At 40.0% G+C, this 144179-nt stretch overlaps 1 long non-coding RNA gene across 1 annotated transcript; it reads right to left on the bottom strand.

The window, feature by feature from the left end:
- Positions 1–79009: 79009 nt before the first annotated feature.
- On the bottom strand, positions 79010–138308 carry LOC103891567 (uncharacterized). Its single transcript, XR_008510864.1, has 10 exons — positions 137871–138308; positions 131623–131800; positions 111171–111593; positions 108001–108135; positions 83856–83957; positions 82912–82965; positions 80889–80975; positions 80444–80579; positions 79888–79987; positions 79010–79392 (listed from the first exon to the last, which is right to left on the bottom strand). It is a non-coding gene; the product is annotated as an uncharacterized LOC103891567 (long non-coding RNA).
- Positions 138309–144179: the final 5871 nt, after the last annotated feature.

The following is a 144179-nucleotide window of genomic DNA, read 5'->3' as shown; positions in this document are numbered from 1 at the left end:
TCATGGAAACTTGCAGTCTGAGTTTATGCAACTTGGGAACTCCACCAAACATGAGGCTAGTCATCTGGTCAAACTTGCCCAGGGCTGGGAGTGAACCCAGGCACTTGGCAGAAATATGAGTCCTCCATACCCTGAACTGGAGACTCAAAGGACAGCTACGGATAAAGTTGCAAAGGTCTCTTATCACACAAGGAAACAAGTTCTAGATCCACAAACAAGTGCCAGCAAGGAAAACAACAACAAGGGCAATAACAACAACTGCAGAAACTAACCAGCAAAAATATTTTGACATGGAAATACTACACACTGAATAAAAATAGGCATTTCACTATGTTTAATTAAATAGGGACACATAAAAAGTGACCTAAAAATAATCAGGAGATTTTTAAAAATTAAACTTTCCTATGCTAATTGAAATGAGAAATTCAATGAACAGACTTATCATTGTATTGGGAAAAAGCTGAAGAGTGAACTAGACAGCAGATATGGAGAAATTACTGAGAATACCATAAAAGCAGAAAAAAGTAAAGTGGCAGAATATCATGTGCTTTAGGGTCAGGAAAGGATTGTTTTATAAATAAAAACAAAGCAAACAAAATATCTTGGAAAAGCACAATTCTGAGGTATTGTACTCCTCAAAATGAAGAACACTGTAAAGAAATCTAGTAGATACAAAATAAGAGAATACATTTTCATTGGCCAAATAAATAAAAGTAATATTTACATTCTAGTGTTTAGAAGAACTTTCTGTAAATAAAGAAGGAAAAGACAGCAACCTCTAGTAGGAAAAATACAGGCTTTATATATATAAGCATATATAACATGTACATTATATATATGGCTTGGTTGTACATATATAACATGTACATTATATATATATATGGCTTGGTTCTGTGTCCCCACCTAAATCTCATGTCAAATTGTAATTCCCATGTGTTGGAAGAGAGGCCTGGTGGGAGGTGATTGAATCATGGCGGTGGACTTCCCCTTTGCTGTTCTCATGATATTGAATGAGTTCCCATGAGATTTAGTTGTTTAAAAGTGTATAATACTTCGCCCTTTTCTCTCTCTCTCTCCTGCTCTGCCATGGTAAGATGTGCTTGCTTCCCTTTCGCCTTCCACCATGATTATTAAGTTTCCTGGGACCCTCCAGCCATGTAGAACTGTGAGCAAATTAAATCTCTTTTCTTTATAAATTACTCAGTCCCAGGTAGCTCTTTGTAGTAATCTAAGAGCAAACTAATACTATATGCAAAGGATATGAAGTGACAATTTGTAGAAAAGGAAACTGAAAGACAATGAATCAATGCTCAAAAGCTTTATTTAGTAAACAGAATGATGCTTATTTAAATAATATAATATCACATTCTGCATATGGACTGGCTAAGCTTAAAAAGCTAGGCAATGCCAAGTATCACGGATGTAGGGGAGATGAAGGCCCCATTCACTGTGGGTGGGCTTGCAGACTGGAACAGCCATGCTAAAGAACAACCTAGCACTCCCTAGTCAGGCTAAGCATGTGCAAACCTCACCCAAGTATATGCAGTTACCCTTGTACACATTTATGCTATGGAAATTCTGATGCAGGTCAGTAAGGGAACATGTTCATGGGTGCTTGCTCCAGCATTGCCTGTGGGTCAGGCAGACGGGTGAGACATGGGCCAGTGCCCTGTAGAGTATTATTTATGTTGGGACCAGCAGATCCTCTCTGCACATTATTAAATAGATGAGTCTTAAAAATACCATGCTTAGTGAAGAAAGAAAGGATAAGAAACAGAACAAGGTATAAAACATGATACCATTCACTTAAATTAAAAATGGATTTGCATAAAGCAAAATACATATTATACAAAAGCACAAACTAGCAATATTATGTGAATTAACTACTTTAGAATATTTTTCCCAAGGGTGGAGTAGAATGGGGTGAAGAAGGTGTTAAAAAGGAAGTTTTTCAAAAAAAGAGAAATGAAAAACCTCAGAAAGAAAAAAAAAATAAAAAAGGAAAATGCCATAGTGTATATGACAGAGGAATAAATAAATTGATAAATGGAGCACAATACAGAGCTGAGAAATGTATATATTTATATCTAAATAGGTAAATAGAGAGCGGAATAAAACACATATGAAATTACAGTAGAGCTCACTTTGTAGGTCAGTAAAGGAAGAATGGGCTTTTCAATAAATGAAATTAGATTACTGCATCAAACCCCTAAAGACGTAAATGTTAAAGACAAATTTAGATATTTCAGAAAATAATATAAAAATAGCTCTATTCTCACCGGGTAGGAAAGGATGTTTTAATAGGATATGGAAAATTGCAAATTATAAAGAAGATAAATTAAACCACAACCTATTATGCTAAAATAATTTAGGTTACAGTGCATTTAAAAATGAGGCTAATCAAGATATCATAAAAACAATGAAAACACAAGCACAAAGCAAGACATGATTATTTTCAATACATAGATCAACAGGAGAAATTCAAGTACCCAATAGAAAAATAGCAATAAAGAGTAATTTCACACAAGAGGAAATGCAAATAACCAATGAACACATGAAAAAAAAAATCCCACCACCAGTAGTAACCTGGGAAAGGCAAATTAAAAACTAAATGAGATGCATGTTCTAATCCAGTGGATTGGAAACCTTTTTTTTAAGTCTGAAAATATCTAGTACTGATGAGGATATGTAGTGATTGGAACATTTTTCTAAAACTGGTAAGAGTATAAATTTCTACGACTATTTTGGAAAATCAGCATTATCCAGTAAAGCTGAAACTGTGCATTCTCTGTCACCCAGAAATTTCATTTTTATGTATAAACTCCAGAAAAAAACTCTACCTTCCACCTCATCTCCCAGAATATGCATATATATGTACATATGCATATTCATACCAATGTTCATAATAAGGACGTAGCTGGAAATAACTCAAATGCCTATCAACACAAAAATGGATTGAGACAGTTTAGTAGAATCTTCTTTTTTTTTCTTTTGAGCCCAGGTTGGAGTACAGTGGCACAACCTCTGCTCACCGCAACCTCCGCCTCCTGGGTTCAAGCGATTCTCATGTCTCAGCCTCTGAGTAGCTGGGACTACAGGCATGTGCCACCACGCCCAGCTAATTTTTGTAGTTTTAGTAGAGATGGGTTTTCGCCATGTTGGCCAGGCTGGTCTCAAACTCCTGACCTCAGGTGATCTGCCCATCTCGGCCTCCCAAAGTGCCGGGATTACAGGCGTGAGCCACTGTGCCCAGCCTTTAGTACAATTATTTCATAGAATATTAGTCATCGGTGAAAAGAAGAGAATTGGAGAGACACACAACAATGTAGATGCATCTCACCCAGTAGGATTCCATTTATATAAATTTCAAAATATGCAGAACTCAATAAAAAAAACACAGAAATATGCACAGAAACCTGAAGAAAAGGGAGGGAATTACAGACAAGCATTCAGGAGAATGGTCGCGTGGGTGGGGTGAGGCAAGTTAGAGGAGGTGCATGCAGGGCCTTCAACAGTGACATGTGTCTGGGCATATGCACGCACACTGGCATGTTCTTAAACTGACTCAGGTACACAGGTATTTCTTGTACCATTATTCTTATTGCTTAACATACATTTTATAAGTATCCTTTGAAAGTTACTCATTATTTTTAAAAGCAGCATTTTTGTTCGTTTGCTTTGTTTTGTTTTTTGAGATGGAGTCTCGCTCTGTCCCCCAGGCTGGAGTGCAGTGGCACAATCTTGGTTCACTGCAACCTCCACCTCCCAGGTTCAAGCGATTCTCCTGCCTCAGCCTCCCGAATAGCTGGGATTACAGGTGCATGCCACCATGCCTGGCTAATTTTTGTATTTTTCAGTAGAGACGGGTTTCACCATGTTGTCCAGGTGGTCTTGTACTGCTGACCTCAAATGATCCGCCCATCTCGTCCTCCTAAAGTGCTGGGATTATAGGTGTGAGCCACCGCACCCAGCCCAACATTTTGTTTTTTAAGTTTGTGAGCAAGGAAATGCCCAGGGCAGAATATTATCAAAGAAACAACATGGAATTTGCAATTGGTCAGAAAAGGGTCAGCCAGACATGAAAGTCATGTATGAATCTATTTATATGAAATATCAGGGCAGGTAAATCCTCACAGATAGACAGCAGATTTGTGGTTGCCAGGGGCTGAAGGAAGATGAGAATGGGGAGTGACTGCTTCATGGATATGTGTTACCTTATGGAGTAATTAAATGTTTTGGAACTTCATTGAAAGTGGTTATTGCACAAAGTTGTGGACATACTAAATGCACGGAATTGTACACTTTACAATGATTAATTTTACGATATGTAAATCTCACTTCAACTTTGAAAACATTGTATAGAAAACACTCAAAACAGTCCAAGGTCTTAGTTCCAGCTTTGTTATTTACTAACTTGGGGACTTTTCTCTGAGTATGCTTTCTTCTTTATTTAACAAGCATACAGATGCCTGTCGCAAGGTGAACATTGTGGGACTAAGAATGTCATGTATGTATCATCCCTACATATGGTAGAAATTTAATAAATGGTAGCAGTCCTTATTTTCATTGTTAATGGAAAAATCTGTAGACTGTACATTGGAAAGACCTGAGTTTTTAAATCTTTGACCCATAAATATGTAATTTTTCCTAAGCTCCCCCAAAACAGCAGTAGCCGAAAGCATGACTGTTTCTTGCAAGTATGAATAACACTATATCACATAGAAGATTTTAGCCAAACAATTTTCTAGGTCAAATAATGTGTTTTATACACACACACACACATAGACACACACACGCGATGAAAAAAACTAGCTTATTTAATTCTTAAAACATATAGACATACACACACACATAGATGCACACACATATATATGTATGCACATATATAGTATACATATACACACATACAGACACACACACAGACACACACATATACACACAGAGATGCATATATATGTGTGTGTATATATATGTGTGTCTGTATGTGTTAAGAATTAAGTAAAATAAATTAGTTTTTCCATCATGGGAGAAAAGCTCTGAAGAAAAGAAAAAAAAATTAGCAAATGCTGAGAGTGCAATGTAACAGAATTTCTGTACAGCAGCAATTTAAAATTTACAATTGTGTGGGACAAGGAAGAAGCTCTTTGCATGTTATCGATCTACACTGTATAGAAGCCGAGTAGGAGACCATTGATGTCATAATAAGAATTCAGATGCATTTTCATTATTCATAGGCTAAAGCTCTTCAACTTCACGAAATTTGTGAAATAAAAGGCAAAACAAAAAGCATCACTCCTTTATAGCTCTTTGCTCAGCAATTATTCAAAAACCTCAAAACAAAGACATTTTTTCTGGAAAGCTCAAGAAAACAAAACTTGGTGATTATACCTAACAAGCTTTTTGTTTTATTTTGGTCTTTTGTCATACATACTGACATGGGTCTTCAGTTCTCACTTTAGTGAGCCAAAAACCTCAAGGACTTTGCTTATACGGTTTTATTACAGGTGACTTTAGCAGCAAATAGAATTAAAAATGATGTCACTATACTGAATATTAAGTCTGTATATAATTCATATTTGACATACTTAAAAATATTTGGGTGGGCGTGGTGGCTCATGCCTTTAATCCCAGCACTTTGGGAGGCCGAGGTGGCTGGATTTCCTGAGCTCAGGAGTTCAAGACCAGCCTGGGCAACACAGTGAAACCCTGTCTCTACTAAAACACAAAAAATTAGCTGGGCGTGGCGGCGTGCGCCTGTAGTCCCAGCTACTTGAGAAGCTGAGGCAGGAGAATTGCTTGAACCCGGTAGGCAGAGGTTGTAGTGAGCTGAGATCGTGCCACTGCACTCCAGCCTGGGCAACAGAGCAAGATCCTGTCTCAAAAAAATAATTCTCAACTTTGGATTTATTTTTTGAAAAATAACAACATGGTCTGACATGTAAAGACTTTAAAAGATCTCACTTCCATCTTCAGACCAAGAAAAAACTGATCAAACTGAAAATCAACAACTCTTATATCCATCAGAGAACTGCAGTCACAGGGCAGACTGCTGCCCCCAAAACTGGAAAGAGGGGTAGATACTCAGAGAGAATAACAGTTTACTTGTGACAGAAACCCAGGAGCAGAAGCTGACACATTGGAGCCAGGACTGTTTGGGTTTGTGGTTTAGAGTCAATCATTTTTTGTTTGCTTGTTTGTTTTTAAAGACAGGGTTTCGCTCTGTTGTGCAGGCTGGAGCACAGTCGTGCCAACATAGCTCACCCTAACCTCAATTTTAAGGTATGTTCCCCCACCTCAGCTTCCGTAGTAATTACAATTAAAGGCCAGGAGTGCACTGTGGCACCTGGCTAATTTTTTGTTTTATTTCTTTTATTTAACTAATTTATTTATTTTGAGATGGAGTCTCACTCTGTCACCCAGGCTGGAGTGCAGTGGCATGATATCAGCTCACTTCTACCTCTGCCTACCGGGTTCAAGTGATTCTCCTGCCTCAGCCTCCTGAGTAGCTGGGTCTACAGGCACGCACCATCATGCCCAGCTAATTTTTGTATTTTTAGTAGAGACGGGGTTTCACTATGTTGGCCAGGATGGTCTCTATCTCATGACCTCGTGATCTGCCCACCTCGACCTCCCAAAGTGCTGGGATTACAGGCGTGAGCTGCCGCGCCTGGCCTTTTGGTTTTATTTCTTATTGAGATGAGGTCTTGCTATGTTGCCCAGGCTGGTCTTAAACTCTTGGCCTGAAACATCCCACCTCGACCTCCCAAAGCGCTGGGACTATAGGCATGAACCACTGTGCCCTGCCAGTGTCAGTCATTAATTTTGAAAAATTCTCAGTCATTATCATTTCAAATAAACAAGTAAGATTTGTCTCAGGTATGAAAGGTTGGCTCAACATTCAAAAGGCAATTAACATAATCTACCACTTCCACAGTCTAAAGAAGAAAAATCATATAATCATATGTGAAAGAATTTGATAAAATCCAATACCCATTCATGATAAAACACCTCAGCAAACTAGCTATAAAGAAGAACTTTCTCAACCTGACATAGAACATCTATTAAAACCTACAGCTCTCCTCTTAATAAATAATGAAAAATTGAATGCTTTCGTACTAAGATCAGAAACAAGGCAAGGATATCTACTCTCAAAATTTCTATTTAACATCAAAATGAAAGTTCTAGCTAATAAAATTAACAAAAAATAAAAATTATACAGATTGGAAAGGAATAAATAAAACTCTCTTTGTTCATAGATGACATGATTATCTCCGTTAAAAAAAAAAATCAATGACAGAAAGCTGGAATGAATGAGTGATTGTACCGAGGTTGTAAGGTACACAGGAAGTATACAAAAGTCAATTGCTTGCCATATACCAGTAATGAACAATTAAAATTTAAAATGAGAAACACAACATCACTTATATTAGCACCCAAAAATGATACTTAAGTGTAAATCTAATGAAAATATGTACAAGAGCTATAAGTAGAAAACTCAGATAAAAGACATCAAAGAAGATGTAAATAAGTGGAGAAATATTCCACATGTGTGGATAAGAAGACTCAATGTTGTTAAGATGTCAGCTGTTCTCAACTTGATCTATAGATTCAATATGTTCCCAGTCAAAATGCCAGCAAGTTAATTTTTAGATATCAACAAATTGATTCTATTATATGGAGAGACAAAACACCCAGCTTGCCAAAAGAGTGTTGAAGAAGAACAAAGTCAAAAGACTTGCTCTGTTTGACTTCAAGACTTATTATAAAACTGCAGTAATGAAGACTGTGGTATTGGCAAAGTAATAGATGAATAGATCAATGGAACAGAATAGAGAGCCCGAACATAGAATCACACAGTGCAATATACATATATTTATGGTATACAATAAAAAAGCTGTTATTCAAGGATTTGCTTCCATTTTATGTATGGGCACAATATATAGAAAGTTGTCTGGGGAGATGTACTAATAAGTGGTCAAGGTAAATGTTTTTGGATGGAAAGATGACGAATGGATTTTTTAAATTATTATTACGTTTATCAGTATTTCTACATCTATGTCTTGCAATTAAAATATTAGGTTTAAAAATGTTATTAAATTAATACAAAAATAAATTATGCTGATGTTTTGTAAAAGCATTGTATGTAAAATAAAATAAAGTGAAACATGCAAGAACTTAGTAGAATATGCTTCCTTTTTCTTACTTTGTATTTGGGTGCTGAACATGCAGGTTTAGTCCATCAGAGGCCTCGATGGTGCCTTTATTCATCTTCCAACCTGCTGGTAATAGCGTGGCTTCTCATCTTTAGAACATGATCCTGTTCCTGCCAAGGGTGAACTCACGTAAGGTTTATCTGTACTATTTCATTTCAGTCCCTCCCACATCAAAGTATGCTATGACCTACATAAGGACTTTAAAAATGAGTTATTTTTTACCCTCAATCCTTCCTGGCTTCTCATGAGCTCATGGTCCTCCCAGCAGATAATTTTAAGCCATGTTTGAGTTTCTCCATAGAACTTGTCTTGTGCCATATTTCATTTAAAGATGGATATCCTTTTTCTCAGATAAGAACCAAATCATCCAGCCCTCTTTGTTATCTCTTTTTTTGGGAAAAGTCCTAGCAGCAGTGGGCTGGCACCCAAGAAGCCCTAAAATCATCCCAAACTGGCTATTCTCGGTTAATCCATCTGTAGACTGTTGTCCAGGAGGATGGAAATGCAAATTATTTGCAAGCCAGTGAAGTCCGAGCTGACCAGTGTATTCAGAAAATAGGCTCCTGCCATTAAATGACATTTCCAAATAATAAAAACATTCAGATGGCAAAACCAAATCAAACCTCAACCAAAAATAAGCTTCCTTACGTTCCCCTTCTGCTGCACAGAAATTCTCCTAAAACGCTCTTGTGCCCCTGGCTGCCAGGGGGGCTGCCTCCTTACAAGCCTGAGGTATCACCTGAGGTTTCCCACGTGACAGGTGTTTCTCAGAAGAAAAAGAAAGCAGTGCTCCTTTCAGACTCAAAAGACCTTTCTTCACATGGTAAGGCCTTTAAAATGAGCAGGGTGGACTGTGGAGGTTTTGAGGAAGTGAAGTTGCCAGGTAGCCAGGAGATTCTCTGGGGTGGGTGGAAAGGCCCAGCAGATGCATCTCTAGCCTCACAGGGGAGCCCGCTCTGGGCCCCTTGCCCTCACGAAGAAATGGGGATGAGTTCAATGGGGCTTCCACTTGCTCTTTCTATTTTTTTTTTTTTTTGAGACAGAGTCTCACTCTGTCACCCAGGCTGGAGTGCAATGGAGCGATCTCGGCTCACTGCAATCTCTGTCTCCTGAGTTCAAGCAATTCTCCCGCCTCAGAATGTGGGTAGCTGGAACTGCAGGCGTGCGCCACCACACCCGGCTAATTTTTGTGTTTTTACTAGAGACGGGGTTTCACCATGTTGGCCAGGCTGGTTTTAAACTCCTGGCCTCGTGATCCACCTGCCTCAGCCTCCCAAAGTGCTGGGATTATAGGCATGAGCCACCGTGCCTAGCCTCCACTTGCTCTTGACCTGAGGGACCCCAAATGCGTGCACTCTTACTGAGTTTTCCGACCTTTCCGACTAAATTTTTAGTTCATTGAACCCTTTTTCAACCATTTGGCAACTATAATCCTGTATTTTCAGCAGCAGTCCTTTTTAGCCGAGCATGAGGGCACGTGCCTGTAATCCCAGCATTTTGTGAGGCCGAGGCGGAGGGATCACTTGAGGTGAGGGGTTCAAGACCAGCCTGGCCAACATGATGAAACCCTGTCTCTGCTAAAAATACAAAAAGTAGCTGGGTGTGGTGACTCACGCCTGTAATCCCAGCTACCTGGGAGGCTGAGGCAGGAGAATCTCTTGAACCCTGGAAGCAGAGGATGCAGTGAGCTGAGATCACACCACTGCACTCCAGCCTGGGCGTCAGAGTGAGACCCTGTATCAAAAAAAATAAAAACTAAAAATTAAATTATTAAGATATTTTAAAAATATTTATAAAAATATGTTTAGACCATTTCACAGAGAAAATAGGGAAGGGGCTCTTCCCTGTTCATAATTACACAACATGGGTTCTCCTCTGGCTATTCCAGGGGCAACACTCTGGTCAGCAGGAAGCCACATGGATTTTCTAAGACAGAGTGAATTTATAAAACTGTAACTATTAAAGCATTTAGTTAATGCTGCTCAGATTTAATCACTTTAAAGGAAATGTCTCAGCATACTATTTTTTTTTTTAGTTTTGTTTAGGGAATCTTAAAACTGGGAAGCAGGAGATAAGGCACAAACCAAAGAACGGTCAAGAAAAGCAAAGGAAGGCAAAGCGAAGAAGGAGTCACAAGTTGAATTATCTGAGTTTTCAAATTGTTTCTCCTTCCTTGCTTTGCCTAGTTAGTTTTTACCTTTGGTGAGCCACAGCCTTGATCTGTTCTCAGTTTAGATGACTGTGATACGAAGGCCTAGGTAAGAAGTATGACATATGAAAATAAAAACACAGTCAAGGGTGATTTGAGGGACGTGGTTGTCACTTCACGGAGCCCTGCTAAAGCTGAAAAAAAACAGATCAACAAATCAGGGCTATGAGAGGCCTTCACATGTGACTCCCGTGCGCCATGCTGTTCCTATAGGGAAGTCAAAAAGCCTGCTACATTTCTGGGAATAAGTTATTCATTTATAACCCTGGAATCCAAAATATACAAATCCAACATGGAAACATAGGCAGGTCAATGCATTAGGTTTAAGTATGATACTCATGGAAAAGTAAAAGCTAACAGGAACACAATCGCGTAGCACACTTGAAAAATAATGGAATCAGAAGATGAAGATGTTTTATCCCACAATTGGAAGATGGATTTGGTTTTTGGCTTTAAGTTTTCAACAATGAGCAAAAACATATCATCAAAAAGAACCAAGCTGATGAAAAAAACAAATAAATAACAAGGACCACAGCCTGAGGCAGCTGGCGCAGCACAGTGAAGACCCGGCTGGAAGTGAAGCAGGGGAAATTTCAGGTCTATGCTTAGCTGGTGGGAAAGGGATCTTCCTGTTGGATTCCACAGCTCAGAAACCAGAGTACAAGCTGGGACTGACTCACCTCACCCCCGCGTTCCCAGCATTGATAAAGAAAACTGGCTCTGATCAATTAACCAGCGATGCCCTGCACAGCCCTTCTGAGCCGCTGCCGCATCTGGTACTGCAGAGGGCGCCTTTCACCTCACGGGAGCTCGCTGCCCCAGGACCATGGTGAAACAATCTCAGAAAATAAGTGGGTCCCCGGCCAGAGTGTCTGTTGTAACCTCGTGGCCATGAAGAGTTGTTTGAGTTGGGGAGGCTGCGTGCTGACATGCAGGTAAACGTTTGCATTGAGTAGTTTATGTCAACAGGAGCATCTTCATGTAGTAAAACCCAGTCCTTAGATGACAAGAATCCCTAATGCAGCAATGACTAGAGCTGGTGGAAAATTTGTTCAGAGGACAAATTTAGTCTAGAACACATTTTTTGTTCCATCTAAATAGTTTCATCTAAGATATATAATGTTATATATATTATATACATATGTTATTTTTGTGGAGAGTGCTAATATAAAACATAAAGAAGTTTGAAAATTAGTGTAAATATTCAAGTATTTTCAACATCTTAGAAGTATATGAAAACAATGAAAAACCGTTTCTGCTGAAGACAAAAAAGACCCATAGTTTTAAACAGCACCCACAAAGCTTTATTCATGCGAGACAATCAGGCTTGTCTCCTGTGTCAAATGGCAGCAGTGGCCTGGCCTCTGAATGAGATTTGGTGAGGTTTTAGTTTCTGTGAAAAGACTTGCAGAGAAATGGGCATGAACTCTCCTCTCCATAGGCTGGACAATAATCTAGATATCACCAACACTGGAGACCCTGGCAGCCAAGACTATGTACATCAGAGGATCTGGGGAAGTGCTAAGATGCAGAGGTGTGAAGTCCCCTGGGAAGCTGTCAACATCAGCTCTGCAGGAGCAGGCTTGGTCTCCCTGGCCTCCTAAAGGTGAAGCAATGGCTCCATAGGGGCAGAGCCCTACCTGTTCCTGAATGGGAGAGACATAAGGACAGGTGCATGGGAAAGAGGCGTCATTCAGGAGTCTCGGGGGGGTGATGTATAGATACTCTGCACTTCTATGCTGGTGGCCCGTGGAAGGATAAATCATTCTTCCTTTGTCCATGCTTAGAACTGCCAACATTTTGGGTGCAGGAAGAGAAAATTAAGAGATCAAAATATCCTAATTCTAGAAGTTTGAAGGGATTTCTTTACAAGACACTGGAACAACATCCAAGACAGTATATGAGAAATGTTGACTGCCTTTTGAAGAAAAAGAAAGTCTGAATATACAATTATTTGGAAAAATATATCTGCCTTATACCCCATCTGAAAAAGTTCTTGGGAAAATACTTGAAACCAAATAGCAAATACATCCTAATAGAGAGCTCAATGTGGGCAATAAATAAATATTCTACAAATGCAAACAAAGACGAAAACTAGGATGTCAAGCTGAGAGATTGTTAACTTTAAAATTAAAAGCACAAAGCAATAAAGAAGAGAGTCTGTTGTTTATATGTACTAAACTTTATAGGCCTAAATAATAAAGCAGGAACTAAACTATTAATATTACATCTTTAGTGAGATAGTTTAACCTGCCTCTTTGAGAATTGGACCAATTTAAAAGATAAACAAGTATTTCATAAAAATTCAATTATAAAATAAATGTGATTAAAAATGAAATAATAAAATAAGTAAATGAGAATGTGAAGTAATTGATATTCATAGAATCTTATATTCCTTGAGCAGACAATATTTTTATTCACGTTTATGGTCATAGAATATTTATAAAATTAATCATTTTCTTGGTGAAAAGATGAATACATCTAGACACTTAACGCAAAGTATGATGACTATTATTGACATTGTTATATTGTATGAGAAAACTTGCTAAAAGAATAGATTCTAGGAGCTCTTGAAGGGAAGAGCACGGTCCCTTTAAATGACGGGGAAGGGGAGTGCGGAGTAGAGGAGGGCGTGGTCCCTGGCTAGGGCTCCACCCCCACGGACCTAGGTGAGGTCAGGCACTCCTGCCTTCACGCACAAATGTTGCATTTCCCAACACCACCCTGGCCTGCCGCGCCTCCATCCTGTGCCTATGAAGCCCCGGGACACCTTAAGTAAGTAGACACACAGGCGGCTGGACGTCGTGAAGAACACATGGGCGGAAGAAGACACAGAGGCCCCTGGACATCGAAAGGAACACACTGGCAGGTATTGGCACACCGGCAGGCCGCCTACCGGCAAGCCACCAAACCAAAGACGCGGAGTTTGGCCAGGGCAGTCAGAGGAGAGCCCAGGTCGCTGAGCAGCCCGACTCCAAGGAAAAACCATTTCCCTTCTGGCTCCCCCATCCGCTGAGAGCTACTTCCTCTCAATGAAACCTTGCACTCATTCTCCAAGCCCAGGTGTGATCCGATCCTTCTGGTACACCAAGGTAAGAACCCGGGATACAGAAAGCCCTCTGTCTTTGCAACAAGGTGGAGGGTCTAATTGAGCTGGTTAACACAAGCCTGTAGATGGCAAAACTAAAAGAACAAAACTAAAAGAGCACCCTGTAACACACGCCCGCTGGGGCTTCAGGAGCTGTAAACATCCACACCTAGACACTGCCGTGGGCTCGGAGCCCCACAACCTGCCCCATCTGTATGCTCCCCTAGAGGTCTGAGCAGCGGGGGCCTGAAGAAGCGAGCCACTGCCCCGCGTCACACACCCTGCAAGGGGCACAAAGGAACGTTTCCCGTTTCACTCTCAGTACGTAGACACACACGCAAGGTAACTACCAAAGATAATACATAGAATATACTTCACTGTAGTAATCACTTGTTTTCATATATATACATATATACACACATATATATGTGTGTGTATATATATATGAAAACATTATGTTGTGCACCTTAAATATATACAATGAAAATACATAAATACATTTTTTTAAATAAAAATTTTGTTGAGCTTATTCTGTGAACATAAACTGATATAATAATATAAAGGAGCTGAAAAGTAAAATCTCTTGGGAACTAAGAAGTACATTCCCAAATAAATGACTCAATTCAAAGATATAATCAAAAGAAAAATTACAACTTTGTAAAAAGTCATGAAGAAGAATCCTCTTCCTATCTAAAACTGTAGAACAAAGTGAAAGCAGTCCCCCGAGAGGGGGAAAAAAAATCACATAAAATATCATCTTTATTTTCAACGAAACTAAAAAATCAAAAGGAGTTTGTCCTCATCCTAAGAATATAAAAAATTCCAACAAAAAGCGAATAAGAAATGTAAATTGATATTAAAAACTAAAATTAAAAACAAAAAGATAGCAAAAATTTAAAAATTCAACTATAATTCTTATATCAAAGTGATGATTTTTTCAATATTTTATTGTGGACAATACAAATGACATAAAACATCCTAACCATTTTCAAGTGCACTGTCAACCTGTTAGTGGCGTTAAGTACATTCCCACTATTCTGAAGCCATCACCACCATTTCTCTCAGAGATTCATCTTGTAAAACCAAAGCTCTAAACCTCATCACACAACTCCCCATCCCCTCCACTCTCAGGCCCTGGCAAACACCATTCTTCTTTCTGTCTCTGTGAATCTGAGTACTCTAGGAAACTCAAGTAAGTGAAGTCTTACAGTGTTTATACTTATACATTACGCTTATTTCACTCAGCATAACATCCTCAAGGCTCATCCATATTGTAGCCTGTGTCAGAATTTCCTTCCTTTTTCAGATTGAATAATATTCCATTGTATATATTGACTGCATTTTCCCTATCCGTTCATTGGTTGACAGACATTCCACATTTTAGCTATTGCGAATATTGCTGCCATCAACACCAGGTACAAATTTCCCTTGAAGACCCCACTTCTTTCGGATATGTACCCAAAACATCCCAGTTATGCTTATTTTTTCATAGTGGCCATCCTAATAAAAGTTAATTTAATTATATTAATGCCTCATGAACTTCTTTAAAGGAAAAAGAGAGAAGGCAAAAATAAACCAAATTATGAGAGAGAAACAAGGAATAACCATACATATAGAAGTGATTAAAGCAGTCATAAAAATATATATGAAACTTTCTGACAAGACATTTGAAAGTTTAGAGGAAATGGATGATTTCCCAGCAAACTATGTGTTGCCAAAATTCACCCAAGAAGAAAGGGGAAACTTAAATACATCAGTTACCATAAGAGAGTTTAGAAAAAGACACTTAAAAATCTACCATTGAAAAAGGCACTGAGAACAGATGGGTTCCCAGCTGAGGTTTATGTAACATGAATTTTATATAACCTTTAAGAAAGAGAGATTTTCAAAGTTAAATTATTCCAGGCCTTAGAAAAAAAGATGAAAGGCCTCCCCGATTCATTTGACAAAGGCAATATAGCTCTTTAAAAAATCTGATATAGAACAATAAAGGAAAATTGTACCCAGATCTGGTTTATGAATACAGATGAAAAATTTATTAAGTAATAGGAATTTTATTTCAGCAGTATTTTCCTTTATTTATCTGATTTTATTCGTTTGTGTTGGTGTTGTTGAGCACCTAATATGTTCCATATACTTTTATCTGTGTCAGAAATGAAGAAATAGAGCAAAAAAAAGAAGTCTCTACCACCCTTCATGGAGCTTCTACTCTAGTGTGAAGACAGAGACAAGAAATAAACTAAGAAGAAAACACATACCTGATATGTTAAGTGGTGATAAGTTAAATGGATGAAAGCTGAAATAAAGAATGTAGGCAGAGGCCAGGCACGGTGGCTCATGCCTGTAATCCCAGCACTTTGGGAGGCCGAGGCGGGCAGATCACCTGAGTTCAGGAGTTTGAGATCAGCCTGGCCAACATGCTGAAACCCCATCTCTATTAAAAATACAAAAAATTAGCCAGGAGTGGTGGCAGGCGCCTGTAATCTCAGTTTCTCAGGAGGCTGAGGTAGGAGAATTGCTTGAACTTAGGAGGCAGAGGTTGCAGTGAGCCGAGATCTCACCATTGCACTCCAGCCTGGGTGACAGCGAGAAACTGTCTCAAGAAAAAACAAAACAAAAATGTAGGTAGATAGTGTGTTAGGGAATTGAGATCACTCAGGTGATGACTGAAAACTTGAAACAGATGATAAAGCATTGGCTATGTGGAAATGTGGCGCTGGGGGCATGGTAGGGAGACCATTCCGGGCAGAGGGAGAAAACACAGCTGACTCCACGGGAGAAAGACCATGTGCTGGATCAAAAAAAACCCAGGAGAAAGCACAAAAGAGCTCACCAGAGAGGCCGGGGAACCAGATCATGCAGGACACCTGGGCAGTAGTGAGCCTGCCTTTTAGGAAGCCAGAGTGGCCATTCCTTGGCCTCCCATTCAAGAGATTACTCTTGCTGCTGTATTGGAGGGGGAAAAAATCAGGATAATTTTGCAATTATCCAGACAAGGTTCCTGGCACCTTGGGTTAGGGTGGTGATGGTAAAGATGGTGAGAAATGATGTGATATATTTTTAAGACAAAATCAAGAGGATATTTTAATGGATGAATTTGTGATGTGAGGAGAAAAAATGGCAAGAATGACTTCAAGAACTGGAGCTTGAGAAGAAGTCTACATAAAGAAGAATCATAAAGAGAGACTGGAAGACTGATGGATGAACAAGTATGGGTAAGGGGGAGCGATCAGAAACTGATTTGAAGACATCAAGATTGTCATGCCTACTAGACATCCAAATGGAATCAAATAGAGCATTAGATGTATGGGACTTGAGTTGATGGGGAGAGGTCTTGTCTGGAAATAAACATTTGGGAGTCTCTAGTATAGAGTTATTACTTAAAACTGTAAAATTACATGAGATTTCTAAGGAAGTTTGACTAGAAAAGGAAGACGCCCAAGGAGAAATTCCAAAATTAAGGATTGTTTTAGTGCAACTCTAGAGGCCAGAAACCTATTCAGAGGGAGCTCAATAGAGAATGGGGCCGGGCACAGTGGAGCACACCTGTAATCCCAGCACTTTAGGAGGCTGAGCCGGGTGGATCACTTGAGGTCAGGAGTTCCAGACCAGCCTGGTCAACATGGTGAAACCCTGTCTTTGCTAAAAATACAAAGGATTAGCTGGGCATGGTGGCGCATGCCTGTAATCCCAGCTACTCAGGAGGTTGAGGCAGGATAATTGCTTGAACCCAGGAGGTGGAGGTTGCAGTAAGCCGAGGCTGGGTCACTGCACTCCAGCCTGGGCAACAGAGCGAGACTCTGTCTCAAAAAAAAAAAAAAAAGAGAGACAGAGAGAATGGGAAGGCAGGAAATGGAGAAAGTAAATGCTGACAGCTTGGAGGGTTTCTTCTGTAAGGAAGGGAGGAAAATGGGGCATAAAAGTAAGATAAAGAGGGAGGTTTATTTTTCAGCCCTTGGAGAAACAGCAGCACGTTTGTATATTCATGGGGAAGATTGATTACTCAGGGCAAGAGAAAGGCATGCTGGGAGCACTGTATATTCATGGGGAAGATTGATTACTCAGGGCAAGAGAAAGGCATGCTGGGAGCACTGTCCCTGAGCAAGTGGGAGGAGGGGGACGCACAGGTCACAGGCGAGGCAGCCTTGCTGACAGTGGCCGGAGAGGGTGGAGAGGAGCACAGGTGATCAGCCTGCAGTTTCTTCAGATGCGGAACAGAAGGTGACATCATCGACCAAGGATAGGGTTGGGGAAAAGCGTAGGAAGTTTCTGGAAAGAGGAGTGGGAGAGGAAAAGGCTATGGAAGTACAGTTTGATTGGTGGACAGCTTTCAGAGCTACCTAAGGTCTATTTATTTTCCCCCAGCCGCATTCAGCTGGATGGGTGTGGGCATGGAGTAGGCAGAAAGATGAGTCACTCCTTGGTCACGTTGGATCCATTATCCAAGCCTAAAAAAGAAAATTAACACAAAGTGTTAAAAAGATATTTAATAAAATCCTGGTTAGCCATTCTTATGTAAAATTTTAAGTTTACATAAAAGAAGTAGATTTGAATTGCTTGGGCAAAATAATGACTATTTCTATAAAACAAGTGGAATTATTGTTCTAAATGATAAAGTGCAAACTCTAGTTTGATTAAAATCATAAATTAGACATGGATTACTACTATTACCATTATAACATTATTTTCTTCAAAGATCTATTTATTGTAATTAGACACAGAGTTTAATAAGTGGGACAATGTTTGCAAAAGATAAAATTGTCTCTTTTTATGACATTATTTTATAACTAGAAAAACCCAGAAAACACAATATAAGCAATTAGAATTAACAGAAGAGCTAGGTAAGGCAGATGGATATAAGATAAATATGTAAAAGGCATTAGGTTTTTTCTAGTTTAATAATAAAAACAAATAAAAATAAGAAAAAATTCCCATAATAATGAGAAAAACATAAGTTATTAAGGAATGAAATTCACCAGAAAGAAACAACCTTTATTAAAAATGATAGAATATCTTATTGAGGAATATAACATATTATATGAATAAATGGAAAGACAGAGAATATTCTAGTGTGAGAAGTCTTTGATATAAAAGCGTGAAACTTATCAAATATAATATACAATGATAATTATTGTATTAAGTTTCACTTGAATTATATGACCATAAAATTTATATGAGAAAATAAATGTCAAAGAATACCCAGGAACATTTTAAATAGAAGCCTAGGAAGGAAGTGATTTGACTTACCAGATATAGGAAAAACTATAGAGCCATTACAATAAAATTAATGTGGCATTGGCTGGGAGATATTTAAATAGGTGATATGAGACATGAATATATAATAAAGATAGCATTTCTATTTAGTGAGAAATGGTTAGACCTTTTGATAAACAGAATTGGCAAAAATAGCTGCACATCTGGAAAAAGATACAATTTGAACGCTATTTCACTTCATATAAAAATAAATTCCAAGTGATTAAACACTTGAATTAAAAAAATAAAATAAAATAGGCCAGGCGCAGTGGTTCACGCCTGTAATCCCAGCACTTTGGGAGGCCGAGGCGGGTGGATCGCCGAGACCAGCCTGGCCAATGTGGTGAAACTCCATCTCTACTAAAACTACAAAAATTAGCTGGGCGTGGTGGCGGGTGCCTGTAATCTCCTGCTGAGGCGGGAGAATCTCTTGAGCCCAGGAGGCAGAGGTTGCAGTGAGCCAAGATCACACCACTGCACTCCAGCCTGGGAGACAGAGCGAGACTCCATCTCAAAAAAGTAAAATAAAATAACACAGTTTTGGAATAAAGCCTAAGTGAGGAGAGACAAATTCAGAGGGCCCTGAAAGCTCACCTCCCTACTTTTGGCAGTTGATTAAGAAACTGCCTCATTAGATCTACGTTGGAGCTCCTTGGATTCTGACAATACGTGTTTGCTGCACCCATTCCCTGTACATATGTACGTGATGAGGGAATCCATGTACACTCAGCCCAACCTCAACTCTGCAGGATGGCCAGGGTCCCGTACTCCATCTGTGAGTTACCTTCATTCCGTTGACTTTTATGCATCTTTAAAGCTGCCTGTATTTTTGTGCACTTTGTACAACTCTAGGTAACAACAAGTTTAAGCTAAAGACTTGAGAATCTCATTTAACAAAGGTTGGAATCTCAGAAGCTATATAAAAAAAAAAGATGCACATTGTCCAGCTCACAAAAATAAAGTAGTTGTGTGATAAAATGTATCACAAAAAAAGTAAATAGAACAACAATTATTTGAGGGGAAATTGCTAATATATAATCATAAGAAGATCTGAGAGATTCACTTGAAGGGGACAAATAGTCCAATAGAAAAATGGGCAAACAGTATGAAAAGGCAATTCACAGAAGTGCACAGCTAAATGGCAGCAAATTTATGACATTATGTTCAAGCTTACGATAAAGATAAGCAGATTATAGTAACAATGGGATATCATTTTATACACAGGAAAAAAAGTAACTGCTATTGCTAGCAGAGATACAGTAAGTGGATATTCTCATACATTGGCCATTGAAATGTAAATTATTATAGCTTTTTGAAAAAAATCATTACATATTATGATCACATGCATAGATTTATGTAAAACTGCACGTGTGTGCTAAAAATTTTTAAAAAGAAATTAAGCCTGCAGGATGATGAGTGATCAGGAATTCAAGGGTCACACTAACACAAATTTCTAGTCCTAGGGTAGAAAGACCAGCTCCAGACTGCACAGGATGGGTAAGGTGGAAACTTTTCTAACAGATGACTGTGTTCAGTTAGAACACCTTTGGGAACTAGGCAGAGAAGAGAGAAAATAGCAGATTCTTTTGGGTGAGAAGTCGAAGTTAAAAAGCTGTTTATCATAAATTCCACTTCTGTCTAGGATATACAAAGGTGCAAAAACATTTCTCCCACCTTAAAATAAGAAAAAACAATAACAAGTAACCTATAAAATCATAATTTTTCTTGAGCTCATCTGAGAGCTGAGATGGCAAGAAAACCAAGAAACCTGAAATCTAAGGAAGGACGGGCAACTCATGGAGAACTGGGATGCAGCATGGTGCCTGGGTACAGGAGGGGAAGGCTGGGTCATGGAAGCAGCTAAACAGAACAGTAAAATCCTCAACATAGTGTTAATGCTTAAATGTGGGTCTGTGTGAGAGCACAGAACTCCTCAGAGCCACAGACACAAGAGGAGTTCCAAACCCTGTGCAGGTGCTTCTCCATGGCCCCCCTTTGGGGGTGCTGGCAAGACAGAGGGACAGAGTTGTGCCTGTGGGGAAGGCACAAGGTGCAGTGCCTAAAGCTTCTGGGGGTGGGAGGCAAGACCTGGCACCTCATGGCACAGGTGTAGACCCAGAGAGGGTGGAGGAAGGATACAGAAACAAGACACTAGCACCAGGGGAGAGGGAGGAAGCCATCCCAGGCAAATCCCCTTTACCAAGACATTGCACTGAGAGGCACAGGAACTTCCCTCTTGGACGAGAGGCACCAAAGATGCAGAGTGGTGTTTGGCTGCCATGAAGAGGTCAGAGGGCTTGGGTGGAATCATTGAGACCCAGGCACACTTAGGGCCTGCCTAAGACTGAGGCTGAAGCAGAACCATGGAGAGCTCCCTTCTCTGCTCACCCCCATGTCTTGACCAGCAAACTTGGAGCAAGAAGTAAGCTGTGGGCCAGGAGGGGAGGACCAGAGTGGCAAGGAAGGTTCACCCAGGGAAGGCTGGAAGCTGAGGGTGCAGCGGGACCTGGAGACAAACACCCCATCACTCTAGTCTCACCGTAAACCCAGGATGATTCCGGTGGAAATCAAAGCCAGTGCTAAAAGGAGGGTAACCATAGAAACAACAAAAGACCCAAACACAGCTCAACTGCAGACTAGATTGATGCAACTCCCACACTAACAGCCTAGCTGAAAGGCTGTGCCCATGAAGGAAACCAGAGTATGTCATTCCAAAATATGCCTTTTGACATAAAAAGTATTTTTGAGCTAAAGGCAATTAAGAAGCAGCAGACAAAGGAAGAGACGAAGAGAGAGTCTCTGTCCTTTGCTTTCTACCTAAAGACAGGATATAAATTCCTCTTTACTGGAGACAACTATTATTAACCAGAGATGGCACCAGAGAATCCACAAATAAACCTTACCCCAAGGGTTTCTTCCCATCTATTTACCTTCCCACAATTTTCTGCCTTTGGAAGCCTAAGGCTGTTTTTCTTTGTCCGTTCACTTCTCTAGAAATTTATTATTCTTGGTCGAAGATGTTATATGAGCCAGAGTTCTAAGCCGTTGCCTTAAGTTACCTTTCACTGGGATTTCTCCAGTGTTATGTGTGCTGTATACATTAATAAACCTGCTTATCTTTATTTTGTTAAACTTTGTTTTGTTACAAGGGTCCCAGCTATGAATTTATGAGGGTTGAGCAGACAGTATATTTCCTCCCTGACACCCATGTCAAAGAATAAATAATAATAAGCTCCATCTTACTCTTCTACACATAATATCTGACATTAATTAAAAGTGTTGAGCAAAAAAAGCAAGTGAGGGAAAACAAAGCATGTTCAAGAGACAAAATGATCAATAGAACCAGACTCAGAGGTGGCCCAAATGTAACTGTGAGACAGAGATTTGTTAAAGGCTGTAGTGGAAAATGTGGACAACATGTGAAAAGATGGAGAATTTCAGTAGAGAGATGAAAATTCTAAGAAAGAGTCAAATAGAACAATAAATACACAGACAAAAATCCCACGGTATCATAGATGAAGAATGCATTTAACAAACGCATCATAAATTCAATACAGCCAAGGGAAAAAAGCCAGTGAAATTATGTGATAAGTCAATACAAATTAACCAAACAGAAACGCAAAGAAAATAAAGAGGGAAAATGCAATTTATCTCATTTATTAATTATTCCCCTACTTGCCTGTGGGCTCTCTGAACCTCAGTTTTATCTGCCTCTCTGGACCTCAGTTTTAATAAATGTCTCACTGTATGTGTTAGTCAAGGTTCTCTAGAGGGACAGAACTAATAGGATATATATATAAATAAAATATATTTTATTTTATATAAAGGGGAATTTATTAAGTATTAACTTACATGATCACAAGGTCTCACAATAGGCTGTCTGCAAGCTGGAGAGCAAGGAGAGCCAGTCTGAGTTCCAAAACTGAAGAACTTGGAATCCAATGTTAGAGGGCAAGAAGCATCCAGCATGAGAGAAAGATATAGGCTGGGAGGCTAGGCCAGTCTCACCTTTTCACGTTTTTCTGCCTGCTTTATATTCACTGGAAGCTGATTAGATGGTGCCCACCATATTAAGAGTGGGCCTGCCTTCCCCAGCCCACTGACTCAAATGTTAATCTTCTTTGGCAACACCCTCACAGACACACCCAGGATTAATACTTTGCATCCTTCAATCCAATCAAGTTGATACTCACTATTAACCATCACACTATATATTCCATTTCATTCCCCTTAACCTTCCATTTATATCTGAGTATCACTGCAGGGATAAATACTAGCAAATATGAATGGGAACCAGTTGAAGCATTACTTTTAACAAAAATAGCTAAAAGACATTTACTGTATATCCTGGTCAATAGGCCTCTCAAGGTAAGCAACAAACATATGATAGTTTGACCTCCAGAAAGAAAAGTGAGGGGACATTTACATGAATAGATTGTGTCTTATACACATCACTTAGCTCTTCCCTGTGTAGATTTGATTTTCCAAAAGTCCTTCACCAGGAGTCAGACCTGTGTCAATAACGGCCTTAGACAAACAAGCTTCTGTATTGTCAACTGTAATAAAGAAAATGTTTTCTAAAATCTCAACAAGACAATAAATGTAAAGAGCCAAAACAAGGTCTAGAACCAAATAGGTACCTAATAAATGGAAGTTCTTGGTACTGCAGCTACTATTTAAAGGTTATTTTTATTATACACTCATACTCTCAAACAACAAAGAGTGGCTAACCATCGCATATTGTACACAAGCTATAAAATCTCTGTCTCTAGAGAGTAAGATAAATATCTATCTGTCTGAAGTGATTCAAGTAAACCCTCCCAGCAGGGCAACAGAGGCAACACCTCATTTCTAATGTGGCTCTCAGCTCTCTCAGTCTAGAATCTTCCTACTCTGCTTCTATGGCATCTAAAAGCCTCCTCTTCATTCACTTCTTGGGTAAGTGTACTCATGAGACAGGTTGAGAACATCCGAATATATTGTTCAAAAGAAAATCATGCCAATAGTTACAGATAAAATTTGGAAACATTTATACCAGTCCACTTAACTATAAGAATAATACAATCCTATTTAGCCTCTGTGCAGACAGAACAAATAAAATATTTTAATAACCTCGGCTGTTTAATAAAAATTAGCCAGCTAAACCTGAAACTAAAACAGCTAAAATTACAATTTTGAGCCAATTCTTTCTTGCTCTTTGTACTTGCTGTACGTTAAGTATGTAAGATTACATTTAAAAATAACTTTGTGCAAATGCAGTGCATTAATGGTTGGGCATATTTTGAACCAGTCATGTAAATATGAGCATAATAATTAATAATAATTAATTTTAACTGCAGAATAGCAGATTAATCACTTGTGCAAACTTAAACTTGCACATAATTTGTCACTGTTGGTGTCATGAAAGCTCTAGAGTAACTTTAATCCATGCACCTGCATTTAAATTATTTAATGATATTTTACATCGTATTAATCAAACATGATTAATCATCATATAGAAGAGAATAGAATTTTGGCTCATATAGTACTTTTATGAGCCAATTAATCATCATATAGGAGAGAATAGAATTTTGGCTCATATAGTACTTTTCATAGTTGGGATTGCACAAAGTGTTTAGCAAATTAATGACTTAGGTGTGCAGTGACTGGTAAATCCTATAAGGTCATGGCCCCATTATCACTCACAGGCAGCCATTCGTTGTAGAGCTCATTTTACTATTGCAGTAAGGTCTTTTAATGTCAACATTCATAACAACCATGGAAGGAATAGCAGGAATTCTTACAATACCTCATTAAGTAACAAAGCTATGACAATGAAGAAAAAAAGTTTGACTGGAATTTAGTCAGCACTGAAACTCCCACTCTATGGTTCCAGAGGCATAGAGAATGTTGGAAACTCTTGTTCAAGGGTGAAGCTTCTCCTCTTTCTTGTTCATGATAACATCCAACTCAACTGATTGCTCACAGTATTGTCATTTCTTTATTTAAAAAAATAATTGCAGAATTTTAATTACCACTGAACACATAATTTGAGGGAATTTTATTGGTGTAGCTTACACACTGAAAAGTGCATACATCATAAGAATATGCACAATTGAAATGCAAAAAGTGATAATTTTCACAAAGCAATCACCTTTGTGTCACCACTGCCGTGACCAGGAAATAAAACATTGCTAGCGGCTCAGATACTCCCATGCCCTAGAAGTCACTACCCTCACCAAAAGCATCCACTATTCCGTCTTTCACACTTGAGATGAGTTTTGCATTTGAAAATCGCAATGAAACAATCTTGTTTTTTGAATGCACCACAGTGTCCTCGTTCTGCTCCTCATATGCATTGGTTGTTTTGCCTTTGGAGTTGTTATGAAGAGTGTCACCATAAACATTCTTGTACACATCTTTTTATGAACATTTGTCCTCATTTTGGTTGGATAGATTCCTAGGAGTGGAAATGTGGGTGATACCGAATGTGTATGTCCCATTTTAGGAGAAACCACCACACATGGGCTATACATGCCAAGGTTTCCACCAACAAGGGTTGAGCATTCAGGCGGCCCCTGTCGTTGCCACGGCCTGCCATTGCTCACCAATGTTGACTCAGCAGTTCTGGTTGGGGAGCAATGAGGCCTCATTTGATTTTAAGGTGCATTTCCCCATGACTAGTGATGTGGGTCATTTTTTATATGCTTATTGGTGACTCATGTAGCCTTTTTTGTAAAGCACCTGTTCAATTCTCTAGGTTTTATTTCTATTGGATTGACTGTCATATTTAATAATTTTTAGAACTTTGGCTGGGCACAGTGGCTTACACCTGTCATTATAGTGCTTTGGGAGGCTGAGGTGGGTGGATCGCTTGAGGCCAGAAGTTGGAGACCAGCCTGGGCAACATAGGGAGACCGACCGCATCAAAACAACAACAATAAAAGCTTAAATTAACCAGATGTGGTGGCATCTACCTGCAGTCCCAGCTACTCAGGAGTCTGAGGCAAGAGGATCACCTAAGCCTGAAAGTTCAAGGCCTCAGTGGGCCATGATCACATACCACTGCACTCCAGCATGGGCGGGAGAGTGAGACTTTGTTTCAAAAATAAATAAATACATAATTTTAAGAACTGCTTTACATATTCTGCATGCAATTCTTTTGTGCCATGTGGATTACAAATATCTCTACCCAGTTTGTAGCTTGCTTTTTCAGTCTATTAATGGTATAGTTTGATGAAAGTTCTTAATTGCAATGAAGTCCAATTTGTGAATTTTTCCCTCATACTCAGTGCTTTTGGAGTCCTTTTAAAGAATTCTTTACTCATCCCAAGGGCACGGAGATACCCTTGTATTTTCCTTTAGAAGTGTTTTGTATTCCTTTCACATTTAGATCTGTAACTCACCTGGTGTTAATTTTTATGAACGATGTTTGATAGGGTCCAAATAATTTCATATTAGGCAAACAATAGTGAACAAACCACAGTACCTGACTTCAAAGAGCTTGATTTCTAATGAGAGAAGCAGACAATCAACCAATTAATTACAATAGAGTAGATAATTCTAAGTGATACTATAATAAGAAAAGGAAATGGTTATTTTAAAAACTACTCTTTGAGTTTGCATTTATAGGCCTAAGGAAAATGCCTTAATTGGTTGGTCTCATAATGGCAGGCAAGGTTTCCTGACATAGGTGATTTAGACTTGTTTAGAGAAACGAGCCAAACTGCTCTGCATAATAATTAACACGGGTGTTCAGTCTTCCCCTGAGAGAAGTAAAACGAGAGGATGGTTTGTTCTGAAATAGTAGCATAAGGGTGTTTCATCAGCAATGGTTTCTGCAGCCACAGGCCTAAGGATGGCCCCTGACTAATCACCTGCAGCAGGAAAAGCAGTGATGTTTAATATTCTATTTCCAGTGTTCCCTTTTACAGACTGCCATATAATCTCCTTCATTCATGCTTACAGACTGAGTAGGTGTGTGTATATTTGAGAGTCTAGAAGAAGGTGGGTTTGTTTAAGTTTTCTTCTACCTTTTCTGTGTCCTCCACATTGTCTTTTTTCTGTTTGTTTCAACAACTACCTTCCGTAGTAAAAGAATTTACATAATGCCCAGTGATCTCTGGCTGGCTAAACCCTCCATTCCTTTGTCCCTGTCTAGTTTTGGGATACCTGGTCAAGCCACAATCTTTATGTAGAGCAACGGCAGCTGTGCCTTTGACACTGACAGGAAATCACACAACCAACCTGAGTGGTGTCATTTCAAACATTGACAATCACAACACAACTGCATCCTGATGGTGGCCTGGCAATCATTGTGATAATGTTATAATTCTATATTCTACTTCCCTTATCTCTTCTCTAGACTCTCACTTAATAGCTCTCCTCTACAGAAATCTTCACTACCTCCCACGGCCTCATCACCTTCAGATGATGACTGTGCCTTCTGTTCACTGGGGAAATTGAAGAAATCAGAAGGGAACTTCTGTGTCTTCATAGCTTCCCACATAGCACCACCAGTAGCCACCCATTCTAAGTTCCCATCTATACGTACAGATACATTCTCTCTCCTCCTGTGCAAAACCAATCACTTGTTCATAGAGGTCATCCTCTCTTGCCTTTTCAAAGACACAGCTCCTGGAACCCTTCTTTTTTATTCCCACATTATTTCATTTTCTCTCTCTCCCCTATCATTCCCTCCAGCATGCAAACATGCTATCATACCATCTTTGCAAACATAGCTCCTCTGATTTACTTTTTCTACCAGCTACTACCCAAAGATTATGCTCCCTTTTGCAATATAATTCACTCAAATAATCACCCATACCTTTTGTGTGAAGTTCCTCTCACTCTATTCTTGTTGAACCTTCTCCAATGAGGCTTTCATCTCACCCTACCTCCATACTTCACCCAAACTGCTCTTGTCCAGTGCACCAACGATGACCTGCCTGTGAAGTTTCATGGCTAATTCTCACTCCTCATATAAAGGAGTTGCTATGCCTTCTTACCTAAAGCGCTGCTCTCATTTAGCTTCTAGGACACTGCCCAGGTCTGCCCCTTTTCCCCTGAACTCATTGATCCCATCTCCTTGGGCTTCTCTTCTTGTTCCTGCTCTTGTTCCTATCCTCTTGCTTGCTGGTGCATCAAGGTGTGAGCCTTCTTCAGCCCTTTGCCATCTATGCTCTGGCCCCTCAAGATCACATCTAGCCTCATGCATTCTTTAAGAACATCTACATGCAAATGGTGGTCAGATTTCATCCCCAGCTCAGATTTCTTTCCTAGAGCTGGACTTGCTCATTAACTCTAGTCCGCTTGCCTGCCTGGTTTTCTGATAAATACCCAGCTTATTACTTCTAAAACGGAGGTGTTGTCCTCTCCCTTCTATCTGATCCTACTGTAGTACTCATCACATACTCTCCATTGATCAAAATTCTGTTAAATTCGTCCTGTAGGAAGGTTAAAACCTTGTTTTCATCCTTATCTTATTTTTCTCAACTTTTGTAATCTAAACTATTGAAGGACACTTGTCTTTTCCTTCAAGATGCAGAATGAGAGCACTTACAACCTGAAGGTCTTTGCTCTGTCTGCGGCCATACCACCCTGAACGCACTGGATCTCATCTGAAGGTCTTTGCTGTCACTCAAGACATCACCATCTCCCCCTGCGTCATGTTATCTGGGCTCCAGTGTCTTAGTCCATTTCCTGTTGTTTATGACAGAATATCTAAAACTGAGAAAGTTATTAAAAAAAGGAATTTTTTTTTATACATATGGAAGCTGAGAAGTCCAAGGTCTAGGGCCTTCTTAATGATGGAGATTTTACCAAAAGTTATCTCCTCAACTAGAGGTCTACACTAAGCAGTTTTTTTTCTTCTCAAAATTCCAACCCAACCCCTCAAAACCCAACATTTAAGATACCTCTTACCCTATTTTTTTCTTAGCACTTATCATTTTCTGGCATACCATATAATTTACTTACATGTTACATTTATAATTAATTATGTAAAAAGTATGCTCCATGCAGGCTGGAATTTTTTAAAATTGATTTAACACAAGTTGGTGGACCAGTAGCTGCTCACTAACTTTTAGTGAATGAATGTATATTCCAAGACAGAAGATAGGCTCACAGAGGAGGATTTTAACTGTACCATAATAGAGACTGCTCTGTTGTCTACCTAATTTAAGAAGGATCAGCAGCTTTCATTTAAGATGAAAATTAATGTCAAAATCCAATAAGTATTTTATTATATTAAATTATATGTGCACACAGCAGAAACACACTCAGATAAAGGTCGATGAATTTTATTCAACTTTAAAATTTTGCAAGTTTAATGAAGTATTTAAGGATTGGATACAGAGATAAATAACTTAGGTTGATTCTACCTCGTGAGTAAAATGATGACTTGAGTTTTTTTAGTATGCCGGATGCTTAAATAATTTAATTTTGGTTCTATTTTAATTGGAGTAGGTTCTGCTTGTAAATGCTACATGTTTCACTAGACAAAATAGGGGTCATTTATTCCTTCACAAGGTCATTGAATCCATTCAGACTCAGATTCAACAACATACGATATTTCTAAACCTGTCTAAATGGTGTCCACAGGTCACATTTAAAACATTGAATTTATTGACTAGCTTTGTGAGAAAAAGTTGAGTCATTTATTTAGTTTTTTATTTCTTCTGTAATGCATTCTTTTTTGTGACCTTCTGGTCCTTTAGTCCTTGTTACTCACTTGAACAATGTCCTTCAATAGTTTGGATTACAAGAGGTGAGAAAAATAAGATAAGGATGAAAACAAGGTTTTAACCTTCCTACAGGACTACTCGCTACACAATGATGTTTTCATTGTGTAGGTATTAAAATATATGTATTTATACACATATATAGGAATTTTATGTTCAATTAATTATTAAACTCCTTGAAGGAGTAATACAGACTACCCATCTTTGTATTTTTCCATTCCTAGAGCTTGCGATAAGTACCCAATAAAGGTATGTGTCTTTAATGATCACTTGAAAACATTTAACTCACTTCTGTCCACCTGACCTCAAACTTTAGCACACCACTCTAACTGATATGCCGTGAAGACTGGTCACAGACAAAAGTGTGACCGTGTTTTGTTGATTTCCAAAGCCATTCGCCAGGAGCGCGGCCGCAGGAGCATTTTTCTCATCGCGTGAATACCACCGTTGTCAATCCACTCCATCCACAGGCAGACAGCAGCACAGCCAAGGTCAGGTGCAATGTGAGGGGGTCCTCTCAGGGGTGATATCTACACATGACCGGACCCTTCATTAGAGGAATGAAGGAATTAGAAGACACTCCAAACTTAGAAGGACTTAGAAGAATGGTAGAACAAGTAATTTTATTGAGGCTGAAACAAAAATATCCTACAATTTTAAAAACAGTAAACTGGATGACATATTTTTCTTTTGCTTTTGAACATAAAATGGGCTACTGTGTTAAAGAAAGTACGAGATTATTAGTGTCACCAAAACACAGAAGTGCAGAAGCATTTATCATTATTGGGTGTGTGCGTGTTGGTGAGTGTGTGTGTGTGTGTGTGTGTCACACAATCTGCATGTGTCTATGTTGGTGTGTGTGTGTGTGTCTGTGTCTCTGTACATCTGCTTGTGTCTGTGTTGGTGTGTGTCTTGTGTGTGTGTGTTTGTGTCTCTGTATCTGCATGTGTCTGTGTTGGTGTATGTCTTGTGTGTGTGTGTGTGTGTCTCTGTGTATGTGCATGTGTCTGCATTGTGTGTGTGTGTGTCTGTGTCTCTGTGTATCTGCTTGTGTCTGTGTTGGTGTGTTTCTTGTGTGTGTGTGTGTGTCTGTGTCTCTGTGTATCTGCTTGTATCTGTGTTGGTGTCTGTGCGTGTGTGTGTCTGTGTCTCTGTATCTGCTTGTGTCTGTGTTGGTGTGTGTCTGTGTGTGTGTGCCTGTGTCTCTGTGTATCTGCTTGTGTCTGTGTGTGTGTGTGTTTGTGTCTCTGAGTATCTGCTTGTGTCTGTGTTGGTGTATGTGTGTGTGTGTCTGTGTCTCTGTTTATCTGCTTGTGTCTGTGTTGGTGTGTGTGTGTGTCTGTGTCTCTGTGTATCTGCTTGTGTCTGTGTTGGTGTGTGTCTTGTGTGTGTGTGTGTCTGTGTCTCTGTATCTGCATGTGTCTCTGTTGGTGTATGTCTTGTGTGTGTGTGTGTGTCTCTGTGTAGCTGCATGTGTCTGTGTTGTGTGTGTGTGTGTCTGTGTCTCTGTGTATCTGCTTGTGTCTGTGTTGGTGTCTGTGCTTGTGTGTGTCTGTGTCTCTGTATCTGCTTGTGTCTGTGTTGGTGTGTGTGTGTGTGTCTGTGTCTCTGAGTATCTGTTTGTGTCTGTGTTGGTGTCTGTGTGTGTGTGTGTGTATATCTGTGTCTCTGTATCTGCTTGTGTCTGTGTTGGTGTGTGTATATGTGCCTGTGTCTCTGTGTGTCTGTGTTGGTGTATGTCTGTATGTGTGTGTCTGTGTCTCTGTTTATCTGCTCGTGTCTGTGTTGGTGTGTGTCTGTGTGTGTGTGTCTGTGTCTCTGTGTATCTGCTTGTGTCTGTGTTGGGATGTGTGTGTGTGTGTCTGTGTCTCTGTGTATCTGCTTGTGTCTGTGTTTGTGTGTGTGTGTTTGTGTCTGTGTCTCTGTGTTTCTGCTTGTGTCTGTGTTGGTGTATGTCTGTGTCTGTGCCTCTGTCTCTATCTCCATGTGTGTCTGTGAGTGTGTCTGTGTGTGTGTCCTCTGTATCTCTGTGTTGTCTCGCTGTGTGTGTCTGTGAGTGTCTGTGTTAGTGGGTGTGCTCAATTTGATACAAGTTATTTTATTTTGTGAAGATGCAAGTCCTTCACTTTTCCTTTCACAGTATCTGCAAATTTCAGCTGAGATCTAATGTTATTGCTCAAAAGTGAAACTGTTCTGACTAATATCTGATGCTTGATGTTAGCTATTCTCATTCTTGGAATTATTTAAAATTCCACTGAAAGTACAAACTTAAACTGAGATTTTTTTTTTTTTTGAGGAACTCAAACATTCAGAATTGAGATCTGAAATCTGCTGGCTGGTGCAGATTATAGCCTAAGATAGGAAGTTGGGGTTTTGGTTGCTTTAATGGAGAGGAAATGACTCATGTCAATGCTAGTATGTAATAAAGCTCCTAAATTTAGCTTTCCTTTTAGTGTAAAACCTAATATTGATATAGTAATGTGAAACTTTATTTTACTAAACTACAATTTTCTTGCTGCCTCTTCCATCTGCCAGTCAATTATTACATCTTTCATTAAGATCATGTTAAGACATATTTAGTGTACATAAAAAAGTCTTGAAAATCCGAGTTGACTTCACAGAACATGCTAACTTTGGAAGCGTTGTGCAACCAACTAAGTCCAAACAAAGGGCCCTGTGTCTATTTGAATTTTGAGACAAAACACAAAGTTCTCGGGGATTAATATCATGATTAAATATATCCCTTGACACTTACAGAAAGTGTATATATATTTACAGACAAAAGGTGTTTCAAAAGTAGAATTACTGTTATCGTTCCCATTTCTTATTATTTGCCAGGATGTCATAGGGCACAATAATAGGGGATGAAAACAAATCTTCATGTAAAAAATCATAACTTTGTACTCTTACTGGAAACGGGGGGGAAAAAAATGAAAGAGTCCAGGTATGGATTTATAGAGAGAGTATTTACAAATTCTTTATGGATTTTCACTAAATGTTTACTAACTGTTCTGGACACCTATTCTGAAGTCTCTTCACAACAGTGCACCTGAGAAACACAAAGATTAAGAAAATAAGAGACCATTTTTATGTCAGAGAGTTTTTTTGCTCTTTGAAGTAATTTAGATGACCCAACCACAACCACAGGAGACTCCAGCAGGAACTACGTAGAATGAGGCAAAGGTGCTCTTTCTTTGAGGAAGGAAGGAAGGAAGGGGTTGGTTTTATGCCTCATGGGATCTTATTACACAATAGACTCATACATGGTCAGCAAGTTTGGGGGAAAAGCTATACATATTTAAGAGGAGAGTGGAACGCATGTGCAATGGGTGAACGTGTATGTAACATACATGCCGTTTTCACTTTGGGGCAGGGTTTCAGCATTAAAATGAGGTGGGATTAGCCCTTTATGTCAAAAGATGAACTGCAGGAAACAAAAACAGTTTGTGCACAGCCTCTACAAGCTGCTGAAACTGCCTTCAAGTCTGCCATTGTTTATCAGAAAAGAGTGTTTGTAAAGCCATCAGAATGGTAGTGGTCTGGGTTGTAAATCAGAGTTTGAGGGGTCTGATAGCACCCATTGTGAGGGAGCTTAGCAAGTGTGGTTTGTTTTGTACCTGTGTAAATTTGGAAATTTGCCACACCAGCCAGGCTCTGAACCTTTGAGGCATAGGTAAGTCCGTTCCCTTTACCTTAGGGCCCATGTTCGTCAATATAGGGGTGTCTATTTCAATCTCTCATATCACAGACATGATGATATTGTGGCAGCTGTACCACATCCCTGCCACAGAAGCAGCTGTTCTATCAAGACAGGGACCTGCCATCCTTGCCGCTGTATTGGTTAGAATAAGTCAGTCACAGGTCTCACCACTCTAGAGGAGGCCACTACTCTAGGATGGGATTCCTGCGGTCGCTTCTCAGCGTCTCTCACCATCTAGAGAGCACAAGTCACAGGGGCATGGAGCCCCCAATCGCAGGTCTGCAACTGAATTTTGCCTGTAGATCATTTAGTGTGAGAGTCGAAGTGCCAAAATAAACATTGTGTTACACGCAGATTCCACAATATTTATTTTCTGACTCGTAATCCAATTCTTTCCTTATTGAATGATCTTTATCTCATTGTAATTAACAGTTGCCAATGCTCCCACTTGTACTTTTTTTTTTTCCTTGTGAAGAAAACCATCCCATAAATAGCAAGTGCAAAGTGGTACTGCCACAGTGGAGTTACTGTTTTTTCCCCCTTCTTGTACGTGAAGAAAATTTTACATCTGTAGTTGATGCCTTTACTGGCTTCTCAATTAGTGGAAACAAATTTGTCTTTGCAGACAGTAGCTCCAGTGACATGTGGCTAATGGATTCACCCTTTGAGCAGAACTTTATGATCCAAAACAGCCTGTCCCACACTTGTGTTTTTCAAGCTATTGGTAGGTGCACCTTGAGTGAAGGGGATGGAGGTGGGAGAGGGAGAGACATCAGAATCAAAAAACATTATGAAATCTTGAGATTTTGTGTGTTTTTTTAAGTTAAAAAGATTTCTCAACACTTTATGCTGATATGTTTCATGAAATCTTCAGAGGTGGATATTGCTTTCTGTATAGATTGTTCAACAAAATTTATGAGGCCATTATTCTGGACTAAACTCCTGCAGTCGCAACAGACCAGACAAATCATAGTGGGGTCACTCAGGCTTACCAAACCCAAACTGAGCAGTTATCTGCCCTCCGAGGAACCAGGAGAGAGATAGCCTAACTTCCTGAACAGGACAGGTTTAGTCTTCAATGGGCAGGATAATGAAGTTTCCTGTGTTTAAATCCTTAATCTGAAGTCACATCATGTGAACTCATCAGTTTTTGTATTGTTTCTTCTTTCTGGCCCCAGTTGTTACAGGAAAGGGGTTCCGATCCAGACCCCAAGAGAGGGTTCTTGGATTTCGCGTAAGGAAGAATTCAGGGTGAGTCTGCAGTGCAAAGTAAAAGCAAGTTTATTAAGAAAGTAAAGTGGTGAAAATACAGCTACTCCACAGACAAAGTAGGACAGTCCCAAAAGTAAGAGGAGGAACGTGTCCACGCTAGGTACAATACTCGTATATGTAGGATAAAAAAGATCATGAAGAGATATGCTCTGCTACAAGGGTTTGTGATAAGGGATTAATTTTCTCAATTACTATATTTTGCAAGAATCGATATTATTATCTTTAAAGCAAAATTAGGAATGCCTTTGTTCTCCAGATATCAGGATATCTGGACACTCCCGAGTCTGGGTCTGCTTAATAAACATCTAGAAGGTAAGGGTGCCTGACTTCCTGGAAATGCAGCCCAGCAAGTCCCAGCCTCATTTTCCTAGTCCTCACTCAAGATGGAGTCGCTGTGGTTCAAACGCCTCTGATACAGTGGCTTATAAGGAAAGTAACTTGGAAGCACCCAATACACTTTTTATTCTTTGTGTCTCTTTCTTCAGCCCTTTTTCTATCTATAAAGCCAATCTCCTGAGTTCAGTTCATTGGAACAAGTATTCCATTTTAGAGAATAAAGTGCTGCCTGATTCTAGGATCTCAATAAAGCCAACTGGCATCTTGGAATGGAATTTGTTGTCATTTTGTCTTTCGCAAGATGAAGGTTTCTTGAGCAAAACCATCATGGTGAAGGGGCTTCCGCACAGTGCCTGTTGATGAAATCAAGAGCATGAGGGACTCCTTCAGGAAAATCCTTCAGAGATCTAATTAGAAAGAAACCTGTCCCAAAGCTTGACACATTAGTGATGCAGGCTACATATTTCTTTCCTAAAAATTCTGAATTGTAAACTTGGTAGCAAACAGTAACTGGACATCAGAGTCTGGTGACCTTTAGAGGCTGTTGACTGCAAGTATTCATGGATTAACTGGCTGAGGCTGGAGGTTACAGTGACCCAAGGTTAACTGCATGATCCAGGGCTTTCGCAGCTTCCTCATTGTGTTGACTCTGTACCAGGAAGCCAAAGCTCCTTCCTCTAAAATGAATGGTTCTTATTTGCATAATGGCGTCCTTTTGTTCACTTTGCAGAGGCAGTTAATTACATTAGAATACTTCAAACACAGCATTGATCTATCAGGCTAATAATTTTCTGATAAGGCCCATGAATTTTCCCTCTGACCTTTTTTGCTAATGACCACGGTCTGTGAAATGTGGAATGAAGTGTATGGGTTGTTTGTGTCTGCAGGTTCTAGAAGACAAAACATTACAACCTATATAATAAACCACAATTTTAAAACCTGGTTCTTTGTTTGAATTGGAGCAGGTTAGTCTGCATTCGGTAAAATCTGGCTTGCCCACAAATTCCGAAAAGCAGTTGGCTAAGTGAAATGTAGAGGTTTATCCCTCTCACGCATGAGTCAAATCCAGAAGAGAGTGGTCCCAGCACTGTGTTTGAATCTCTGCACCCTGCAATCCCAGTTCCTTTTAGTGGTCACTTTGAAATGGCCTTTGCAAAATTATGACTGAGACAGTGAAAGAGATCTAACCCAACTGACTCCATCTTGCTTTTAACCTCTAAGCTGTCCTTGTTCATTCCTGGGCGTAGGCTGAAGTAACTTTGGGAGGAACTTGGTTTATAGTGGTTTTTTGGTTGTTGTTTGTTGGTTGGTTGGTTGGTTTTCCTAGACAGAGTCTTGCTCTGTCGCCCAGGCTGGAGTGCAGTGGCTCGATCTTGGCTCATTGCAACCACCTCCACTTCCCAGGTTCAAGCGATTCTCCTGCCTCAGCCTCCTGAGTAGCCAGGACCCACCACCTGGCCCCAGTTAATTTTTGTATTTTTAGTAGAGATGGGGTTTCACCATGTTGACCAGGCTAGTCTTGAACTCCTGACCTCAAGTGATCTGCCCACCTCAGCCTCCCAAAGTGCTGGGATTACAGGTGTGAGCCACCATGCCTGGCCGGTTTATAGTTTATAGTTCAAAACAAAAACTATAGCAGCCCTTTCCCAAAACAAACCACCTTCTTTCCTGGGGACTAGACTGCCTTTGTAGAACTAAGAAATTACACACGAGATTGGAAATCATGATTTAGGAGTCAGGCAGCTGGAGGCTACAACATTCTGATCCTCTCTAAACTGCTTCTAAGATCAGGGCTTGAGATATTTTGCAGACCCTGCACTTGATGGATCAGCTGCCACCGCCAGCTCGATAAACTGGCTCATCTGATCTTGCGGCCCCCACCTGGGAACTGACTCAGCCCAAGAAGACAGCTCTGACTCCTTGTGATTCCATCTCTGACCAATCAGTACTCCAGGCTCACTGGCTTCCCCCTACCCACTAAGTTGTCCTTAAAAACTCTGATCCCTGAATTCTCAGGAAGACTGATTTGAGTGATAATAAAAATCCTGCCTCCAGCACGGCTGGCTCTGCATAAATTACTCTTTCTCTATTGCAATTCCCCTGTCCTGAGAAATTGGCTCTGTCTAGGCAGCAGGCGAGGTAAACCCACTGGGTGGTTACAACTTGTTTAGGTCAGATCCACCCAGGTTAATCTCCCTTTTTTAAAATAAAATGTTTCCTCTAATCAAAACTAATCACAGAAGTGATAGCCCATCCTCTTCAACCCCTGGATGATACAGGACTTGTACAGCAGGGAGAGGAATTTTGGGAGGCACCTTAGAATTCTGCTTGTCACAGCAGGCCAACAAATATGGTCTTTATTCCAGGTAGTATGTGCCATGCAAAATGTATGAAGAACCAACAACTCTGAGAGAGATGTAATCATAGTAGGTTTATTCCCCAATATATGCACCAAGTCCACACAGCAAGATAGGGGCTTGCACCAGAGTAAGAGATTTAATTGTACAGTCACTGAATGAGGAGACAGGAGGAAACCTCTAATCCATCTCCACAAAGAATTTAGGGTTAGGATTTTTAAGGGCTTTGGAATGGGTCAAAGTGAAAAGATCATTGACTGATCAATGAGTGCAGGAAGAAGCTGTATTCTCATGCTGAGTCCATTCCTCTGTGGCTCTTCAAATTGGTTGCCCAAATTCAGGTCTGAAGAACACCTTAAGCAATCCTTAAACTAGAGCCTTATGATTCTAATGTCAGAGATCCAGTTTATAGGGACAGTGGAATGCAAATGGCTGGTATCTAGTGCTATGTGACGTTTAGAAACATGGAAGTGGGCCAGCATGCAGACTGATGAATGCTTAATTATAACCATATTTCTGTCTAGAACCTGGCATTCAATTCCTGTCAACCTGCTGGGGAAGGTTTCAGATTATTGCTGTGGCTGTGGTTTCATTCACATTAGTGCTTAAAAGAATGATAGCATCCTTTGCTGCATTCACTGAAAATTTTGATTAAAGAAAAGAAGTGGCCAAGTAACATGGTCTTCCACTAACCACTGAGTGTTCTTCTCCAGAACTAGTGAGGTTTTAGGTGACGACTGACCTCTGCAACAATTTTTAGGAGTCCTACATTTGAAATTTTTCATTCTTTGGAGACTTCTGAAATGTATTATTTTTTATTTTATTTTATTATTTTATTTTATTTTATTTTGGAGATGGAGTCTCTCTCTGTCATCCAGGCTGCAGTGCAATGGCATGATCTCGGCTCACTGCAACCTCCGCCTTTCGGGTTCAAGCCATTCTCCTGCCTCAGCCTCCCAAGTAGCTGGGATTACAGGCATGCGCCACCAAGCCTGGCTAATTTTTGTATTTTTAGTAGAGATGTGGTGGTTTCACCATGTTGGCCAGGCTGGTCTCGAATCCCTGACCTCAAGTGATCTGCCCACCTTGGCCTCCCAAAGTGCTGTGATTACAGGCATGAGCCACCGCTCCCAGCCTGAAATGTATTACTTTCTTTATCCCCTTATGTTGTATTTTAACTTTAAATACCATTCTTCCATACCATACCAATTGCACCTTACTAAGGAAACATGAAAATTTAATACACATCAGATAAATAAGTAGTTTGATTGTTTGCTGAGAAATTCATAATTTCCTATAGAAGATTCTTTCTGAGAGAGTAGATTCATTAATTCCAAAGAAGCCTGCAACCATATATCCTACTGTATGTTCTTGTGTGTGTGGCTTTGAAATTCCTTCTGTTGAGAGATAGGTGACATTTTCTCTACCCTTGAGTCCTGCTGGTCTTTAGAAACTGTGTGGCTCAGTAGTGTCTGTGCAGAAGAGAGCACAGTACTTCTAGCCAACTCTCTCAGAACCCTCATTTCTGGAGTGCTGAACCCCCATGTCAGATGTCTGACTCTACTGAGGCCTCCATGTTGTGAGGAAGCCCAAGCTAGCTCATGGGCAGAGACCACATGGAGAGAACCTGAGATAGAGCCACCCAGCAGGCCCCAGTTGCTCCAGCTCCTTGTTGTTACGACACCAGCCACTTTGTGACTACAAATATGTGAGCATGCATGTTTTCATTTGTGTTGTGTTTATGTGTGTACTCACATATTTACCTATATGTGAGTCTAAGCCCTACCCAGACTGCTGCAAGGGGAATTTGTTAACCAGGAAAAACTTACTAGAACCTTCCTTTGGTAAGAGCTGGCAAATTTATTTCTCTGGAAGTCATATAGAAAGCAAGCAAGATTACTCCAGACATTTTCAAAGCAAAATACAGGATGCATTTGCTATTTTAGTCAGCCCAGTATCTTTTTTTTTTTTTTTTGAGACGGAGTCTGGCTCTGTCGCCCAGGCTGGAGTGCAGTGGCGCAATCTCGGCTCACTTCAAGCTCGGCCTCCCTGGTTCACGCCATTCTCCTGCCTCAGCCTTCTGAGTAGCTGGGACTACAGGCGCCCGCCACTATGCCCGGCTAGTTTTTTGTATTCTTTTTTTAGTAGAGACGGGGTTTCACCGTGTTAGCCAGGATGGTCTCGATCTCCTGACCTCGTGATCTGCCCGCCTCGGCCTCCCAAAGTGCTGGGATTACAGACTTGAGCCACAGTGCCCGGCCTAGTCAGCCCAGTATCTTATAGCTGTTGACGACATTATGGGGGTATGAATGTAGCTTACAAACGCTAATATTTCTACAGAAAGCAGAAATAATTTAACTGTCATTTTCACATTTATATTTAATAAAATCAACTTTGGATCACAATGTGAGGTGAGAGGACTACTGCTACAGTGTTATATAAATGTATACATTAATATTTATGCACCAAAAAGACTTGAGTGACTGTGAAGTGAAATAAGATAAGAAGTTGTGAAAAACAGGGTAATGATCAATTAAAATTTTAATGCAGGTATACCTCGGAGACATGGCAGGTTTGGGTCCAGACACTACAATAAAGTTAATATTGTAATAAAGCCAGTCACACAAATATTTTGGTTTTCCACAGTATATATATTATGTTTATACTATACTGTAGTCTATTAAGTATGCAATATAATTGTGTCTAAAAAGATGTACATACCTTAATTTAAACATACTTTATTGTTAAAAATGCTAATAATCATCTGAGGCTTCAGCCAGTTGTAATCTTTTTGCTGGTGGGAAGGCTGGGGTGGCTGTGGCAATTTCTTAAAATAAGACAATGAAGTTTCCTAGGTTGATTGACTCTTCCTCTTACAAAAGACTTCTCTGTAGCATGCTGTGCTGTTGGATAGCATTTTACCCATAGTAGAACTTCTTTCAAAATTTGAATCAGTGCTCTCATCTCCTGCCACTGCTTTATCAACTGTGTTGATGGAATATTCTAACTCCTTTGTTGTCATTGCAACAATGTTCACGGCATCTTCACCAGGAATGGATTTTATCTCAAGAAGCCACTTTCTTTGCTCATCCATAAGAAGTGACTCCTCATTCATTCATTCTGTTAGCTTTAAACTTTTCTTCTGCAGTTTCCCTGCTTCTCTCAGTCTTCACAGAATTGTAGAGAGTGAAGGTCTTGCTCTGGATTAGCCTTTGGCTTAAGGGAATGAGTGGCCGGCTCAATCTTCTCTCCAGACCACTCAACTTTCTCCCTATCAGCAATAAAGCTATCCTACTTTCTTTTCATGTATGTTTTTACTTGAGTAGCACTTTTAATTTCCTTTAATAACATTTTCTGTGCATTCACAAATTGGCTAAATGTTTGGCACAAGAGGCCGAGCTTGTGATCCTTCTCAGCTTTCAACATGCCTCCCTCACTAAACTTAATTATTTCTAGCTTTTGATTCAAAGTAGAGACAAGGGATTCTTCCTTTCACTTGAACACTTTGAGACTATAGGTTATTAATTGGCCTAATTTTAATATTATTGTGTCTCAGGAAACAGGGAAGCCTGAGCAGAGGGAGAAAGCTGGGGAATGGTTGCTTGATGGAGCTCTCAGAACACACACAACACTTCTCAATTAAGTTTGCTGTTTTATATGGGTGCAATTTGTGGCACCTCCAAACAATAAGAATAATGTCAAAGATCACTGATCCCAGATCATAGTAGCAAACAAAATAATGAAAGAGTTTGAAATATTTGAGAATCAACCAAAATGTGATATGATGGCATGCAGCGCGCACCTGCTGTTGGACAAATGGTGCTGATAGGTTTGCTTCATGCAGGGTTGCCGCAAACCTTCACATTGTAAAACACCCACTATCAGGGAAGCACAAGAAAGCAGACTGCAATTAGGCAAGATGGGCCTGTATGTAGCAAACAAAATAACTGCAGTTTTAACAAATGTACACTTTCAGAAATTTTGATATTGCTTGCTTTGAGACATACCTCTATTCGTATATTATTTCTTCTGGTTTAATATCTTCTGGAGTTTTAGAGTCACATGCAACTAACATTTGTTTGCGGATCTATGCACTTGGTCCCTTATTCATTGACATATCTCTCATTTAAGATTTTTTTTTATGAAGTGGATTCTTTGTTTGGTATTCGTGTCTTCCAAATGGTAATCCAGAGATAATGAACGAAGGGGTTTTTGTGAGTGCCAGTACTTGACACTAACATCAAGGTTAATGTGGGTCAGTCAAAGCTCCCTTGTGTATGTGTACAGGTTTTTCTAGGAAAGGGTGAAGGGCTTGGGCTTCTGTCTTAAATAGCAATGCCAAAATGTCCCTGCCACACAGCAAGTAGGTTTCTGTCCAAAACGACTTATTAAAGAGTTGAAAGATATTGTTCTTGAAATCTATTTTTAACAGTCTGTGTCTGCAGTGACCTTAAACATATGACAGATGACAAAATGTAACCTCTTTTGAAATACTGTACGTGCCCACTTCATGCATTTTAAACACAGGGCCACTCCGAGCCCAGAGTGTCCCCTGTCAGCAAATGTGCTGTCAGCTGGTTTCCGTGTAGATTTCTTCTGCAAAGTTTCCATATGCATGCAAATATTTACTTCCTTTCTGATTCATAATCATTACAGTTATGGGAATCAAGTGCAGCAGCAACATTACATGCAAATAGGAGAAGAAAGGACAGACAGGAGTGGTGGGAAGGGACGGTGGGGGAAAAGGAGCGAAAGGAACCTTGACACCACAACTGCGGCAGGAGATACTGGCCAGGTGAGGGCACAAAGGAACCAGCTGGAGGCCCGTGGGCACCACCTGGAAGACCAGTGCAACCCTGTTACTTCTGCGACGCTGCCACAACACACAGACATGCACTGAACGCTGTTCATTTCATGCCTTGTAAATTTACTTCTCCATATTCTTTTATTACTATTTCAACATTAAAAAAGGTCATTCTTGGCTGGGCACAGTGGCTCACGATTGTAATCACAGTATTTTGGGAGGTTGAGGCGGGCAGATCACCTGAGGTCAGGAGTTTGTGACCAGCTTGATCAACATGGTGAAAACCATTTCAACTAAAAATACAAAAATTAGCCAGGCATGGTGGCGCATGCCTGTAATCCCAGCTACTTGGGAGCCTGAGGCAGGAGAATCACTTGAACCTGGGAGGTGGAGGCTGCATTGAGCCGAGATCGCGCCACTGCACTCCAACCTGGGTGACAGAGTGAGACTCCATCTCAAAAATAATAATAATGATATTTCTTTTAGACTAATTGTGTATCTAGGAAAATAAAGATAGATTAAATAAATCTTCTGAAATTAAGTGTGCTTAAGCGCTTTGTTTTGCAATTTTCAACATAAAAATATAAAGAGAGTTCATAATATTTTTCAGGTAAAATCCCTGTAGGGTATTTATATGTAACTATATTTAAATTATTAACAAATGTAAATGGTGTTTTAAAAATATTAGAAATAAGATGCTTGGAAATAGTTTATTTGTGTACTCTCAGCACTTTCTGTGTATTTCTGTTCTTTAAATTATCTGCAAAAAAATTATTTGTGTAATGAGGGTAAAGAGAATAAACATTTCTTGAACACCTCTCTCTAGAACTTTGCATATATCATCTCAATTACTTTGAAGAGTAAACAAATTCGGAAAGTGAGGCTCCAGGAAGTTAAGTGACCTGCCAGCGTCACACACAGCATAGGAAGTGGTGGGGCTGACGGGGGTTTCCAGCTTGGTGTCACCCTACATGCCCTGCTCCTCGGGACCCAGCTTTTCTGGAGCCAGAACTGCCCAGCCAGCACCTCCTCAGCAACATGTGCTGCTTCTAATACTGAGATAGGCTCCTGTCCCAAGACCTGCCCTACATCAAAAATAAAATTAAATAACTAAGCACAGCTCAACATTTGTTTTTTGTTGAATCATAAAGTATAATTATTAAATATATTACTAGTTTGTTTTCATTTTTGTTAGAAAGTTTTTCAAGCTAATATGAACATTTTATGCATAAAGACAAGTTAGACTTCTTTTTTTTTTTTTTTTAGATGGGGTCTTGCTTTGTCACCCAGGCTGGAGTGCAATGGCATGATCTCAGCACACTGCAACCCCCACCTCCAGGGTTCAAGCAATTCTTCTGCCTCAGCCTCCTGAGTGGCCGGCATTACAGGTGCCCACCACTAAGCCCAGCTAATTTTTTGTAGTTTTAGTAGAGACGGGGTTTCATCATGTTGGCCAGGGTGGTCTCGAACTCCTGACCTCAGGTGATCCACCTGCCTCGGCCTCCCAAAATGCTGGGATTACAGATGTGAGCCACTGCACCCAGCCCTAGACTTCATTTTTTGAGTGAAACAGAAATAAAGTCTTCTTTTCAATCCTGTTATAAAATAGTCATACCTCCTCATCAACATACACCAAGAGCCATTCAACTTACTTTCAGAAATGTGTGGCATAAGAAGGAACCATTAGCTTATTTGCTTGGCTACTAGAGCCAACACTTCTTTAGATAGAAAAAGAGATAGGCAGGGGTGGGAGAGCAAGTAATCAGGTAATTAGAGTAAACATATTTAACTTTTTAATCTGAAAAATATATAAAAAGTCATATTATTCCATTCTACTTCAGTTTTCTAGAAGAAACTGTCATCAAGTGAATATGCAATTCTTGAATGCTAAGGTATCTTTGAATTTAATTATAACATGGTATAATATATTTTTATTCTCCTATATAGTGGGTTGTGCTGAATATATACACAGTGACTATCTTCCTGTCTATAGCGATCTGTATATGTATCTCATAGTAGCAGTAAGCTAGTGTTTAATCAGAAGAATCATAATTTCCTGTATCTGTTTAGAATTTCATAGATAAGGGCATTTTTACCTGCATTATCTCATATGTAAACTAAAGCAATTTGATTTACTTTCTTCACTGAACACTTTTCACCAAATCTACAACAATCCATCTCATGGATGGACAGAAATAAGGAGGTGTCAATAACTGAGCACTTGGTAACTCTGGCCTGGCCCAGCGATGGAATGGGCCTTGTCTCAGCAGCCCCTCACTGGTTACAGGGGTGGCCTTAGGAGGAAGCGATGGATGGGGGGCAATGTCCAGAGGTGAATCCTTCTGGAGCTCAGCCACCCGTACCTGACAATGTGAGGGAGGTGGAGGAGGAACTCACATCCTCCTCCAGATATTCACCTGGCTTAGGGACTTGCAGAACGTTACCACCGAGTCTACTTAGAAAGCTGCCCAAGCCCTTCATCTCCTCCCCAAGAGGAAACTGTTTAAGACTCTCACCCAGTCTTACACAGGTAATTTGGAAAACACAGAATTTGACCACAAGTCTCAAAACGCCTTTCCCCTGGGAAAGTATTATTTTATTTTCTTGTGAGAACACACACTCACACACACACATACATACACACACACACAATGTGTATATATATATATATTCTCTATCTATATCTATCTATATAATCAATCTCTTTTTAAAATTCTTTGTAAACCCAAGAGAAAGGTATAGATTAGATTTGTTTGCTGATGTTCCTTTATCTTCCTGAAGACCAAGAAATTTTTAATCTGAAATATATGTGGCAATGTATATTCAATGTGGGGAAAAAACAGGATTTATGCTTTGCCTAGCTGCTGTTGTGATAGATCTGCTGGTCAAGAAGGGGCAAGAAAAGGTGTTTAGTCATCATCTCAGCATGAAAGTTCCTCCAGGGAATAAACCCACCTCCAGCCAACCCGCCTCTCATCGAAGAGCTCACGAAGTAGAGTGATGTCAGTAACCTGCAGGCTTCCAAGCCACTTCTATCAAATCATGGTAGCAGATGCATTTTTATATTTTTAAGATCATTCTTGGCAACCACATGATACAGCAGGTGTGGCTGTTATAACATGGTAATTAACTTTGGTCAATTATTTTTTAAAGTCTAGAATAATCTGTTCCATTCTTAATTATGAAGTCCTTTTTTATAAAGTTACATAACCACAGAAGAGAAAGCTAGGAAAACCTCACAGTTCCACAACCCTAGCAAATCAAATAGCACATTTATCTAGAAAAATTTTATCTGCATATATTTATATTCATGGGGACCCCTGGCCCTTGGTAACCTCTCAGTACCATCACAGAGTTCTAGTCTCCTCATGAGCTTTTCTACCTTTAGATCTTGCACCAATGCCTCTAATTTACCCTGTGTCAACACAGATGTAAAACTCAACTTCTCTCCTCACTCCCAGGTGGCCCACCTGCCCCAGGCACAAGCACCATCAAGCACAAATCCATTCTCTCTCATACACTGGGTACTTAGGAATTGTGCCATTTTGTTAACCATCGAGCCTATGACACTATAAAGACAACATTCAAGCACCAAGATCAGAAAGTTTCATAATTACTCAAAGTCCATGCGACATGTACTTTGTTTGATATTTAGACTCTGATTTTCCTTGTATAGATGTTATTGTGCCTAAAATTTGTTGTAAATTTCTTTTTCCTTCCTCCCTCCCTCCCTCCCTCCCACCCTTCCTTCCTTCCTCCCTCCCTCCCTTTCTCCCTCCCTCTTTCTTCCTTTATTTCTTTCTTTGTTTCTTTCTCTCTTTCTTTCTCTCTCTCTCCTTCCTTCCTCTCTCCCTCCGTCTTTATTTCTCTCTCTCCTTCCTTTCTTCCTCCCTCCCTTTTTCTTTCTTTCTTTCATTCTTTCTCATTGTCTCCCTCCCTCCCTTTTTCCTTCCTTCCTCCCTCCCTCTTTCTTTCTTTCTTTTTTCTTTCTTTCTTTCTTTTTTCTTTCTTTCTTTCTCTCTCTCTTTCTTCTTTCTCATTGTCTCCCTCCCTCCCTTTTTCCTTCCTTCCTCTCTCTCTCTGTCTTTCTCCTTCCTTCCTTCCTCCCTCCCTTCCTCTTTCTTTCTTCCTTCCTTCCTTTTCTTTCTTTCTTTCTTGCTATCTTTCTTTCTTTCTTTCTCCTTCCTTCCTATTTTTTTCCTTCTTTCTTTTCCTGCCTTCTTTCCTCCCTCCCTCCCTTCCTTCCTTCTTCCCTCCCTCCCTCCTTCCTTCCTTCCTTCCATTTCCTCTCTGTCTCTCTCTCCTTCTCTTTCTTCTTCTCTTTCTTATTCTTTGACAACAGCAATATATTTGTTCACTTTATCAGTAAGTTTGCACTATTTATTTTAGGGGTTGCACTTCAACATATTTCCTTGGGGCCTTTTTATTTTACACCCCAGTATTACCCAGTTGTTTTCTAAGCCTGCTATACAGTTGAATTCTAAAATTTATTTTCTTTCATTCTTTGATTAAATCTATTATTTCTTGAATTCTATTTACTCTTCATTTTCAGGTGTTTCGGTTAGTTTGTTTTGCAGTTGATTCTTTTTGTTTTACACCACCACATGGGTGTAGGTCTCCTGCTGGTGATCTACAGGTATATCTAGGTCTTCTGATTTGGGTTTCATGTTGTTTTCTAGACCTTAACTTTCTTTAGTGGGGCCTGTACATTCTTCAGTTTCTTCCAGGTGCTGGTGATTCTTATTGCCTTATGCCTGGCCACAATAATTTTTTGATATTCTTGCAATAGCCATATCCTTTTATAATCTCAAATGAGATACATCATTTTTTACCCTCTCAAATGATTCTTGAGATTATAGAACCCTGAATTCAGTGGTTTACCCTTAGAACTGCAACACGAGTTTCTACCGACTTCTAACAGAAAGGATTGCTGAAGAAAGTCCTTTGCTGTTGATGATGAGAAACCAGAAACTACATCAATCTTAGTTTTCTTTTATAAGTAATGGAAATTTAAACTTCTCTTTCTGGAAGCTTCTAAGATAGGTCCGTTATTCTTGGTGTGCTAAAAACTTTATAAGTTCTTCTTTGTGTCAGTCCTTTTTAATTGTCAAATCAGCACAGTTTAAAGACCAATGCCTTTCTGCAGCTCTAGAAAATTCTACTCTATTTTGTTAGCTTTTTCCCTCCATTTCCCAAGTTCTCTCCTTTCTTGAACTAGATCAGTATTGACTCATTTATTGGCTGATTGTATTCTATTTTACATTTCTTTATCTCTTTGTCCAAAATATGAGAGATTTATTTGACAATATCTTCAACTCTTCAATGAAATTTTATTTTTTTCTATTTCTGAAATACATTGTATTACAAATTCCAAAAGTCCACCCAGAAACTCTCCATACTGACATGCAACCAGGGCTTCAAAGTTGTCTCCACAATGCACACAACAGCAAAAAAACAAAGAAGACAAAATCAACAATTCTTAGACTTATCAGAGAACTGAAGTCCCAGCACAAACTAGAAACCCAAAAAGTAGAAAGGGAGACAGATATGGGTACAGAGAGTTACAACTCACTGTGGCTAAAACTCATGAGCAGAAACCTCCAAGGGAATAAGCAGCAGGGCAGGAAAGCCAGACCTGTCCTTCATGAAATGTTGAAGACCTAACATGGACAATTCTGAAAGAAAAATTCTCCAGGAACCCAGTCTTCTAGGGTCACCCACACTTCCATAAATTTTACTTCCAGGAATCCTGGAAGTAAAATTGCCATTTTGAAATATGCCAGAATATCCAGTTCTTCTTAACGATGCTTCCTTCAGAATAAACCATTTTACCAAAGCCTAACCTATTTGGGCAAAGGAGAAGACCCAACTCCATCTTCCTTTAATCTTTCTGTCTAACCTAAGGAGTGAGGATACTTAGGAGCTCTTATGAAGATCACAGCCCAGGGACACAGGCTTGCTAAAAGACTAAGGCCTAAATATAAGATCGTATAACACTCTTTCTTCTTCCCCATAAAAGAGCCTCCAAATAAGACTCTTGTGTGATAACAGAAGGAGAGAACTAAAAGAATTGCATCACACATTATTTAAGAAGTCTGTAGGGAAACCCAAAGACAACAGGAAACCCAGTTCATTATGACTGACTTACAATAAAAATGTGCAAGGCATATTAAAAGACAAAAGACACTTTTAAGAGACAGAATAGGCAAAACCGGACTCATATGGCAGCGATGTCAAAATTATCAGAGTAGACATTTAACAACTATGATTGATATGCTAAGAAATCTAATTGAAAAAGTGTACAAATCCAAAAGGGATGAGTAACGTAAGCACAGAGATGGATGATGTAAGAAAGAAATAAAAGAAAACTCTAGAAATAGGAAACACTGTAATAAAAATGAAGAGTGCCTTTGATGGGCTCATCAGCAGAATGGAAACAGCTGAGGAAAGAATCAGGGAGCTTAAAGAAATGTCAACAAAAATGTCCAAAATTAAAATATAAAAGAAAAAGAGCAATGAAAAGATATAACAGAAAAATCGAGAACTGTGTAACAGTTACAAAAATGTGTAATATACCCATAATGGGAATTCCAGAGAAGAAGAAAGAGAGAAAGAAACAGAAAAAAATATTTGCAGCAATAATAACTGAGAATTTTCTAAAATTAATGATAGACACTAAACTGCAGATCCAGGAAACTCAGAGTATTAATTAGGATATATGCCAAAAAGTCTATTCTTAGGTACATTATAAACAAACGGCAGAAAATCTAAACAGAAGCCACACACAAAAAAAACTTTTTCTATAAAGAAGCAAGGATAAGAATTACAACAGACACCGCTTCAGACCATGCAAGCAAGAAAAGAGAGGAGTAAAATATTTAAAAGAATCATTAGCCCAGAATTCTGCATTCACTAAAATTATTCTTCAAAAGTGAAGGATAAAGACTTTCTCAGATAAACAAAAACTGAGAAAATGTGTTGCTAGTAGAGCTGCCTTGTAAGAATTGTTAACAGAAGTCCTTCAGAGAGAAGGAGATTATATAGGTCAGAACTTGGACCTACATAAAGAAAGTATGATTGGGAGGCCAAGACAGGCCAATTGCTTGAGCTCAGGAGTTCGAGACCAGACTGGGTAACTTGGTGAGACCCTTTCTCTATAAAAAAATACAAAAATTATCTGGCATGGTGGCTTACGTCCATGGTCCCAGCTACTCGGGAGGCTGAGGTGGGAGGATCACTTGAGCCCAGTAATTCGGGGCTGCAGTGAGCTATGATCGTACCGCTGCACTCCAGCCTGGGTGATAAAGTGGGTATTTATCTCAAAAAAAAAAAAAAAAATAGAAAAACAAACAAAAAAGAAAAAGGAAGAAAAGCATGATAGGCATAAATAAGGATAAAATAAAATCTTTTATTTCTGCCCAGGATGTTAATTACTGATTGAAAGTTTATTAATTATTGATTTTATTTATTTAAAAATTTATAGGCCTAATCAGATTGTCTACTTCTTGTATGATTGTATCAAAGAAATGGTCCATTTCATCTATATTATTACATTTGTGGGGAAAGAATTGTTCATAGCACTTGTTTATTCTCCTTTTAAGAAGAGATGGCCCCTCTTTCATTTCTGATGTTTGTAGTTTGGATCTTTTCTCTTTTTCTCTCAGTTAACCTGGCTAGAAGTTTCTCATATCAATTTTATTTGTCTTCTCAAAGAATCAGCTTTAATTTTATTGATTTTCTCTAATGATTTTATGCTTTCAGTTTCATTGATTTCTGCTCTAATTTTATTAATTCTTTTCTTTAGCTTACTTTGGATTTGTTTTTGTTTTCTAATTTCCTAAGGTAGAAATTTGATTATTGATTTTAGATTTATCTTCTTTTTTAATATATGCATTTACTGCTACAAATTGCCCCGAGTGCTGCTTTAACTGCATCCCACAAATTGAGAGGAGTCGTGTCTTCATTTCATCTTAGTTCTTGAGAGACTTCTTTCACCTATAGATAAGATGGATAAGAACTGCAGAGTATGTGTTATATAAAAGCCCTTTTTTTTTTTTTTTTTTGAGACAGAGTCTTGCTCTGTCACCCAGGCTGGAGTGCAGTGGTGCGATCTCCGCTCACTGCAAGCTCTGCCTCCTGGGTTCACGCCGTTCTCCTGCCTCAGCCTCCCGAGTAGCTGGGACTATAGGCACCCGCCACCACGCCCAGCTAATTTTTTGTATTTTTTTTTAGTGGAGATGGGGTTTCACCATAGCCAGGATGGTCTCGATCTCCTGACCTCGTGATCTGCCCGCCTCGGCCTCCCAAAATGCTGGGATTACAGGCGTGAGCCAACGTGCTCTGCAAGAAACATGTTTTTAATCTCCAGGTAAACGAGGTTTTTTCAAATATGCTTTCCGTTATTGGGATGAAGTTTTATATTAAAACACTCTATACTATTGCTCAGTATTTATGTAAATTTAAAACTGCTTTAGAAAAAGCCTTTAATTACAACAAGTATCAGAAGAATCAATCATGATAAGTTAACAATTTTTAAAATATGAACTTTCACATTTTAAAATCTTTCCAGAATTATTTTAGAACTTTTAAAATCCTTTTCAGTGATAGTCTGCTCTTATTTTATAGAAGAATTACTTTCTTAAATTTCTCTCAGGATACTAATTGGAAACCATTTAAAATCTTTTTTGTTCCTTTAATATTTTATATTATTTCCTCATTCTTGCCATTTTAGGGGGCAGGTACTAGTGTTTTCTTCTTATCTGGTGACCCTTGGTTGTTTGCTTATATTTATGAATGAAGGACTAGATAAATTATCAAAGGCTTCTCAGAATTTCTTCTGCAACCGTGGAAGCCTGTTTCTCCACCAGTCCTCCCTTGAGTAAGTGAGTTGACTATTACCTTTGCATACCCAGGTAAGCTTTGGTGACAGGAACATTTCAGCCTGCAGCACACATGTGGGAAGCAGGAAGGAAGACTGGCTCCTCTCATCTCCATCCTTCATAGAATGAGGAAGGTTTGACTCTGGGCAATCCTAATTCTTCCCATGTTCAATGGGTGCACAACACATTGAACTTTGAGAAAAGAGCCACGATCAAAAAGCTGTTGTGGGTGGAGGAGGTGGTGAGGAGAGGCATGTCTCTGTGTGAAAAGATTTCCACTGCTCTTCCATTGACAGTTTTACAATTAATGATGTTGATCTCTGCCACCCTTCTTATCCTCATTTTCCATACTTTTAGTAAAAAGATCAGGGTGTCTCAAAGGACACGTCAGAAGGCAGTGTCTTCAGCCTCCTCTAATGCTCTTTCCATGCACATTTCATGCTATTGTTAACTCTGATGTATTTATAAATGACTCCAAATGTTTTCAGTGGTCTAGATATTTATCAATATTTGTGACCTGCCTTTTACAAATCATTTCTTTATACTTCTATACCATTACTTTAGTGGGATTTTAGGGAAGACAGGAAATAATTACATGTCCTCAAGATGCTGTCTTGAACTTGAAGAAACACATGAGCTTTCCATAAGCATTCTGTATTGGATATCTTCCATTTCTTGAATCAGAGCATAATATTCCACTTAGTACCTGCTCTATCATTTATTTACTTATTTTTTATTGTGTATATTTATCATCTTCTCAGATTTTACTCTTAAATTCATGATACAACAAATATTACTTTTGTTTGAGTGGATTTTGCCTTCATTTAAATTATTTTCATTGGACAAATTCCCAGAAATAGGATTACTGAATCAGAGAAGTTGTTTATTTTTATAACTCAAATGGTTTTCCAAAGGAGTCAAGCCAATTTTTGCTGACACCAACAATAATGGAGAATGACGGTTTCTGTGTACTTTTTCACCTCTGGGCATTAAAACAGTTTTAAATATTTGCTTTTTATGACTTTTCAACATTTTCTTTCTTAGTTTGTTAAGTCTCTAATTATTACTTTTGCCTGGTTAATTAGTAAAACAAATGGTTTAAACAAAGAAATATCTTTTTATTTTTTTAATTAAAGCCCAGCCTTCATTCAGATTTTTTTTAATTTTAATGTGTTAACTTTTAGCTAATGGATTAAATGAAATTAATTCTCACTCATTTTTATTTATTTATTTATTGTTTTGAGATGGAGTCTCACTCTGTGGCCCAGGCTGGAGTGCAGTGATGCAATCTCAGCTCACTGCAACCTCTCCCCACCAGGTTTAAGAGATCCTCCTGCCTCAGCTTCCGAAGTTGCTGGGATTACAGGTGCTTGCCCCCACACCCAGATACTTTTTGTGTTTTCAGTAGAGACGGGGTTTCACCATGTTGGCCAGGCTAGTCTTCAACTACTGACCTCAAGTGATCCACTCTCCTCAGCTTCCCAAAGTACTGGGATTAGAAGCATGAGCCACTGCACCTGGACAATTCTCACATTTTAATCAATAATTTCAGCTTTCTCTACTTCCCAACTAAATCTAGTGCTCTATTTTTACTACAAATAAATTACTTTTTAACTGAGTAATGTTTTTCTCTTGTCTGTATAGTTGCAATACAGCAGTCACAAAAGAGGAATAAACCAACTGACTAAAAGATTTTAAAAATCCCTTTAAAAAGTAACACATTTTACAGTACCCACCAGCTACTTTTGAGACCAACAAATAACTGGTTAAACAAAGGACTTCTGGCATTGTGTGCAAATATTGTATATAATTTTCAAGACAATGTAACATAGATGTTGTTGTCTGCTGCTATTATCTAGGCTTTGTTTTTGTTTTTTGTTTTTAACAGCTGACTAGAAGCAGCAATCTATCGAAGCTGTTTTAAATTAAAGTACTTACGTTAGGAAAACTCTTAGAAGAAAAGCAATGGTTTCCAGCAATGAAAGAGAGGGGCAAATCGAAAAATAAATAAGTAAATAAATCATGTTGACAGATAATTTAAAAAACTTCTTCATAATAATGATCAATTGAGTCATCAAAAAAAAGTTTAAAACCTTTTTTAAACCCCTCAGTTAAAAGAAATTATTTTTACATGTTTTAGAAAATAATATTCAATATATATGTTGAGCCTTAAAATTTTAAGTGGTTAACAGAAAAAAAATACTTTTATCTTTGTTCAATATAGTTATAAAAATGGGAAATTCTTCATAAAAAGTAAATTGTGAATTTTAAGTTATAAAGTTAAATTCTGGATGCCGTGGTGACTTAAGCCTGTAATTGTAGCACTTTGAGAGGCCAGGAGTTCGAGACCAGCCTGGCCAACATGGAGAAAACCCCTTCTTAAAAAATACAAAAATTAGCTGGGCTTGGTGGCACTCACCTGTGGTCCCAGCTACTTGGGAGGCTGAGGCATGAGAATCACTTGAGCCTGGGAGGCGAGAGCTGAGATTGCACCAGTGCACTCCAGCTGGGTGACAGAGTGAGACCCTGTCTTCCCCCATCAAAAAAAAAAAGGAAATTCTGAGTCTTATGGTACTGTGCTCTATGACAAGTTCATAGGCGTTCCCTGACTACTAGAATTCTAGCAGCAATGGTCTGATGATAAATTTATAGGGATTTGATCAATTTGAGCAAAATAGAAATGTATGATAATTAGTAAATAAAATACTGTATTATGAACTGATGAATTCTGAACACAGAGGCTAAGGTCTTAATTTTACATTACTGAAAATGTGTTCAGAAACAGTGCAGAGAGCTGAAAGGTAAATATAGATTGCAAAGGACTTGCGGGTCTTCAGGTCCCTGCCTTGACTGGCTGTTGTATTGGTATTGTATTTTCTTAAAGTAGATTATAGTTCAATTAGCTGAAAAACACTAATGACATGATTTCAGCTTATAGTAGAGAAGTGATATATGATGATGATTCAGTATAAATCCTGTCCAAGAAACATACTTTTTTGTAGACATCTTTAGGTATTTTGGCCTTTCTATGAAGATGTGAGTCAGTGCATTCCCCAGCAAATCAACACTGATATAAAGACATATCCATTATGTATGAACATGATGAAATGCAAGTGAAAATTATGTGCCTCAGTGGACTGAATTTTAAAATCTTATCTTTGCAACAAGGTTGAAACAGAATACTTAGTTGATGATGAAGTCGGTAACAAGAAGAACAAAATTAGATGTCATTCAAATGTATTCACCCCATAACCTAAATCTGGTAGAAATTAGGAAAAATTCTCTGCTGAAACCCCAGTTGAGCAGAGATTCTCATAATAACTGCTATGGTTTGAACGTTTCTCCCAAAGCGCATGTGTTGGAAACTTAATCTCCAGTGCAGCCGTGTTGGGAGGCATGACCCGATAGGAGGTTTTGGAGTCAAGGGAGCACCGTTGTCTTCATGAGTGGAGTAATGCCATCATTGCAGGGGTAAGCTTGTTATCACAGGAGTAAGTTCCTTATAAAAATACAAGTTCAACCCCTTCTTTTTCTCATCCTCTCTTTGCCCTTCTGCCATGGGATGACTTAGCAAGAAAGCTCCCACCAGATGCCAGCTCCTCAGTCTTGGACTTCCCAGGCTCCGGAACCATGAGCTAACAAAGCTTTGTTCTTCATAAAGAACATACCAGAAAATCAAGAGATAACTTAAACTCCATGGTTTCTAAAAGAGCTGTAGTCAAATTGTATCACCCAAGACTCACATGCTCTATTGCGTGTGAACGAGGACAATAATAGCATCTGGTCCCCTGGGTGGCCTGTACTTCCCTCATTGTACCCATTGTCCTCTCAGTGAGAAAGGAAGAGAAAGAGCTCTTGAATGTGTTTGCAAAGAAACACACCTACATCCTGTTCTCACATTGTTGGAGATCAACGAATAATTGGTAAAACAAAGCCTTCCTTTTTGGCATTATGTGAAAATATTATATATGATTTCCAAGACAATCTTATAGTATAGATATTATTCTTGTCTCATTTTTCAGATGAGAACCAGGACAGCCAGAGAGTTTAAGCAATTTGTTCAAGGTTACACCTTAAATCAATAAGAGAGTGGACTCAAACCATGTCTAAATTTTTAAAGCCAGCATTCTTAACCATGAAGCTATATTGCCTCCCTAATGTGCTTGAAAGTGTCTGCTTTAGTCAGTCATGTTAGCACTGGATAACAACTCAATAATTGATGAAAATGGATAAAAATCAGTTATGATTGGATATTCTTTAAATTCTCAAAGGACAAAAGAGATTTTATGCCAGAGGAGACTTTGCACCCTTCGCATATTTTTTTCTATCAATGCCAGCTAAAGCTTGCTGGATATAATACTTCTCAGGATCATATGCTGACAGGGTGGTTTTCTCTCTTTTACCAAACACAGAGATCATACATTTAAGAATTACATGAAAATCTGCAATTATTCTTCTGGCATGACCTTTCCTCTGCTCCCAAACAGAGTCTGTAAAACCCTGCCAGACTATGGAACGTTAAAGGAAAATAAGATGTTGTCTCAGCGCCAGGATTCTTGTTCCTGCAGCTCACAGCTTTTCTTAGTCAAGCAGCTTCTCAATCCTGAGGACACATTAAGCAGTGAGGACATAGTTGTACATTACCCTCCCTTGGCCTGTGATGTAGGTAAGTGAAATTGTCATCACATAGAAGCTACAAACTGAAACGTGGTCACAAAACAATCAACGTGCATGACATGTCGGCCACTCTACCAAATCACATCCATAATCACATATTGCCAAAGACTAACAATGTTTTCCTCCCAAGTGAAAAAAAAAATAATGTTTCCAGGTGTCAGTGCTATCTTCTTTAGTTTATGAAAATAAATGAACATATTATTGCTGATTTTCTCACAAGTAAATTCTTGAAATACCCAATATCTGAAAACGAACCAGAAGAAAAAGACTTAAAAGGAAAATTTTAAAACAAGCCAAGTATCATTCTTTCAACAATGAAATGAAAAAAAAAAGGTTTATTTTTTTCTTGATGAGTCATCTTTTTTTGGACCGAATACACAATTCAAGTATTACTAAATTCTTCCGCAACCTTGTCAATCTCTCTGCATTCTACACTCATCTTCAGGGGCTAACTCCGGTTTCACTTTTGCACAAACCCTTTGCTGTGGCAACCAATCCATAATGACTTCTCTTTTCTTGGAGATCCAAATGATCTTCATAGCACTAAGTAATGTTTCAGATGCCCTTTCTACACATTACTGTTGTAACTACTACAGCAGGAAGGGTGCGTACCACATGCATATTAACTGATAACATGTCTCAGCAGTTTTCATAGATATTGCCTATTGTTGGATAGTGTGTCTCCAATTCACATTTGGGAAATTGTAGGGTTGTATTGACTCATTGGTTTACCCTAAGGTAGAAGGGTGAAGATAGCTAAAATAGGGACTTAGTTGCACCTATCTATACATATTTTAAAAATTGGACTGTCTAGTCTGGAAAATCCTTTTTTAATGTAGTCTAACACTGTTTCTTTTATTACATTCTCTTTCTAGACTCTATTGCTGAGGCTAAGAAAAAAGAAGGTATCTCCAAATATGTATCAATACTTTACAGGTTGAGAAGGAGTCTGATTTATTTTACTTTTTTATTTTATTTTATTTTATTGAGATGGAGTCTCGCTCTGTCACCCAGGCTGGAGTGCAGTGGTGCAATCTCGGTTCACTGCAACCTCCACCTCCCAGGTTCATGCAATTCTGCCTCAGCCTCCGGAGTACCTGGGATTACAGGCGCCCACCACCACGCCCAGCTAATTTTTGTATTTTTGGTAGAGATGGGATTTCACCATGTTGGTCAGGCTGGTCTCGAACTCCTGACTTCGTGATCCGCCTGTCTCGCCTCCGAAAGTGCTGGGATTACAGGTGTGAGCCACTGCGCCTGGCCCTAAGTCTGATCTTCTTACAACACCCTGCAGTTCTTCACTTCTTTGACTGCTGCCCCAATCTCAGCATCATGTGGAAATATGTATACCGGACCAAATGGAACAAGGGCTATCCTTATGGAGTGGACAGAATGGGCTGGCGTCATCCTGCTTCAGGTGTCATGTTCACATCCTCTTCATGTTTACAGTCTTCAGCTTCACTTGCCTTCTTAGAGGCAATGTTTTGAAGAACATTAACTTAGGTCTTGTACCCCTAACTATAAAAGTAAGCTATTTCATAATACTTGCAAAGTCAGGTAATTGATTCCAAGAGAAATGCAGGGATTAGAATTGCAATTTCCTGCAAAGGAAACACCCATGTTTGGAAGCTTTCTTAGTTGTCTCTCCGTTATTAACAGCCCTACTTATATTTGACAGACAAGTAATAATGTGGCCATCTATCTCTAAGACAGCAGAGCTGAATATATTTCCAACTTTATAAATGAATTTTAAAAGCCCTACAGACAAATTTCATTAAAGTAAAGAATAAAAATTTGGTAAATGGAGTCTTTGGATTTTACTAACGAATAAATCTTTACTTTTCTACAACTGCTAATAAGGAACTTGAAGGTTAAATAAATAAAACGAACATTTCCTGTGTACTAATGCAGGCCTCTTTTAGCAAGGGTGTGTAGAATGCTTTTAAGAAGACTGCATTTATACACCCTTACAATTAGGCAAAAGCACATCCCAGTATTCTGTTTAACAGTGGGACAGCCATGGAAGAGCTCAGACATGTCACAAACAAAACCCAAAGAAGAGCCTCCATGTTCTATGTAGGCCCTTCTTACTACATAGAGATGTCCAAGTTCAGCATGATAATATATTTCACAACCATTGTGAAAAAATCAAGTTAAATATTGTACATATGGTCTTTTAGTAACAATAACGTAATTAACATGTTAATAAAATCAGGTCTTTCTTTATATGAAGCAGAAATTATCCTTTCTTAGAAGAAATCATCTTTCTCTTAAGAAAAAATTTTCACGTATTTTTACTTTAAGTCAGAGGTCCCCAACCCCTGGGCCATGGACCGGTACTAGTCTGTGGCCTGTTAGAAACTGGGTGACACAGCAGGGAGAAGAGAGCATTACCACCTTAACTCTGCCTCCTGTCAAATCAGCAATGGCATTAGATTCTCATAGGAGCACAAACCCTACTGTAAATTGCACTTGCAAGGGATATAGGTGGCACATGCCTTATGAGAATCTAATGCCTGATGATCTGAGGTGGAACAGTTCCATCCCAAACCATCCCCCAAGTCCATGAAAAAAATTGTCTTCCATGAAACTGGTCCCTAGTGCCAAAAATTCATGGGGCCACTGCTGTAAGTGAAGAGCTTCTAGGAGATTCTGAACATTAGCACAAGGGAGAGTTGACCATTGATCTCTAAAACACATCTCCCACTTGAGCTTGGAAGATCCTTCCCAGGTGTCTATAGGTCCCAAGCTTTGCCATCCGCTCATCTCTTAAGATGGCTTCATATTTACAAGAAGTTTTCCATTTTGGTAAAAACGTGTGGTCCTACTAAGGATGTTGTCAGATTAGTGGTGTCTTAAAATGATCTTATTTTGTTGTATATATCAGTTACTTGATGAGATTCATTAGAATTCCTGTTATGTGGATTAAGAAGGCATAAACTGGAAAGAAATTATTTTTGGCTTCAAAGAATTTTCTGGTGTTGGAACCAACTTAGAAAAGACTGCCTTATAAGAAACCCTCACATCCACCGACACACATGGAGAGCTATAGTGGGTCTATAAACTACCCAATGAATATAAACTATAGTCCTCCAACAACCAAGCCTTGATTTCCCCATGGTCAACTTACTGGAAATGACTTTTCAAGGCATTCTGGCCTTTTGAGGGCAGGGAAATTTCTGATAAACCATTTGATGACAGCTACTCTGATATTAGGAAAGATATTATCCATCAAAATTATGAACAATAATCCTTAATTTCCATAAAACTATTCACTCATCTATCATTGATGGCATAGTATGTGCCAAGTGCCTGAGACTCTGGGACCCTGAGAAATGATGATGAACAACAGGACACAGCCCTTGTGCTTATAAAACACACAACACAGAAATAGCAATTTAGCAATTTTCTTTCCCTTTTTAACACTGTACAGATCAAAAGGATATTTTTTTCTGAAACACATCTGTGCATTACATTAGTTAGTCAATAAACCATAAACATTTACTATGTGCTAATCTCTGTGCCATTGACAAATGTGAATGCTTAAACAGTAAAACATATGGATGATGAGTAACAAGAAATTATCATTTCATTGGAAGACAATGTAAATGCACAGAAAAAAATCTAGGAATTTAATAACTCAGTTACGTTTTGATAAATCAAAGCTAGTTTTGATTGGTAGAGCCTTTGGGCAGTCAATTGACCTGGGAAAAATGTTGACTCAGGCATTGTAGCCAGGTAAGAAGTCTGAATTACAGTTAAGAATGTTAAGGATGGAAGTGAAAATCATAACCCAGCTATTTTATTCAACAGATACTTTTGAGCACCCACTGCATCTGGTAATGTGCTAAATGCAAGATCCTGGCATTACAGAAGCTAGCAAAAAGACAGAGCCTTGGCCAGCTAATGTGTTGGCCAGCTAATGAGGCAAGTACTATGAATCCCACTTTACAGATAAAGGAAATGATCCCCATATAGGAATCCACATTTCTCAGAAAATAGATGGATGACCTGATATCTAAACACAGGCCCGTACCTCAGAGATTTTGAAGACCTGTTGTTTTCTCCCTCTGCCATGCTGAATTTATGTCAGATCTGTTGTGAAATAAACCACTAAAATGAAATAAGTCACCATGTCAAAAGGAAGAAAGACTGGGAAAAGTCAGGGAACAGTCTGGGGCAAGTTGCTCCGTGTCATGGCAATAAATAATATACGAGTATGGGAAATCCACTACTTACGGAGCTAGCTGTGACGCACAGTGGTAGTCCCAGGGATTCAAAAGAGCCACTTGAAAACACTGGCAGAGATCCTGAGGGCTAGGGATTTATTCAAAAGACAGGGATTCACAGAGGCAAATATGGTCGGGAAGGGCTTTTGGGCAATAATCTTTTTTCTCGTGGCTGTGAAAAGTGTGAAGGATTTGGATAGGAAATGAACAGCAAAGCAAAAAGCACAAATGAGTTAAGGTTTTGAACAAACAATGGCATAACCAAAACAATGAGAGACACAGCAAAACGTCTCTCTGCTGGGTGAGCATTGAGAAATTCCAAAGTTGCACCTACTAATATCACACCATCAGAAGATGGCACAACAAGCAATGTGTTTACTTAAACTCAAAATTAAAACTCATTGTTTTACTCCATTAGAAAAGGCTTGTTAACATGCCGCCTCTTTGATTATTTCATTCTCAGTAATGTCTTGGAATGATATTTAAAAATTACTTCAAATACAAGTCACATACTATTTATTTAAAATCCATTTTCAAATTTCTTTTAAAAGTAATTACAGGAAATTATCTTCCTTTGTGTCTTTCTGGCTGACACATCATATAAATCATCCAATGTGTCACTTCTGATAAAGCCCATGTAATCATATTACATGACAGGAACTGCCTGTCATAAATAGACACAATAACCTAATTTGGGAAACTCAGACAAATACAATTTCATTTAAATTTTAGCTTAAAACCACTGGTGAAACTCTACAGAGCATTGGTATATGGATGTGGCTTTGAAGAATATTTGTCACATTTTCTTCTTTCAATCCTGACAGTTATTTCAGTTTCATACTTTAGATATAAGCTCATAAAAATGCATAAAATAAAATATTTATAGCAAAAGTTAAGCAAAGAGAATGATATAATTATTGGGCTCAATTTGTACTTTGTTTGCTAATTAGTCTTTTTGAAGTTCAGTATTTATATGGTAGTCTCTTCCTTGGGCAGAAAGCTGGAACTCGCCAATGACTCTATATTGAGAAAACCAGGGACTTTTAACAAAGAAACAAAGATAAACTCAAAATTGTATCTACATCGGTATACTGCTGATCTTTGAGTTTCATGATCAATAAGAACATCAGAAATGCAAGAAATGATGTCTCTTGGACCACAGAGAATATCGTTAGGATAATTCGGCATGGAGAAGGCTGAATGGGATTGGAAGTTCTCAGCTCTTTCCGTTGGATACCGGTGGCTGCCAGGCAGGTGTAAACATAGGCACAGTGTTGGACAAGGTTTGGGTCAGCTCCACTCTGGCTGTTGTTCTGAGTTGGGCAACGCTCTCCAGGGTTTGAGTGGCTATTCCCATTATGAAGATCAAGAAAGCAAAAACTGGAGCCTTTGGGTGACTATAGGATACTGACGTGTTTGGATTTCTGCCTCTTGACCTTCAAATTGCTGTAATCACGTATCTCAGCGGAACTCCAAAGTGAATGCTAACAAAATATGCTAATTTAGCTCTATTATGACAATTGAACATCATATAATAAGGAATCTGTTAAAAGTACAATGCTTTAAAATGTGTGTGTATGGTTATACTTGTCTACTTTCATTCTCACTTGCTTGCAACCCAGTATGTTTTATTTTTGATACTGAAAATGGTGTGGTTTCAGCCACATTGCAAGGACACAATCACATGATAATCTGGGGTGTAAGCATTATCAGCACCAGTTAATAGGGGGATAAGATCCACATTAAAACAATACACAAATGTCTCATAATCAGGTAACAATGAGTATTGGAGTGAGGATTAAAACACAAGCCTTCTGACGCTGGAATCCATGTTTTTAGTTCTCTGCAGGGCTGCCCTTTCACTAAGGCTAATGGGTCAACTATCTAGAGAACTGAAGAAGACAAAAACGAAAACTTAAAATGGCTGCAGTTTCTTGATTCCAAAATGTAATCAATTTAAATATTTAAAATCACTCTGAGGCCGGGGGCGGTGGCTCATGCCTGTAATCCCAGCACTTTGGGAGGCTGAGGCAGGTGGATCACCTGAGGTCAGGAGTTTGAGACCAGCCTGGCCAACATGGTGAAATCCCGTCTCTACTAAAAATACAAAAATAAGCTGGGTGTGGTGGTGGGGGCCTGTAATCCCAGCTACTCAGGAGGTTGAGGCAAGAGAATCACTTGAACCCTGGAGGAGGAGATTGCAGTGAGCTGTGATCCCACCATTGCACTCCAGCCTGGGTGACAAGAGCGAAACTCTGTCTCAAAAATAAAATAAAATCACTTTGATAACAGCCAATTATAGAAAAAAAAATAAAGCACTGAAATAATTTTATACTTTTTTTTCTGGAAGGCAGTAAAAATGTTTATCTATACAATGTATACTGCCTTCCTCTGCAAGACATAATCAATGTTCATTTCATAGTCTAGAGATTCTTCTGAGAGATATTCAGTTTTTTGCAATTATGCATATCTTCATGGAGACTTGTTGGTTTTGGTAACCTGTAGTCAATCTTTAGGATTAACTGTATAATTTCCAGAATTATTCAAAATAATAGTCTTTTTATATTTCCAGTTTGATCAAGACTGTAGATTTATTTATTTTTTAATTGAATTATATCAGGATACAAGTTAATAATTTTTCTTGGAAGACGTTGGAAACTTTAGACAGATATTTAGCACTTAGTGATAGTCTCTCGTGATGCATGAATCTGTTACAACAACCTCTCTGCATTTAACAATGGCATGATCTATTGGAGATATTTACAAATTAGTACTACGTTAAATTGGTATGTAGAAACACTGACTGTACATATAATACATTTTTTGTCTCCATATATTATCATCTGTAATCATTTTGCAGACAAGTAATAATGTTCCATCCAAATTTAATTTAAATTGCAACTGCATCCAAGTGCTACCAATGGAGATAGCTCACGTTGACGGCCAAGTGAATGGACTGCTCCCACGCGCAGATGAAAACAATGTCCCAGCAATGACAGGTCTGCCAGGACCTATCTTCTCCAATGACAGCTGCGGAGAGCACATGGTTTCTGACATTGACTATAAACCATGACTTGATTTCAGAGGCATTAAAATATGAAGAAACCACGTATTTAAAAATGATACATGTGGTGAGAGAGGTCAGTGAGACAACCAGTTACAAAGTAAATATAGACAAATCAGTTTTTCTACATGTCAGCAATAAAAAATCATTATATTTTCCTTTGGTGTAGTTAGAAGATGTAGTGGAAATGATTATACTATTGTAATATTTATGCTATGATAACAATCGCCTCACAATCACAAAAGTACTTTGCAGTAAATTTACCATGCAGCTTTCTAACATAAAAAGAGGGGCATTCCCTGAACTCTTCCCCTTTGTCAGGAACTGTGCTAAATGCTCCACAGATATCATCTCAATTAATCCTAATGAGAACCCATGCAGGACATGCACCACCTATGAGAAATGATAAAACTGAGGCTTAGAAAGAAGTTAATAAGCTGTGAAAATCATATATTCATGGAAAAGAAAAGACTGCCCTTTGGTTTTTTTTTTTTGTCAAGTGGAAGCACTCAAGTCTGTTTCTCTTTAATTCTGAGGTTCAAGTAAATTCTCCATAATTATGTTGTTTCAATAAAGTATTTCATCTCAGAAAAAGTTGCCAGAAGAAGTTTCTTCAAAAGTTAACAGGCCGGGCACAGTGGCTGACGCCTGTAATCCCAGCACTTTGGGAGGCTGAGGTGGAGGGATCACCTGAGATCAGGAGTTCGAGACCAGCCTGGCCCACACGGTGAAACCCTATCTCTATGAAAAATACAAAAATTAGCCAGGCATGGTGGTGCACATCTGTAATCCCAGATGCTCCAGAGGCTGAGGCAGGAGAATTGCTTGAACCTGCGAGGTGGAGGCGGCAGTGAGCTGAGATCGCACCACTGCACTCCAGCCTGGGCCACAAAGTGAGACTCTGTCTCAAAAAAAAAAAAAAAAAGAAAGAAACAAAAACAAAACAAAGTTAACAGAGGACCCTATTACTTGCTGGAAATGTTATTTTCAAATTTGGTTGAACTTTCTTAGCCGTTATAGGAAAAAAGATTAAAGAAATCAAGCTTTGTTTTAATATTTTTCAAATACTTCTCTGAAACATGGTGAAACCGTTAGAACTTTATGAGATCATAAATCAGGATCAAAAGCCGATAAAGACCTTTTACATTTTTCCATCTTCAAAATTAGGAGGGTTCCAGTTGCATTTTAAGAAATAATCTGAATTGGTTCATCCTTCCGTAAACTTTATGGCTAAATGTAACCAAGGCAACCAAAACACCACAATGTGGCACGTATCCAGTGAAATTGCAGGCTTCAGTGAGGATAAAGCATCAATGTCAAAACACAGAAAACTGATGAGGGGATGGCATAAAAATTGAACTCCCTAAAATTAAATGGAAGAAGTTCCAGGGATCCCCTGAACCTTGTATTTTTAGTTTGAATGAGAAATCCCATTAAACTCTTGATGTTGTCATAATTGATTTTCCACATTATATTTCTCAATTTCAGTCTATTGTCAAAATGTGGAATATTGGATTACATGTTTACCAACTGAGTTTGAATGCAAAACTGTGTAGAAGAAAAACACCATCGAATTAGGAATCTAATAAGCAGCGGACATCATAAATTGAGTGGTTTGAGAAACAAGGAAGTGCTTTCACTATGTTATCTACCTGCTAGAGAGTCATTGCAGATCTTATCCAGTTAAATTGCTGCCAAAATTGCCTCTTTCTCACACTATCGGCTGCCACTTTTGGCAATTACTGGAGTGATAATAAGTCTATAACTTCCTACAGAACTAGGATTCACCATAACCAGAACATCAACATCACCTTTAAAAACAAATTAAAATCATCACACAACAAACTCTGAAGTTGGTTCTGTGAAAGGCATCCTGGAGGTAGAACATCCATACTGTTCTCCTGTCCTCACAGCCTGCCTATCAGGACTCTGTCTGATGCTGCTTCTTGTCACAGCCCTGCAAGGAGAGTCCTCGGGAATCAGCGAAATCTCAAGGTTTGCATGTGACCGGCTGAATGAGAAGTGAACTGGGAGACCATTGGTGAAGGCACCCATGAGATACTGCACCCTGCAGAGACAAAGGCAAAAATGGAAACTGTTATCAATATTACAGAGGCGCTGTCTGACCGCCCTGGTATGTCATCATCATCTGGGTGTCCCCACCACTGAACACAGGGTGAGATTCCCATGCCTTACTAAGGACTTCCTTTTTCTATGAACCTGGTGGATTGCGATTCAATCTTTAGGGGACAGGTGTCCATAGTACCAAAATGTTGTCCTTATAACCACTGTTGAATTCCTCTGAGACAGGATTTCTGAGGCTGAGACCACTTTTCCAATAATCAATTTATCTGAAACTAATGCAGCTAATCAATTTCTTGCTTATACACAGGATTTTAAATGTCTTCCAGAATAGAAACAAGTGTCATTTATTCATTCGGTGAATATTTGTGAGGCTTCTACTGTATGCCAAGCATCGTCCTAGGCACTTTGGATTCCATCGGAGAACAGGATAGACAAAGATCTCTGCTCTTGTCAAATTGACTTTCTGGTAAGGTAGAAACAGAAAACAATCAATAAACACAATAAACAAGTAAATCATACAATATGTGAGAAGGTGATAAGTGCTAAGGCAAAAAAAAGAGGAAAATAAATAAAGGTGAAAAAGAGGATTTAGAAATGTGAGAGCTTGATGTCCTTGGAGATTGCAATACATAAGTAGGGTCCGAAGGGTAGAGCTTCCACTTCTGAGAGTGTAACCTCCAGGCAAACCATCAAGATTTTAAATTCAACGCAATGCAAAGTTAAAATTTGACTCTATTCACCTCCTATGCCCAACCTCTGCATCCTACCTCAGAGAAATGCCAACTTCATTCTCATTGCATAAACAAGCAGAGAAGATAGAATTCTATTCAGTCTCAAGGGGGATCTGCTCTGTTGCCTTCATATTTTTCTTATAAGGCAACAGGCTTATGTTATTTGAAAGAAATAGAAATTTAGACAATACACCTCTGTAACAATCACTGAGATGGTAACTGCCCTTGGAGGAAAAATGAATGATGACAAAAGCAGGGATTCCACTTGGAGGTCATGGGGCAGGTTTTCATGTTTGTCATAGGGCTGACTTTTCACACTGAGCCTCCAAATAAAAGACTGTGATTTGTATTTAAGAGAAAGTAAAAAAATTAATGTTTCTTTCGTGAATCTTGCACACATTCACACAATAGTTATATGCATATATGTATGTATGTGTGCATATATATATTTTTTTTAAATGGAAGGCACACTAAAATTTCACAAGACAGTAATGGTAGGGTGTATACATATATATGTGTGTGTGCGTGTGTGTGTATATATATATTCAGGACTATATATGCATATTCAGGACTATATACATATATTCAGGACTATATATATATGTATATACACACATATATATTCAGGACATATATATATATAGTCCTGAAATAAATGAAATTTATCCCTTGGAATTAAAAAAACCTTAATAGAGGTAATGGTGGGGCATGTTTGACCATAGATTGAAAGAAATAGACTGATAGGACAATCCGATAGGGCCAGGATTCTGCACGTCAGAATAAAGAACTACTCATTTATTTCACAGCTGACAAACTGAGGCCCTCAGTTCTTGCCCGAGCCCAACCTGCACAAGGTCCCACATGGCATAAGCTGAGAGCTGTGAGGCAGTCGAGCGGGTCTTGAGCTTCCTGAATGGCATTGCTGGGTCAGCTCATCACACTTTGAACCAACTGGTAAAGAGACAATGAGCCCAGTGGACCTGGGAAATCTGTTACCGAGAACACAATGGGCAGCGGGAGCTTCCTGCTCACACTGATTCTCCCTGTCCCTAACCCTGATGAGAGGGTGCAGAGGCAGGGGCAGAAAGAGGCTGCACACAGGGTGTAGCCCCACCAAGGACACCCGCATCTGACATGGGCTCTGGTCACCCTACCATCCTCCCCTCCATGGAGAGATGCTACCTGTAGCACACCGGGATGTAAGCACATCTTTTCTGGGAAGGAGAGGAGGTCTTTGTCTATGCTATTTAACATTTAAATAAATCTAAGCAAATTGCTGTCAATGCCTAGATAGGAAGATGTGAAAGATTTCTCAATAATTCTCTCTCAAAAAATCCATCCCGGATTCCTACTCCTGACAGATTGCTGGCAAATGTTCCCACTTCGTCAGCCACTCAATCAGTCTGAGCAACAATGTGTGTATATGTACACCACCATTCATTTATCCATCCATCCACTGATGGACACAGGTCAATTCCATATCTTGGCTACTGTGAACAGCGCTGCAATGAACACAGAAGTACAGGTATCTCTTTGACCTACTGATTTCCTTTGGGTATATACTAAGAAGTGGGATTGCTGGCAAATTTTTTGAGGAACCGGGATGCGGTTTTCCATAATGGGTGTATGTACAACTTGAATGTATTCAATCTTTATTTGTAAATACAATGTTTAAACAGAGCAGGGCCAAATCCACTTGGTTTGCCCCATTTAGCACTTAAGTAAAGCATAATCAACAAAATTGCAACAGGATTGAAAAAGTTGTAGATATTCAGGTTAATAGATGTACATTGTGTAGAATATAACAAACGCTGAAAAATTTTGTCGAGCTGAACTGATATTTTACTTTGCGTGGGGGATTATTTTTTAATCGATTCTACTTATTTAAAATTGAAATGTTTATGAAACTGCACTTTGCACATATTTCACAACTTTATATGGATTATCACAACCTATTTGTAGGGAGATTCTTACATTAAATGTTTCTAGGCTGGCTGTGAGGAAGACTGAGAGATCTACAAATTCAATCTGCATATTCATTCCACTGGTATTTATTAAGTGTTTGCAATGTGCTAAGTACATTATAAATCATGTGAAGTCCTCCAAGCCCTAGCCTAGTGAGCCTTTATACGCAGACATAAAGGCAATGACTGGAAATAATGCAACATGTTACAATGCTGACAATCGCACCTAGAAAACCTCACATGAATGGGACCTTTGTCTCTATCTTTATCATTCCTTATCTGAAAGTTGTTGTTATCCATATCTTTAAGTTCAGCTATTTTTATTAAGTGCAAATCTTAGCCTATCCCACTTAGAAATTATTTGACTGGCTGTTCACGACTTTGAGAATCAAGTTCAAGTTTCTTCCCATGGTGGAATGAGTCATTCCATGTTTCTCTTCATCCCCATTTCCATTCATTTCTCCATTTCTGGAAATGCGATGTGCTATTTCATGCCTCCGGGCTTTGCAAATACTTTCGTCTTCCCAGAATACTATTTCCTCCTTAAAGGCTAATGGGATTCTTTTTCTCACTCTTAAGACACTTTAAATGTCATTGTCTTTGATTCTTCCAGGCCTTTTTGAGATTGTGTTTTTTCTTGCTCGTTGTACCTTAAATTTGCTTATAGATTGCACATAAATCCATGAATTATAGCTATTTTTCCAATTTGATTATTGTGGTAAAATATGTATAACATAAATGTACTATCTTAACCATTTTAAGTGTGTAATTCAGTGTTATTAAATACCTTCATAATATTGTGCAACTACCAACACCATCTATCTCCATAAGTCTTTCCATCTTGCTGAATCAAAGTTCTATACCCATTATGTGACGACTTTCTCTTCTGCTTTCTATTTCAATGATTTTGACTACTCCAAGTATCTCATGTAAATGGAATCCTCAGTATTTGTCTTTTTGTGAATGGCTTACTTTACTTAGCATAATGTCATCAAGATTCATCCATGCTGTAACATATGTATGAATTTTCTTCCTTTTTAGGATGAATAATATTCTATTGTATAAATAGACCACGGTTTGCTTATCAATTCATAAGTGAATAGATACTTGGGTTGTTTCCATTTTAGCTATTATAAATAGTACTATGAAAATGACTATACAAGTATATCTTCAAGATCCTACTTTATTTAATTGATTTATTTACTTAGAGACAGGGTCTTGCTCTGTGCCCAGGCTGGAGTGCAGTGGTGCAATCATAGCTCACTGCAACCTTAAACTCCTAGCTCAAGGGATCCTCTAACCTCAACCTCCCTAAGTGCTGGGATAACAGATGTGAGAAACCATGCCCTGCCAAGAGCCTGCTTTTAGTTCTGTTGGGAATAGACCTATAGGTAGAATTGCTAGATCACAGGGTAATTGTACTTTCAGCTTTTTGAGGAACCGCCATGCTATTTTCCACAGCAGCTGCACCATTTTCCATTCCCACTGGCAGCTCACAAGAGCTCCAATGTCTCCACATCTTCACCGACACATTTCGATATCTGGTGTTTTGATAGCAGCCATCCCAATGGGTGTAGGGTGGCATCTCATGGTAGTTTTTATTTGATTTCCCTAATGATTAGTGAGGTTGAGCATCTTTTTAGGTGGCTTTTTGCTGTTAGTATATCTTCTTTGGAGAAATTCAAACATCTCTGTCAGTTTTTGAATTAGATTATTTGTTGTTGTTTTTAAGTTATAGCTATTTTTAAAGGTACTTTAAAAATAAAGTGTAAGCTTATTGAATGCAGGAAGCATAATTTATCTGTAGGCATGTCTCAGTAACTAACACAGTACTGGGTACATAGTAGCTAATCCATAAATATTTATTAAAAGAACAAATAAATGAATGCACATGCAGGATTGCAGTAGTATTTGAGTAAGAGACCCCATTGTTTTCTGTCGTAAAATACAGACCACTGCCCAGGTTTTCCCCTAAATCCAGCCTTCTTTTCTCCTACAGGGAAGGGATTTTTGTGAGAGGCCTGATCCCCCAGCTGGAGATGAAACTTCCACCCTCCGCTCAGTGAAGGTACCTTCGTAATGAGGTTTGGGTCAGAGGAATATAAATGGAAAAAGTCTGTGAAATGTCAAGGTCGTCCCCAACGCAGAGGCAAACCACTTGGCTGAAATAATGCTCTTTCCCTTTTCTGCCGCCTGGACCCCCAGCAAGCTGATGACTCATATTTGACAGATGCCACAAAGCAACTGGGTAAAAAAGCAGGAGTCCTAGTGTAGATGTGTGGGGCAGGACCCACACCTGTGGCATCAGCCCCTTCCATAGGATTAGAAAGGAGAAAGATGCTATGTTTTTTCTAAGACACTGGATCTGAGGTCTCCTCCTTCTCATCTGATATAGAAGAAATAGTCTCCACAATACATGCCTCATTTTTTTTTTGACAGAGTATTGCTCTGTTGCCCAGGCTGGAGTACAGTGGCGAGATCCCAGCTCACTGCAACCTCCACCTCCCGAGTTCAAGCAATTCTCTTGCCTCAGCCTCCCAAGTAGCTGGGATTACAGGTGTCCGCCACCACATCCAGCTAATTTTTGTATTTTTAGTAGAGATGGGGTCTCAGCATGTTGGCCAGGCTGGTCTCAAACTCCTGACCTCAAGCAATCCACCCGCCTCAGCCTCCCAAAGTGCTAGGATTACAGGCATGAGCCACCATGCCCGGCTGTGCCTCAAATTTTTATCTAACTTTCATTAGAATGCTTCCACTAATATTCCCTACCTCACACGATAGCCTGTTCTAATGTTGGAAAATAAATATCAGAGTCTGTTTATATCTACATTATACATCCTTATAATTTCCACTGGCTGGTCCAGTCATAGAGCCTGAAGCTCCCTGGCTCATATGGCAGAGCCACATTCATTACATGAAGAGCACTATCATCATCCTGGTAGCCTGTGCTCTTCTAGACCATAAAATCACGGACTCTGAGCCATTTCTCCCATTATGGGTTTCCCAGATAATTTTCATGTTTTCACCAGGATTTTTCAAGATTTTGTGTGTTTCACAGTCTGTTAATATCAATCATTAAAGGCTACTTCCTGAAACTGATTTAAATGGGGCAGGAACCATGCCTAGAAACTGATAGTACCATGGATAGGTAGAACGTCTTACATTTTTTTATTCATTCAAGAAAAACGTATGGGATGTTTAGTAAATGCTTGGCATTCCTTTGGGTGCTGGAGATGACTGAGACAATTCCTGCCTCCCAGAAGCTCGTCAACCACAAAAAGAGTAATTTTTCTTCAAAAACACTAGAACTGACCAATCTGTCTCTGGCCCTGCAGAACAATAGTCAAAAAGGAAGTTTTCTCTGCCCATAAATATCAACAAAACTCAGCTTTCACAGCCTAAATGTCTTCCAAATATGTTTCTCCATTGTACTATAAATGATTTTTTCAAAGACCAAAATATAGCAAGATAATTGTATTTAAAAAAAATCTTTCCAAGTCTATGGCCATCAAATGTCCTTTATGTTTCTCTGCATTTGAAGGGATCAAAGGTCATTTATAAATAAACACACGTCTCATGGCCATGTCTCTACAACTCTCTCAGCTGAAATCTCCATTCTCTCAAGTTAAGGTATATGTGTGTGTCTATAAGTTTGTACACACAAATACAAATATGCACATATATATACACACATGTATATATATAAACAATATTTATATATATTTATATGCATAGAAGAAAATCAAGCATTTAAAAATAAATTAAATCTTAGAAATCATCCAAGAATTTCAGGACAAAGACTTCTGAAATGGCTGGACACCTACCTATGAGGCCACTGTAATTTTTGATATATACCATTACAGAATTAATAACAGGACATGGAGTAAACTGAAACATGGAGGATCATGCTAGTCCAATATTGATAGATGTCTTTTAAAATTGTGCCTAAAATCTTAGAATTTATGCTCACAAGGAAAACAATAATTCAAATAAAGAACTATATGCTATAGTGTTCTGCTTTCTAATCATACAATGTGTGCATACGTGCTGGGTGCATCCGATCCAGTGTGTTCCCCAGTTCAGTTTTTCAAAAAGCCTGACCTAGTGGCTGTGTCAGAGGGCCTTCTGAAAGATCTCCTCCAATGAGTATTGTAGCCTAATGTTCAGACAGATCATCACCAAGAAAATGATCTAGTCCATGAACCGTTCTATGCTTCGTGGACAGCAGCTAGTCCCAGCTTATCATTGGGTTATGTTCTAATAGTTCACCTTTAAGTAGTTACTTTTTTTCCTTTCTCTTTTATTTACATGTGCAGGTGTGTTACATGGCTGTATTGTATGATGCTGAGATTTCGGATACAGATCCTGTGACCCAGGTAGTGAGCATTGTACCCAACAGGTAGTTTCTCAGCCCATGCCTCTCTCCCTCCCTCTCTCCTCTACTAGTCCCTGGGGTCTACTGTTCCCATCTTTATGTCCAAATACCTCATGTTTTCACTTATAATTCATTTCTTTTTATTTTGTGGTATGAAAATTGCTGTACTGAAAGGTTTATTGAACTCATAATTTTCTGGATTGTGGCACAAATATTTTAATGCCATATATCACATGCTTCCTCTAGAAAACAAGCCTAAAACACAGTGACAAAACTGTCTCAGTAGTTGAGCCCCAGCGGGAGAGGGAGGAAGCAGTGGAGGAGTAGAGGGGCCTCCGGGAACCCAGTGGTCTGCAGGAACTAAACATTCTTTCTTAGGTCCCTCCAGGCACTGTGCTTTTCTGAATCCCACACTAAAGGGCAATTATTAACTTCTTGGAGGTTGACCACCCCCAGATTCAGATGCTTTGTCTGCTGTGCCCAGGAAAGAAGATGAGTCCCATCCCAAGAGTTCGTAAGAGGGATGCCCAAGGAAAGCACAGAACATGCCCACAGGGTCTTCTGGCCTCTTCAATTTAGATTGACTGGAATATTTAGTGAATTAATACAATTTTAATTTTATTCTGCAAGAAACTTGCTTAGAATTCTGGTTACTGGGAAAGGTAATTCACATAAAGAAATTAAGGCTTTTTTTTTTTTTGAGACGGAGTTTTGCTCTTTTTGCTCAGGCTGGAGTGCACCAGGCTGGAATGCAATGGCGTGATCTTGGCTCACGGCAACCTCCACCTCCCGGGTTCAAGCGATTCTCCTGTCTCAACCTCCCGAGCAGCTGGGATTACAGCCATTGCGCCACCAAGCCTGGCTAATTTTGTGTTTTAGTAGATACGGGGTTTCTTCATGTTGGTCAGGCTGGTCTCAAACTCTCGACCTCAGATGATCCACCCGCCCCTGCCTCCCAAAGTGCTGGGATTACGGGCGTGGGCCACCTCACTCTGCCAAAATTAAGGCATTTTGAGCAGAAAGGAATGAGATCCCAAAGGCATCCTTGAGAATTCACACTTAAGGAAACCCCCTGAGGTGGACAGATGTGGCTCACACAAAGGCCGTGGTGGAGCAAAAGCATCTGAAATGGAGTCACAGTTGAGATGGAAAGAAACAGGACCCAGTGAGTAGGGCCTCCGCTAAGCCTGAAGGTTGAAGTAGGATGGCTTTGGGTCCATGGTGTGGGCGTGCTGGAGCCTCTCTCAACCTGGGTATCCAGCCCCGTGTCCTGGGGACAGTGACTGTGGGAGAAGATTTGAAGCGCCATTGGAGGGCACCTGAGCTCATTTCGGGCATGAAAATATCCTTGACAAAGTAAACAGTGACTTTGTTCAGGACTAGTTCTGCACCGGTGTCAGTGACCAGACCAGAGTAAAAGCCTCAGCAGAATTCGGGAATCTGGTGCCCTGCACCTGATGAGCAGCTGTAGCTGGTGTATCCACAGCCCAGAGGCTCCTTAGCCAGGCTTGGAGTCAGCTGTGGAACCAGGTCTCTGCCCTGCAGCATCCTACTGAGAGGCCTCACGTGTTTCTTGGGACTGATGAAATCCTCCAGCCTCATGGGGTATGTCTGCTTTCCAGCTCCCTGTGAACGTGCACGAGAGGCAACCTCAGGACTTCATGAGGGTCTCGCAGGAGTAGAACCTGGAGAGGAAAGAAGAGCATTCTCCAGAAAAATGAGAGGAGGCAATGGGGATGTGTGTGTCCTTATTGGTGCGTCCAGGCTAATACATGGGATTATTAGCTGCACGACCCAAGTATACTTTTAATTAATGCCAAACACAAATGATTAAGTTACTTTTAACATTTTAATAAAATGCTTAACCAATAAATTAATTGATAGAAAAAAGAGTCTAAAAAACAAAACACCCATTAAATCCAAATAAAGCAATTAACTGATCCTTTTACTGACTCTTATTTTGTCACCATATACAGATGGTCTAAGACGCAGATCCCACTCAAATCTCTAAATATGCTTCCACTGGTTTAAGAGAAATATTACTTATTTTAATTAAGATTTTTTAAATATAAGGTCACACTTACACCCCGCCCTTTGCCATAGTTTCAGAATGATTTATTTGTGTTTCTGTCTGAGCATCGGTGAGCAGTGCTTGCTAACACCTTACATTTTTCTGTACCCCTGAATATTCAAACACCAAAAGCCTTGTAGAGACATCCAAGTGCACTAGGGGATGTCTTCATTTTATTCATCTATAAAATGACAGCCAATATTTCAATCTGGAAAATGACTTCCACTGTTGGATTTCACAAGATTTTATATTGTGCCTTCTTTTCAAAACAATTTTCATTATTAAATTAATATACAGAAAGTTTGGAAAAGATTGGAGGAGAGCTCCCATTATTCCCCCCACCCTAGCGGAACTGATGCCATGCTTCTAGTTTTCTTTCTTGTGTGCTTATCTTTTACAAAGTTGGCCTAATAAATAAAAGCCAATTTGCATCACAATTCTTCACCTAGCGTGATTTTCATTCCAGCCACGCCTCTTTTGTTTACAGGCAGTAGACTTACCCAGGCTTGTTCAGAAAAATGATGACGTTGGCATTACAAGATCAGCACCATGAGTTCCTGTGGGAATATCAAGGTCAAGGCTACTTTCCTCATGGTGCTATGAGGGTAGAGAGCGCTCTCATCTCTGCTTCTTTCCATGTGCCCGCTCCACCACCTCTCTCAGCATTCTTCCCTAATATCTTGACCAGTGTCCAATGATGTTCCCATAAGAGTTGATTTGGCTTTATTAACGCATTATTAATTAAAATAGTTTGGATATTCGTTCTCCCAAATCTCGTGTTAAAATGTAATCCTCAGTGTTGGAGGTGGGGCCTGGTGGGAGGTGATTGGATCGTGGAGGTGGATTTCTTATGATTGGTCTAGCACCATCCTTCCGTGGTGCTGTTCTTGCAATAGTGAATGATTTCTTGTGAGATCTGGTTGTTTAAATCCAGTGGCACCTCCCCCAACCCTCTCCATTCCTGCTATGTGAGACACCTGCTCCCCCTTTGTCTTACCCCATGATTGGAAGCTTTCTGAGGCCTCCCCAGAAGCTGATGCCAGCCCTGTGCTTCCTGTACAGCCAGCAGAACCATGAGATAACTAGACCTCTTTTCTTACAAATTACACAGCCTCAGATATTTCTTTATAGCGATGCCGGAACAGCCTACTACACCATCCCGTTTCCAAGGGATATTAAGATGTTTCAGGTTTTCCTAAACCAAGAAGATTTGCTCTGTTGACCTCTCTCTCTCCCTCATACTCTCTATCTCTATCTATCTATCTATCTATCTATCTATCTATCTATCTATCATCAATTTATCTGTCTATATATTTATATCTATAGATATCTCTCTATATAGGTATCTGTATACAAACACACATATGCTTCTCAACTTACAGTAAAGTTACATCACAATAAATCCATTGTTAGTTGAAATTACTTTAGGTTGAAAATGCATTTGATATACCTCATCTACTAAACATCATAGCTTAGCCTTGCCTACCTTAAACATGCTCAAAACACTTCGATTAGCCTACAGATGGTCAAAATCATTCAACATAAGCAAGTGTTAAATATTTTATGCAATCTATTGAATACTGTGCTGAAAGTAAAAAACGGCATGGTCTCTGTAATCCCAGCATTTTGAGAGGCCAAGGCAGGTGGATGTCTGAGGTCAGGAGTTCAAGACCAGCCCGGCTAACATGGTGAAACCCCAAAATCCCACCTCTACTGAAAAAAAAAAAAATTAGCCAGGAGTGGTGGCAAGTGCCTGTAATCCCAGCTACTTGGGTGGCTGAGGCAGGAGAATCACTTGAACCCAGGAGGCGGAGATTGCAGGGAGCCGAGATGGCGCCACTGCACTCCATCCTTGGCAACAAGAGTGAAACACTGTCTGCAAAAAAAAAAAAAAAAGAAAAGAAAAGTCAGCATGATCATGGTCATGTGCGTTGTATGTGTACTATGGTAAAGTAGTTTCTGACTTGTGATAGTTCAAGTTACAATGTTTTGACTTTATGATTATACCTATGCAACCACTCTGTTTTTCACAATCAGCACAGTATTCAATAAACTACGTAAAATATTCAACACTGTTTTTATATAAAATAGGATTTGTGTTAGGTAATTTTACTCACCTGTAGGCTAAGGTAAGCGTCCCGAGCACATTTAAGTTAAGCTAGGCTGATCTACGCACCTTGATGGGTTAGGGATATTGAATGCATTTTTGACTTACTGAGAGAGAGAGGGAGTTGGTGAGTTTAATGACGGGATGCCTAAGAGGGAGCCATAGACTGGCAAACTTAGTTGGATTAAAAAAACAGAAAAGGTAAGGAAATGGATCCACCACTACTAAATGATCTAGAGTATCTTGGTTGAGAAAAAAAGCAGTTTGAGAAATAAGATAAGAGTAGAAGAAGACGTTGTGAGCTTAGGAAAGGGGAGTAGTGCTGGGGTTCCTCCGAGGCTCTGACAAGGAGTAAAGGAATGAGATGGAGGGAGCAGGGGAGGCAGAAGAGGGACCGGATGATTACAGGAGGAGGAGGGCAAGGCCAGGAGAGAAAAGAGGTTGCCTGGGACAGATTCACATGGGTGTGAAAAAGAATGTAGAGAATTGCGGCAGTAAAAATAGAAACTCCTGGGAAGCCTTATGAATGGGGCTGGGATTGTTTAGCTTCATGAATGGGAGTGATGAAAGCTTGAACAATAATGACCTGGAGGCTCCTAGGAAGGAGAAGGTTTGTGGGTCTGCTGGGAGGGTCTGGAGAAAAGCAAATATATGTCCGCACCAAGCTGAAGGGGGACACGTCTTTCACATGCTTGGAAATGGGAAAGTGGCCAGGTTGGATAAGAGTCAAGAAGGAGAATGAATTTTCAAAACCATTGAAATGTCTTGACTGGGACTTGGCAATCGGATGGGATCACTCTCTATGTTGGGAAACTCGGGTGAAAGGAAGTGATATAAGGAGAAATGAGCAGTTTTGTTAAAAATGACATTTTTCTCCCTGTCATCCATCCAAATGATTCCATTGTCAGTGATATCCCTTTCCTCTCAGCCTCAGACCCTCCCTTCATATTCTGTCCTCTTCCTCTGTGGCATGCGTCATTTTCTGGCTGTGAGTCATGCACTTTTCTCTGTATTGCTTTTGAAATGTGATGGACGAATTCTGTCATGTAATTAGTCAGAAGGGGTCCAAGTGTCACCTCTCCCTTCTTTTTGCAGATCCCTTAATGTCTAGCATGCAGCCAAGCACTTCAATGTACACAAAATATTTACCAAATAATCTGAATTGTCTGGTTTCAGACATTGTTTGATTTATAAACATTGCTTTGGTGCAGGTTAAAATGAATGAACAACTATCTTTCTTATTTCCATACATATCTGGATTATAATTAAATCTAATGCAGTGGCATTGTTAAGGACCCTGATCTACATATAGGGGGAAGACAAGGGACCACAGTCCTTCAGGGAACATATTGCAACACGCCAATTATTTCTATCATGTGCAGGCATTATAGTGCATAAAATTCAAAATCCCAAGTAAGACGTCACCTGTGCCATCATCTCAGATTAAGACTGGAGTTGCTACTGTGGTATGTGTCAGAGGCAGCACTGCATCCCCCTGCCTTGAATTTACGACAGAGGAGGCAGAAGCCAGGAAAGGTACAAACATGGGCCTTGGATTACCATAAGGCACAATCAAATCCTAGCACTACCTCTGACTGCACAGGGAAGGGGAAATTATCTACTCCCTCCGAAACTCAGTTTCAGTGTTTATAATATTGAAACACGGTAACTAATATCGACTCCATGGAGTTGGGGCAACAGTTAAGTAAGAAGACATGTAAAGTGTTTAACACACTATGTGACTTATAAAAATAGCTTAATAAGTGGAAGTCATGGTGATTTCTTCGAGTAATTATAATTAAAAATAAGTGTAAAGAGGCCGGGCATGGTGGATCATACCTGCAATCCCAGCATGTTGGGAGGCCGAGGAGGGGCAGATCACTTGAGGCCAGGATTTCGAGCCCAGCCTGGCCCACATAGAGAAACCCTGTCTCTACTTAAAAAAAAAAAAAAAAAAAAAATAGCTGGGCATGGTGGGCGGCGGGCACCTGTAATCCCAGCTACTTGGGATTACAGGAGTAGCTGGGATTATAGCTACTGGAGAGGCAGTAGAGTTGCTTGAGGCAGGAGAATTGCTTGAATCAGGAGGCAGAGGTTGCAGTGAGCTGAGATAGTGCCACTGCACTCCATCCTGGGTGACACAGCAAGGTTCTGTCTTAAAAGAAAAAAAAAAGTGTAAAGGAAATTTTCAGGGCTTTAACAGTTCTGGTAGAATGTAAATAATCATCAAATAACCCATAAGGTCCTTTAGTCACAAAATGCTTCTCAGTAGCTAGGGCACCTCCTCACAGGTTCCTTCGTAGGGAGTCCATCACCACATATTTTTATCACATTTAACCTGAATGTTGCATCCCCTAAGTTACAAATAAAGTTTTATTCGTCCATGGATTTATGTCATGGGTAAGACTGATCTATAAATTTTGAGTTGCCGAGTTACCTTTTTAGGGTAAGCGTATCCTTCAAACCCTGCTTTTTAATGTGAGAGTACTGGTCAATCTGTAGTTTGGGTTTTGAACAGAGGACTATGCAGAGGTGTCTTCTGCTCTCACAGTGGAGGACACAGAGCATCTCTAAAGACACATCCCATGCATTTCCTTCTAGAACATCTGGCTCAAATGACACATTTTAATCAACATAATTTCTTCTTTAATCCCATGGAATTTTTTATTTCTTTTTTCTTCCTTTATCATATGTCTCTAATACAATAATAAAAACCTAAGAGAAAAAAAGTATCAGCTTTGAAAAGCATAAGCCCCAAATTCACTAACTATCCAAATGTCTAATTGATACTTTATTATACATTAAGGAAATGAGCTGAATGGCAAATTAATTAGAGGAGGTGAACCAAGATATATTAAAGCTAAAGAAATTTAAGTTTACATTTTTATTGCTTTGTATTTTAAAAAAGGAAACAGTTTTCAAGCAGCTAGATATTTGTTGATAATTAAGTACAAAACTGTCATGATGTAGGCAATTAACAAAAACAACAACAACAACAAAACCTTCACCTTGGGAACATTTTATGTTGTTACCCTAAAATCTCAATTCCTGATAGACATTGCAAAATGTCAGCACGGCCCACATTCCTGAAAGCTCTTGAAATGATGAATGCGGTATCGAGACGAAAGCTGAGAGGGTGAAAGATCACTGCACATCCCTGCACTGGCAAGGCACCCATATAAGAGGAAATCTGTTTATCAATGCCAATTGCTCCTGCTCTGCTAATGATTCCAAAATTCAGCAAGAGTTGCAGAGAGCTGAAAGTACACAAAACAAGTCAGTTACTTTGAAATCCTTGAGCCAGAGCTAAGCTTACCTCAACACACATCCTAAAAACATCCAAAATGCAATCCTCTTATGTAATCTTGGCTCTTAGAATTCCCTTTGGCAGAATGAGGAGGGCCATCTTCTGTTTGCCAGGAAAATGCACTTCAAAAGCACAGCCTACCCCGCTTTCTACTATCTTATTTCAAAGCTCTAGTGCTTATCACTTGGACCCCTGCCTAGAGAACATTGTGAATTCCCATAAAGATGCATTAACACAAGATAGAAGAATCTGCCAGTCTGAAGGCATCTGCTGTTTGTCAGCTGTCATTCCATGAGAGTTTCTCTTCTGGATGTCAATGGCCAATGACACTGGCCTCACTTCTAAACATGAGATTAAGGCTGAGATCCCAGGTCAGGGACACAAGCTGACTTCAGCCTTTTCTCGAATCTGGACTTTGCCACACCTCCACTCTGCGATAGCACACCTTCACAGCTTTTGTGAGGTCACAGCATCCACTTGGATTCGGCACACACGTTGATTTTCAAGGGCCCATCACAACTTGCAGTTCTGCATAGGTGTTTTCTCTAAATGGTAATAATAACACATGAATTATTATACTATTGCTGCTTGACAGCCCTTTTCCTGTGTGTAGTGGTTTTGGATTATGGCCCACAAAGGCCATCAATTATGCTAGAAAACTAAGGAGCTGGAGGAAAATCACAGGGCAAAATGTATTTTGAGAGACATCATTGTCTAGACTCAAATGTCAGCCTTGGCACCCTCTTCTCAGCCTGGCCTAGATCCACTGTTGGGCAAGTTGATTCTAAAAGGTCCATTTCATTCCCCTCCATGCAAAGCAATGGTAAACAATCAAGTATGTCAAAAATGTTGTTGAGAGTGCATGTTTCTTTGGGAATGATTACATCTTAGCCGTAGCTCATGAGACTCAGGTCTGGATGGAAAAACTATTCCAGTGGAGGATTTACAGAGAACAATATAAACATAGATGACAAAGCAAAACAACAAGACGGGTATCTCACCTTACAAATTACATACATCATGGCTGGGCACAGAGGCTCATGCCTGTAATCCCAGTATCTTGGGAGGCCAAGGTGAGTGCATGACTTGAGCCCAGGAGTTTGAGACCAGCGTGGACAACATAACGAAACCCCATCTCTACAAAAAATACAAAATTAACCTGGCATGGTGGCTTATGCCTGTAGTCGCAGCTATTCAGGAGGCTGAGATGGGAGGATCACCTAAGCCCAGGAGGTCAAGGCTGCAGTGAGTCGTGATCACGCCACCACACTACAGCTTGGGGGGCAGAATGAGACCCTGTTACACACATACACACACAAATTACAAATTACATACATTAAAAAAATGCCTTGTATGTATCTCTATGCATTGAGATTTTGAGTGAATTTGTTTTCTTCTATACATTTCTCTATATTTTCTAAGTTTTCTATAATAAATAAGCAGTACCTTGGAAATTCTTGTTCTGACTTTTCTTAAACAAAAGATATGTTGAAAGATTTCACCCAAATGAGAACTTTAGTTGAAATATAGAATCTGAAATAAAAATTAGAAACATGGTTTCATAACAACTCACTTTAACCTATTTTCTAGAAACAGAATGAGGAATCTATTAAAAATTTTAAAATGAAATTTCAAATTCATACTAGATGTTTTAAAAGTAATAAAATATTACTCTTAAATATCATCTTTCTAGTCTTAATTTTTTGGATGTTTTATTTTTAAAGCAAGAGCTTTTTTTTTTCTCTGTAAGTGGGATTGGAATGCTGTTCATCACAAGAAAACTCAAATATTTTAGATCTTAAAGATAGAGGTTGCACTGTGCAACTTCCTTAATTACACATTAGGAAGCGGAGGACCAGAGAGAAGCAGTGATCTAAGGTCACATCATAAGCAAGGCAGGGCCACAGCTCGGGTGGGCTTGCTCCCTCTCCACGCTCTTGGCCTGGGTTTTGCTGCGATTCTGGCCAAATCTCTAGAACGCCTTCTATGCATCAGTCACTGAATAGATCCTAAAGGCTTTGACACAAAACAGGGTTGGAAGTGGTCATGAGGTTATTAGATGCCTCTCCCAGGGCATGAGGGAGGAGACCACTTTGACTTATCCACACAGCCACTGATTTGCAGGGAGACTCACACAGAGAAAACTATACACCCACCAACACAAACACACTCACCACACACACTGCAAGGGTTTACTACTAATTCCAAACACATGTATTTGGAAAACTAAAATACATACAAAGTTTCCAGAGTTCTGCTTGTAACTAGAAGGGTATCTGCTCCTGAAGTTGTGGGGAGTATGGGAACATCCCTTAACTGATGGTTCTCACTTAAAAGGATCAGATAAAGTCCACTGAGACCACTCCTTTTTTTTTTTTTTTTTTCTTTTTGAGATGGAGTTTCACTCTTGTTGCCCAGGCTGGAGTGCAGTGGTGCGATCTCGGCTCACTGCAACCTCCACCTCCCGGGTTCAAGTGATCCTCCTACATCAGCCTCCCAAGTAGCTGGGATTACAGGCATGCATACCCAGCTAATTTTGTGTTTTTAGTAGAGACAGGGTTTCATTATGTTGGTCAGGCTGGTCTCAAACTCCTGACCTCAGGTGATCCACACATCTCAGCCTCCCAAAGTGCTGGGATTACAGGCCTAAACCACTGCGATGTAATCCCTGCCTCTTTTTTTTTTTTTTTTTTTTTTTTTTTTATATTTCTTTCCAGTCAGAAAGGTGGTGTTGCTGATGTGGTGGAAAAAGTAAGGATTTAGAAACCTAAAGATGATAATATAATACATAAATCTCGCTTCATTCAAAAGAATGTGTGCTCTTGAGCATATCACTAATTTCTCTGAATCCATATTTCTGTAAAATGAGGATAATATTACATTTCTCACTGCTCTATCATAAAAATTATACATGCTACATATATATAGCCTATTATGGGTTGAACTGTGTCCTCCCCAAATTCCTGGGTTGAAGGAGGTCATCAGGACCTCACAAAGTGACTGTATTTGGAGATATGGTCTTTAAAGAGGTAATTAAAATAAAATCAGGTCAATGGGGTGGTCCTTAATGCAACATGGCTGGTGTCCTAGTAAGAAGAGGAGATCAGGATATCAGACACACGTGGAGGGAAGATGATGTGAAGATATAGGGAGAGTATGGCTGTCTGTAAGCCAACGAGAGAGGCATCAGGGGGACACAACCCTGCCGACACCTCAATCTCAGACTTCCAGCTTCTAGCATTGTCAGGAAATAGATTTCTGTTGTTTCAGTCGCCCAATCTCTGGTGCCTTGTTACAACAGCCTAGCAAACAGATACACAGATGTTCACAGAATAAGTGCTCAACAAATCACAGAGGCTATGTTCACCATGATTATTACAGCTTTCCATTGGTAGCGAAGAATGTTGGTTCTGAACTGTACATTAGTGACCAAAGATGAGAGATTTTTGCAATTCAAATTGCAACTCACTTTATTCACTTCCTGTTTACTCCATCCTTGCAGAGAGTGTCACATTTAAGTTTCCTGTTTTTACAAAAATTTTATTATTATTATCTACAAAGTATTTTTCTTTAAATTTTTTTTGTACAGAGGAAGAAAATAAAATTGTACCAGGAAGATGAAAATCAACCATAAATTCTATAAGAATCTGCACCAACAGCTAGAAAATTAACTATATCACAAAAGCCTACCCTCACCATATGAGCTATTGAGGTCTAGTAAATGATTTCACACGAAAGGACTTCAGCCTCCTCGTCTCTAAATTACGGAATTAGGTCGAATCTCTAAAATTTCCTTCATCTCTGATTCCAAGGCTTGGTATTTAAGACCTCACTTAAAGTAGCAAAACAAGAACATCCACTGATACTCCGGTACTCCAGCAGTGACATACTAGATGACTCTCAACTATAGCCAATGTCTGGAGAGGAAGTTCAAAAACTGAATAAAGAGTTAAACACAGGAGATCAGGACCAGCCTGGCCAACATGGTAAAACCTTGTCCCTACTAAAAATTAACCAGGCGTGGTGGCAGGCCCCTATAATCCCAGCTACTCAAGAGGCTGAGGCAGGAGAATCACTTGAATCTAGGAAGCAGAGGTTGCAGTGAGCCGATATTGCACCACTAAACAGCCTGAGCAATAGAGTGAGATTCCATCTCAAAAGAAAAAAAAAAGAGTTACATATGGAAGAATGGATGCTGACCAAGTGAAAAACATCTTTCTATTTTATCTTATGGAGTTCAAGTTTGGTAAGAACAAAAATGTATTAATTAGCGACCAATTTCTGAATGAAAAAAAAATATACCATCATGCATTGCTTGACAACAGAGATAGGAGAGATGAGTTCTGCAAAATGTGTCATTAGGTGATTTCATTGTTGTGGGAACACCATAGAGGGAGCCAACAACAGCCTTACCTGGGCTCTTGTCCCTGGCTACAAACCTGCACAGCATGCAACTGTACTGAATACAGCAGGCAACTGTCACTCAACGGTGAGGATGTGTGTGTCTAAACATATCTAGACATAGAAAAGGTACAGTAAAAATACAGTATTAGAATCATATGGAACCACTCTTGTATATGCCATTCCTCTTGGACTCAAACTGTGCTATGTGGTGCAGTACTGTATGTACATGTACATAATACACTTTCTATAGCTGTGCTCAGACCCTGTTCAAGGTCTCAGACACGACTTTACCTATCATCACATTTTTATACAGAAAGATGGCTTCTCATTTAGAAAACATTATTGCCAACCAAAAAACTTTCCCCAGTTAAAGACATATAATATATATGTAAATGTGTATATTTATACATACACATGTGGTTCTATGCATACATGTAATATATGATATATTAAGGCTGATATTATGGACATTATAGATAGCATCGTATATATATATATATATACACACACACACACGTGTATACAATTTAAGTTTAGAGTTAAATAAATCTGAATTAAAATTGAGGTTCTGCTATGTAATGTGTACATGCCATGAGAATTAGTTTCCACTTATTCTCATCTGTAAAATTATAATACTGCTTAATGAAAATATCTCTGTGAAAAATAAATAAAATATGGGTGTGAAGAGTTTAGCATGTGTCACATAATATACATTCGATGATAGTTAAATGTTAATTATTATTATTCTTGTGTTGTCACTATGTTTCTTTATCTTTTGGATAAATAATTCCAATATCTGTGAATTGGGGATAATCAATTACTCCAGGATAGAAATGAAGAATCTTTGTAAGCAGCCAGCCCAGTGCCAGGCAAATGGTGAGTCCTGCCTAGATACACTTTCTCCTTAGTCCTTCCTCTCCTCATTAGAGGAAGGGGAGGCTCCTAAATAGGTCAAGGAAGGGGAACATACCTGCCTGTTCCTCCAAAAGTCTCCAACTGCTCAGCTCTGTCCCCAGGCCCCTGGGTGTCTTTTGCTGGGTGCAGCCTGCGTCAAGGTGGCCACAGCTTCTGCCCTGGGGCAGGTGCTTTAACCAGAAGGGAGCTCCAGCTTCTTTCTCATTTTAGGAGTCCCTTCCCTTCCCTTCCCTTCCCTTCTTTTGCCTTCTTTTCCCTTCCCTCCCCTCCCCTCCCCTCCACTCTCCTTCCCTTTCCTTTCCTTTCCCTCTTTCTTTCTTTCTTTCTTTCCTTCTTTCTTTCTTTCTTTCTTTCTTTCTTTCTTCCTTTCTTTCTTTCTTCCTTCTTTCCTTTCTTTTTCTTTCTTTCTTTCTTTCTTTCTTTCTTTCTTTCTTTCTTTCTTTCTCTCTTCCTTTCTCTCTTCTCTCTCTTTTTTCTTTCTTTCCATTTCTCTATTTCTCTCTTTCTCTCTTTTTTCTTTCTTTCTGTTTCTCTATTTCTCTCTTTCTTTGTTTCTTTCCCTCTCTCTTTTTCTTTCCTTCTTTTTTGAGATAGAGTCTTGCTGTGTTGCCCAGGCTGGAGTGCAGTAGTGCAATCTCGGCTCACTACAACTTCCACCTTCCAGGTTCAAGTGATTCTCCCACCTGAGCCTTCTGAGTAGCTAGAAGTACAGGTGTGCACAATCACGCCAGCTAATTTTTTTTTTTTTTTTTTAGTAGGGATGGGATTTCATCATGTTAGCTAGGCTGGTCTCAAACTCCTGACCTCAAGTGATCCACCTGCCATGACCTCCCAAAGTACTGGGGTTACAGGCAAGAGCCACTGTGCCTGGCCAGGAGCTCATTTTCCTTACCAATTCTACTTGAATATTTACATGGATGCTTTTCCTAATTTGCCAGTAAGATCTGTATAATACTGGATAGTAAAAGATTCTTTCTCTTCCAATGTTTGCTCTACAAATTGCCCTGCAACCGATTATCTCAGAAACACTTGATTTTTCTTTCTCTCTTTCTCTTTTTGTCTGTCTCTCTGTCTCTCTCTCTCTTCCTCTCTCTCTCTCTCCCCCCGTCTTTCTCCAACATTCCTACCACCCCTAATTCTGTTTTGGTGACGGAGTGGCTTTACACACCTGCGCTGTCCAACACACTAACAACTAACCACCCATGGCTATTGAAAATAATTTTTTAAAGATTTTAAAGTTTTAGTGTCTCAGTCACATTCATCTCATTTCTAGTGTCCCAGAGACATATGTGGCAGGTGGCTCCCATATGGGAAAGTGCAGATAGGGAAAATTTCCATTCACACAGAAAGTTCTATCAGACCACCCTCTCCCAGCCTGTTCGGGCCGTTAGGTAGGAATAGAGCTTGGAGGCTGAGGATTAAGTGAGGAAGTTGCTATTGTTGCATGCAAGCAGCTGGCATTGCCACCTGTGCCATGAGGCTTGCCTCTTGGACTCCAGCCAGAGTGCCTCTGTTCAGTAGTTTTAACGGTCATATCTGTCTGGGTTAGACTGCAATCATTCCAAATTCAGTTTAAGTCAGCTTTGAGATACGTACACCAAAATACTCGATATAAGCCAGAGTTTGATTAATGGAAATATGGAAGCAGAACAAGACAGGAGATGTCTGGGCCACTGAGTGCCACTCAGACAGCCAACGAAAGATCATGTTCATTTCTGAGCAGACAATCGAATCAGAACCCTGGCTCTGGGGCCTGTTCAGAGAAAAACAGAACTAAAGAGAGGACACGGAAGTGTATTGCACAAGATGACTAAAGAAAGTCTAAGTCTTTGATCTCAGAAAGAGAAGTTTAGAGGCACCTGATAAGTGACTTCAGATAGCCAGCTGGTAGCCATGACAACGGTGAACCCCGTTTGTTCTGGGGCCACAAAACAGAACTGGGAGGAATGGCTCAGGCTGTGCACAAATAGATTTTCTGGCTAATACAAGGAAGGACCTTCTATAATGGCCAGTATTCTCTGAAAATAAAATTGAACTTCTCAGGGAGGTTTCAGCTTCTTTTAAAGAATTCTTCTGGATGGAGAGTCAATGGTTAAGAAGGTTGAAGGTGAGAGTTGAGCCTCAGACTTATCTGGATTAAGAGTAAGGACTGTCGGCAGGGTGTGGTGGCTCATGGCTGTAATCCCAGCATTCTGGGAGGCCAAGGTGGGCAGATCACTTAGGGTCAGGAGTTCGAGACCAGCCTGGCCAATATGATGAAACCCTGTCTCTACTAAAAATACAAAAATTATCTGGGTTTGATGGCAAGTACCTCTAATTCCAGCTACTCAGGAGGCTGAGGCAGGAGAATCACTTGAACCCTGGAGGCAGAGGTTGCAGTGAGCTGAGATCATGCCACTGCACTCCAGACTGGGTGACAGAGGGAGACTCCATCTCAAAATAAATAAATAAATAAATAAATAAGAGTCAGGACCGTCACATCCCTTTCAGGTCTGTTTCCTATGTCTGCATCTTCTGGAAAAGCTCTCACTATATCTAAGCACTAAACAAATTCATGTCTCTGAAACAGTCCATCCAATGTTTGAACCCCAATACCGTTCAACACCTAATGGTATAAACAGGTATGTGTTCAACACACAAAATCTCCAAGGAACTAGTATTATCTCAATAACTCATAGGGATCTCAAGAAATGACTGCCAGTAAAGGTCATCCTTTCAGGGAACTTGTATTTGTGAGAGCATTTTCTTGTTAGGTCATCCTAATTAAAAGGAATGGAAGGGAAAGGAGGGGAGGGTGTCTTAGTTTTCTGGGGCTGCTGTCATGTAGTACCACAAACTGAATGTCTTAGAAGAACCGAAGTTTATTGTCTCACAGTTCCGGAGGCTGGAAGTCCAAGATCAAGGTGTCAGCAGGATTGGCTCTTCCCGAGGGTGTGCAGGAGAATCTGTTCATAGCTCTCTCCTGGCTTCTCATGGTTTGCTGATGATCTGTTTCATTCCTTGGCCTGGGGAAGCATCACTCCGAACTCTGCCTGTTCCCTGTGGGTGTGTGCATGTCTGTCTCTGTGTCTGAATTTGCCCTTTTTCTAAGGACATCAGTCATATTGGATTAGGGCTCACCTTCACGACCCCTTCATTTCATTTTATTTGCAACAGGTTCTTGCTCTGCTGCCCAGGCTGGAGTGCAGTGGTACATTATCAGCTCACTGCAACCTCTGCCTCCCCAGCTCAAGCATCCTGACCTCTTTTAATTTGATTACCTCTGTGAAGACCCCATCTCCAAATAAAATCACATTCTGAGGTATTGGGGGTTAGGACTCCAATATATCTTTTTTTGTGGGGGCGGGGGGATAAAATTTAATGTATAACAACATGAAAGCGAAACAGTCTTACTAGGTACCTAGAGAAAACCACAAGAAAATAAACAGAAAGTAACTCTAACGATTAACTTTCTATAATGGAAAATCAAATCAAATAATTTCCTCACTTAAAACACTTCAGTTGCTTCTCATTGCCCTGGGAATCAAGTTCAAATGCCTTCCCTTGCCTCCGGGCGCCTGGCTCTCCATGGCCTGGTTCCTGTTTACCTCTCTATCTGTATCTTCATGCGTTCCCCTCTGCACACTCAGCTCTGGCCTTGCTCACTGTCTGGGTTTCTGGAATGTGCCTTGACTTGCCAGCTTCAGCACTGGGAACACTGGTGTGCCTCTGCTGGGGGCACTTCTTTCCCACCCTCTGCACCTGCCTGAAACATCCTATACTTTCGGGTGCAGCTCTCACTTTTCTTACCTACCCATAGACTGGGCCAAGCACCTCAGTAGGGAGTAATCACAGCCCTGAGTATCCAATGGGTGAGACGAAGCTCCACCCCAAGCCCGTGCCTTATATCCCCAACCTGAAACAACCCCATGTGCACTAAGTGGTCATGAGATCAGCATACTGGGAGAAACACTCACCGGAACAAGCCAGCAGTAAAGACAAGCCACATGCAAAGGCAGCCACCCTGATGAATCTTAAACTCACTATGTTAAATCAAAGGAGTCATACTTAAGTGCACATGGTGTGATTCTGTTGATATGAAATACAAATGCAGGCAGAGGCAGTGTTTGAAGAGCCCATGAAGGAACTTTCTAAGAAAATGAAAAAGTCCCTTATCTCATCCTGGGCTTTGCTAACATGAATATATACAATTGTTCAAAGTCATCTAATTGGACATTTCAGAGAAAAACAATTTAATATTCACTTTTTACTGCACTGTCTTTCTCTAAGCATCTCTCCTCAGCCTGATAAGGCATTTGCTCTCAGCAGAGGCCTATAGAAGTCATCCGCGCCTCCAGTTTTTAAAAGCAGCTTTTCTTGCCATGTGTTCTTCTAAGCTGCCCCTCTGGGTGTGACTTCTGGCAGCAGCTTCTGGACTGACACATTCATCCAGGCTTCCAAAGCTGGGCTGCAATGGCCTCAAGTGATGCCTCTGTTGCCTGCTGAGACCAGGCTTGTCCTCACCAGACCTTTGGAAAACACTGGATCTCAACTCCATTTATGGGAATTATTCCACTTCCTGTTAGATTGCATTTGGGAAATAGTTTGGAGTGCCACCTCCCAGTGGTGTTTTTTATTCCTTCTGACTAAGCGTCTCTCTGGATTCTTGGTGAATGCTCAATCTCTGCAAGGAAGGAAGGAAAATGATAGATAGAGGAATGATAGATGTATGCATACATACAGGCAAAAGCTCCAGTCCCTCTCAATATGTTCTTCCCTCCATTCCTCAGCAAAGCACCATGATTCATGAGCATAAAAGGCCCCAGGAAGAATGTTTAATGTTGCATGGTGTCATACATGATATTACATGGTTTCCCAAAGCACTATCAGAAAACTGTATAGACTAAACAGATACTGACAATAAACGGATGCCGTACAGACAACATAGAACTCCCGCCATTTTAGGTACTCAATGGGAGGGTTTAAATGGGCCTTTAAAAATCTTCAAAACACCAAGATTTAAAGAAAGACTGTGACACTTAAGCTGTTCATCCCATTGCCCTACCTTTAGGAAATGGATATGTTTCCTCCAGAGTCTTTCACTATCATATTTAAAGAAAAGAAAGAAGGGGCTGCGATAAACACCATACGTTATTTACCAAAAAAAATTCTGGGAAAGGTTGTTATAATGACTTTATATCCTTGCATAATTTCTCATGTGAATCAATCAGGGGCCCAATCCATTAGAATGTTAAAGGGATTCAAAGAGAGGAAACATCAGGTAAGGTAAGACGTATAATCACACCTTTTTTGGTGGTAAGTAATAGAAATCTAACTCAAGCAAGCTTAAATAAAAGCTTAAAGAAGTAAAAGCTGTGATTCTAATAAAGGAGTTAAATCTGACATTCAATAGGACAAAGGAATCTTTCTAACCTACATATTTTTATGTGGTCTTTGTGATAAGAACAAAGCATGTCTGGGGAGCTACAAAGGTACAATTATTACTTATTAGGTCATCTAGAAAGAGCTAGAGGTAAAACAAAAAGGCTTTTGGTAAAGCAAATGAAATAATCTGTGAGTGATGGGTCAGTATCGGTCACCCGCTGGCCTCTGCTGGGGCAGACCCATGCTTCCAGACGCAGTGTTGGAGAAGATTTCACCGCACGATGTGAGTCAGTGCAAGCCTAAGGGTCAGTGCCTCAGAACATGCCCAGGGATGCAGAGAGAAGCCAAGAGTAGATCAAATTCACATCCTGGAAAGAGCATTCCTGTGATGGAAGAACAACTGCATTTGTGAATTATGATCAGTATTCTTGATGCTAAGATGAAACTGTTCTTCTTTCTACAACTTTATTTCAACCATATCTGTCATTGCCATGAATATTTGATGACTTATCCCCTTGGGCAGTTTCAAATGGCACAGGGGAAACGGGAGAGATTCCATTTCTATTTCTCTCTCTGCCTCCCTTTCGTGGGCTAAGCCCAGAACCCTCCTGGGCTAAGCCTCAACTTTGGGGCTGGCCTGTCCTGCATCATTTGAATGCCTGTTTGTTTTCCAAATATTCCTGATTTTTTTGGGTTGGGTCATGGTGGAGGGTGGGATGATTGGGGGAAAAAAAAAAGTTGTGTTTTTTGAGACTGAGTCTCACTCTGTCACCCAGACTGGAGTGCGGCGGTGCAATCTCAGCTTGCTACAACCTCCACCTTTCATGTTCAAGACATTTTCCTGTCTCAGCCTCCCAAGTAGCTGGGATTACAGGCATGTGCCACCACACCCAGCTAATTTTTGTATTTTTGACAGAGTTGGAATTTCACCATTTTGGCCAGGCTGGTCTTGAACTCCTGAGCTCAAGTGATCTGCCCACCTTGGCCTCCCAAAGTGCTGAGATTACAGGCGTGAGCCACTGCATCCAGCTGAAAATCCTTTCAAAAATGATAAACAATTGAAAACTTTGATAAAGTTTTAAAATATAAAATTAAAACTCCAAAAGTGGTGACTTTTTTTTTTTTTTTTTTTGGAGGTGGAGTCTCACTATGTCACCTAGGCTGGAGTGCAGTGGCACGATCTCATCTCACTGCAACCTCCACCTCCTGGGTGCAAGCAATTCTCCTGCCTCAGCCTCCCAAGTAGCTGAGATTACAGGCATGCACCATCATGCCCAGCTAATTTTTGTATTTTGGTAGAGATGGGGTTTCGCAATGCTGGTCAGGCTGGTCTTGAACTTCTGACCGCAAGTGATCTGCCCAGCTTGGCCTCCCAAAGTGTTGGGATTACAGGGGTAAGCCACTGCACCCAGCCAAAAATGGTTTCTTTACAGTCAGGTTTCTATAAAAAGCTAAGAAATTGTATTGTCAAATTTTACATCTCATGAACAGATCCATATGTTGTGTGTTTCATAGAAGGCATGATAAAAGACAACATCTCAGCTTTTAGAAATTCAGAATGGTGATAATAAAACTCATGAATGGAAAGTTTTCCCATTTTGTTTTCTACTATGCTTTGAAGAGCGCTGGAGCACATCGTGAATGTGAATGGCTGCCCAGCATTCCCTGTAGCAGCTCTATCAGGGCAGGAAACACAAAATAATTCAAAGAAGCTTGAAGTTTCCCTGCCGTACGTCCAAACACACACACACACACACACACACAGCAAACATGGAAGGACTCTCTACAGAAGAATGTGGGAAAAGAAATGTATGCCTCTGGAATTCCTCCACAGGATGCTTTCATATTTTTAGATGTCTACTGAAACCTTTAAGATTATCCAATGTAGACCACCAGAAACCATGTGCAGAAAAACATCAGAAATGCCCCGTGGATGTTTTCTGTCATGCTTCTGATCTTATGCAGTCTTTTTGCAGTTAGAGAAAGAGGGCAGAAGAAGACTTGATCATGGAGCGTCCTGTGGGTCATTAAAGTCTGTTGAGAATGGTGAAGGGCAGGCTGTGATTAGAACCTTCCACCCTGGGACTTAAGATAAGGCAGTAGGTGTCTGTGTGGCTCAGCACATAGGAGGGTGTGGCAGTGGGTGGCTGCTTGGCTTAGTACATAGGTGGGCTTGGCTGCGGCAGATGCTTCTCTTGGCCTTGCTCTAGAGCTGTGCTGAAAGCTGGTGGAGGTGGGTCTGGTTTACTCTGACTAGAGCCCATGTTTACAATGGAGGGTTTTATTAATTTGGCCTTTTGAAAGCTGTGAAAAATCATCTCATGGAACCCAAACAAGGCTGATGGAAGAGACTTTTGGGCTGTCTTCAAAAATATCTGCCAGCCCGTGTCTGTGCTGAGAACACAGAGGTGTTCCCTGGAGGAACCCCGTGGCTGCCTCACTTGGCCACGGGAACCACGCAGCTGTTCGTCCTCCAGTTAAAGTGCTGAAGTCCAAATCTACTTTACCTCAATGCTGGGTAAATTAAAAGACAAACATGTTTTTAAATGAACTCAAATAAGTGGAGAAGAGAATGTGTTTTCCAAGGAGAGTTTCTTTTACTGGGTAGGTTTTCCTATTCTAAAATGTCAGAGCATCTACAGAGGGCACAGTGGTTCCACTTAGTGGTATTTGATTATAAGTGCTTTACGATTTTAAGTTGCTTCACTGTTGCAATGTATATGCCATCAAAAGTTTTTATTCACAAATCATTTTCTTTAATTGAAAAAAAAATTAAGATAGTTCTCCATGGAATACAGGAGATAAGTTTAGCTACTGGAGAGGAAAACTCAATGGATGTTTTCCCACATTTACTACTTAGGACTTTGGATGAGTTCCAGGGTCTGAAAACTTGCAAGTTAGCAGCAATCATTCTTTAAGGAATTTTATTTTGGGAAATGTGCATAAAGTCTCAAACTCTGAGTCCTGGTTATCGGCATACTTTGTCCTATGATGAGTATATTTCAGAGTCCTTATTTATCCTAGTTTTTTCGTTGATAATTGCTACTCTTGCCTTTAAAAAGTGATTGAGGAAGCTATCAATGCAAGTTAAAGGTCATCAAGAATTAAAACAAAAATCAGAAAATGAAGGGAAAAGATAGTTGTTACACTAAAAATAATTTTTAAAAACACTGATAGCCACCACTCATTGAGCATGTATGACAGGTTAGACACGGTGACAGGCTCTCCTGCATGTTCTTTTAAATCACTGCAACCACAGTAAAGAGGCATAGTTATCCTTGTGTCAGGGGATGAGAATACGATGCTTTTAAGGAGAAGCAAAAGGATGTGAAGAAACAAAGGAATGAGCCACAGGAAAATCTGGAAGAAGAACATTCTTGGCAGAGAGAACAGTCCTGGGAAAGGCCCTGAAGTGACCAATTTTTGCCATCATTGAGAACATCAAGAAACCAGTGTGGCTGAGTGGAGGGAAGGAAAGAGAATGTAGGAGAACAAGCCTGAGACGCCTGAACAGGCTCTGGCATTTCCTGTGATGAGACAGGAAGAGATTGCAGAGGTTAAGCCTAGTGGCATGATGGAACTCTAGTTGCTTACTCTGGATGCTGTGTGGAGGATGCCTGTGGTGGAACAGTGTCAGGGGGGAAAGAAAGTGAGAAGGCAGTCAGGGGCCATTGCAACAGTCCAGAGGGCAAGTAATGCCTGCATGAACCCAGCAAAGCAGCTGTGCAAGCGGAGACATGCCATGGATTCTGATTCTCTTTTCATAGCTAGAGCCACTGGGAGGGAGATAACTCAGAGGTGTGAGGAGAGGAATCAAGGCTAGCCTCCTGTTCTTCAGTCTTTGGAACAGAAGGAGAGACTTGTCTGTTCCTGAGATGGAGACAACAGTGGAAAGGGTCAGTCTGGTAACACTGGGAATCTATCTTTGGATGTCACATGTGTGAGATGCTGATTATGTGACCAAGGCAATGGCAAGCAGGTGATGAAGGGCACAAGCCTGTAGATCAGGGTTAGGGTTAGGGCTAGGGTTAGGGTTAGGGTTAGGGCTAAACTGAGGGCTATGGTTAGGTTGCTAGGGTTAGCGTTTGGGGTAAGTTTACGGTTAGGGTTAGGGTTAAGGTTAGGATTAGAATTAAGGATAGGGTTAGTGTGAAGATTAAAGCTGCAGAGATAAACTTGGAGTCTAAACCTGAGAAGCCAACTCTACTCAATGTAATGGGGCTAGATCTGACCTGCAAGAGAGCGAGTTTTAAGGACTAGGCTCAAGCATTTTTGTGAGTTGTGTAGGAATTAGTGATCTGAAGATATAGCAGCTTAGTTGACATGAGACTGTGCAAGAGAGCATGCTTTGTGCATGGCACTGAAGTGAAGCATCTTCACACATAAGCAATGAATGCCTGGGCCGAATTCTACTGGCAGTTAAGAGCTGAGGCTAATGGGGACCTGATGTTTTGATTTATCAAAGTGAGTGCTACGGGCTGACCTACCCAGTTGCTTTGAGGGTATGTCTTGAGGGCAAAAAGTCTGATTTGGGAGGTTTCAAAAAGAAGAACTACAGATTGCAAGGATAGAAGATGGGATCATGAAGAAATAATGCAGGTAAGCAGTCAGTTAGTCTGAAAACTGAGAAGGATTAACCAACGTGTGACAATAACCAGAAGATGTATCCTCAGAATGAAGGGAAGCATTGTAGGAAGGAAAGACAGAAGGCAGCATCAGCTCAGGCTATGGCCCTGGGAAGGACAGCCTTAGACACTGCCTCAGGGCTGGCAATTGTGACGTGACTCATGATTTTTAAGAGAGTAGTTTTATTAGAAGAGGGATCCAAATGGTAGTGGAATAAAGACTCTGGGAAATAAGAGTCAGGGCTTGACAGCTCAGTCTATTTCATGAAATTTAATATCAAAGAGAAAAGAAGATTAGGAAGTATCTTTGCAGTGATCTAAAAAATGCCTTTACTTTGTATATTATAGGATGCATATATTTTCATATTTTAACAGCTTTGAAAGCAGAACGCATCTTACGATTGATGGCTTTTCTCTACTTTAATTGGCAGCATGTTTGCTTTCTCCGTGGTGCATAATGCCATGGTGCATTTTATTACTGATATTGCTTTAGATTTCATAAAATATGGGTGGGTCATGAGTGACTAAGCTAAAGAGAGGAAACCCTCTAAGTGGATGTGAAGGTGAAAGAGAAGGAAGTGGAAAGAGGTTATTTGGAAGGGTGTTATCATTCAGTAAACGTTCGTTGAGTGAGAATATTGAAAGGGATAGTGGGAGTGGATTTTTAAATAGAATCCTATGTCCAGAAGTAGAATGAGGGAAGCAAGACAAGAGGGGGCTGATGAATGAGGAGGAGCTGGGTGACCTAAAGACCGGCTGCACAGTGAAAAGGAGCAATGTGCTCTGCCAGGGTGAGGACACTGGCATGGAGAAGGTGCTCAGGCATGTGTCCCAAGAAAAAGGAACTTCTGAGATAGAGAAAGACAGGAGTGACTGGAAAAGGGGTGGGCCGGGGTGTGTCCCTTGAGTGGATTCTAGAAGTGAGACAAAGGTTAAAATTGTAGGCGTGGAGGAAATTCATAAATTTTGAAGGTAGGGTGCTGGGTGGGCCGTTGACATACACATAGGTGAGTCATGGCATGAAATATTAGAGGAAACCCAAGTGTCCCCAAAGTCCTCCAGGGCCACAGAAGAGTGACCCAAATGTAGTAACAGTGACAAGGATATGAAGAAATAGTGAATTTTAAAAGTGGGTAAGGAAATGGATTTACAGGAATAAATTCCTAGGCAAGGCAAGGAATAAACTCCTACACAGCAACACATACGACCCCCTCCTTGGGCTCCTTCACTCCTCGTGGAAACCCTGCCATTTCCCTTACTGTCTTCAGCTCGCGGACAAGAAAACAGGAGCTCAGAGAAACTATGCAACTCATGTCCTATTTGAGGAGTCACTTGGCTTGGAGGCCTCTCCCCCAGAAGCCTGTGTTCTCAGACAGGACTTTGCTACTAAGTCAATTCTGCAATGAGATGGTCTCAGATGAATCAGCTACCAACTGAGAAACGGGAGTCACTCTTGGGCTCAGAGGCAATTTCTCAAAAGGGCCTCATCTCCAGGGACTGTGCTCAGCCCACTATCTGCCTGAAGCTGCTGCCATAAACACAAAAACTGTGCAGGGCAGGATCAGACAGGACCGGGGCCCCTTTTTGCTTTAAGCACTCTGAGTTTGCTTTCTGTGAGCTACATGGATTGGTGCTAGAAGGGAGTAAATAGGCATGTCCCCTGCCCCACTCCACCTCTCTCCAGACACCTCCCTGCCAGATCCTACTTAACTTGTTTATCAGGTACCGGGCAGACACTTGGTGTGAGCATCTCTGAGAGCCCCAGGGCTGCTAGTGGTAGATGGGGCACTCTGAGGACAACTGCCCAGAAGAAGGGAGCTGACATCACGGCTGGGAGCATGAATATCTGGGGTCCTTGGTCTACTAAAATATTGAGTAGTATTCATAGTGAACACAAAAAATTGCTAAATGAGGTGGCATTTCTCACAATGATAAAAAGATAGCATAAACCACTGTTAGTGTGTCATCTTAGAAACAGTGTGTTTGTTTTGCTCATAATCCCAAAACTTTCTGTTCTCTCTGGCAATGAATGTTGTGCATCAGTCAACATCGTGTTGCATTTTCCTCTTGACCCAGCGTTCATTGTTCCTTCCATTATCTCCAACACAAACCACCAGTGAGGTGGGTCTCTTTATTAGTCTTCTTTTTAAGAGTCAGAGTCTCGCTACGTTGCCCTCAAACTCCTGATCTCAAACTCCTGGCTTTGATCCTCCAGCCTTGAGCTCCCAAAATGCTGGGGCTACAGGTACGAACTATTGCATCTGATAAGTCTTATTTTCAGAGGCATTAAAGAAAAACATTTATTAAAGTTCATGTAGTTATTAAGTAGCAGAATTTGATCTGGATTCTAGGTCTTGAGCTTGAATCTGGGTTTTTCTCAATCCAAAACTCCTAGATCATTAAACAATATCACCTCTCATTAGTTGTAGGCCAGTATTCTTAGCCACATTCCTTTACCCAGTCCAGTAATGCAAATATAGACGGTCCCATCACCAAAGAAATTAGGGGGAAAAAATAGTATTACTCTATTAATGCTGACTAGGAATATAGGGTGCAATCATCAAAGCTTCCAAAGTTCAAGTTAATGTGGTATTAAATAATACAATGTTGCATGCTTAATAAAATGATCATCCTGTACTATTTTAATGAAAACAGTTCTTATTTATAGTTCACTAAAACTAGCCTAACTCACACTCGCGTCTCAGGTTTATCCAGGAATCATATTCAGGTGGGAAAGTTTGGGTTAAAGATCCATAAACACAGGCTCTGCACTTAGGTTTTCCTGCTTGAAACATTTTCTTTGGGCTACCTTTTGTCAAATAACCTCACGGTTTTTTACACTAAGGCTCTGTGTGGCAACTCTACCGTGGTGCTCATGACAGCAGCCTGTGGGCCTGCTCCATGTGCTGTGCAGGGCACGGACCCCAGGACCTTAGTGCTTCCTCGGAGGCCAGCCTGTCCATGGTTGCCACCCTGCATTCTCACTCCTGACTTTGCCAGACATGCCGAGGGGCTGGGGATCATTCTTTCTTGCATTTGTTCTCCAGGCAGCAGAGGAGCTGAGGCCCACAGGAGATGGTGGGAGAGGGAGCATGTATGAAGTTCTAATCTAATCTCACCTTGATAGGAAGTATGATGTCAAGCTGCCATGTCAATGCAGGGGCAGACACTGATGACGAGAAAGGAAAGGAGAGGCCGCTGAGGGAAAGCCAGAAGGGAGACAGTTTCGCAGCATTCTTCGTCCATTCTGGCTGCTGTAACAAAAAACCAGGACTGTGTGGCTTATGAACAACACACTGTATCCTCAATGGATTCCTTGAGGCTGGGAGTCCAGGATGAAGATGCTGGCAGATTTGATGTCTAGCGACAGCCTATTCCCTGGCTCATAGATGACATCTTCACCTCATGTCCTCACAGGGTGGAAGGAGTGGGACATCACTCTGGGGTCTCTTTGATGGGAGCACTGATTTCATTCATGGGGCCCCACCCTCATAATCACATCACCTCCCAAAGCCCCCACCTGCTGTTGCCAACACATTGGGAATTCGGTTTTCACATATACATTTTGCAGGGACATAAACATTCAGTCCATTGCACTGAAGGTATAACCTACATCTACGTAGGGCATGTTTACCACCATTCTACAGATGGCACAAGGAAAGGGGTTACCAAACCATGCCGTGTTGATGCCAGGAGGAAAACCTAGAGTATTCATACCCAGGCTTTTACAACTGCGGGGCCAGAACCCTTCTCAAGTGAAAGTAAAGTGATTTCTGAGTAGTAAATGGGCCGTTTCTGAAGGTTACTGAAGGGAGCGTCTCCTTTCACCCTTCAGCTGAGTGATTTTCCATGAGAGAAATTTTCTAGAGATAAACAAATTCCCTTTTAAGTTTTTCTTTCTTTCTTTCTTTCTTTCTTTCTTTTTCTCTCTCCTTTCTTTCTTTCTCTCTCTTCTTTCTCTCTTTCTCTCTTTCTTTCTTTCTTTCTTTCTTCTTTTTTCTGAGACAGAGTCTTGCTATGTCACCCAGGCTGGAATGCAGTGGCACAATCTCAGTGCCCTGCAACCTCCACCTCCTGGGCTCAAGCGATTCTCCTGCCTCAGCCTCCCAAGTAGCTGAGATTACAGGTACCTGCCATCATGCCTGGCTAATTTTTGCATTTTTTTGTAGAGACAGGTTTTCTCCATGTTGGCCAGGCTGGTTTTGAACTCCTGACTTCAAATGATCCCCCCGCCTCGGCCTCCCATACTGTTGGGATTACAGGCGTGAGCCACCGCGCCCAGCCCTTTTTAAGTTTATTCTCCTCAACTCAGATAGCCACCCTCAGTACCCTTGAAGAAGAATCACAGAATGACGGAGCACGACTGGAATTTATCTGGCCAGTGGAGACAGGCATTGAATATCTAAGAAAACTGCCCGTCTTTTCCATTGCAATAGTCTTTCTAATAAAATGAAAACAAAATGGAATTTTAAAACTTTAAGGAAAAGAACATGCTATTTCTTAACCTAAAAGTAAAGATTGCCCAGGGAGATGATAAAGGGATAAAAGAATTCTCAGACTGTGTCTGCTTTCCAGTTTCAGTCAAGTCCCTAGAGGACCAGGAGAATAGATAAAAACAGCTGAGGGCAGCAGGAGGCAGGAGACCCCCTGAGCGACGGATGTGCCTGCTCATGTGATATGGCAGGCACTCGCTCGGGGACAGAAACAGACATGATTCCCCAGCTCTAAGCCACTGTTGTTCTATGATCAGATGAGAAGCCTTTCAAGCAAAATGTCTTTTTAAAAAATGTCTTGACTGTTCATTAGGTTTTATTATTATTATTATTAAGTCAAATGTGCATACATACTTGCAATTTTATTGACATAGATCAAAGGCCCATTTAAAGCATTCGGTTTAAGGCAAGGGCCAAGCACCCAGAGCCTCTAAAAACTGTCACTACCTGGCCGGGAGTGGTGGCTCATGCCTGTAATCCCAGCAATTTGGGTGGCCAAGGTGGGTGGATCACTTGAGGTCAGGAGTTCGTGACTAGCCTGGCCAATAGAGTGAAACTCCATCTCTACTAAAAATGCAAAAAATTAGCCAGGTGTGTTGGTACACGCCTGTAATCCCAGCTACTCAGGAGGCTGTGGCAGGAGAATCGCTTGAACCCAGGAGGCGGAGGTTGTAGTGAGCCGAGATCATGCCATCCTCTTAGTCACTTGTTTCCAGATTCTTCCCTCACACACTGATGTGTAACACAGGCTCCCAATGATATGGTGGCTTCTTCCTGAGGATGTGGGAGGGACCCCCTGCTCCCACTCCCCACAGCGCATGAGCGCGGGCTGCAGAGGGAGGGATGGGGGCCAGCAGGTCTGTGATCCTTTGAGGGGGTGGCATCCAGCCCCATCCCATGCACGACTTCTTCTAGGAGGTTCCCTTGGTGTCCCGCTAGGCAGTTAAGCGAAGATTTCTTGATACGCATTACTCATGCAGGCCTATTGTGCATTTGAATCACCTGGAGATCTTGTCCACATGGTTTCTGGTTTGGGTGGTGGGGCAGGGCCTGAGAGCCTGCATTTCTGACAATTTTGGAGTAATGCCAGTCCTGCTGGGCCACTGGCCACACAGGTCTGGGGGCATTCACCTGTCATTATCTGTCCCATTCTTTCAGGCACATTCACTTGTTACCAAGAGACTGGGAGTTTTGTTGAACGCGTTCAAAGGCCCGTGACATTATTGCCCTGAGGCCACTGCAGCCAAGCTCCGTTCTGTAGGAATCAGTTTCTATCCTTAGAGTGAGAGGTGGTCTCACCACAGGGCTCCTCGGTTGAGTGTTGGCCCAAGGACACTATCAACTCTCAAGAGAAGCATCTGCCAGCCAGCCACCCATGATTCACAGGGTTTAGGCTCTGGAACGGTGAAGTGGCTCCACGCCATGGGCAGATCTGAAGGAATTCTTAGCAATTGTGTCAGTTCTGATGCTAAAATGAGGAATCTAAATCAACCCTGGGATTGATACAACAAAAGCAGAAATTCCAGCATATTTAGAAATGATCCCAATAATCCCAACCAGAAATAATCTAAGGTCTGCCATGGATAAAAATACAAAACCGGATTTAGGGCTAGATTCAGCAGGAAGAGCTTGTGGAAAGACAGGAAGGACAAGTGACAGGGAGGGGAGACACAGCTGATGGCCTCACTGTAGATTCAGGATGAGGATCAGTTAGAAGCATTTGGACAAAGGTCAAAGGTGTTAAAAAAAATTCATACACCATCAAGCAAAATAAAACAACGTGAATGAAGTGACTCAGGGAACATGCAGTTTGGCTCAACTGTAAACTACTCTAGTAACATCTTGCTCCCCTTCTTCTGGTCAAGAAACTACATTATTCATCTTCCAATAATAGATTATCGCCCTGTTCTTGGAATGAGAGGAGCTCCACATTGCAGGAAAATAGCACAGCTCACAACACCTAGAAGAATATACACATGACTTTCAACATATTTTAAAAAAAAAATCACAACAAAATGGCTCAATGACTAAAGAGAGACGTTTCTTCTATTTGCCATAAAAACCAGAAAGGCTATTTGCAGAAAAAGAGCCAACATATTTTCTTGAAGTCATTGGTAGGCTGTCTCTTCCCCAAGCAGAAATTCAAAAACACAATATAAACATTTGGTTCAAGTCTTGGCACTTTCTCCAGTAAGAACAACGCCCCTCCCTCTCCCTGGTGGTAGCAGAACTGGGGAGCCCTGGGCTGAGCCCGTTCCCTCCCTCTCTGCCATACTGCCTGCTGGAAGACTGGAGGAACGTCTAAACTTAGCACATCGTGGTGTAGGCAAGATTATGCAAGCACAAGGAGATAGTCCAAGCAAATGTTCTGAAATGAATTCATATCTTCAAGATCAAAGTCTAGACTTATCTGCCCAGACACTCAGCGCTTCCCTGCTCTTGTTTTTGAAACTTGTGGTCCTTGGCACCCAGTTAGTTTGTCCTATCTTCATAGATTCTGGGAGGGGGCCAGACACCAGCATGACTGTCTATGCACACTGCGCGCTGGACTCTCATGTGTGAGGGCGTGTTGTGGGTGTGCCTGCACATGCCTGCATGTGTGAGTGCTCCTTCTTCAGGAAATATTTTTACCTCATTGCACATTCCCCTTCCTGCATAAAATGAACTCCTTCCATTTCTTAACCAAAATGATGCTTGCCCATCATTCAGGATTCTGTTTAAATGTCATTTTCTTAAAGGTCTTAAAGGGTATCCTCAGATCACTGGAACCCAAGTAGGAATTTGGATAAATTATCTCATGTCCCGGTTCTTTTCCTTAACACATTTTTGCCATAATATATACCCTTGAATTTTTAATTGTTTAATGCCTGTCTCTCACTAGCCTACCAAATTACTGAGGATGGAGACCCTATCTGTTTCTTTATTGTTGTATACCTAACATATAACAAAGTGCTTAACACCTAGAAGCCAGGTGATTAATACATAGTCAGATAAATACATGAGCAAGTAAATAATAAAGATAACTCCATACAGTTATATGTGGAAACATATATATATATATTATATACACTGTTGTGATTATCGTTATTACTTTTGTCATCACTGTCCTAATTTGGGGTTCAGTTTTTATTATTTATAAAATTTAGTAATTTCTAGATTTACCATAATATAAATTAATTATTACTATCTAGTACAAAATTACTGTTTATCAGCAAGTTACCACAAGTAATTTACCAGCAAGTTATCACAAATAATTATTATAGTAACAAGAAACTATTATTATAACTAAATTATTACAAATTATTGTTATAGTGTATGAGTCCAACAGGAAGCAGCAGCTCTTATTTTGAATAGGTAAGGTTTCTAAACTGGAGGGATCAGGTCTTCCTTATCCAGCTTAATTTCTACTCCTTTCATGACATTTTTCCAGATAATATGCCGGGACACCCTTAGCATTCCATCAAGTTTTGGGTAAGAATATTTTCCATCTCTGGCCAGCTTGATTTGCCGAGCTGTGCTGGATGTTAGCGGCTGCATTGGACATTAGCTGAGAGTGAATAATGAAGATGCATCAGCTTCCAACTCTGTGCCAGCCTGTGCCACGTCTTTGGCCCTGGGTAAGGTTAGCCTAAGTGATGCCAGCCAAACCCCCTCTGCAGGCTCCTTCCCTTCTTCCTGGTTCCCCTTCTTCCCCGATGCACACCCCCCACCCCCCAAAAAATTCTGTCACTCCTGCTGCTCAGCCTAACGCAAGCTATACACAATTGTTGATGCACGGAAGAAGATACGCTGGACACACAAAATGAAGCAAACAGAAACTCAAGGCCATCGACGCTAAAGCAACCCTCCTGGCTGGTGTTTGGAGACCAACACAAACTTTCTGGATTGTATGTCAGCATTTAACATGGGAAAAAAATGGAAATCAAAAGAGTCCCTTTCTCCTGTTCCTATCTCGCCACTCCCAAACCACCATTACTCTGGTCCCTTCAGGTGAAATTTAGGGTTGGTGGAAGGAGGGTGGTGCCCTGAGCCAGGTGGTCAAGAGTAGCATCACAGCTAGTTAAACTCAGGGCAACAGGACGGAGACTAGACATTAACGACTGATGTGTAGCTTCCTCTTGGCGGACGTTCCACATTACCACCGAATTTGTGCATCCCTGCTCATCTAAGCTGTGGTTAGATGTCGTCTAACTTGTGGTTCTCAACTTTGACTACCTGTGGGCCACTTGGGGAGCTTTGAAAACTCCTGGAAGAAAAGACCCCGGAGGTGCCTCCGGCCAATTAGATCAGAATCCCTTGGGCTTCCAGATGACTCCAATGCACGATTACAGCTAAAATGCCTGAAAAGGGTCACATGGCATTCGGGTGTTAAATCAGACACAGAACAGAAGCAGCAACTGCTCTGTTTAAAAATAAAAGCCACCTATAATGAATGCTATTTTTAAGAGGTTTTATATAAGCAAAATAAAGCATACAGCCAACACCACTTTTTTTTTTTTTTTTTTTTTTTTAAACACAGAGTCTTGCTCTGTGGCCCAGCCCGGAGTACAGTGGCATGATCTTGGCTCACTGCAACTTCTGCCTCCTGGGTTCAAGAAATTCACCTGCTTCAGTCTCCTGAGTAACTGGGATTACAGGCATGAGCCACCACACCTGGCTAATTTTTGTGTTTTCAGTAAAGACAGGGTTTCACCATGTTGCCCAGGCTGGTCTTGAACTCCTGACCTTAAGTGATCTGCCCACCTCGGCCTCCCAAAGTGCTGGGATTATAGGCGTGATCCACCACACCCAGCCTCTTTTACTCTTACAATAAATTTTGCTTTGTTAGAGTGAAAATAACATCAACTGTGTTACTCTGTATGAAAATGTTCTGTTTCCCTGCTTGGTTTTACAGCATCTCCATTCCTACAGCTATAATTTTATATGATGCCTTGCTGGTATTTGCAGAGCAAAAATATTATATATTATATGCAGTTCCTTATGCCAAAAGGTACAGAAAGTTTTGTAAAACTATGGAAGAGGAAAGAGCATTAGGTTTATTTTTAACTCATAAAAATTTTATTTGCTTTTTTTTCCCCCCTTTACACGGATTGCTGTTACTTTAAAAGTCTTCTGGCATTTAACTGGCAATAAAAAGGGCAAAACAAACTGTTCCTTCCTTTAGATTGTGCAATTTTATTGCTCTGTTTTAGAGGGACCAAATATGCCTTTTAAAAAAATGCATGTTTAACCACCTTCTTTGTGTAAAGCAGTAGGGCTGTGAGTTGACAAACCCCAAGGGTAAGATAGTGGTTCTGTGTGTGCCTGATGTTTTTCAGGGATACTTAGAAACAATCTGAAGCTAAGTAGCACGGATGGCACTGGCTCCGCATGCAACCAAATCAAAGACGACTGAGTTTACTTTGAACCCAATCATGTCTACACTCAAAGTAAATGCAGAGGCGTCTAGAAGACCACATTGATATACCATGGCTCTAACCAGAAGAATCAGCGTAGAATTATATGTTTACACTAAATTGGGAAGCCATTGAGCAGAATAAACGTTTCACACTTAATCAATGTACACATTTTTGATCATATAGGCAACGCTATCCAATACCAATAGTGGGTTCTATTTTGCCTTTGGTGATGCTGTGCTTTCTGTTTTTAGAGCTTTCTACACATGTTCACATAGATCGAAAAAATTGCAGCGTAATGAGTCAATAGCAGAATGGTCACTTGCATTTCAAAATATTACTCAGGCAGAAAATAATATGTGGATTTCATAGCAGTATATATAATTAAAAATAAAAGTTGGAGAATTTGGAGGAAAAGAAGAATTTTTTTGAAAATATGTCTTGCCTCCAAGGGAAATAGAGCAATAACCTCCACTATCAGATAGGTTTTTATTTGTTTTTCATGTTTCTTCATGGATCTATTTTTTTCTGTGGTCATAGCAGCAATCAGAAATGAAAAGATTATTATTTGCTATGGGTTGGTGCAAAAGTAATTCAAGTCTTTTTTCTCTAATATTGCTTTATTACCACTTTCATCAAAAATGTTATAATAACAGTATTTAATTTTGATGGACTATTTCCTGCACACTAGATACTTTGCTAGGTACATTATCCACACTGTTTTATTTAATACATTAGGAAGTATTTATCTTATTGTACCATTTTGCCATTATGAGTCATAGACAACTCAAGAAACATTCCGATGTCACACAGCTAGAAAGTGTGAAGCAAGCCCATTCTATTAAACATTCCCTAATAAAATGTTGAACTCTATTTTTCCTTGTTTTGCTAATATTTGCTTTTGAAACTTTATTACTAAGTGTATGTAAGCTTAGTTATATTTTCCTTGAGAAAATTGAAACATTTATGTTATATAATGACCCTCTCTCTTTATCTTTAGTAGTGGTTTCTGCCTTTTAAGTCTCTTTTGCCTAATAATAAGAGGATTAAATCAGCTTTCCTTTGTCTGTGTGTACATGCATATGTGTACAAGTGTGTGTATTTACATAACATTTATATATGTATATCAGTTTATAACAGTGATAGATATAGATAGATAATCAGTTTACAGAAGAAAAATTCTTTTAACTGCCAAATTTTCTAAATTCTTGTAATTTGGATGTGTCTCTCGTAAATAGCATTTAGCTAGATATTTTTTAATCCAGTATGAAAATATTTGCTTTTCAACCACAATGTCGAGTCTATTCCCATTTAGTGTTGAAGGGAAGAGTGCTAATTGCCTACAGTTTCCATTCTCCACGTCTTCCTTCTACTCATAGAACCTTCTCCCAGGTCCTTCCCCGAGCTGAGCGTGTCCTGGGAGTGCTCGTAGCTACGTATGAGTGAGCTGGGAGAAGCAGAATGGAGCAAAGGTGCACAGGCTGCTGGGGGTGACTGGGTCTCAGTCTGAGAAAGGAGCTCCTAGGTGTCCACCTTCACCCGTTTCTGCAGACCGAGGTATGGTCACAGCTGAAAAGGCACCTTAGAGCCAGTGAAGCAGGCCGAGAGAAGAGTGTGCAGGGCCATCCACCAGCCTACGTCCACTCGTGGGGACTCTCCAGAGAGGGAGAAATCCAATCCTCTTCTCTTCCTTACAGAAGCTCAGCCTCTTCTTCCATCAGAACCTTTTGGATTGCTGACATATTTGAATTTTATTTTACTATCTCATATTGTGCTTTCTATTCTTCTCATGCGTGCTATCATTCTTTTGGACTTTTCCTCCTTCTTGGCGTTTTTTGAATTTAGAGGCTTTTTTCCTCTCCCTACATTTAAAAATTTTCTACCAAGTTGAATTTACAGTCCCTATTTCTATTATGTTAGTGTTTAGTATTATTTAACAGTTTCCATACAGAAGTCAAAATTTAATCACCATCTCTTCCCTTCTCCATTACAATGCAAAGGTCTATTCATATTGAATGTCTATAATATTTGTGCCCTGTATCTTAATTATAACATTTAAATTCCATAAACTGAAATTTTTCTTCATTTAGGTTCCTTTGGCAACTCTCAGATTTTATGTCTTAATTTTACACTCATTCTTGAAAAACAGTTTTAGTGGACATAAAATCTGGTTGACTATTGATATTTTTCAACACAAATAGGAAGTAATTTCAACTCTTTTTTGATTTCCCTTGTTGCATCTGGGAAGAAACGTTAGTTCTTATTGCGATTCCTTTGAAATTAATCTGTATTTTCTCACTAAGGGCTTTAAGTAACTGCTGTTTGTTTGAAATTGTATTTTGAGTAATATAGCTGTTGATTTTTCTTTTTACTGTATCCTACTTGATATTCGACTTCAGAATTGGCGTCTTTCAACAAATCTGGAAACTCGTTACATGTTAACTACTCAAATTCTCTCTTCTGGAAATCTGAGTAGATGAATTTTAGAACTTGCCTTCTTCATCACACCTCTTTAATTTTACTTGCTTTATTACTACAATTTATATCATTATATCAGATTTACTTTCCAATTCACTAATTGTCTCTTCAACTGTGTATTCATAATTGAAACTGAATTATTATTTTTTAACTTCAGACACTTTACTTATCATTTCTGAAAATCCTACCTGGGGCTGGGCACGGTGGCTCATGCCTGTAATCCTAGCACTTTGGGAGGCCAAGGTGGGTGGAATACAAGGTCAAGTGATCGAGACCAATTTGGCCAACATGGTGAAACCCCATCTCTACTAAAAATACAAAAAAAATTAGCTGGGTGTGGTGATGCACATAGGTAGTCTCATCTACTTGGGAGGCTGAGGCAGGAGAATCACTTGAACCCAGGAGGCAGAGGTTGCAGTGAGCTGAGATCACACCACTGCACTCCAGCCTGGCAACAGAGCGAGACTCCTCAAAAAAAAAGAAAAAGAAAAACGAAATTCCACTTGGTGTTTTCCTTTCAAATTTGCTTGGCTGTTTTGTAGAGTCCTCATTATTTGCTTACATTTTTTAGTCAATTCCTACATTTAACTTTATTAAGTATGTATATAATATACACGTATATGTTACCTTTTATTATTTATAATATACAATTACATAAATATATCATTTATAACAGTAATATAATTCATAATGATAATTTATAAGAATATATAATTATATGGTATATAATTATAACAATTTATAATTGTAATATATAATAGTATCTTTATTTATAAATATTTCAATTATAAATTATTTATAAGTAATATAAACACAGTATTTATGTATATGAGACATTTATATTATATATAACATTATATAATATACTATAGCTGTATTATACCTTAGACAATTCCAGTGTCTAAGAGTGTGCAGGATTGGTTCTGCAGTCAGTCGTGTCTGCTGTGTCTCACTCATTGTGCCTTCTTCCTTGAGGTGTTGTGTCTGGTATCATGATGTTTTTCATTATCTTTGAAACCTACCACTGTGAGAATTATCTGAGGCTGTGTTCTAGGTCTATTTCTCTAGAAAACATTTGTATTTTCTTCTTTTAAGCATATTTTAAACTTCAAAATTGTCTTCAAGGTTTACTGGACCAAAAATTTTGCTGAAAATTTATTCAGACAGCATTACAATTTGATGTGAGGGCCAGCTTCTGGTTAGATCAGGAGTGCTTTGTTGATTCGTTTCCCTACACTCAGGGCCAGGATGATGGAATGCACCTCTTTCTGGTGTTCCATTCTGTCAGGTGTGTTTATTTCTAGTTCATTCTCATGCGGAAGGTGCAACCATCGAAGTCTCCTTATGACCCCGCCTGGTGGTTCTGAGCCTTGGCTTCTCCTCTCACAGACCCTCCACTGTCATCCAAGATTCCCTGGAGACGAAGGCAGCTTTGGGGCTCAGCCTACATCTGACTTTGACCTTTATTGTGAGTGTGAGAGTGGTGGAACTGTGATCCTAAATTACTTTTTGACAGTCCAGCAACAGTGTATGTGTGTGCATGCATGTATGTGTGTGGATATGAGCCTGAAGATTTTCTAGGAGGAATAATGAGATAGTATTTCATGTGTATTTGTGTGTGTTCTGTGTATGTTATTTATTTCCAGAATGGCAGAAAGCTCATGGTGGCAGAAAACATTTCTTTCATGCATCTGTCAGTGTCCTCTGTGCAGTTGGAAATGTTGTGAATATCTGGTTTTTATAGTAAGTTTTCTGCTATAGATTTGCCCAATAGCTCAATCAACATTGATACGGTTTGGTTCTGCGTTTCCACCGGAATCTCATCTTGAATTGTAATTCCCACCTGTCGAGGGAGGCAGGTGATTGGATCATGGAGGTAGTTTCCCCCATGCTGTTCTTGTGATAGCGAGTGAGTTTGCACCAGATCCTTGATGGTTTTATAAGCATTTGACAGTTCCTCCTTCGCACACACACTCTCTTCTGCCGCCTTATGAGGAAGGTACCTACTTCCCCATCCATCATGACAGTAAGTTTCCTGAGGCCTCCCAAGCATGCAGAACTCTGAGTCAATTAAACCTCCTTTGTTTATAAATTAGCCAGTCTGGGTAGTATCTTTATAGCAGTATGAGAACAGACTAATACAAACACTGTCTACCTCTGCAATCTATGGACACCACCAAGCATTCGTAGCAGCCAAGCCCCTCTGATCAAGCCCACTTGATCTGTTCTGCCTTTCGGACTCTTGGGCATCTTGCATCATCGGGGAGCAGACCTTCTTTGTAATATGTTCATGAGTAGATTTGGAAAGAACAGTTTCTGTGGGCATGTTTTTCACAGAGAAGAAAAACACAGAAATCAGCTGATTATCCCTTGTAATGAAAGAATGTTCAGCTTGATGATATCTTTAATAACCAGAAAATTAACTATGAAATAGTCTAGACTCTGGGTGGAAAGAGAAAACAAAAAGAAAAAAAAAACAGCAATCTCTTATTTAACTTTGCATTTGTTTAATATTTTATGAATAAAGGGGTTAAGTATTGTCCAGTGTTATGAAGATGAGAGAAATACTTTTTTTTCTTCTTTTTCAATAAGTAGATTTTTATCATCTCTTTTTCTGATTATGAGAATAATTTATGATCATACAAGATGGTCAGGGTTCAAATACCAGCTCCACTGGTCACTAGTTTTATGAACTTGTAAAATCGCTTCAATTCTGCATGCCTCATTTATAGAAGCACAGAATCGCAGTGATTCTGACCTGAGGCGGTTTTGTGAGACTTCAGCTGAAAATGATTGTAAAACTTTCTGTGGAGCCTGGCACTTGGGAACCACAGCCACACAAATGGTAATCAAAAAAATAAAAATAGTCTTATAATATTTTGGTTAAATATGTATATATATATGTATATAATCAGTATAGAAAAACATAAATAAGTGAAATTGCCAGTGACGTCACCCTGGAAATTAGTTACTGACAACATAGGTTGTGTTTCTCCCAAGCAATGCACTGGGAGCTTCTTGTCTTCTCTTCCCAGATCCCTTTCTTTGATGTTTATGTTTGTGTGTAGTTTTTTCTAATAGAAATGAGACATACTACCTCACATGTACTACCTTCTTTTATCAAATAACAATATATTACGGTTATTATTATATGGCAATAAGTATAGATCTAGGATAGAGAATCATTTTAATGGTTACATAATAGCCCATTGTATAGTTATAACATGATTTATTTGTGCAATCTCCTACTGGTAGGTTTTAATTATTTTTATTTCCCTTTCTTCTGTTTTTCTGTAATGACTGTTGCAGTTTTTGTGAACTTGACTACTGATTTCCTTAGGATAAATTCCAAGAAGTGTGATTGTACAAATGGCCCAAGTTGCTGAAGTTTTTCAGCTGTACTTCCCAATTGCATTCCAAAAATTTTGTAATTGCTGGGCACAGTGGCTCACACTTATAATTCCAGTTACTTCGGAGGCTGAGGCAGGAGGATCACTTAAGCGCAGGAGCTCCAGAATTGCTTGGGCAACATAGTGAGACCCTGTTTTTTATATATATATAAAATATATATTTTATATATATATAAAATTTATACTCCCATAAATGATGCATAAGTGTAGCCACTTTTTCACATTTGTTTTTGTAATTTTGGATCATTCAATAGACAAAAATACTCTCTTTGTTGTGGTAATTCATGTAGTTTCGATTGCCAGTATAAGTGGGTGCAACCATGCGGCAAATGTAACATCATGCTGTCAGCTTCTCTATGTGGCGGGAGACAGCGTCACCACAGCAGTTACTGAATGGGGCTCCCTGCCCTGCGGCCAAGGCTTTCCCACCCTGAAACACAGCACGAGGCAGAGTACTGCTGTTGGCTCAGGCTTGTTGCAAAAGCAATGCAAAATTTTCTGGAAGAGATGAGTACCAAGAACCCATCTCTGGTCCAGAATTCAAAATATGAAGGCCTATTCAAGGTAGAACAGGGCATGGCAGGTGAAGGGATTATGACTAAGATTTGAAACCCACACATCAAAGAGAAACAGAGAACCTTACCAGCTGAAGGAAGGTGGAAGCCAAACTCAACACAGGAGCTGGGGAAGAGTATGTGGGAAGAGCTGGTGTCATCCAAGCACGTGGTTGAAGCTGGAACATGCTTCAAAAGCAACTGCTACAGCCTCAGGAAACAGTGCCTGAGCACATGATCCTGAACTGGAAGGGTTATATCCCTGGAGCCTGTGGGGGGCCAGGACCCAGAACAGGATGGGGACTCCAACCTCAATGGACACACCATTCAACTGGGCACTACAGTGACGACCAGAAGGGTGGCAGGAGACTCCTCCATCATAGCTGTCCTTCCTCTTTGCCTGATATTCAGACAAAAAAACCCCAGGACCTATAATTGAGAGGAAGTCTTGAGCAGGACCCACTGTGCCATAGTTTCTGTTCATGAGGGCACACCGACATTTGAACAATTTGCTGGGGAAAAAGAAAAAGAAAAAAGCAAGTGAAACATACCAGTCATAATAGCGCTGTTGAAAGAAAGTTTTGCCTGTTTGTTGACATTTTGAAATTCCTGTTTTGAGGATTTCCTATTTACATCCTGTATCCATTTTTCCTCCCTGGATCTTGCCATTTTCTCAGTGACATGGAAGAGCTGTTTATATGCAAGTGATGCCAACTGTTGTTGTGTGTTTTGGAAATATTAGTGAAGGAAAACAGCTAGAGAGAGAGAAAGTGAAATGGGAAGTAAAACAACTTTTTGTTTTTAAGACGTCCTTATTTACTTGCCACTCTTGCTAATAAATTCTTGTCAATTAAGTAATAAAAACCTTATAAAATTGTTTAGAAACCTTTTAGAACACCAGATCCTTAAAGAAGACTGGTAACTCCCAAGTTATTTAGGACACAGAAGCTCGAGCAGATACGCTGGGAGCCGGGGAAGAAAACGAGAGCAGGCAGTAAAAGGAGGGTCTGGACTGAGTGTCGTGTGTGATTTGGCAAAGGGAAAGTTAGAAACAAATTTCCATTTGCTTGTGAACATTTGTGTGTGGTCAAACTATTCTTGACCATTCCAGAAAACTGACCCATACTCACAATTGGAATTGAGACAAGGAATACATTGTTCAAAAAACAAATTGACCTATTTTAGACAGAAAATATAAACCTTGAAATCACATTTCAAAAGCATTAAAAGTCAAAAGGCTGATTTCAAGTTGTAGCATGAATGTTTACTCGTAGGAAACCAGCAGCAGATTAATTATTCTTATATATTCAAGTGAGCACAGATTGAAAACCAGCCTTTTGCCGGGATATTATGTCAACACCAAAATTTTAAAATGTGAATGAAACAAATGATCTCCTTCAAGAAGCTCAAATTCTTTAAAGGAAGGGCAGATGTATAAACAGACAAGTGCAAGTGAGTATTAGTTATAGAATTATAATGACAAAGACAGCATAGCAAAGTGGTTAAAATGGAAGCTCCGAAGACAGAATAACTAGGTTCCAGTTATTAGCTGTGTGACCACAGGCAAGTTGCTTAGACTCTCTGTGCCTCAATTTCTCATCTACAAAATGGAAATAATAATAGAACCTACCTCATAGTTTGACCTTGGGATTACATTCATTAGTTGATACCCATAAGCATTCCGAATAATGCCTCCCATATCATAAGCACTCAGTAAGTGTTAGTTGTTATCATGCTCATAAAGAGCTTCAAATCTCAGTTTCTCATCCATAAAATGGGGATAGCAATCCCTGCCTGCTCCAGTGATGACTATGATGCTTCTGTGAGAACATGAGAAAGTGCAAAAGACTTGGAGTGTGATTAAGACCGTTCAAGGGAAAAATGTGATTTTAACTCATACAAATCCCTCCAAAGTATCTCCACTACATAAAAATAATGTGTAAGTTTCTTATTATTACATAATAAGTACCGTTTCCCTTAATTTTCCACAATGGTTCACTTTGTGCTTTTACAAACATTGTCAGTAATGAGGTCCAAATTGCTGTTTGGCATCAATCGGCGGTCACTACTTCACAGGTCATGAATTTCATTAAACAGAAGCAAGTCAGAGGTAGACATCCAGATGGCACAAGACTCTAGGTAAAGCCCCCTCAACTTTCCAAGGATGTGGAAGAGCCCATGAACACATGTTCCAGGCAAGGCAACCAGATGCACCATGCACATCCAGGATGCGAGGATTAGGACCATGGCAATGGGTTTCCCTACCACACAAAGTCCTCCCAGCCCAGCCGAGGATTAGTATGAATGAAGTGGTAGGACTAGATTTGCCGATTCTCATCAACAAATTCATCATTTACTTTACTCAGGATCAGCTCAGCCAGCTTAGCTGATTCTGTAGAGAAGTCTGATCTGGTGCCTAAATTCTGCCCCCAGGAACAAATGCCCCGCTGAGGAAACTTGGTCACAAAAGACACCGCCCATTCTTCCTCATCCTCAGCCTCTCCTAGGCTCCCTGTTCTCACTTTGTATGCTTGTATTGAAAACTTTCAAGCTTGAGCATGGAGGTGGTTCATTTCCAAAGCCACGTTCAAATCTTTCGGTGAAACTTTACAAAAGAGCAGACAATAGATGCAGGCAGAATGAATAAGCAGCTCTTATCCAGCACCGTCAAAGATGTCCCGAGTGGAGTCTAGCTCCCAGGCTGTGAGAATGCAATCAGTTAATTTGACTCTGTTAATACCATGGGAAATATTACTTGTGATTAGAGAATAAAATAAGACTATCTACAGATTTCTATACAGTGAAATGGCTAATGTTCTCATAATTAGATGTTGGCATGTAAAAATAAAAGAACATTTCTCCTTCCTTGTAGTGAGCGGCCACCAGCCGTGTGCTCATCCTAGGATTTCTAACAGCTCTTTGATAGATCACGGAATGAGACAAAACGTGTTCCCCAGTGTGCTGGTGACTGATCTCTATCCCTGAAATCCACACCGTTATGTAATGTCATACTAGTTCTATGCTTGCAAAAACCCTAAACGAGGCTGTAAAATGAATGCATTTGTGTTCAGGTTTTTTGGTTTCCCCGTTGTTGAATTTAGACTGTTTTAGGTTACTGAGAATATTAGTCAAAGATTGGTTAAATATGTAATTTCTGAGTATCAAGACAAGAGTTTTAAAAGTACCTCTTTTTTTTGTCATAGTTTTCGTTTTGTGGCTATCTTGATCAGTGTTATTGAAGAGACAAAATATCACGGTCTTAGCCTTGTAAGAGTTCACCATTTACATAGGTCCCAAGGCTCACATTCATGAAACAAGTAGAGGGTAAAGATGAATCCAGGTTTTCTGACCTTGAACTTGAAGGATTAAGGACTCAAAGAGAAGTAACACTGACAGCTGGGGTGTCAGGATTCAGGGAGACCTTCTGGACCAAATTGCCTAAGTGGACCATATTGCTCTGGATGAGAAGAGGAGATAGGACAGTGTATTGCAAGTAAGGCCCTCTTGGGCCAAGGTCAGATGAGTCCAGGAATAAATTAGACTGGCCTGTGGGGCACTTGGATGGCGGGAGGAGTTTGTTCTCCAGAATAGCAGGATCAAATCCTGGAGAACACAGAGGCTGACGTAGTGCAGTGCACTGAGCTTTTGGAAATGCTTGAGCAAGGAGACAGATGAAAGTAATTTCTAAGGAAGATTAGTCTGGCTGTAGTGCATAGAATGAAAAAGAATATGGAGAGTCCATGTTAGGTCATTCATCTGGGAAAGTGTTGCAATGATCTTGGGATGACAGTTGCACACTCCACCAAAAAGACACACTCAGAGTATAATTTGAGGGAAAATAAGAGAACTTAGTGGTTAGCATAATGATAAAGATATTTTTGCTTGGAATATGTGATTTTAATTCTTTCCATGGAACCAATACATTACTCTATTTGGGTCTGTTTAGTCTGCCGTACTTAAAGGGAAAGGAAGCAGAGGCTCTGGTCACAAACCATCAGCAGAATCCTAAAGGAATCTTTGGTTACTTTGAGAATTCCCCATTACCTATATACCTACCATTTGATTTTTAAATAAAACATACTTCCATATCATTCGTATTAGGTTAATCTGCAAAACAACAAATATCTCATACAGAATTTCACATCTTCTCCGGATCCTTGCTCCAAAAGTTGCCAACAATCATACCACTCTCAGCTAGAAAGACTTACAGATCAGAACTGTAAAGAGTAATAGTCTCTTGGACAAGGTACGGTGGCTCATACCTGTAATCCCAGCACTTTGGGAGGCCGAGGCAGGTGGATCACCTGAGGTCAGGAGTTTGAGACCAGCCTGACCAACATGGCGAAACCCTCTCTCTACTAAAAATACAAAAATTAGCCAGGCGTGGTGGCGGGCACCTGTAATCCCAGCTACTAGGGAGGCTGAGGCAGGAGAACCACTTGAACCCAGGAGGTGGAGGTTGCAGTGAGCTGAGATCACACCATTGCACTCCAGCCTGGGCAAAAGAATGAGATTCTGTCTCAAAAAAAGAAAAAAAAAGTAATAGTCTCTTTATTAGGATTCCATCAACAACCTCCATCCAACAGTTATCTATGAGATACTTACTGTGTGCTAGCTGGTATCTCACAGGTTGGGTTCCAGCTGTCAACAAGACAAACCCAGCCTTTATTCTCAGGGGGCTCAGAGCCCAAAACATCCCTCTATAGATAAGGTCTTTTAAAGATTTCCTTTTAAAATTATCTTCCCAGATACTGAATACAACTTGAAAGCAGGTGAGTCTTTCTTTCCCTACTTTTTATAGTGCAGAATAGATAGTAAATATTTACCAGGGTCTTGTTCATTCATATACCTAAAATGACATTGTAATGAAAATAATTGTAAATCAGTTTATCTTTATGCTCTGAGGCCTTAAGATTTGGCGCGGTTTGGGGCCTTATAATGTATTCTCCTGGCCAAGCCAATTTTCATGATCCAAGCTAACGGCAGGCAGAGCTTCTGGAAAGGCTGGGGCAATGCTTCCAACTTCCTGGGAAGGTGGGGGTTACTCTCATAAACCCAGTGCGGGAGTGTTGTCTGAAGGCCTTGTTGGGAATAAAAAGATAATTAATAGGGTGCATGATACTGAATATAAATCATCCACAGCTATGCCTCCCCTAATTAAACAGAAGAATGAAAACAAAGGGCAAGGACCAGTTTCACTTGTAACTTTGTTTTTCTACATTGCAATGTTGGAGGCTGGCAGTGCTCCCTATAAATTCTCTTTTTGGTGAACTCTTACATAAGTGTTTGTAGGAACAAGTCAAAATAGCTTAGTAAGACACTACATCCCAATTTGTTTCTTAAAACACAAAAAGTAAGAAATAACCTAAAATGATGTAGTATACAGATCTGCAGAAAGGAAGCTTAAATTTAAACGTTCATCTTATTTTGAGCCAATTTATTTGGATACTATAAAGTCACCCTTCAAATAAAAAGATGTAAACATCAGTGACAGCAATAGTCTTCCTCTGAGTGGAAATATCTAATAATTATTTTGAGAATCTATATTTCGAATCTGTCATGTGAGTTCAGTTTTTTTTTGTTTGCTTGTTTGTTTGTTTTTGTTTTTGTTTTTTGAGACGGAATTTTGCACTTTCACCAGGCTGGTCTTGAACTCCTGACCTCAGGTGATCCACCCACCTCGGTTTCCCAAAGTGCTGGGATTACAGGCGTGAGCCATGGCACCCGGCCATGAGCTCAGTTTTAAGTGAACTGCTATTTTCTAAAAGGGTGTGCTTTAAAAAACAAAAGATGATTTGCTGCACTTAAGAAAATAACGTTATTAAAAATTTACTTGCCAGTCAAAACCTTAAATACCCTAAAATACTCTGGGACTTTCCTGAGCCAATCACATGTGACCGCCAGACATTCAGGCAGCATCAGACACCCTGGCTGCTCAGGAGGTGGCATTTCCCCACGCACCCAGGCCTGCTCCCTCCTCTCTGTCATGGAGTTTTATCAGAAGATACAAGCTGCGTGTATTTATTTCCATCTTGCTAGTTAATGCATTGAGAGTAGCTATGCTTTCTAAAATGCTTCCTATTTGTTAAAGCACCACCATTTTGCATTTCCTAAGAAGAAATGGAAGAGACACAAGTGACCAGGCTAAATGGAGACTCGGCTGTTTTATCTGTTATTTAGAACACGCAGTCTTAGAAAATCAGGTCCCTTAGCCTAAGTTTCCAGAAGCTCAGAGCTATTGTAATATGTAAAAGTCTCATCAGAGCCAGAATCTACTCTAACTTAGATGCCCCATACCCAGCCTGCTTCCCTCATCTGAATACTTTGTGATGGTGGAAAGGGGATTAGAATGTTTTCCATCCATGGTAGCGTTTTTTTTTTTTTTCAATGCAAAAAATACAATTTTAATGACAAGCCATTATCTTCTTTGATCTAAAAAGGAACTATTGTGCCAGGCATGGTGGCTCATGCCTGTAATCCCAGTGCTTTGGGAGGTAGAGGTGGACAGATCACCTGAGGTCAGGAGTTCGAGACCAGCTTGGCCAACCTGGTGAAACCCGGTCTCTACTGTAAACACAGCAATTAGCCAGCTGTGGTGGCGGGCACCTGTAATCCCAGCTACTCGAGAGGCTGAGACATGAGGATCGCTTGAACCCAGTAAGCAGAGGTTGTAGTGAGCCGAGACTGCACCACTGCACTCCAGCCTGGGTGACAGAGCAAGACTCCATCTCCAAAACAAAAAAAACAAACTTTTTTTTCTATTGGCTAAGCTAAGCTAAGGATATTTAAAATTTCAGAACCTCAACATCTGAAAACAAACAAACAAAAAAAAACAAACAAAAAAACAAAAAAAAACAAACAAAACAAACAAAAACAAACAAAAACAAACAAAAAGAAAACAACAAACAAACAAAAACAAACAAACAAACAATAACAAAAAACAGGAAAAAAAAATGTTCCATGTCTCTGAAGGTGGAAAAAATGGGAAATAAATATTTCATCCAAAGTGACCTAGCTCCGCGGGGATGTAATGTTTCCCACAGCCTCTTCTGGCTGCTGCACTTCTTCTTCATGAGTAAAGTATGCTGTTTACAGTGTGTCCAGTCACCTCTAGTCCATGTGGGATACACGAGGACAGGCTTACTAAAACTCCATACCTGGTTAGAGAGGTGGGGTAGGGGACTCAAACAGGAGATTGTCTTTCACTTTCAAAGAACCCTGATTTAAAATAATTTTTGGTGTTATGGACTGAATTAACCATGTTCCCCAAAATCCATGTGTTAAAGGTCCTCATCCTTAATACCTCAGAGTGTGACTATATTTGGAGATAAGGTCTTTACAGGTAATTAAGGTAAGATAAAGTCATTAGGATGGGCCCCAATCCAGTACGACTGGTGTCTTTGTAAAAAGAGCTTAAGACACAGACACTCGTGGAGGAAAGATGGTGGGAAGAGGCATGAGGAAGAGATACTGTTCACAAACCAAGGAGAGAGACCTCAGGGAAACTGGGAACAGATTGGTTGATCAGAATTCCGACACTGAAAAGAAATGACTTGAGCTTGATCCATAGACTAGTATAGAAACTTCTGTCTTTTTTAAAGGAGACCCTTAGGGATTGATATGCTAGGGTTTTTTTTTCTTATAAATGTAATTTGACCTGTTGTATCCCAACACTAGGATTGGTTTCACTTCCCTCCTAATTAGTGTTTCATAGTGACAATCAAAAGATGAAAATTTTAGTTTTGTTCCTTTTCCTTCATGCATTGGAACAATTGGATGATCTTTATTTTAATGTTTTGTGAACTTTCCAAATTTTCTCACTTCCTTCCTCCTTAGAAAGCTCAACAAATGGGAAAGAAACATGATTTCATGTTTCCTCCAGAAACTCCAGATATTTCTGAATCACAGAGGTACTCTCAAGCAATATATTCCTGTTACTTATTTATTTTTCTTAAAAAATACTCATTTACCAAATAGAAGTGGACCAACATGACCCCATCAACAGGCTAATTTGTTATTAATATTCAGAAAATGCTCAGAAGGTGCTGCTACTTTTCATATTTCTTACTGATGAATGAATGGGACAGTATTAGACATTCTTGGCAATTGGCAAAGGGTCCTAACACATGCAATCACTTCCTCCTATTGCAGAGAAGTAAGTGTCTGTATTAGTTGCTCCAGAAAGATAAGGCGCACAGAGGGCTTTTCAGGGGAAGGTGGTAGGAAGCCTGGAGCTGGAAGAACCATAAATAGTGTCCACGAGAACGGCAGGACCAGCGGAACCAATGCTGAAAGTGCCCTGGCTCGTAGTGATCAACAGGCTGATAGTCGCCAATAATCAACAACTTATTTGTACCAGAGACACTGCTTCTGGGTTCATGCAATGGTTATTATCCTATGGATACCTTTTCCTTTATTGAATATTTCAACACCTCTTTTGCTTCTGTGTCAGGCCTTGTTCTTGGCTCTGCTGCTGCACAGTGGGCCAAACAGACAAAAATCTTCATCCTTACAATCGACTATTAGCACATGGACACAGTGCAGCCTTATGAAATACGACTTTAGAGTCAGGTTGTCTGCATTTTTACATTATAAATTAAGATAAAATATGTTTTCACCTTATAAGATCCCCCTAAAGATGACAGTAAACAGTTCATACATTTGTTACTCAAGGCATGGTAAATGTTCCCTGACCAGAAACAACTAAGCACCATTCTGTCTCGTGCCCAGGTTCTATCTCTCCAGTGTCATTGGGACTTCTAGGAGAAAAGCTCTTTCTTTTTCTCTGGATAGCATGGGATGCAAATGCAATTCCTGGGAATTTTGCAGCCATTTCATCATCGTGAGGGAAATGATCATGAGGATAAAGATGTTCCATGGGGTTTGGCAAATCCGTGAGAATCACAGAGCACTGGTGGCAGGTGCCTGCCCAAATCATTTTTGAATCTCATCCTCCCTAGAGATTTGCCAGTTCCACAAATCATGTAGCTATTGTGCAGTGGTTTGAAAATACACATACAAATTCTTTGACACTTGTCCTTTCCAAGTCTAATTTTCCTTTCCTCCGAAAATGAGCCGGACTGAGTGACCTGCTTCCAGTGAATAGAGTCTGGCAGAGGTGAAAGTGGCTTTTGAAGTGAGGCCACAGCAATGCTGTCACTTTCACGTTGTTCTCTCTTGGATAACACAGTCTGGGGAAGGCCATGGCTAAGCCATAAGGGCAATCCAGTGTGGGAAGAAACTGGGCCTCTTGCCAACAACCACCACACATTGGCCACCATGGGAGGAGCTACCCTGGGAGCTGATCCTCCACCCCCAGTAAGGTCTTCAGGTCCTGAAGCCCCCAGTGTCCTCCTGAACTGCAATGTCTTGAGAGACTCCAATTACCTTGATCTTAAACTCCTGATTCTTAGAAACTGAGAGGATAATAGTTGCATTAAAACTTTAAACCTCTCCATCTTGAGGTGATTTTTTTAATGCAGCAAGAGGTAACTATTGTAGATTTTGGTAGCACAAATAGATGCACAAGCAGTGAGGAGCTGGAAAAATATTGAGGAAGGTGTAAGTGACAACCAGAGGAGCCTTGAAAACACTGAAAATAAGTATCTGCTGGTTGCTATGAGAAGGCTACAGGAGAAGGCTTAATGTAAAGTGAAGAAAATGTCATTGAAAATGGAAGAAAACTGGATCCTTGTCACATAGTGGCAGAAAGTTTACCAATATTTGCACTTGCAGTAATGTGAAAAATAGAAAATGCACCTAATAAACATGGTGATTGGCTAAAATTTCCAGGTAGAGTTTTCAAAATGCTATTGGGCTGCTTCTAGGAAGAAGACAGAGATCAACTAAAGGAAGAACAGATACCAAAAAAAAGAAACAAGGACTCCTTAATTTTGAAAATTATCAGCCTCCCCTGATGATAAATAATGCTAAAATTAAGACATGACCCCCAGGCAAAGAGAAAACCCAGAGTACTATCAGAAACACATGGCAAAAAGTTGAAGCCAAGTGTGCTTTTCAAATTCTTTTTAAAGCCTCAGAAAAATCTAGTTGAAGTCTGAGAAAATCACTCATTCAAACAATAAAGCTTTTAAGAAGCATAAGACTATTGTTCCTCAGTAGTTTAGACAGGATGCCAAGGTCAAAATGGGTTATTTTAAAGACATTTCTAGGTATGGCTTTGGTAAGATGGAATACACTACAATAAGATTCATGGGAGACCCACACAATTTTTCAAGACAAGTGGAGCAGCAGATGAACCACTAGCTTTGACTGAAAAGGAAAGAGTCAGTTCAAAATGAAATGGCTTCTTAAGACCCATAAATTTCTATAAGTAAAAAGTAGCTGAGGAAACTACTCAGCTTGGAGCACTGGCCACATTTCATGGGGGGAAAAAAAAGATGACTCGGAAGATCCAAGAAGGCAGAGACAGAAGGCATGTGGAATTACTCACACAGCTTGAGACCTGCTTAAGGAAGCACCAATATGTGTCCTGGGAAGTTTCAGAATTGCTATGGAGCAGTAGCTGCCATATGCCTGTGTTGTAAATGGAAATGTGCCACTGTGGTTATTTTGTGCCTCTCACACCATTATACATTACTGTTGTGTTGTTCTTCTAGCTCATAGGTCTTCAGATCAAGAAAAGCTGAACCTAAGCAGGTGAACTTCAGTAATACCACCAATGAGATTTGGAAAGAGAGTGAGTTGAGTGTATTTTTCATGCAAGAGGGTACTTTTGTTTTCCTAACCAAGGTAAGAATTCTATTTTTTACTTTTTTTTTTTAGAGACAGGATTTTGTTCTGTTGCCCAGGCTGGAATACAGTGGCATGATTACAGCTCACTGCAGCCTCAAACTCCTGGGTTCAAGTCATCTTCCCAAGTAGCTAGAACTACACATGTGTGCCACCATACTCAGCTAATTTTTTAAAAGCTTTTTGTAGAGACAGAATCCTGCTATGTTGTCCATGTTGGCCTCAAACTCCTAGGCTCTAGCAATTCTTCCACCTCACCTTTGCAAGACACTGGGATTACAGCCATGAGCCACTGTGCCCAGCCAACGAAATAAATTTTAATCAAATTTTTATAAACTGGAATGTCTCTAATTTGGCTTTTAGAGTGTTCTATTACAGACATTTATGATATACATGGGGGTGTGGATTAAACAGCATTCCCTGCCCCCACAAAAATTCATATGTCAAAGCCCTAATCCCCTATGTAACTACTTGGAATAAGGAAGTAACTAAGGTTAAATTAAGGCATAAGGTAGAACCCTGATACAGCAGAATTAGTGTCCCTGTGAGACCCCAGAGAGCTCACTCTCTCTTTCTCCACCACATGAGAGCACAGCAAGAAAGCAGCCATTTCCAAGCCAGGAAGAGAGCCCTCCCCAGGATTCAAATTATCAGGCACCTCGACCTTGGATTTCCCAGGCTATAGAGCTATAAAAAAGTAAATTTATGTTGTTTAAGCACCTCCCTAGTCTGGTATTTTGTTCTGGCAGTGATATCATTAATCTGAAACCCTAAGATCCTTGAGAATAAAAGAAATGATGATTTAGGCCTCACCACATCTTGTTTATGAGTTTTGAGGCTGTAGTTCCTAAACTGCATGACTTTGTCAGCCTCCAGGTTTTAACTGGGGACACGATGTAACAAAGGCACTTTTACTGTGAAGCTATAAAGTTTAAGGCATTTTTGGATCCAGCTCAAGGAAGACTGAGTTAGAGGTACTTTCAGTTTGAATTTTACTAGGATATAACTGCATGGCTTTTTGTCAAATCTAATAAGCGATTGCTCGCCCAAGCAATGACAGAGGAATGCCTTGGAAGTGTGCCCTCTACAACCATGTCAAATACCTGACGCCAGGATGCCAGCTGTCATAGGCCACAGTATGCCCAGCTCAGTCTCTCAATCTTATTTAGAAAGTAACCCCTTTAATAGCATCTGAAGTTGTTGAACTCTTCAGCATTTTGCAAGTTTGTGTTTTCATTTCGAGGTTGTCTCCTAGATTTAAAAACGCACATGAACAGTTGAATTTTTCTTTAGGCTAAGTACCACAAAATGGCCTGCTCACTACAGTATTCAAGCCTTAGAAATTGGGTTTTGCAGTGTTATAAGGACTCCCAGACATACAATATACATTTGAAGACTTCAAAGAGAAAGATAAACACAAATAAGATGGAATAAGTTTATTTGAAAGATGCATAAAGCCTGAATGTACCATTATAATCTAATTTGAAGGATGTTTTGGAAAGTTGCAGTGAAATTGGAAATTATGAGCTCCTTATTTATATACATAGAATGGTCATGTTTCAACCATTTTAAGTGCATTTATTAAATAGAACATGAGAGAAATACAGGCACAATATTAATGGAATATAAAACAAAATAAAAAGATATGTGTTGAGAATAAAATTCTTTATCTGACAGTGAGACTAAAATGTAAAACCCATTTTTTCAGATCAAACCAAAAGCAGTAATTTATTGCAGCTGAAAAATAAATTTCAAGCAGAGGCCATGAAAAGGCTGTAGAATTATTTGACAGTAATAAGAAGAAAGAGGAGGGGATCATAGACACTCACTGTGAAAAGATTTAAAATCTTGCTGAATTTACAAAAAATACGGGCACTAAGTTAAAATGAAATATGTTAGGCCACCAGAAATGGGATGTTTTTGATAAACGGGTTAATGAGTCTCATTAATAAATCTAATTAATCATAAGTAAATGAAAACTTTTTAAAAAATCTTGAAAGTCCTTGTAATCTTATAAATTATGTATTTTTATAACTAATATTTTATTTATAGTATAAGTTTTTTGATAGAAGGTTTCATAAATTCAACAACAGCCTTAAATTTACATGCCATTACCAATAATAAGTTGTAAAACTCAAAGACTTTTTTGAAACTATTAATTTTAAAATATTCTATCAAATATTCTTCAGAAAAATTAAATTTTACTATTCATTTTATTAAATAAAGATACAATAAACTTTTGCACCTGAGAAGCTGCTCAATTAGAATTCTAACAATTTTTTTAACTTATTCAGTTAGGTAAGGCAGCTAATTTTTACAAAATTATGTTAATTTGCTGAAATTTATAATATTGTCATATTTGTATACTTTTATAAAGATCGCAATGTGTTTGATTTATTTTTCTTTCTACATAAAATTTCACTTTATAATTTATTTTATACTTTTTTTTTTTTGTGATGTAGTCTTGCTTTGTAGCCCAGGCTGGAGTACAGTGGCATGATCTTGGCTCACTGCAACCTCTGCCTCCCAGGTTCAGACTGTTCTCTTGCCTCAGCCTCCCAAGTAGCTTAAACTAAAGGCATGCATCACAATGCCTGGCTAATTTTTTTATATTTTTAGTAGAGACCGGATTTCACCATGTTGGCCAGGCTGGTCTCAAACTCCTGACCTCAGGTGATCTGCCTGCCTCGGGCTCCCAAAGTGCTGGGATTACAGGCGTGAGCCAAGCGCCTGGCCTATGCTTTTAGTATTTTGTCATCTTAAAGGGGGTCCTCAAAAATGTGTGTTTCTGGCCCTACAAAATGGGATCAATCCACAGTGCAAAGTAACATTTATGACTAGGTACTGGTTCACTTTTAAAAAATATATGGAGAAAATGGAGTTACTTCACTCTATCTTTTTACTTTACTGTTTTATAGCTATTTAAAAATGCATTACAGTTCCCCCAAATAGATTATACTGTGTTAAACTCTATTTTTTTAAAGTAAAGGCAAAATTATTAAAGTACAGATCTCTTTAAATAAGAGAAGCAACAAAAATGAGGACATAAGACATATTTATTTCAGTTAATATGCAATTCAAGAATAAAGATCTGGCAAAATAAGAGAAAAAAATACTTCCCAAGTGGTTATGGTTGGAGGGATATGGATGTTAGACTCAATGGAAAAAAAAGAAAAAGGAGAGATGAGAAGCCTTTTTCAATCCCCTCAGAGCCAAACCGAATCTTTCCAATCATCCTCACCTTGGGAGGATGGGCTGGCTGCCCCTGGCCAGACCCACAGTCGTGCAGATGTGGGACACACCACAATACTAACACGAGGCATTTGAACACTAGCTGGGCCACTTTCATCTGAAGTCGGATTGAAGTCTCTGGTTGATAGAAAAGTTATATCTAGATAGAATGGTTTTTGTGGATGATGCCATAGAATTTAGCTAAATGGTTGCTTCCCATGGGAGGGCTTTTAACAGTCGTTAAAATAGTCCATGCTGTGAATATAACAAGAATCTCTGCTTTGGTCCAAGCCAACAAATTGATTTTCACATTAAATAATAGACTGAATATAATATTTTTAAAGTGAATATGATATATTGTAGCATCACTGCTGGAACTTGTCAACAAGAACACTAATGCGTGTTTTTCTATAAAGATTTTTTTCAAGTGTAATTCTCTTTTATGAGCTGCTTAACCTATCACATGCTTGAGATACGTGACACTTTATTAAATGCTTAACAGCGGAAGCATTTTAGAAAAATATCAAGTGGAGCTAAAACATAAGAAGTAAAAGAAGAGGGTGATGAGGAGAAAGATAGAGGATGGAAAAACAAGGACGATGTGGCCACTCTGCAAGCTTTATAATATCACAGAGGAACTGGAGATAAAGCCCCATGAAGACAATGAGCAAACCATACATGATCAACCCACAATACAGACATTCTAGAGACTCTGATAAATGGATAACACAGCCTCTCTGTAGTTCTGATTATCTGGTTTCAAAGAGAACCTAATCAACTTCTCAGCAGGGAGACTACATTTTTTCAATAACAGATCATTGATATTTTTATCTAATTCAGAAAACGTTTCGAATAAGTCAGCGAAATTCTATAACACTTCAAACCTTCTCAAAGCCTACATTTTAAAAAGTTATCAATAATAGGTTTGATGATACACTTACTGCATTCTGTTAATTATGTAATAATTATATAAACTAATAAAAAAATTTCATCTATCTTATTAGGATAGGAATTTCAAATCAAACTGCATATTTTTATTTGCTAAATATAAAACTGTATATGTGTGTTATTGGGATCAGCCTTGTACAAATAGTAATTATAATGACAATTCAGTATAGAAAAATGTAACACTTAGACCTGCAAGGGCAAAATTAAAATATTTTGTTTTCAATTTATGTATTTCCTTCACAGAAAGAATTATGAAACAATCGATAAGAATGTTTTGAGTAAAGATTACATTAAGATAAAATCTATGGAGAAATAAAATTGGAATACAAGTTCAAAGAGAAAAAGGAACAATGTCCAATTTCCCGTAATTGAAGAGCTTGTTTGTATATTTCTTTTAATAGGTGGTGGTCAGTATCAAATCACTTCGTTATTGACATTCCACTGACTACATTTCGTAGAACAAGTTCATAGTTTCATTTTTATCTGTCCACAGTATCCTGAAATTTGCATCATTTGCAACTATTTCAGCATATGAAGAAAAATTTCGTATGTCCGTTAAAAACGACTGAGAGTTTGCATTTTGCAAAACAACAGGATAGAACAGTGACAAACATTTGGAGATCAATGTTCTAAAGCATCCTGAAACATCCTTTCTCCCACAAAATTACCTGAAAATTCACATACTTTTTATTCACTTCAATAGCTTTGTCACTTTTCTCAAAATAGTGATCAATGAGAAATTTGTTTTATTATATGTTTCTATGATGGACTATGTATTATTTTGTTGAATTAAGTAACAATTCATCACTGTTTTAAATGATTTTCTTTCTTGAAGCTATTATTTCTGATGAAGTTCACTTTGTATGGATTTAGAAAATCCACTCAGAGGGAATGTTTACCTTTCCTTTAATAATATGTTTTATACACGTTTTAACAGTAATCTTACAGCATTTTACAAATATGTATTTATTTATTTATTCATTCATTTATTTATTTATTTTAGAGACAGTGTCTCTATCATCCAGGCTGGAGTGCAGTGGCAAAATCTCAACTCACTGCAACTTCCTCCTCCCAGGTTCAAGCGATTCTCCTACCTCAGCCTCCAGAGTAGCTGGGATCACAGGCGTGCACCACCACACCCCACTAATTTTTGTATTTTTAGTAGAGATGAGGTGTCAACATGTTGGCCGGCCTAGTCTTGAACTCCTGACCTCAAGCGATCCACGTGCCTAGGCCTCCCAACGTGCTGGGATTATAGGAGTGAGCCACCACGCCTGGCCTGAAAATGGCATTCTTAGCATCCAGTAATCTTATAACATTTTAACAGACACACACACACATACACACACACTTAAGGACCTTTAGCTTTTAGCACATTAGAAATATATTAGGAGTTATTTTAAATATTAGTTTCATTAGACATACAAAAGAAAATAAATTAAATTACAGTAGATAATTGAAACTTGTAGTACATAGTGCGTAGATATAACCATCTGGACTCAAACTGGGAGGAGCAAAATATAATCTTAACTGATATGTTCTGTTCTGAACAGATGTTTCCAACCCCACATGGAGGATATGAATCTCTTAAAATAACACATTTCCAGGAGCAACATTAGAATTATCAGCAACACATTGCTGTTCACTAACCCTAATGAAAGTGTAAATACAGGCAGAATTTCATAAGTGCCTTCAAAATGGGAGAGGATTGTAATTTACTCTTCAGGATATTTTGCTATATGTGATAAGTGCCCAGTAAATATGTGTAAATGCAGCTGTACCCACAATTCTGTTAAGAAGTTTCCATATCCTGAAACTAAAGCAGAAGGTCATGTGTGCATGTGGGTATGTGCTAGCCATTCTAAATCAAAGGCATGTCACCCCTGCCGAAGCCCTCGCTGTCAGGAACTCTCAGCATTCCTTCTCTCGGTTGAAATCTAGGACTAACGTTTCCTCTATTCAGAAACATTCCGTTCTTTCTTGCCCATGCATAGCTAAGTGATCTTGTCCTTTAGATGAGATCCTGCATCCAGCTCCTTTGCCTGCATGTAACTGTTTCTTGCTTCCGGTGTGACGAATAACCTAGCAGTCATCTTGCCTTTAACCATCACCCAGAGTATTTAAAAGGGAAAAGTGAGGGGCATCAATAAAACAGGGGGACGTGAATGACATAGGACAAAAGTAATCATGAATAAAGACTTCCATTTGCTGCACGTGAAAGTGTCTGTTTACTCTGGACTTTGCTGGGTGCCTGTTCTCTACAGCAGGAATGACGCAAAAAGTGAAACCATAATTCCTCCCCAGAGTGACAGCATTCTGGCCTGGGGAGCCGAAGTGTGCACAGGAGTCAGTCGCCGTTTCAGGCTAACATGACTGGAGAAGCAGACATCACCTGGAGACAGGGTCTGGAAAGTGAACCCCAGACTAAGTGTACTGAAGGGTGCAAGGGTCTTGGGTGGAAAATTAGAATCCCAAATTTTTAAAAAAATAATGGGCATCTAAGGAAAAGAAAATACAGGCTCCAAGTTTTTGAATTAAAGGGGTTTTACAGCCTGCTAAGCTGACTGACTTGATTGGTCCAGAGGTCAGGTGATGTTAAGTGGCATGTCCACAGTGGAGACGCCAGACTCTCTGATAGGAACCCACTTCTTCAGATCCTTCTAACTTCCCTATGGGGTGAGGCGGGGAGTGAGGAGTTAAGATTGGGAAGCTCAGATGAAACTCTACAATCTAAAAGAGGATTCATTAAAGAATATGGGCCAAAGGGTTCAAAATCTATCACTTTCTCAAAACACAGTGATAATTTATTGCAGAAATAGGCTGAGTAAAATTAGGGTTCAAATGGAAAATCAGAGAGCATTTAGGAGAACATTAGAGGCCCAAACCAAAATGGGCTTTGTTTTGTTTTATTTTGATATGTTTTGCAATGAGCAAAGTCTCAGAAAAGGGCCCCAGCCTTGAAGTAGGGGGAGAAAGGGTCTTGGGGAGGGTTGGAGGATAGAGGGACGAGAACAGGACGGGGGCGGCAAGGACAGGCAGGGACTCTGCCCCGGGGAGAAGCTTACTCGACGCAATTCCGCACAGTGGGCCGGGGCTGCGTGTCGACCAAGTCGCCCATCGCTCAAGAATCCTTAGTGCAGTGAGCGAGCATAAGGCCTTCAAACGGCTGTCCAGGGGTCATTCCTAGTGTGCGGCCAGGCGGGTCCCAATACGAAGGAGAAGAGGGGCTCTGTCTTCCTGGAGCAGATCTTTGGAGGAGAAAGTCCGGAGATCCTTGGGCAGTGAGAACAGGTGCCCTTGTGCAAGGAGTCGTAGGCTTGGGCTGGTCCTGAGATTTGGGGACAACCCCAGGGCCACTCATCTTTCCAAGGAGGGTCCATTTGTCTGCGCCGGATCCTTAGAGCAATACTTATGTCTCAGAACCTCTTCTCAATCCATCCGGGCTCCATCTCTAAATCTGGCAGGTGGCCCTCAGCACACATCTCCCTCCTGCCCCCCAGGCCCATCCAGCTGTGAGAATTATCCTATGCTGTGTTCCAACAGAGCCCAGGACTTCGTCCTTGTCCTGAGGTCCTGGGGCAGGAGCACTGTCCTGGCTCCACCAGAAACCATCTGGTGTGGGTGGAAGGAGAGTTACTCGGTTTTCCCAGTGGCTATTACCTCCTGTATAAAGTCAGGGTGAATTTCTAAGCCCTTCACTAACTATAAGTTTTGATGCTATGACTAAGAGGATCTTTGTTTTGTTTCACTTGGTTTTTCAAAATGAGTTGTGTGTGAATTTTTTACTATGCCAGAGTCCAAGCAGAAAAGAAACCGACAGAAGGAGGATCTTCTATGACGGCTTCTTTTTAGCATTTAATGCAAATAGAGACCTTCTATGAGACTCAAGACCAGGGCTGGCCCAGCCGTGGTGCATAGTGATGCTGAAGAGAAGGAGGTGGGCTCTGAACCCCTCCAACAAAGTTTCAGGCCTGTCTCCAAAACGTACAAGGTTGTAGCTTTGGGAAAACCACTCAACCTTTTGGTACCTCAATAATTTTATCTATAAAATGTAAATAAACTGTGCATCCTACCCAGAAGGAATGTTGTAAAACCAAAATGAGGTATTGCACAGAAACAGGTAGAAAAATGTCTGGCTCATAGTAGGTTCTCCATGCCTCTTATGATTGCATGGTCAAGACCTGGAAGATGGGGGTTAACGCTGTGCCCTGAGCATATTGAGACCAGAGAGCACTCAAGCAAGGCCAGGAGCAAGAAAGCAGCATGGCGAATCCTGGGTAAGGGTGGTGGGAGATGAGTGACATTCTGATATGCTGCAGAGAGAAATAGAGGGAGTGGCTCCTCTTCTCACAAGGGTGTCCTGGCATCCCGGACTGGACTAGTCAACCCTCCACCTCACCCTCTGCCATCCCTCTGTCTGGCTATAGTAATTGGAGGAAAGGTAAGCACTTCATACAACAGAGCAGTAACAGCCCCTCTCCCCAACGTAGCTGTCCACTGCAGGGGCCACAGGGCCATGTCCCAGTGGGAAGCTGCCCTGTGATTTTCTGAAATTTCCAAATTGAAACTCAGAAGTCCTGGCCAGGCATGGTGGCTCATGCCTATAATCCCAGCACTTTGGGAGGCCAAGACGGGTGGATCACTTGAGGTCAGGAGTTCGAGGCTAGCATGGCCAACATGGTGAAATCCCTTCTCTACTAACAATTAAAAAAAAAAAAATTAGCCAGGCATCGTGGCGCATGCCTGTAGTCCCCGCTACTCAGGAGGCTGAGGCAGAATTGCTTGAACCCAGGATGTGGAGGCTGTAGTGAGCAGAGATCCAGCCTGGGTGACAGAGTGAGATTCTGTCCCAAAAAAAAAGTCCTTTAGAAGTCCAGAGATGTTGGCAGCTATGAACCAATGTAGTTTTACAGAAAATCCAACCCAGAAGTCAAAATCTGAGTAATCAGCAGCTCATTCCTGTTGGCATCTGATTGTCCCTATAGTCAGTGCCTCTCTTGACCCATTCCTTTCCTAACCCTTACACTATCTGGTTTGAGTTATATGCAACCAAAGAGACTTGACTAGCACACCTTCTTCTGGCACACTCAGCCTAATACCACCACTACTAAAACTCATAACACTGTTTCAACACTGAAATAGAAATACTTACAAAAATATTTTGCTTTGACTACCTCCATCTCTATGCACTAGGTTGCATAATATGAAACTCTATATGATAAAGCATATAAAATGTCCAAGTGACATTTCATTCCAACACAGAGCTGTCTTTTGGTCCTGATTTCGAATGCACAGTGCCAGCCAGGACGCAAACTTCGACCCCTGGGGTACTCCTCAGCACTGCCTCTTCTCACTGTCCTGATTTTAACACTTGGCTGACTGGAAACCCTTTTAAACAACGGATAAATAAGATTCCCCAAACATGTTTAGCTCAGCTTCCTAAAAGTGTAGAAATACGATTTTCTAATACTGGACATCAGATTCAAAACACAAACCAGCAAGAATAGAATCTCCCTATGGATCCCTGTTTAATTAAATCTACCAGTTTCCTGGTAGGAAAAGTCTTATGGAGCACAATTTTAGCAATTTACCTGAAATTTAGCAATTTACCTGAAGTCTCCAAGGTGGGGAAAAAGAAGTGGCAATGTTCTGACTCAAAACAGGTAGCAATCTCCCAACATGCTAAAAATCTCTCCAACTTGATTTTCTGGCCTCCTGAAAATCCTCTCTCAGATACACTGTGCAGTCCTCCAGATGAAGAAGGAATTCAGCTTGTTAACATATAAATCTTTGTGTACAAAGATGATTGGAACTAAATAATTATTTTACCCTGAACATATAAAGGTATTACAAAAAGCTGATATTTTTCTTTATGTAGGGGTTAGAGAAAGTGAAAAAAACTAAAAGCATTCAATTTTCTGTCTGACATATTAAAATGTGGATGCTTAAATTAATATGGGGTAAAAAGTAAAAGACATATGTATGTGTATATATATATGTATATATATACACACACACACACACACACACACACCTACACACACACATATATTTTTTGAGATGGAGTTTTGCTCTTGTTGCCCAGGCTGCAGTGCGATGGCACTGTCTTGGCTCACTGCAACCTCTGCCTCCTGGCTTCATGGTATTCTCCTGCCTCAGCCTCCTGAGTAGCTGGGATTACAGGCGCCCACCACCATGCTCAGCTAATTTTTGTATTTTTAGTAGAGACAGGGTTTCACCATGTTGACCAGGCTGGTCTCGAACTCCTGACCTCAGGTGATCTGCCTGCCTTTGCCTCCCAAAGTGCTTGGATGACAGGCATGAGCCACTGTGCCCGGCCAAGAGACAAAAATATTAAGGAAATAATTTACCCTTGAAAATATATCCTGACGTCGGTTTTTTCCTTTATTTTTCTAAAGAGATCAACAATGACACAGGAAACTGCTTTGACACAATCAACAAACTAGAAATTGATGTCAGTGGTATCCTTTTGAAAATGACTAAGACTAACTTACTTTCAGTGATTTTAAAATTCTTATTTCTTCTATATTTATCATAGACTATTATTCCTCGTGCCTGCCTAGTCCCTATTACTAGAATTTAATCAGCAAGCTTTCCTCCAAATTAGGCAGTATATCCCATTCATTTCCAATAGATACATAAAATCAAAATGGGTCAAATTGTTCAGCTTATTGCTTAGTTTATAATAAATACTTCTATCTGTAGGCAGCAATCACAATTTAGAAATAGAGGCACATAGTACGTAACAGCAAATAACTAAAATAAATCAAATAACCCTTCAGCTCATTTCTTGGAATAAAAGTTTAACTTGAGATCTCCTTGTGTGTAATGTCAATTGCTTGAAAATGAAGAGAAGAATATTTTTATAAAGAATAACTTACGGTTTTAAGTAAGGTATTGTTTCTATTAAAGTAGACTTTTTAAAGTTATAAAAATTAATTCAAAGATTTTGTTTCTTTTTAAGAAGGAATCTTCCTATTGCATCACTCTATCAACAAATGGAAGAAATAAACTAAAATAAATAAGGATTCCACAGTGTTTACATACAACTTAAACACAGCATATCATTGTCTGGTAAAATATTTGTAGTGCCGATCAGAGTACAGACTTGAGGATACTACTTGAAATAAACAAACGCTTATCTAAATCTCAGAGGCCTGCAAAATTAAGTTTGGGATTTCCCAGCAGCGGGGAGCAGGCTTCCTACAAGCATCTAGACTTGGATCTGCACTTGGGACCATGAATCTATGGAGCCTGGCCTGCTGGACGCAGATGTCACCAACGTCATTCTGCCTTCCTCACCATCATCAGAGGCTGCTGAGCAGTAGCGCCCTGCTTTGCACCTTCAGAGATCAGCAAATAAGGTTTGTTGTGCAGGACACAAGCTTCAGCTGGTGTTTATCGGTCGCACTAAGCCGCGTGAGATGTTCTCAGTTCCTACCACTCCTTCTGCAGTAACTATTGATGTGCAATTTCTAAAGCTCATCTTTAAAGTACACGGCATGGAGTCTGAGCTCCTTCAAACAACTTCTCCCCTTCACATTCCTCACGGCACTATTTCTAGCAGGCAGTTGACGTCTAGTCTCTGAGGTGGTCATGTAAAGCTCAAGGTCTCCGATTTCCTGTGACGGACTTCTCTTTTGATGTCCAAATCAAGACATGAACAAGCCTTTGAGGACAAGTGCATAAGGCTGGGCCCTGTCAGTTCATTCAAGTACCTCCGTTAATACTTGTTGAGCAAATGTATAATCTACCCATTAATTAGGTTCCATGCAGCTAAATCAGCAAAGGTGAGAATCTGTAGAGCTAACCTAGGCCACCCTCCTAGGAACCTGATATTTTATTGCTGACATGCAATTTTTAGTATGCTTTTGTTGCATTGGGTGCTGACTAAAACATTCATTTTTAAATAAAAATACATAAATGTTCTGACTTTTCTCAATTTGCTTCTTCAAGGCAATACAGTAGAATACTATTACTTGGATTTTTAAGTAAAATACTATAAAAGAAGAACAAGCAAAAAGAAAAACATGGTTCTCTAAAAACAAAACAATTCTATTCAGTCACCACCCCTGCTTTCATAAGGAGGCATATATGTATTTCTAGTCACCAATGTTGACATTATTAAAGGTTTTCCATTGTCATTTTCTATTTTGATAAAGAGAAATATTGTGCAATATATATCATTCAATGCAGCCAATGCTCAAGTGTCCAGCTCAATAGTCCTTCAGCTCCCTGCATAGTGGTCCCTGTAGAACTTCACATTTAAAAATTATTCTATACGTTATATCACTTCATCACCATCAGAACCTTAGGAGGCCCAAAGAATACTATGCCCCAGGGCACCTAGCAAACTGCAAAGCACTTGAATTAAATTATTTCCCCTGAAGCAACCACCGTCGCACCTATGCAATGTGATAAGCTGATCAAGGAGATTTGTGTTTCATTAAGAGTCAAGGATAAAATTGGTAATAGATTGAGAGATATATGTGTGCAGTGTGCAGTAATAATTAGGAATGAAGTAGTTAGCTTTTTGTCACTTGGATGATCAGCGATTAGCTGCTAGATGCTTTTGAAACAATAGTTTATTTGTATGTCATATATCTTGGTGAAAACAATCTCACTGGTATTATCAGTGAGCAGATCTTTCAAAAATGAAATGGGAGCCCCATCAGTGAGTTGCACACACTACCTTTTTAGGACAGAAGGGAGACATACACTTGGTGTTTTGTGCTGAGGATATTTGTGATTGCGCCAGGAGTTCAGAGCTGTAACTCATTGCCATAAAACCCCACGTTTTTTCTTACAAATAGATGGGCCAAACCAGCATGCTCATTGTTTGTAGAATACTTGTAATTGTTTACACAATCCTTGTAATTTCTTCCAGTGATGAAGGATGATGTGCCCCAGCAGAGAGAGGAGGGAGAGGCTGAACCAAGCGACTGTGAGACATCTCAGACATTCGTGTGGCAAACATGGTACCAAAGGTCTCTCACACAAGAGCTTCTGCACACACAGACACCTGCTCAGTCCTGTTCCAGGGTCAGGGTCTGGGCATTGAGACAAGAAGGAGATGGGACTGGAAGCTACAACTGTTCCCTCCCCATTCCTTCCAACTCCTGCTCTAACCACACACCCCGTGCACTGTACAGATGCAGAGATGTTATCACCACTCTGGGTGTTTGAACACTGGATCCAGAAGTGGGGATGACACTCAGGTCCCCCACCACCATCCTTGCCTTGGGCACCTTCCTCATTGAGGTCCCCATGATGAGATGAAGAAAAGCTTCAAGGGCCAACAGTGAGCAGAGATGTTGGGTTCACCCACTAACCCATCTCTCTGCCCTCCAGAGTCGGATTACAGTTCCTCGGCTGACTGCACCAGCGGCGCCAGGCTGCCACCACCCAGCAGGCTCCTCAGCCTCAGAGAACCATCCAGACCTGAGAGACCCAAAGGGCAATTCCAACAGGGAAACCTGTAGAACCAGCAATGATTTAAAAAAAAAAAAACCCTCAGGAATGCAGGCTGTTTCCTCATCCTCATTTTGGACCTGTCTTCCTTGCAAATTCCTTCCAAGAAGAGAAGACTCTTCCCACTCCAGCTGTCTCTGCTTTTCCGAGGTTACTTGGTCATTGGTGCTATTACCCACTTCAATATGCAATTAGCAGCAATGATTCCTCCAATGTGTACTTACAGAGAATGGCAAATGCTTCATGTGAATACAATAAGAAAATGCTTGTGACTTTCAGCACCTAGCATCTGCCCCTGGGGAGTGCAAATGAAGTGGTACTGTTCCCCCGATTTCAATAATTTATTACATCTTTGCTATAAAATGAATGAAGGGGAAAGTCAGTCATTATCCATTTTAAGACGTGAACAGGGACTAAAGACAGAGCTGCAGGCTGCACAAAACAAAAATGATTGGTATTGGAACCTTCGATGCTCTCAGACGTTTCACCTGAAAGTGCTCTTCCAGCGCCCAGGAGCCCACGGCAGCAGCGTGAGCCAAGTCACGCACGGCCGGCCTCCTAGGAACCTGATATTTTAAAATCACCAAGTATATTAATTAAAAGGAAATTCCATGTACAAAAGTAAAATACATATTCCCTTTTTATTCTCTCCTCAGAAGTGTCTCGTAATACAGCTTTATTCACTTCTCTTAGGGTACCTTTAAGACATGTCTCACAAGTACGGCAGGAGAGCCTCCTTTCTGTGATGCTGTTTGTCTGCAGTGCTCACGTGCAACGAGTGAGCCCATCTTTCCCAGTGAGGGCCATGGGGGCTCTTCCTGTGTTTGTGTCCCTGCACTGTAGCTGTAAATGCACTGCCATAGCCATTCCCACCTATCCCACTCCGTGTTCCTGTATCTGATTTTATTTTTGTAGCCCCTCAAAGGCTCTTGGTATGTCCCAGAGCGAGTTAACTTGCTGTTGAAAGTCTGGATGCATCTGTCGAAGCTAGCTGACCTCTTTTCTGTAACTACCCCAATGTCTCCCCATCTCCTACCTCAGGACGCACGTGTTATCTTGTGGCTAGTTCATTCAGAAAGCCTATGGAGGTGGCTGCCAGCTTAATGAATTGAATCCTAATAACCAAGGAGAGCTCAAGATTTGAAAAATTAATATATTTTCCATCATCAAGGTCTACACTGTACCAAATTGTGTTTGTCTGGTGGCTAGGATTGATATTAATGTTTGAGTAAAACAAATTAGATGAGAAAAAGAAAGTTGAAAATGATCAGCATGAAAACTGACTCACTGGAGAGATCTCAAGCCAAAGGCATCCTGAGAAGGTGTTTCTGCACTGGCCATTTCTAACTACGTAGCATGGACTGAAGTATCACGGTAGCAAGGGTGAAACTATGTTTTCAGATTAAACAAAAGAAATCCATGATAATATTGTTCCGCCCCCTTAAATATTTTGCTGCTGAAAAAAAGATTTTACCTACAATAAATCATTCAGTGAACCTTTTTTATGCAAAAGGGACAGCGAGTCTTAACCTAAAACACCTAAGTATTATTTAAATTTCTTTTATTTTTTTATTTTATTTTACTTTATTTTATTTTTTTTTGAGACGGAGTCTCGCTCTGTCCCCCAGGCTGGAGCGCAGTGGCCTGATCTCGGCTCACTGCAAGCTCCGCCTCCTGTGTTCACACCATTCTCTTGCCTCAGCTTCCCAAATAGCTGGGACCACAGGCGCCCGCCACCATGCCTGGCTAATTTTTTGTATTTTTAGTAGAGACGGGGTTTCACCGTGTTAGCCAGGATGGTCTTGATCTCCTGACCTCGTGATCCACCCGCCTCGACCTCCCAAAGTGCTGGGATTACGGGCGTGAGCCAACGTGCCTGGCCCCTATTTAAATTTCTTATGCTTCTTATAGATAAGTCAAAAAATATATCCTTGATTCTGAACTTAATAGAGCCATATGGCCAATCATAAAAAAAAATACACCTCTCTCAACATGTTTACTGAGGAGGAGCAGGTTGAGGAGCGTGGATCCAGGCTAGCCCTCCCGGGCAAGCTGGGCAGGTTCTGTTCAGGAAACATCTCTTTAAAAATAGCAGCAAGAGTTTCCCTTTTCATTTAGACATTGGTTTACCTACCCTCCACTAACAGCCTGTTAAAATACCATCCAAATGACTGACATATTTGCAAAAATCATTGCAGTTCTCAGCCTCGTGGGAGGCCTCAACTGAGAAAGCAATATGTGGCTGTCTTTGAGGTAAAGCCTTAACTAGAACCACAGACCCAACGCTGGAAGATGCCACACACCCCAGGAACAGAGGGTGGCCCTTCTAGGAAGTACCATTTCCTGCCTGTATCCTTCTCTCTCACCTGAAAGAGCCAGAACAGCCCAGGGAACAGGGGCCACCAGTCATGCAGGGAGTCTCCTACCTCATGACCTCATTACGTGCCTGTCCCCAAAGCTGAATCATTTTGCTCCCGATTCCCAGATTCTGGCCTATGTTTTCTTCATCAGGTTTATCTTGATGCCAGTCACGCAGTATTCCTTGAAAGTCAGCATCCCTCAAATTCTTGTCATTCCCAGGAGAAATGGACTGTATTTCAACAACCTCAGGCACCTTTTATTATGTGGAAGGAAGGAGAAAGCCCGGCTCATTGACACACTGCTGTGTCCTGCTTTTGTCTGGGCTGTGCGACCTTTGACACAGTACTAGAGCTGGGCTATGTGGGAGACGCCATCACCACAGCTGCCCAATGGGAATGGCACAATTCCCTGGGATGTTGGAGCCAGGCTGCCGCGGAATGTAGACTGGGACCCAGAGCTGATGTCACAACCACAGAGTTCACTATTCATTGAATGCAGGATTCTTAAGTTTCCATCAGGGTTAAGGCACTGCACAGAGACTCCGAGAATAAAACATGCACTAGAGGCATGGCTGTTCGCTGAGCCTACCCTGCAATAGAAGTGGGCAGGATTAAAATAGAAAGAAGGGCATAAATAGCAGTTTGAGGGACCAGACAGTGCACGGTGGGAGCATGCCAAAAAAACAGAAAATCGCTGGCGTTCCCTCTGCACAGGCCAATACATAGGTGCACGTGGATAGTCTACAGTCAAAATACTGGTTCCCAATTAAGTACATTCATTATTTAGGGATTTAATTAATTTAAATCGTATTAATAAATATCTGTGCAATCTTAACTTGGACAGGTCACTTAAACTCTCTGGTCTCTCTCACCTTCTCTGAATAAGGATGTTAAAATTGATGAGCATGAAATTTCCTTCTAACATTATGATTCTAAGATTCAGCAATAATAATAGAAATCAAGGTAATTATCCCTGATCTAATTATGGTGTAATTAGGAAGCAGACGATGTGCTGGTGATAATGGCGGCTGATGGTTTAGTTTCTCTGCCTGCTGAGTCTCGCGCCCCTACAACTTGCTCTCCGAAATGGATTTTGAGTTTGGAGTAGAGCACTGATTGCCAGACATTGTTATTCTGAACCCCAGTGTCTACTAAGTGGCATTCAATTAGTCACATGAAATGCTGACTCATCCATTGTCGAAGTCTTCATTCAGAAGAGAAATGTCCATTCAAGCCAGATTCAGCGAAATTCGTAATAAAAGAAGTTGTCTGGGGTTTTCCGTTCAGAATAATGGAATAGGCAGGAAACTAAGAACATGCTTTGCTTATTTCAGTCCTTTAAGAACTTTATTTTTTCATTGGAAATTGTATATATACACGTTCACTTAGCACCTATACATTTATAGATTTTGATTTCATCATGATAATTTTGGAAAATCAAGGGGTAACGGGTTTTCTCTTAAAAAAAGAAATGTAACTGTGGAAAAAAAGAGATATCTCATCTCTGAGAATCAAATTTACTTGAGGTTTTAGAGAATATATACATTTTTAATAATTAAAAAGTTATATTATTAGGTAGAATGCAAGTTCGGCAGAAATATTAGGATAAAGCAGGAGACTCTGGAAACAATCTCTTGTGGCCGACGACACTGGACCCCTTCACCGTCCCCCATAAGACGTCTGTCCAGTTTTGTCAGGAAAGCCATCGATTTGCTCATTAGAAGCTGCAGCTCAGTGTGTTGTCCTGACAGAGCTCTGCAGCTAAGATTGCAGCTCTCCCCTGTGGGCTGTCTAGTGAGCGTCCGTTCTAGTCTCGGTGGCTGCTGAGAGAGGACACGCAGAGTCCTACCTCAGTGTGCAGCTGTGCCATTCACTAGCTGTTTGCCGGCTTGAATATTTCCAGCTGTGGAGTTTGAGGCATTTGTGATAGGGCCACATTGTCATATAGAGGAAATGTTTTCCTGGATCTCTCCAGTAAAACCGCCTGAGCAATAGTCTTCTCTATCTACCAACAAAAGATTCTCCAAAGCACAGATTGTTCATTGTCCAATAATAGAGAAAAACAATTTCAAAGAATAAAAGACACTTTATGTTTTATCTTGCCGGTAGAGACTTTCCATTTTAGAAAGTGCTTTTATATTATATCATCATTACCTGAAACTTTGGCTTACTTTTATCTGCCAAAAGAAGTGCTCTTATTTTAATTAGTTCCAAACCTATAGAAATTAGTCCATTTCCCACTATATCCTCTAATAATAAAGCTATCTCAGGGTATGCTTTCCTTTTTTTTTTTTTTTTTTTTTTTGAAACAGAGTCTCATTTTGTCATCGGGGCTGGAGTGCAGTGGTGAGATCTTGGCTCACTGCAACCTTCGCCTCCTGGGTTCAAGTGATTCTCCCGCCTCAGCCTCCCGAGCAGCTGGGATTACTGGTATGTGCCACCATGCTCGGCTAATTTTTGTATTTTTAGTAGAGACAGGGTTCACCACGTTGGTCAGGCTAGTCTCAAACTCCTGGTCTCAAATAATCTGCTTTTCTTGGCTGGGATTACAAGCGTGAGCCATCTCGCCTGGCCTAGTGTATCCTTTTCTAGGGTTTATATGACAAATGTTAGAGAAGTCATGACCTCTCACCCCACTGGAATACAGCCCAGTTTAGAACACAATTAACTTTCCTATTCCTAGGCTGTAAAAAAAGAAAATCTAGTTAAATAAGAAATGTCCAGAGCCACCTTGTAAATGTCCAGATTATTCCTTTTTTTTACCACCATTTGGGTACTGAAAAATTTATGCAAGCAGCAGACTCTGTGTGACTCGAGTCCTTAAAATGCAGTCTTTTTACCGGGAAACCAGCATGTCCTCTGCTGTGAAAACAGTGTCGTTTCTCACTGTGCAACACTTAGGACGCACATTTTGTTTATGTGTGCCGTTTCACATCTTCAAATAGTAATATAGAATAGTCTATCTTCAGTTCCAGTTAAAATCATGGTCTAGGCTAGTATATTTATCTAAATTAGGGTTATTTGATTTCACTGAGGTATATAGTAAAGAGGCAGCCACAAATCACATTTAAGAGAAAGCAGAAAATTGAATGGTTGTTCCTAACGTTCACGGAAAATGACAGGGTCTTAATAGACCACCCAACTTTCCGGTCCAAAGCAGGAAGACAATTCAGTTTGTCAAACACTTGGATGCTGATGCCAATTTAAGAAACTCTCAGTGTTTTTGAGCTGTGTTAAAATTGCTCTATTTTTATGGAATTTTTGAAATTACCCCAAAGGAAACATTCTGATTATAGGTATTATTTATCTAGGCCTAGATGGAATAATAACAAATTCAAGGAATTGACAAGTTAGAAGAAGTAAAGATTTTCTTATATTTATTCCCTTTCCGATTGATCATCAGAAACCATTTTAAGTTAAGTAAATATCTAAAGATATAGCAAAAATGTAAACGGCCAACCTGTTCAGGTTTGTGACTGTGTGCTTGTCTCTAATTGTCCACTGTTAGAAAAATCTTCTTCCCATTTCTTCCTTTGCCCTTTGGGTGTTCACCAATAGGTCACTGGAGAATGAAATTAGACCAAGTCAATGTCCAGGCACCTTGTTTCCTTTGGGAATCTGGCCTTATCTGGCAAGAATCCGCACGTACACAATTTAAACCTCTGGTGCTCAGACTTGGCCTCAGTCATCCTGCCTTCAGTGGCATCAGTTCAAATCTCTCATCCTCTCTCACTGCTGAGGCCACCTGAGCTACTACCCTTTCAATATGAGCTCCATTTTCTCTCCTCACCTTCAATCAGTTCCTTCTGTGTTTGGTTTCACTCTGGGCTATTGCTTTCTTCACCTTCTCTCCCACTTAGTGGTTCTGTGGACAGTCTTCTGGGTTCCATCCTATGACTTAATTGGTCCCTGAAACTTTCCCTCTATGAAAATTGACTCAAGATGGATTAAAGATTTATATGTAAGACCTCAAGCTATAAAAATACTAGAAGAAAAGCTAGGGAAAACTCTCTTGGACATTGGTCTAGGGAAAGAATTTATGAGTAAGACCTCAAAAGCACAGGCAACGAAACCAAAAATAGATTAAAAAAACTTCTGTTCAGCAAAATAAATAATCAGCAGAGTGAACAGACAACCTACAGAATGGGAGACAATACTTATACTCTATGCATCTAATAGGGCACTAATATCCAGAATTTGCAAGGAACTCAAACAACTCAACAACAACAACAAAATAATCCCATTGAAAATTGGGCAAAGGACGTGGACAGACATTTTTTAAGAGAAGACACACAAGTGACCAAAAAGCATATGAAAAAATGCTCAACGTCATCAATTATCAGATAAATGCAAACTAAAACCACAATGAGATGTCGTATGACAACAGTCAGAATGGCTGTTATTAAAAAAAAATGAAAAGAAAATAACAGGTGTTGGTGAAGATGTGGAGAAAAGGGAGGGCTTAAGCACTATGGCAATGTGAGTTTCTACTCTGAAAGTTGCATCTCAGAGCACAGGCTCTGGTGTGAGCATATGTGCAGAGCCCCATGGTGTGCACAGACTGTATACAACCACAGCGGTAAACCAAGTGACTGTGCTAATGAGGAAGCCTGGATTGTGTTAGAATGCCATTTCCAACTTTATTTTTAAATGATTGTGAGGATTTGTGATAGTATAAATGATTGCAAGCATTTGTGATAGTAACTCTTGATGATATGTTTTCTCTTGAGATGGAAGGAGGGAAACTGGCACATTAAATTACTGTTGTCAAGTTTCCTTACTTTTCAATCACAAACGCATTTTGTTTTGTTTTGTTTTTGTTTTTGTTTTTTGAAACGGAGTTTTTGAGATGGAGCACTCCAGACTGGAGTGCAGTGGCACCATCTCAGCTCACTGCAACCTCCTCCTTCTGGGTTCAAGCGATTCTCCTGCCTCAGTCTCCCAAGTAGCTGGGCTTACAGGCACCCACCACTACACCCAGATAATTTTTGTATTTTTAGTAGAGACAAGGTTTTACCATGTTGGCCAGGCTGGTCTCGAACTCCTGACCTCAGGTGATCCACTCACCTTAGCCTCCCAAAGTGCTGGGATTACAGGCATGAGCCACTGTGCCTGGCCAATAAACCCATTCTGAAATCACCCCTGCTTGCTTTTGAATTCATGAAGGAACATCTGTCCGAAGATGGGGAGCACCACTGCAGGTCCCTAGAAGAAGGCAGCTCCAGGCAGATAAAGGGTCCCACCAAAATTAAAGGAACCAGAAATCAAACACAGTAATAATGGCAGAGGTTTTAAAAGATTATTCCTAGAAATAAATTTTCTTTTTTGAAACTGTTTCTGAAAAATTAAAAGGGAGCTCAAGAGTCTTTCAGCAACAACTCTAAAAAAAATATATATATCAGGCCTGTAATCCCAGCATGTTGGGAGGCCGAGGCAGGAGAATTGTTTGTGCCCAGGAGTTCAACACCAGCCATCTCTAAAAATTAAAAAAATAATAATTAACCGGGCATGGTAGCACATACCTGTAGTTGCAGCTTCTCAGGAGGCCAAGATGGAAAGATCGCCTGAGTCCAAGAGGTTAAGGCTACGGTGGGCCCTAATCGCACCACTGCACTCCAGCCTGGGTGACAGAGTGAGCCATGTCTCAAAAAATAAATAAATACACGAATAAATAGAAAAAAAATCTCAAATTGTTTTACTGCTCGGTAAAATTATTAGTCTTCTGATTCCCTAGTAAGCCCTTTTCCTTGAACTTTCGTCTCTCCCTGATTATTTGCATATTTTCTTTCTAAACTACATTTGGGTTTAGGAAGTGACTGCCCACATTTTTTTCAATTTGATGCTCATTACTTGCCTCATTTTAAAAGGGAAGCATGCCAGGCTCAGAAGGTGAGAGTTCCCAGGACAGGTGGTGGGTGAAACAGCTGGGGAGGGTTCTGAGATTCCGATCGCGGGCCCTTGCCTCGTACTTTTTAAAGTTCTCTTGTCTGGGCTTTTGTTGAATTAATTAAAAAAAAATTGAAATCCCAGCTACTCAGGAAGCTGAGGCAGGAGAATCGCTTGAACCCGGGAGGTGGAGGTTGCAGTGAGCTGAGATCGTGTCACTGCATTCCAGCCTGGGCAACAAGACCAAAACTCCATCTCAAAAAAAAAAATTTGAAGAGCACATTGTATTTTTTCTATTCTTAATTCCCGCTATTTTGGAACTAAAGATGGTTTAATTTCTCAGGAAATAAAATTTAGCACTTGCTTGTGGACCCATAGACAGTTGAAGAACGGGGCTTCCAATCTCTCTCCCTCTTCCAAATATACATA

The sequence above is a fragment of the Pongo abelii genome, chromosome 8 (assembly GCF_028885655.2).
Source record: "Pongo abelii isolate AG06213 chromosome 8, NHGRI_mPonAbe1-v2.0_pri, whole genome shotgun sequence".
Lineage (NCBI taxonomy): Eukaryota > Metazoa > Chordata > Mammalia > Primates > Hominidae > Pongo > Pongo abelii.
This window is presented reverse-complemented; position numbering and strand designations above follow the sequence as displayed.